Source organism: Arvicanthis niloticus, chromosome 13, assembly GCF_011762505.2.
Source record: "Arvicanthis niloticus isolate mArvNil1 chromosome 13, mArvNil1.pat.X, whole genome shotgun sequence".
NCBI lineage: Eukaryota > Metazoa > Chordata > Mammalia > Rodentia > Muridae > Arvicanthis > Arvicanthis niloticus.
In genome coordinates, this window is record NC_047670.1 from 74,682,808 (window position 1) to 74,789,259 (window position 106,452).

The window sequence follows — 106,452 nt, forward strand, 5'->3', positions numbered from 1 at the left end:
CCTTACAAATGTCTGAGAGCCAGGCAGTAGTGGCATATATCTTTAGTCACAGCACTTGGGAGGCAGAGGCAGGTGGATGGATCTCTGAGTTCAAGGCCAGCCTGGTCTACAGAGTGAGTTCCAGGTTAGCCAGGACAGAGAAACCCTGTCTTGAACAGACAAACAAACAAACAAGAATGTCTGAGAGATTAATAAAACACTTTCATTCACTGGACATGGTAATACGTGTCTTTAATCTCAGCACTTGGGAGGCAGAGGCAGGAGATTGTTTGTGAGTTGGACACCAGTCTGGTTTTACACAACAAGTAGTAAAGCCAGGACTATATAAGTTGGACTCTCTTTTAAAACACAAAAATAAGGGCTGGAGAGATGGCTCAGTGATCAAGAGAACGTCCTGCTCTTCCAAAATGGGGCGCTCCAATCCCAGCACATGTCAGGCAGTTCACAACTGCCTCTAACTCTCATTTCAGAGGTTCCAATGTCCCCTTTCAGCATCCGTCGTCATGCATATCACATTACACACGGCAAACATACATGCACACTATAAATATTTAAACAAACAACAACAAAATACTGAGATTTTACTCCATTGCCTTCAGAATCGCCTTGTGCCGTAGTTGGCTCAGTCAGTGAATTGCTTAAGGACCTACGTGTGGACCCTGAGCACCCACATACAAGTTGGGTCACATCTGTCCCCAGTGTCGGGGGAGCTGAGACAGGCAGCTCCCTAGAGCTAGCTAGCCTGCTAGCTTAGCTGAATCAGGGAACTCCAGGTTCATCGAGAGACCCTGTCTCAAAAGACAGAGTGGAGAAGCCAGGTGTGGTGGCTCGGCATACACCTTTAGTCCCAGCAGAAGCAGGTGGGTCTCTTTGAATCTGAGGCCGGCTGGTCTACAAATTAAGTTCCTAGACAGCAAGGACTACACAGAAAAACCCTGTCTCAAAAGCAAAATGAAACAAAACATAAAGTGGAGAGAAACTGAGGAAGAGACCCGACGTTGACCTCTGGCCCCCACAGGCACACAACACACATTTGGCCAGAAGACCAGCTTGCCTTGCACTAGCCTGTGAAACTCAATGAGCTCACAGCAAACTACAAGTTACTAACTCTGACAGGAAATGAGGTTCACTGTTCCCCCAGGTTCCATCCCCCCAGGATGAATCTCCAGTTTAAACTGGGCAGAGCTGCCAACTGAGGCCCCTTTCTCCTGGAAGTCCCCACCCCTGCCAGACAGCTGCTTAGCTTTCCTTCCTGTAAGCCACACTGTATTCTGTCAGTTCTCGGTGCCAGAGCTTGTCCGACACTGCCAGACTTCTCTACTGAGGCTCTGAGGTTTCTGAGGGAAATAGAAAGAGGGTATTTTCTATTTCCCTCAGAAATAGAACATGTACTATCCTAGGTTGTCCTCAAAGTTACAATGTAGCCAAGGACAACTTTGAATTTCCGATCCTCTGCCGTACAGTCTCCTCCTCCAGTGTTGGGGTTACAGGTGTGTACCAACACACCCAGTTTATAGGAGTGTAGGCTGAACCCAGGGCTTCCAACAATAGTCTAACACTACCAACTGAACTCCACTCCCAGCCCTGCAAAAGATATTTTTAGAGAACACAAACATCAACTGCCACACTCCCCTTTTATTTCAAGTTTGATCAGTAGATAAATATTTTATTAAAAAAAACTAATACACAAGCCAGGCAGTGGTGGTGCACGCCTTTAATTCCAGCACTTGGGAGGCAGAGGCATGTGGATTTCTGAGTTCGAGGCCAGCCTGGTCTACAGAGTGAGTTACAGGACAGCCAGGGCGACACAGAGAAACCCTGTCTTGAAAACAAAACAAAACAAAACAAAACAAAACCAATACACAAATTAATTAATACCTACCCAGTCAAATCCAAAAAAAAACAAAAAAAAACCCATAAAGTTATCACTAGTACTTCAGGTTATTTTAAAGCTAAAATTTCTGGCTATTCAGATGTCAGTTTAAGGAATTTAAATCACACTGTTTTGTTTACATTAATGACAGCAGGTCACCACATGCTGATTTTCTCTTCTGTGTGCAGAGCAGAGTAGGTCAGAGTTCACAGAGTGATGGGCACAAGGGTTGTGAGCCACAAGTTCTGTGTCATGAGCCAAGTGCAACAAGAAGCCTTCCCCCAAACGACAGTGCATCGCCTCTGTACCAGACACTGCTGGGCCACAGAGAGAGGAGAAACTCACTCCCACCATCCAATAATTACATCATTCAGGCAGCAGAACTAAGCAGAGAAGACACTATGAAGCCACAGGTACTGTACCAGACACAGCCCGGACCTGCAGTTACAAGGTTTGAGCCACCATGTGGATGCTGGGAACTGAATCCAGGTCCTCTATAAAGACAGACAGTGCTGTTAACTACTGACTCACCTCTCAGGTCCCAGGGATGCGTCCAAAGCAACAGGCATGAAGGAGGGGTACTTATCCAGGGCTGGGGGTGGGGGAGGGAGGCTTCCAGAAGGATGTGAGCCAAGGCTATCCAGGTGTTAACTCTGGGAGGGAGGGTCACAAAGCCAAAGACAGAGGCACAGGATGTGGCAGCAGGTCTCTGTGGCAGAGAAACAGTCAGGGTTGCAGGAGAAACATCACCAGGATGGGTGTTTAGAAAGACTGTGAGCTTCTTGCTTATGTATCTGTATGGGGCCTGAGGTTGGCAGGCAAATAGAAGGGAAGATGGAGATCACATGGGAGATCAATGGGGCCGGATCTCAACGTGGCTTCTCTCCAAGAGGATTACATAGTATATTGATTACTCGTGATAACGATGCTATACAGGCTTCATTTCTATCTATCATCTTGCATGATCTAATTATTCAGGGCCTTGAGAGACGGGTCAGTAGTTAAGAGCACTGTCTGCCTTTGCAGAAGACCTGGCTTCAGTTCCCAGCACCCATCTGGTGGTTCACAAACCCTGGAACTGCAGCTCCAGGGGCTCTGACGCCCTCTTCTGGCTTCCACAGGTACTGGGCATACACATGGTGCACAGACATGCAGACAAAACACCCAAATGCATAAAATAAAACAATTCACTTTAGATATTGCTGAGAGAATATCAGTAGCGTTTGCTGTTGACTTTACTGTTTTGGGGATTGAACCTAGGACTCAGATGCTCCCCAAGTGCTCTGAATTGCACAACCTCTCCCACTTTTAATTTCTTTATTTTATGACAGGATCTCATCAAGGGCAAGCTGTCCTGATTACTGTTAGCACCAATAGCCCAGCACATCAGTCACTTTTAAAAACGAGTAAATGTTTTGTTTGTTCTGATACAGGATCTCATTCAGCTCGTGCTAGCCTTGAATTCACTAAATAGCCAAGGATAGCCTTGAACTCCTGAGACCCTTGCTTCAGTTCTCCAAGTGCTGGGAGGATAAGTGTGGAACAGCTATTGTGTGTGTGTGTGAGTGTATGTGTGTGTGTGTGTGTGTGTGCACATGATGTAGGAGGGCATGAGTCACAGTGTGTGTGAGCATGTGTGTATGAGTGTATGTGTCTGTGAGTGTGTGTGTTAGCCTGTGAGTATATATGAGTGTGTGTTAGCCTGTGTGGTATGTGTGTGAGTGTGCATGTGTGTGTATGTGAGTGTCTGTGAGTGTGTATATGAGTATGTGTGTGTGATGTAGTAGAGCATGAGTCACAGTGTGTGTATGTGTATGTATGAGTGTGCATGAGTCTGTGTGTGAGCATATGTGAGCATGTGTGTGAGTATATAAGAGTGTATGTGAGCATGTGTGTGTATGTGTGTGTGAGCATGTATGTATATGTGTGTATATGAGTGTGTGTTAGGCTGTGAGTGTGTATAAGTGTGTGAGAGAGCGTGTGTGTCTGTGTGTGACATAGAAGGGCATGAGTCACAGCATTCGTGTGGCAGAGGACCTCTGTCTATACCCTCCATCTGAGCCTTTTTTGTTTCTTTTTGTTTTAGGGTCAAGGTCTGTCTATGTATCCCCTGGCTACCCTGGAACTCACTAGGTAGACCAGGCTGGCCTCAAACTCACAGAGACCCACCTGACTTAGCCTCCCAAGCATTGAGATGAAAGAAGCATATTCTATGAGTTTGAGCCTGGTCTATGTTGTGAGTTCCAGGACAGCCAGGGATATGTAGTTACACCCTACTTTTAAAAGTATGTTAAGCCAGGCAGTGGTGGTGCACGCCTTTAATCCCAGCACTTGGGAGGCAGAGGTAGGAGGATTTCTGAGTTCGAGGCCAGCCTGGTCTATAGAGTGAGTTCCAGGACAGCCAGGGTTACACAGAGAAACCCTGTCTTGAAAAAAAAAAAAATAAGTCTAAGCCTTTAATCCCTACAGTACAGGCAGAGACAGGTATATCTTTGTGAGTTTGAGGCCAGCCTGATCTACACAGAGAGTTCCAGGACAGCCAGGGTTATGCAGAGAGATCTTGGGTCAAGGAGAAGAAGGAGGAGGAGGCAGGAGGAGGAGGAGAGAAAAAAAGACAGCCTACACACAACACACATGCATCAACTCACACACCCCCCAAAGAAAGCCCAAGCAAAGCTTTGTGGGGATGGAAGGAGCTTGCCTTCTAAGCATAAGTATCAGGGTTTCGTCCCTAGACCCCACATTACGATGCGGGCACAATGGCACATACTTACAGTCCCAGTACCGGGAGGCAGAGAGGGGTCACTGGCCAGTCAGTCCAAGCTACTTTGTGAGCTCCAGAACTGTGAAAGGTCCCATCTCTGAAAACAAGGTACTTTTGTGTTACTGTGATAAAACATGTGACCAAGACAACTTAGAGAAAAGTTCCAGAGAGTTCCAGAGAGTTCGAGTCCATCACATGGGAAGGCATGGCAGTGAGCAGCAGGCTGGAGGTAGGGGCAGGGAGTGAGGTACTCACATTCCCAACTGCAATCCCAAAGACGGAGCAAATGTGAAAGAGACAAGGCTGTTCAGTTCCAAACCTGCTCCTCAGCAGAGCTGTGCCAACTGGGACCAGGTATTCAAACCACCACAGATGGCTTTTGAAGAGTGACACCAGGGGTGGTTCTCTGGCTTTCACACACATATGAACACACACATACATGCGTGCACATACGTGCATGCACACACACTAAACACATACAAAAATAAAATCTCAATAAAATAACGCTATGAATTTGCATAGGCTCGGTGGGTGTCCTCTCAACCTTAGTGCATGTGATGCAGGCATTCGATTGTACTTGTTTGTTCATTTTGGTTTTCTTGAGATAGGGTTTCACTGTGTATCTCTTGCTGTTCTCAAACTCTCTAGTAGACCAGGCTGGCCTCAAACTCGCAGGGATTTTAAACCTGTGGGTAGTGACCTCTTTGGGGGCCCAACAACCCTTTCACAGGGGTCGCCTAAGACCACGGGAAAACACAGATACTTACATTATGATTCATAATAGTAGCAAAATTTCTGTTATGAAGTAGCAACAAAAATAATTTTATGGTTGGGGCCACCACAGCGTGAGGAAGTGTATTAAAGGGTCACAGCTTTAGGGAGGTCGAGAACTAGGGGGTTTGCACAGACTCAGAAGATGCACTTGGTTTTTATTCTAACATGTAATGACTGTGTCTTTTCCCTATCGGCTAGGATAAGACATCACAGTCTTATTTATTAGTCTAGACTTAAAAGAACTGGTGCATAGGAACGGAAGGCGGGGAAGGGATTGCAGATCTAGGTCATCAAGTTCCCGGAATGCAGCAGGGTCTGTTGTGTAAACAAAGCTTTTACCAAGTAATAGGGATTAAAATATGTACACAAAAGTCTTATGAGGTAAGAAAGAAGGTTTGAGTTCTTTGCCCTAAACACAAGTTTTATAATATTTGATATAAAAGACCCATATTTAATATCTCTAACACTACCAACCATGCAAACTGCTGAACAGAAAATGAACAAAGGTTGTATTGCACTGCTGTTCCTGTAATAATGAGACCACGTCCCGACATCAGATGACAATTACAGTGATCCAATTAGTAATCTTTATACGTTTCTTACAGGTCAGATATAACAGTGCATGCCCTCAATCCCAGCACTTGGGAGGCAGAGGTAGCCAGATTTCTGAGTTCAAGACCAGCCAGGTCTATATAGAACACTCCAGAACAGCCAGGGCTATGTAGAGAGACCTTGTCTCAAAAAAGTGTATTACTTTGTCATAGAACATGGAGATGTAGTTTGCCCTGATGGTTCTCAGTCTCCCTTTTCTTTCTTTTGGAATGGTAATGAATATATTCTGTGTCACTGTATGTTGAAAGTATGTGATCTATGTTTTAAATTTGATTTTACAGGGGGCTACAGTTAAGAGTCTCAGGGGCCTTGGGTCTCAGAAGAGACTTTGGACTTTTAAGCAACCTTGAGACTGAAAAGCTATGGGAAGCTTTTGAAATTAGATTAAATGCATTTTGCATCATGAGATGGCTACAAGTCTGTGGTGGCTAGGGAGTGGACTGTGGTGGTCTGAATGAGAATGGCCCTCATAGGCATGCTTAGCCCCCAGTTGAACTCTTGGAAGGACTGGGGGTCTGGCCTTGTTGGAGTCAGTGGACCCTAGTTTCCCAGGTATCCTGTGATGGCTCTGCTGGGACTCCCCAAGATCTTCATTACCATTTCTTACCTTTTAAATGAACCCTTTCTGCACCCCAGCAGCAGCAGCAGCCTTTGCTTCAGAGGCCAGCATAAGAATTATGATGAGGAGAGCGAGTTCCAGGACAGCCAGGACTATACAGGAAACCCTGTCTCAAAAAAAAAAAAAAAAAGAGAATTATGATGATGAGAGCTAGGTATGTATTCTGAATACACTCCAGGATGGGGAACAACCTGTATGAGTGAGATGAGGCGGAGCTGAGTGTTTAGAAGCTGGCTCCCCATTTCTGCCTTCCTTATTGACTTCAACACGGTTAAGTAAGAAGAGGCCCCCGGTTCCCTATTGCTCAGTTTCCAGACTTGCTTCCAAAGACTTGGCGTTTGTATTTACATTTCTCAGGTAAATTGAGATTCATGTTCTTAATCTGTTCTTCAGACCAACAGACCACAAAGACCTGCAGAGAACCAGGTAGACTTGACTTGGAAAAAAACCCGAGGTTTTCTGAAACTGGCTGGCCACAGTGACTTTAAAAACTTGAAACAATGTGTTTATGCTAAAAGCTAGTCACAAAAAAAGCTGCTCTGTTAAGCTTTGTTTGGTCCAAAGGTCATGAGAGACCTGTATAAGAGTTTCCCTGCAGCAGCTGCGGTTGCTTTTTCACTCCCAGGGAGAGCAAGTGGCTGTCAATTAAAAAAAAATTCTTGCCTTTTGTAGATTGTGATGTCTGAGTGTCTGAATCACAGCTTCAACACGACAACATACAGAGAAACAGATCCTCTGCAAACATACTGCCTTGATGAATTCTTTTCAAAAAGATTTGCTTTCCTTTTTCTTTTTCCTCTCCCTGCCCCCCGCCCCCGCCCTCTAAAACAGGTTCAGCTGGGTGGCAGTGGTACACACCTTTAATCACAGCACTGAGGAAGCAGAGGCAGTTGGATCTCTTTGAGTTAGAGGCCAACCTGGTCTACAGAGTGATTTCCACACCAGCTGGGGCTATGCAGAGAGGCCCTGATTCAAAACAAATAGAAGATTTATGTTTGTGAGTATATCTATATAGACATAAATATAAATACATGTGTAAGTACATACATGTGTTATGCACATTTCTATACAATATGTACATGTGCAAAAGGATCTTCCCTTTAAGGGTGGAAGATCATCATATTCCTTGTTTACAAATGTTCTATGGCAGAAAATGCCTACTTACCACAAAGCTGGCTCCCGGTAACTTGGCCAAAGTATCTACCTGATTACAGTATCTCCAGATGATAACATTTTGCTACTGCATGCGGTGGCCTGACTGTAATCTCCTTATCACTGGGGGGGGGGGGGGGAAAGAAAGTCATTAAATGCTTTTAAGTCTAATCAGATCCATAACCCAATTGCAGCTAATCCAAAGGCAGTTTAGTTTCCCTGTCCTGTTCTGCTCCTCTGAAAGTCCTTCCAAACAGCAGCCCAGACCAGGGTGCTTGCCACAGATCTATAAACATGAAAGCTGATAAATGGCCCACATTTCGTGTGTGTGTGTGTGTGTGTGTGTGTGTGTGTGTGTGTGTGTGAGAGAGAGAGAGAGAGAGAGAGAGAGAGAGACAGAGAGAGAGAGAGAGAGACAGAGAGAGACAGAGAGAGACAGAGACAGAGACAGAGACTAAGGGAGAAAGGGAGGGAGGGGTTGTTTGTATGGCATATGTGTACACTGGCACAGAATGGAGGAGGACGTGGGTTTCCTGCTTTATAGCTCTCCTTACTTCCTTAAGAGAGCCCCTCCCTCACTGACCGGGGATTGGCAGCAAGCATGAGAGTCTCTCATCTGTAAAGCCCACAGCTCCGGCTCACAGGCATGCATAGCGATGCCCAACTTTTTACATGGGTGCTGCAGCCCTACTGGGTTTACTGCCCATATTCACAGCAAGCCTTAACCTATTTTGGTCAATCCTGGAGGAAACCTATTTGGTCAATCCTGGAGGAAACACCTCGACAGACACTGAGAAGTATAGTTGACTAACAACTCCGTGGAGCTCCTGGATCCTAGACTAACTACTGCAGACTCGCACTAGTCTACCGTTGCTCCTCTTATCTGAAGCCTCAGCTCCCCCTGCAGTGAACCCAGGGGATTTTTAAAAACTATTTATTTATTTATTTATTTATTTATTTATTTATTATATGTAAGTACACTGTCGCTGTCTTCACACACCCCATAAGAGGGCATCAGATCTCATTACAGATGGTTGTGAGCCACCATGTGGTTGCTGGCATTTGAATTCATGACCTCTGGAAGAGCAGTCAGTGCTCTTAACTGCTGAGCTATCTCACCAGGCCCCAACCCAGGGGATTTTAAAATGTCATTTTATAAAACTCCCAGCCACACCAGCATTTGTGAGCCAAGGCCACTGCCTCCCAGCCTGTCTGCCTCTGCAGTCTTTCCACTTCATTCTCTGCTTGTTCAAACGCAAACAAGCAAGTAAACTAATATGTAAACAGAGCAAGGAGTGTGCCTTCTTAAGAGGTATTAAGTTTACACATAAATCAGAGAAGCCAGGCATTTAACAGTAATGCTGGAAGGGAAAGTGGGATTCAAGGTTGCAAGAAGGTTCCGGAGTATTCAGAGTCCCGGGAGTTAGATGGAAATGAGGATTGGTGGTGTTAGGCCGGCCTAGAGTGTGTGGCACTGAAAACCCATCACTGAGATACGGTTCCAGGCCACTGCACTTGATGCTGGAATACAGGCTCCTGCTGCAAACTGGCTGGCTCTTACCTGGGCAAGTATGATCAAACCTTTAGATATGACTGACGATGCCTATGGGCTTTGCCTGGGTTTGCACAACCATCTGTAACTCTGGTTTCAGAGGATCGGATGCCTTCTTCTGACTTCCTTGGACAATGTGTGCACATGACATACAGACATACATCCAAGAAAACCCCTCATAAAAGAAATAAAAAGAAAAAATGTTTAATCCTGTTTTTATTTGCATGTTTATGGGATTGAGGCTGTCTGTTGAGGGGTTTTCTTTGCTCAAGCCTGGATTTGGAGCATGCTAGACAAGCACTCTACAGCTGAGCTATACCCCCACTCAAAAGATTATTAAAAAAAAAAAAAAAAACAATTGGTTACAATTTACTTTAAGGCCTGAAAACATTAGGTAATCAAAGTGAAACCAGCCAGGCACAGTGGCACACACCTGATGTCCTGGCATACCAGGATGGTAGCATCGTGAGTTCAAGACCACCCTGAGCTATAGCGCAGGACACTGTCAAAAAATATAATTCTTGTTATTGCTTTTGTGGTACTAGGGTCTAAATTTGGCAGCTTTTTCATCCTAGGCAAGCACTCTACCACCAAACTATACCCAAGCCCTTGTGATTTCTTAAAGTTGGTAAATGTGATATAAAACTTTTAAAAATATAGAGAGTCACCAAGTTGGCTCAGTGGTAAAGAGCACTTGTCACACAAGTATCGTGGCCTGAATCCCCAGCAGAACTCGGAGAACTGAGTTTCCCCAAAACTGTCTATTTATTTATTTTTCAAGAGGGCTTCTCTGTGTAGCCCTGGTTGTCCTGGAACTCACTCTGTAGACCAGGCTGGACTCGAACTCAGAGATTCGCCTGCTTCTGCCTCGGACTGCTGGGATCAAAGGTGTACACACACCCCAACCCAGCTAAACTGTCCTTTTTTAAAAAAAAGTTTAAGCCCAATGGTGGTGGCACATGCCTTTAATCTCAGCATTTGGGAAGCAAGTGAATCTCATAAGTTTGAGGCTACCCTGGTCTACAGAGCAAATTCCAAAATGTAAAAATTTACAATTAAAATATAGGTACAATTAACTTCTAAACAATATGATATATAATTTTTAAAAACAATTGTCTTAGTTAGGGTTTTATTGCTGTGGAGAAACACCATGACCAAGGCAACTCTTATAAAGGGCAACATTTAATTAGGGCTGGCTTACAGGTTCAGAGGTTCAGTCCATTATCATCATGGCGGGAAGAAGGGCAGTGTGCAGGCAGACATGGTGCTGGGGGGGCCAAGGCACCCAGGAGGAGAATGTCTTGCACGTTGGGCAGAGCCTGAGCATAGGAGACCTCAAAGCCCACTTACACAGTAACACACTTCCTCCGATAAGGCCACACCTCCTTCAATAAGGCCACACCTCCTTCAATAAGGCCACACCTCCTAATAGTGCCACTCCCTATATGACCAAGCATTCAAACACATGAATCTATGGGGGGCAAACCTATTCAAACCACCACACCAATGTTATTTAAAATGCAAGGTGATATTACAATATCCAGAAACTTGCACACAGTTAATGAGAACATGATTAGCAGCAAATCACTCAGAGGAAACAAAACTGCCAGGCCCAGTGGCGCTCAGCTGTGACGCTGGCATTCAGGAAGCTGAGGCAAAAGCATTGCTTCTAGGTCGCAGAAAGCCTGGAGTTTATACTGAAGTCCTGTTTAAAAAACTAGGTGATGGAGAGATGGTTCGGCAGTTAAGAGCACTTGCTGTTCTTGCAGAAGACAGTTCCTAGAACCCACATAATGATTCACAATCACCTGTAATTCCAGTTCCAGGTGATCCAGTGCTTTCTTCTGACTTCCTCAGGCACCAGGCACAATGGCAGGCAAAACTCTCTTACATATAAAAGTAAACACATCTTTTAACTTGGATGGTGGTGGTGCACAGTTTTAATTCCAGCACTCTGGTACTCGGGAGGCAGAGACAGGCAAACCTCAAAGGCCATCCTAGTCTACAGAGTGAGTTCCAGGACAGCCAGGACCCAGAGAAACTGTGTTTCAAAAACCCAAAATAGATAGATAGATAGATAGATAGATAGATAGATAATAGATAGATTAAAAACTAGATTAAAAATGGTTTTAAAAATATTTTCTGAGTTTTCCCATTCTTTTCTTTCTTGTCAGGGTTTCATGTAGCACAGGCTAGCCTTGAACTCTGTATCCTCCTGCTGCCACTTTGGAGGTCAGGGGTTACAGGTTTGCATCATTCCGTCAGGCTTGTGTTTAACTCTGGGTCAGAAAGCCACTGATAATTGAGGCTTCCTGGAATGTTGGGGTGCTACCAGACCTTTATGCTCCTAGTGAAAGGCAGAGGGGTATGGGAGGGGGCAGCAAATGTTGATGGTTTCTGGCAATTCTGAAAGCAGCAGGGGAAAAGAAGCTTAGTTACCTGAGTCTGAGTCCTTTTCCCTTTGATGCAGGGACCCCTCACTGGCCAGGCAAGAGGCTCAGAGTTTGTTAACTCTTTGTGGGTCAGAGGAAACGAAAACAAAAGGTGAGGAGAGGAAAGAAGAGACAAGAAGGAAAGAAATAAAGGAAGAAAGAAAGAAAGTCAGGCACACATAGATGCACACATCCTGCACACATAATTTATTGGTGTTCTTAGTTTTTATGACTTCTCCAGATAATTGATCACATGATTTCCTGAGCATTTTTACATTCCATAAGTTCACAGTAAGTTTAAGACAATAGTTCATGTCATAGGTCAATAAGGCTTAAAGAGTTACAGCAGAATTGTTTACATGACTCTCCATTAAGACTAGTACCTGACTAAACATATATCGTCTGTTTTCTAGCCTCCCATAAGTTCATTATAAGTTTAAAGCAATAATTTTTATGTCATAAGTTAGCATAGCTTGTCAAGAGACAAACCACCTGCCTTGTGCCTTAAACTATTTTGAAGTTTTGTATAGATAAACTTGTCCATCATTTATTTTCTGCCCTTGCACCTACAAATGAATTGCCCGTTCCCAATTTATGACCTTTAGTTACCAGACAGTGGCCTCCTCATTCCTATCCTATAAGGAATATTTTCCTTGATTCTAAATTTGTTCCAAGCCTGCTTTCATTTCCGAGTGCAATTAGCTCATGGCACATGAAGGTTTACAGAGCTCTATCTGCAGCTCTATCTACAGGGGGCTTGAAATTACTTGTGTCAATTTGGGAATTATGAAATCATCAATTCATCTACACAGCACTACTACATGAAAGTACATCTTCATACTGATTCTGCAGGAGATCACCCAATAGGGTGAGCTGATGTCCAGGAATCATTAGGCTGTGCAATAGTGGCAGGAAAGGCACATCAGCAGCGAGAAGCAATCCTGGGATGAAGTCTCTGAGGACCCATCTCAGAGCTCACCCATCTCAGCTGTGCAGAACAGTGAGCCACCTCCAGGAAACTCACTTGCTTGGCATAGCCTTTCCTAGATGGCTTCTGACACTGGAAGTGTGGCATTTCTAACATTAAAACCTATCTTCTCAGGATTGGGGGTGTGGCTCAGTGATAATCATGAAGCCCCGGGTTCCCTTGCTGTCAGCAGATTATAAATATAACAATGTTGTTATTTAAGGACAAGCTGTGTTGTTGTACACAAAAAGTAATCCATAATCCAGCTGAATGTATCTATCCCTCTTCTCCAATACGCTTTACATCCTTCTCTATACATTTTATAAATGTTAATGCTGTGCTGGTTTGAAAGAGGTGTCCTTATAAATCTGGTACATGATAGGAGGTGGGGGGACCCTCTAGAATGCGCCAGAGACCTGGGAGGAGTGAGACTGTAAGGACTCAAAGGGAGGGACTTTGGATGAAGTGCTCTACAGTGGGGAGAGGGAACTTGTAGAGCCCATCTCTAGTAGAAAGACAGGGCATCAGGTGGAGGGATGGGGTTGCCATCCCACAGTCAAAAGTTCTGACCCAGAACTGTTCCAGTCTGAAGGAACTGCAGGGACAAAATTGGAGAAAAGCCTGAGGGAAAGGAGGTCCAGTGACAGGCCCAAACTGGGATCCAGCTCAAGGGGAGGCCTTACAGATAAAAGAAGGAAATCTGAAAAATATGAACTGCCTGACTCACGCCTGTAACACCTGAGTGGCAGAGGGTCAAGGATCACTGCAAGTTCTGGGTCAGCCTGGGCTACACAGTAAACTTCAGGACAGCCTGGGCTACACAGGAAGCTTCAGGAAAGCTTGGGCTACACAGGAAGCTTCAGGACAGCCTGGGCTACACAGGAAGCTTCAGGATAGCCAGAGCTACCCAGTAAGCTTCAGGATAGCCTAGGCTATGCAGTAACTTCAGGACAGCCTGGGCTACCCTGGCTCCTGGCATCTCCTCCCTTTTTATTTAATTTGCGTGAGGCTGATGAGAAAGCGAACATCTGTGGTTCTCGTCTATGAATGAGTGGGCATTGACCAGAGGGGGAAAGCATTGACCTGATTCCTCTCCTGGGGAACAGAGGGTTGTTCTTCCCATATCTTGGGCAGCCCTTGGTGTCTTTTGGAGGGGAGGGACAGACCCTGACTTGGTGGGAGACCCCACAATGAGTGGTCCAAGGACCGACACCAGTCCCTATGCAAATCAGGTTTGCTTCACAGGGGACTCAGAAGCGGACAACTGTGTCTTCCCCCTGCAGTGCTTCCCCTTGCACCCCTCGTAGGTGCCCACACTGAGTCCGCACCGTGTCGAACCATCGTGCATAGATCTGAGTTTTTATGCATCCCTCTCAGGGGCGATGTCATCCCATGGTTCAGCCAGGCCTCTATCAGTCAAATCAAGTTGGTGGTAATGCACCTGTGTGGTTTTGAATGCCACGGAGTCAATCTGTTGTCTAAGAAATCCTATTAAGCAATTTAAAACAAAGGGTCCTAAAATGGCTATGAAAAGCAAACAAATCAAGGGGCCAAGAAGGGGCATCAGGAGGGAAAACATGGAGGATTCCCACCAATCATTGGCAGCTTGGGAAAATTTTTGTCTCTGTAGATCTTCACTTAGCTTATGGAGTTTATGCATTTGTAGTTCTACCAGGCCAGATTCGTTAACGTAATAGCAACATTCTTCATTAAGAAAAAGACAAGTAGCCGGGCAGTGGTGGCCCACGCCTTTAATCCCAGCACTTGGGAGGCAGAGGCAGGTGGATTTCTGAGTTCGAGGCCAGCCTGGTCTACAGAGTGAGTTCCAGGACAGCCAGGACTACACAGAGAAACCCTGTCTCAAAATAAATAAATAAATAAACAAATAAATAAATAAATAAATAAGACAAGTACCACCCTTCTCTGCTGTGAGAATGTCTAAGGAGGCACGGTGATTCTATAGGGTAATCTGGGCAAGCAAGGTTATTTGTCTTTGCAAAGATGCCAGCGATTCGGCAGAAGCTTCTATGGCTAATTGAAATTGTTCAGTTAACTTGTTGATGGCCAGGATGGAATGTCACAACGCTCCACCCACCAACCCAGCAGCCACCACTGCAGTAGTCAGGGAAAGACCGGCTACAAAGGGCAAAAACAATGCATGTTTTTCTCTTCCGGAATGTTCAGAAGACATCAAAAATTCTACAGAGGTACGAAAAGTAAGTTGGGGAATCAAGGCAACGGGGAGGTACAACCTGGAGGGAGGGATGTTTGCTTTTTGACAGATTTTTAGCGAGGGTGCCATTGCACCAAATAAAGTATCCTTCTGGGGCAAAAACTATCAGAAGATGGGGGCTGAGTAATGTTACATCTCCCTCCTTTAGAATCGAAAGAGCAAAAAGGAAATTTGGGAAGTGGCCAGTAGAGTTCAACCTCAGGAATAGGAGACGTCCTCATGGATCTCACTGTTGTAGAAATAAGTGCAAAGGAAAGGGGAACACGCACCGAGAGCAGGTGGCCCAGCTCGGCACAAAGAAAACATGAGGAGAGGTTGCCTAGTCTGGTAATGTTGGTCAGCAGTATAAACCCGCTGGCTAATAAGGTCTTCATTTCTCAAGGTAATGGCTGTACGTATGTGGCAGCTATTCCAGGACACCACACATTTTCGTCTAAAACACCGCATAAGTCTGTCCAACTAGTTGAATTATTTGCAAAATTACCTAGTGACGCTAGGGTAAATCTTTCATGCCTAAACCCATTCTGCTGGGATTTTCTACAACTTGAATGGGCTCAGTGATGCCCTGAGAAAATCTCCCCAGTCCTTGTCCTAATCGGAACCCCTGCCTCGTCATCTGTTGAGTCAACCCGTCGTGAGGGCTGTATCTCAGCACTCGCATTTGAGACATCTCAGCCCCAAAGGCTGACCGGGGAACCAAGCGCGTGTTTCGTGCCTATAGTCTCAGGACTTTCAAGTTGAAGGTAAGAGGACCAGAGTTCAAGGTCCTCCTTGGCTTCACAGCGTGTTCAAGGCTAGCCTCGGGGCTCATGAGATCCTGCCTCAAACGCACATACAATGTCCAAGAGAGAACTGGAACCGGTCCTGCGCCGGGATGCAGCCACACCCCAATGAGCACGCCAGATTCATGTGGTGCCCGGATGCAGCCATACCCGGCCGCACCTGATTCATGTGGTGCTGGAAGACGTAGCTCAGTCCCTAGAGCATTTGCCTATCAGGGACCAAACCCTGGCTTCAGCCCCAGCACCACAGAAAACGGGTGCTCATGTATACCTGCATCCCAGCGCTGGGGAGGTGGAGGCAGGAGGATCAGAAGCTCAAGGTTATCCTTGGATTCAAGGCAAATTTGAGGCCAGTCCTGCCCCCAAAGAAAAAAACTAACGACTTGATTTTTTTTTCCCTTTCTAGGGTGAGGAGCCAACTCTGGAAATGCTGAGATTTCCCATTTGCAATTTCTTTGAGGGAGGTGGAATGGCGGTTTCCATGGGCTTTCCTGTGGTCTCAGACCACAGGTTTGGTTCTATTTTAAGTTCAGTATCATCTTATGGATACCTCCTCATTCGACACTGGCCCAAACATAACAAATGCCAGGAATGGCTGGATGATGCCCACCACTAGTTCAGGAAAATTAGCTGCAGGGAAGCCAGGAAGTTCAGAGTTACCATCCAGGCCCTGAACCATCGGATTCTCACCAGGCTGTCAGATGGGGACCAAGGCTGTAGCCAGTAGCTAGCTCGAAGACATTGCTCACCCCTTTCTCCAACACCGGGGCCCACACGGAGAGGTTCTGCCTGCCAGGTGGGAACCTCACAGGCCAGGGTGCACTGTGGGCCCACCGCAGTGCTAACAAGCTGAAGGATGGTTAAGCAGCTGATCTCCCCAAATCTTTTAAGTCTTAAATATGAAAAGTTCAGGACTAAGGGTATGACTCAAATGGTAGAGTGCTTGCCCGCCAGGCATAAAGCCCCAGGTCAGATTTCCCTGCATAAACAGGATATGGTGCCATAAAGTATCAGAAATCCAGGGTCATTCTTCACCGCTTAGGGAATTGGAAGCTAGCCTGTGCTACAAGAGACCATGTCTTAGAAAGAGAGAAAGAAAGAAAGAAAGAAAGAAAGAAAGAAAGAAAGAGTAAAAAGAATGAAAAAATTCTAAGATTCTTTAGATTTTTCTTTGTTTTTAAAGAAAGATTCATTAAGAAAAGTGCAATTTTAAGATCTATTTTTATGTATGTGAATGCTTTGTCTGCATGTGTGTGTGCACGCCCTGTGTGTGCGGGAGCCCTCAGAGGTCAGAGAGGATACTGGATTCCCTGGAGCCGAGTGGCCGGTTGTGAGCTGCCATTCAGGTGCTGGGAACCTCTGCAGGAACAGCAAGTGTTCAGCCTCAGTTTACCTATCTTCACCAACAGAAAATGGAAATTAAAGCTGCTTTGAAAACCCATTTTATCCCAATCACAATAGCTATCATTAAGGAAAAAAATGTCAACAAACGCTAGAATTCTGTGGGGAAGAGGATCCGTCTGTGGGAGAAGTGGAAGCCGGTGCAGACTGCTGTGGGAGTCAATATGGAGATTTCTCAACAAAACCAAACGCAGGAGGAATGGCTCGGCAGATAAAAGTGCTTCCTGCAAAAGCCTGACAACCTGAAGTCACTCCCTGGGACGCTGGCCTCAGACTCTCTCTCTCTCTCTCTCTCTCTTACACACACACACACACACACACACACACACACACACACACACACACTGTGAATTTAATTTTAGAAAAATCTGTAAAAAGAACCTTAAAGTAAAACCTCCTATGATTTAGATGTTGCTTGTGACTCCAACCATGATCCTTGGGGGCGGAGGGGGGGCGGGGAGGGAAGATGCAAAGTCAACAATACAGAGTCTGGGAGACAGGCAAGTGGCACAAGGAACTGGGCAAACTTTTATACCCCCTCCCAGCCTCTCATTGACTCTCAAGTAGCCAGATGTGGCGCTGTCTCTTTCTCATTGGCTCGCTCCATCGCCTGATCCAGCATCAGTGGATCCAGCCATGCAGGCAGATTATAGGTTAGGTTGGGGAGGAAGTATCAGGTGAGCACAAACCCAAAGGAGCCCAACTCCTGCTACAGTGAGACTTGCACATCTGTGGCTATTACTGCATTAATTCATAAGAGCAATGAAATGGAACCAGCCTAGAAAAAGGGAAAGTCTACAGACTGGACAATGGAAATGTGGTGCATTGACACAGTGGAATTCTTTTCAGAAGCAAGAAGATAAAATGGTGACGTTTTCCAGAAAACAGGTAGACCTCAAGTTTTACTAAACGAAGTGACTTAGATTCAGAGGGGGAGTACCATATATTCTCTTGTCTGCAGATCCTATGTTTGAATTTTTATGTATATGTATACAGAACCATGAAAAGAAAAGAGAGGTTTTTAACAAAGGAAGTAGGAAGGAGACAGACAGTAACAAAATACATGTGACATGAGAGCGGAAAGGGGACACTTTGGAGGGGGTGAAGGGTCCAAGGAGGGTAGAGGAAGATGGAGGAAGGGGATGCCAGAGGAAGATCACCAGAAACAAAGTATGAAATACCACAATAAAGACCATCACTTTGTATACTAATTTAAAAACAAATAAGGGCCTGCAAGATGGCTCAGAAGGCAAAGGTGCTTGCAACCAATCCTGAGAATCTGGGTTCAAGTCCTGGAACTCCTATGGGGGAAAGGAAAGAATTGGTTCCCACAAGTTGGGACTTTTACATGTGTGCCATGGCACCCACGCCCTTCTTCTCTAAAGAACGAATAAATGTAAAGAATTAATTTAAAAAAAAGAGAGAGAAATGGGGGCTGGAGAGATGGCTCAGTGGTTAAGAGCACTGACTGCTCTTCCAGAGGTCCTGAGTTCAATTCCCAGCAACCACATGGTGGCTCACAACCATCTGTAATGGGATCTGACGCCCTCTTCTGGTGCGTCTGAAGAGAGCAATGATGTACTCATATAAATACAATAAATAAATCTTTTAAAAAATTGTAAAAAAAAAAAAAAGAAGAGCAATACCTCAGTATTATTACATGCCAAGGATGACAGCTATAAATGACAAATTATCACGTGAAGACAATTGATTTGACATGTTCATTGTGAGAAATCATCATTCCTTTCTTGTGTATATCCCAGACAAAACAAATACCTAATGTATAAACAATTTTTAAAAACATTTTGATTCCTCTGGGCAGTAGTGGCATAGGCCTTTAATCCCAGCACTCAGGAGACAGAGGCAGGTGGATTTCTGTGAGTTCGAGGCCAGCCTAGTCTACAGAGTGAGTTCCAGGACAGCCAGGGCTACACAGAGAAACTCTATCTTGAAGAAAAAAAAAAAAAAAACCTAAATAAATAAATAAATAAATAGAATTTTGAGTCAGGTTCTTTTTGAGATAAGACCCCTATATAACAAAGGCTAGCCTAGAACCTCCTATGCAGCCCAATACTGCCTTTGAACTAGAAATTCTCCTGCTTTGGCCTCACTGTGCTGGGATCACAGGAGTGCATTGAGACCGGTGAGGTGACTCTGGGTTAAGGGTGCTCGTCACACAAGCCTGGCAACCTGGGTTTGACCCCTGGAACCCATGCAAAGGTGGAAAAAGAGAACCAACCCCACAAACACACTGTGGCACAGCTAACTCCCACCCCACCCCCATCATACACGCAAATAATAAATAAGTTAAAAAGAGTTTTAAAAAGAAGTCTGTATTTCTTTTAAAAGAAACTAAAAAAGAGGCAAAACAGCTTGGCAGACGGCTGTAATCCAGTACCTGGGAGGCTGGGGCAGGAGCACCATGAGCTGTTAAAACAGCTTGGCGGACAGCTGTAATCCCAGTAACTGGGAGACTGGGGCAGGAGGACCATGAGCTGTTGCCAGCCGAGGCTACATATAAAAATAAATCATGTTCTGGGGCAGCTGGAGAGACGGCTTAGTGTCTAAGAGCACGGGCTTCTCGTGCAGAGGACCCGGGTTTGATTCCCAGTATCCACATAGTAGCTTACCATGGTCTGTAACTGCAATTCCAGAGGATCGGATGCCCTGTTCTGACCTCTGTGGGCACTAGGCACACATGTACACATATATATGTGTAGATACCCAGGAATAAGCTGGTAGAAAGATGATATGAAAGTGAGCACACATGTTATCACTTCTTAGCTGTTCTGAGGGAAAGAACATAGACGTCCTCATTCATTGTCTAATAAAACATCCAAACAGTGTGTGTGTGTGTGTGTGTGTGTGTGTGTGTCCGAGAGTGCTTGAGACAGGATCTTTCTATGTAACTTTTGGTGTCTTGGAACTTGCTATGTTGACTGTGTTGACAGAGCTCTGCCTCTGCCTCCTGAGTCCTGGGATTAAAGGCGTGTGCCACCTCGCCTGGCCTATACTCACCAATTTTGATTGGCAGCAAATATGGAACGTATAAAATCTTACTTGAATGAAGAGCCAAGACTACAGATAAGCAAACATTCTGCTTAGAAAAAAGCAAAAAGTCATTTTTCAAGCTGAAGTATGGTAATAATGTGACCTTACGAAACTAGTTTATACATTGTTAAATGTCCCAGCCTAAGCTGCTGCTCCGGTCCTCGGGTCAGAGTCTAGCAAGAGAGAGAGAGAGTGGGGATAAAGGGAAAGAGATGCAAAGAAGGGAGACAAGACAGAGGTTCTGATCAAGTATCATTTATCGAAGGGAAATCCGGGGTATTTATACGCTTTGCCATGTGCCTTGTAGGTGTGGGTACCATGTGAGCCTCACAGGTGTGGATATCATGTGCCTTGCAGGTGTGGATACCGTGTGTGCCTTACAGACTCGGATAGCACGTGCACCGTACACCTTGCAGGCGTGGATACCACATGCGCTGTGCAGCTGGGGGCACTAAACAGCAAAACAAGATATGTGGGAAAAACAAGATGTTTATCAGCGTGTGCTCAGCTGCTGTAGGCTGTTGAAAAACAAGTCTCTTGTCAGGGTATGTGGCTCGAGATGGCTGCGAAGATGACAACCGCTTTCTGCTAGGAGTCGGCTCCCAACAGTTAAATGGCCACCAGAATGTGTTAAAGGCCCCTTTGAACTCTTGACAGCCTTGTCGGGGGCTCAAATGAAGGGAGTCCTCATCTGCCTGCTGGTTTGCACTGGAGCAGGCCTCACATCACATTAATAACAAGGGCTAATCACGGATGTACAGGTGTGTGCATGCATGCATTGTGTACATGTGCATATAGACATATGTGTGCATGTGTGTGTCTGTATGTCTGTGCGTGTGTGTATGTGTTCGTGTGTGTATATATACATATGTCTATGCATGTATACATATGTGCATGTGTGTATGTACATGTGGGTCTGTTGCTTGTATATGTATATGTGCTTGCATGTGTGCACGTGTGTATACACGTGCACATGTTCATATACATGTGTCTGTGTGTGCTTGTACATATATGTGTGTGTGCTGGTGTGTGCATGTGTGTATGTATGTACATATTATGAATGTATATGTACGTATATATATATGCATGTCTGTGGTTGTGTATGTGTGTATGTATGTGTATATCTACATATGTGTGTATCTGTGTGTGCTTGTGTGTATCTGTATGTATGTTAATATGTGAGTATGTGCAGGTATATGTGTGTGTGCATGATATATGCATGATATATGTGTGTAGATATACATGAGACACAGTAGTGTCTCCCTGTGTAGCCCTGGGTGGGCTGAAACATGCTCTGTATGTAGATCAGGCTGGCTCACATTTACAGAGATCCTCCTGCCTCTGCCTCCAAGGGCCGGGGTTAAAGGTGTGCTCCAGCACAACTGGATCTTTTTACATTTACATTTTTCTATTATATTTTATTATTTTAGACTTTTTTCCATTTTTAAACATTTCACACGAGCACACCAGCAAACCTCAGCTTCTCCTGCTGCCACTGGAGGGTTTCCGGTCATGCACACTGTGTGGTGCTCAGCGTTCTCTCTTGGTGAACGCCAGGCAGCACATGGGGCTGTTTTTGACAAAATCGATGCTCTACTTGTAGAATAATGCAATGCCATTCAGCTGGAGGACGTGTTCACCATTACAAATGTCTGTTAAAGGAACACTAGTGCCTTGCACCTGGGCCCCTAGTGAGAGTCTGAGAGGCATGCTGGGCTAGCCTAGGGCAAAAGCCAGTGCTGCCCGCCTCAGCAGCTGTACAAAGAGTTTCCTTTTGCTCTGGTCTCTTTGCCTTCTCCAGCTACAGCCAGAAAAACCTCAAAATGTCAGTCTCCTGCATCAGTTCGGGGGGACAATGGTGGTAGAGGATGGCAGGTAGTAGAGGGATCCTGTAGGCAAACTGCCACCTGTTCTGTGCTGTGTTGGCTGAGGGGCTAAAGACAAAGTAGGTTAATGAAACACAGCATGTTTACTGTTTATGTCTTATAAAGAATTCATCCAGGGCGAGCATTTAAAGTTTTTATTTGGATTTGTAGTTTGTTTGTTTGTTTGTTTGTTTTCTTCTTCAAGACAGGGTTTCTCTGTGTACCCCTGGCTTTTCTGAAACTCACTTTGGTGACCAAGCTGGCCTCGAACTCAGAGATCTGCCTACCTCTGCCTCAGAGTGCCGGGATTAAAAGAGTGTGCCATCTCTGCCATGCCAGGCTGAGCTTTTGCAAGATGCCAGTTAAAATGTCTTTAGGTGCAGAGGAACAGAGGTCATTCCTCAGCCTGAAGGAGAGCTGGATGATTAGTACCCCTCGGCGCTGTCCCTTTTGCTGCCTGGTAACAGCAGCAGCTCTAGAAGACTCTGACTTGTCTCTACCAGACTGGTGCGGTTTGATAAGCGCCAGAACCTTAGCATCCCCATAAATGACTCTAAGAGCAGCCGCGGACTTTACCACAACAGCGACACCTACCGACCTGCTGGAGGGGCAGACGGAGGTCGGCTCCAGGAGAGGTAGCTTCTAGACTGCTTCCTGGTCCCTTCCGAGTGCCGGTCCCTCCCTCGGAGCCGCATGAGAACATGCTGTGTTTTGTCACTACCCTCTTAGAGGGGTCAAATGATGGCCTAGCACTTTGTGCTCAAAAGTAAGCGTTAGGAATGCGCTGTGCTGACAGATACTGAATCTGAAGCTGTTCTCTCACCTGCTAGTTTCTAGTACACTGTAGCAGTCCAGTAATGCCTAGTCTTTATTTTGACTTTATGGAGTCACCTTCTACTGGGTACAGCGGATTGAACCCGAGTCTTCATGGGAGGCGCATGCCTTTCCCACTGAAGCATCTCCCGGGTCCGGTGTCGAGTCTTTTAAACATTCCACATGCACATAACTCCCAAAGAGCACTCCACGTTGGTCTGGGAGGACCACACACTGTTTACCATATCTGGACAGTGCTTTTCAGTAGTGAGTACTCAGAGGAAGACGGTACAGTCTATATTCTGGAATTACAAAATGCCGTTTGGCAGGGAAGAAAGCATAGGATTCAAGGACCCCCCAAAAATACTATGAACCTTCCTCCTCTGAGGGAAGGCTTAGGTGACTAGTAAGCATAGCCACCTACAGGTGGCGCTGTCTGTCCATTTTCTCCCTTGTGGCGCTTCCTCGTCCCTTTTAAGAAATTCTAAGCCTGACAGAGATGGGTATCTCTTAATTTTATTTTATTATAAATGGAAAACCCCTGGAAAAATTAAACTTGTCAGGGCTGGAAAAATGGCTCGGTGTGAAAAGCACTTGCTGCTCTTGCAAAGTCCCTGAGTTTGGTTGCCAGCATTTATGTAACTCCAGCTCCAAGGGAATCCAACGCCCTCTTCTGGCTTCCCAGGGTACCCACACCCAGATGCACACACCTACACACTAACAAATAAGAGAAAATAAAATGAATCATTATTGAAATAGTGTACATAAAAGTATTGCTCAAACTTTTAAAATGTATTATCTTTTTTTAATAAAAAAAATTTTTTTGGAGGGCATGGTAGTACACACCTTAAATCCAGCATTTGGGAGGCAGGGAGAAACTGGTCTCTCTGAGTCTGAGGCCAGCCTGGGTGTTTTGTCTAGAAGTATGTAAGTTTATCATAATGTGTGTCTGGTGCCTGAGGAGACCTGAGGACAGAATCTAATCCCATAGACCTGGAGTTGCAAATTGTTGTGAGCTGCCACGTGGGTGCTGGAAATTGAGCCAGAATCCTCAGAAAGAGCAGCTAGTGCTATCAACCATGGAGCCATTTCTCCAGCCCCAGATTATTTTCTCCTCCTCCTCCTCTTCCTCCTCCTCTTCTTCTTCCCCTTCCCCTCCCTCCTCTGCTTCTTCTTAAGATAAGATCTCTTAAAGCTATATCTAGTCTTGAACTTGCTATTTAGCTGAGCATGGCCTTGAGTTCCCAAACCTCTTGCCTCTGCCTCGCTAGTGCTGGGTTTACAGACTTAGGCTCCATATCTTTTATGTATGTATCTTAGGTGAGGGAGTGTGCATACCTACAGGTGTGTGTATATGTGTATGCACAGATGTGTGTGCATGGACGTGTATATGTGTGTGAATGTGCGTGTGCACACATGTATGTATATATATATAGATTGTTTATGTGCACAGATGTATGTGCGTGTGTCTGTGAGTTTGTGTGTGTGAGTCTGGGAGTGGGAGTGTGCGTAGGCCAGAGGCTGATGTTCACTCTGTGTCTCATTTTATTTTATTTACTTATTTATTTTAAGACAGGGTCTCTCACTGAACATGAAGCTCACTGGTTAAGTGGCTGGCCTGTGAGACCAAAACCGCTGGTGTTACAGGTTCATGCCGCCAGCCTGGGATTCTTACTGAGTGCTGGAGATCTGAATTCAATTCTGCATATTTGCCCAAGAAACAATTAACCAACTAAATAAACTTGCTAGTCTTCCGTTATCTTTAAGTTTCTCAGTGTTTTAACTTATCATTTTGTGTGTATGGATGTCTGTGTGCCATGTGTGTGGGCATTGGGTTCCATGGAACTGGAGTTACAGCTGTGAGCTGCCATGTGGGTGCTGGGAACTGAACCTGGGTCCTCTGGAAGAGCAGCCAGTGTTCTTAACCTCTGAGCCATCTCTCTAAAATTATTTGTTATTGTTTGTGTGTTTTTGTGTGTGCATAAGTGCATGGACACTCAGAAGATTAAGGCAGGGAGATCATGAGTTCAAGGCTATTCCAGGTTATATTTCTAGTCCAGCCTGGGCTACTCAGTGAGAATTGTCAATGAAACAAAAGACAGGTCATGGTGGCTCACACCAGTATCTGGGGCCTGAGGTAATAGGACTGCCACTTGTTTGAAGCCAACCTGGACTTCACCTATATTCTAGGCTTATGCAGCTACAGAGTGAAACTTTGTCTAAAATCAAACAAAACACTACAAATTCTAACCAAAAATACCAAAATTCTAACAAAACAAACGAAAAAATGAACCAAAGGAGAAAGTGTAAAGGTTCAGTCCCAGCACGGAGTCCGCCTCGACACCGCTCAACCTTGGATGAGACACTCGAGTGAGACGCTTCTCACCCCCGCCTCCCACATCGCCCAGCAGCCTTGGCAATGGTTCTGGGACTGTCTCTGACATTGACCATGGTCCAAACAAATTACGTGGTGTCTGGAAGATACTGCTGAGCCTTGCAAAGAAAGCGGCTTTTACTGGCCACTGCAAACCCCTCACTAATGTAACCCTCTTGACTGCTAACGTAATTGCGGTTGGTCTTTTAAAATGCTGGCTGTACCCATGAGCTTGAGCACAAAGGGACTCTTCAGAGACACGAGCCTGCTCTTGGTCTGGGCATCAATTAAAAAGAGACTCAAAACTTATAATTGGCTTAATCACCATGGTTGGTCAATAACTGTCTCACGTGGATCATTTCATAAGCAATCCAGAAGAAACAGGTTTTGGCCAGCTTATTTTTTTTCTTTTTGACTCCTCCCAGTCTGCCTCTAGCTCAGATGTCACAACCAGCAGGTGAGCAGGAAGAGGCCTCCACAAGGAAACAGGAGGGTGACCAAGGCTCCAGTAGTTAGGAAGCTGCCAATAGGTCAAACCTGCCAAGGGCAAACCACCCGATACTGGGAGGTGGGCCCTGCTGCCTCTGCCCAGACTGACAGCCAACTGGGGTTGGATGGTGGGTGGGTGGGGGTGTGGTCAGGGGTGGGGTTGAGGCCACAGTTCTGTTTCCTCTGGGCTCTGAGGTGTCCCTGCTTTCTGCCCTGTTCTTCAGTTGGCCCTAACATTCATGATTACACGTCACCCCGGTTTATTCATCATTTGCTCCCTGGTTTTTCAAAAAGATGTTTGGGTGAAGATGGAGACAAGGAAGATGCGGGCGGTGACAGGGATAAACAGAGCAATCCACATCAGCGGAAAGTTCTCACTGGCTTCTCGAACCTGCTGCTTATTGACCTGTCTGGATGATAAAGCTAAGAGCTACTGTTTCCCACCAGTCCTAGCAAATCTCATAACAGCTCCGGACTCTGCAGACAGGTGACAGATCAAGTGGGCAAACGACTAAGACACCAAAGGAGCCAGCACCCACAACACCGCAGCTCTGTAAGCAGGAGCTCCCGGCCCTGACAGGACCAGCTAATGCCACTATGGGTTGCAGAACACGGCAAAGTCAAGCTGGAAGTGGGCTGCAGACTTCCCCTGTGCTGTTTTTAAAAACATAATTTAAAATGTTCGACTTTAGCAAACGAAGACTCGGGAGCTAGACCCTGTGGTGGAGACCTGCTAGTTCAGAGAGGCAGAGAGAGCACCCAGCTGTCCTTCCTACGCCACCATCATCCCAGAAGGAAAAGGCTCCTTCTCCTTCTCCATGCTGTTATAAATAATCTTCAACTTGGGCTGGAGAGATGGCTCAGAGGTTGAGAGCACTGACTGCTCTTCCAAAGGTCCTGAGTTCAATTCCCAGCAACCACATGGTGGCTCACAACCATCTGTAATGGGATCTGATGCCCTCTTCTGGTGTGCAGGCACACATGTGGGCAGAACACTGCATACATAATAAATACAACAATCCTTTCTGTTTTCTTATGCTTACTCTTTGTCAGCTGGTTGCCTGCTCCACCTACAGTTGACTTCATCTAGCTCCTGGATTAAAGGTGTGTGCTGGGGCTGAGCCACACAAGTGCTTGTTTACAGTAAACAGAAAGCTCTAGGATCAAAGGCTGAGCCATTAGAAACAGATTCTTGCAGTTCACAATCTGGGGGGTTCACAATGTGATTGAATACCCGGCAACCCCTGTGCCTGGGTAGCTCTCACAGCACTGGGCGGGGCTAAGGGCTGCTGGGGAAACTGTCACTAACAGTGACAGCTGTTGGCCCTGCATACAAACTACACGACTGACCTGCCAGGCAGGCGCAGTAACGACATGACTATTTCAGAGATAAGCAAGCAATCACTTTCTGATTGGACTTGAGGCTTGCTCCACAGAAGGGCATTAGCGTCCGGTACAGTAAAACATGGCCAGAATCCCAGAGGAGAAGCCAGCCACTGCGGCTGTTTCGCTAAGTGTAAGTGAAGTCCCCATCAAATTGCCTTCCAAAGATTCAGGTTTATGCCTGTAAGCTGGTAGCACTGTGGGCTTCTGCAGTGCACTGTGGTTACTGTGGAGACATAAATGAATGGTCTAGGTTCTGAGAATCAGTGCAGAGTCATGGTGAAACACAGACATTTGGTCTTTCCTGAAGTCTCAGTGATGCACTTCTCCAAAGCAACGTCGCCCATAACAGATGCCAGTCAACAAATGACAAGTTTTTTCCTCTCTGTAGAATGTACTAGGGCTGGATAGAGGGGGAAGGGAAGATTGCTGCTGCTGGGTACTTCAGTCCCGTGAAACATTCATCATCATATTAAGCTGACAGTTAAGATTTTTGACTTTTGGCTTTTGTGTTTGTGTTTGGTTGTTTTTTTGTTTGTTTGTTTGTTTGTTTTGGCTGTTGTTAATAGATACACAACACACAATCCCCAGCCTTGCCGATGCCTCTTGCTTTCTGGAAGCTGATTCTGTGAGTCACAAGCTCTGCTGAGTGAAGCAGCTTCTGCTTTCCTGAGAGTAGAGTCTCCGAGATGCACATCCAGCTTCCCTGTTCCTCACAAGTGCTGGCACCATGTCCAGGAATTCCCCTGCTGAGTCCCACAGTCCTTCCCGGAACAGGAGAGACCACGTGTGCTGCAGTCTCGGCCTTTTAGGTTGTGCCCAAAATAAAGTTTTAGCTCAAGCAAGACCGAGTGAAATAGCTAGTAAAAAAAACACCAGTGAAAGCTCATGTCACACTTACCAACAGAGCTGCCGCAGGAAACAGTCTAAAATGTTACTTAACAGCCTCATTTAATAAACACTCAGCAGAAGCCACGCTGGAGTGGTAAATGTCTGTGATCTCAGCAGAGGCAGAAGGATCGCTGTAAGCTAGAGGCCAACTTGGTCTACACTCCAAGTTCAAGGCCAGTTAAAGATATGCAGCCACATCTAGTCTCAAAAGGCAAAGAGTAAGAAGGAACTGTCAGCACCGGGCCTCTCCTCACCTGTAATTAGCTGCACTTGCAGACTAATAGTATGGCTCCAAACCCCTGGCCTGGGGGGGCCTTTGGCAACAGCCCGGGGGATTCAGGGCAAAGATTACCAAGAAGGTTAAAGTCTTTAAGGAAACAACAGGCACGAGCAAGCAGTAATAAAAAAAAAAAAAAAAAAAAAGCCGGGTGGCAGCGACTGCCCTAAGCACTTTCCCTGTATTAACTAACTTAACACCAACAGCCCTGTCAGACCCTGCAGCACCCTCACTTTAAGTGTGTGGAACGCAGGAAAGCTTAAGGAGCCCGAACAGAAAGTTAACACAGCCAAGAAGTGATGAGACTCGGTCAGGCTGGAGATGCCACGGTGGACAAGGTGGACAGCTTCCCGTGGTTACCCCGGGTCACGTGGAAGCTCCCAGATGCCCACCAGCCCTCGCCGGCTCTCCTTCCATATGTTTGCTTTTGCTGCCTTAAACCACACTGTTGAAAAACAAGAAATAACGGAGTGTCTCCAGTGTATACAGAGGAAACTCAACTTCTGTCCTGAGGACGCCCTTCCAAATATGATGTATCAAAGAAGTGGGCTGGAGAACCGAAATGGACAAAGAATCCAGAGGTGGAATATCAAACAAGTGAGTGTTGAATGAACTCTTTAATCCCAGCACGTGGGTTGCAGAGGCAGGCAGCTCGAGGTCTACATAGTGAGTCCCAGCACAGCCAAGACTACATAGAAAGACACATCCCGCCCCTACGACGCCCCTTTAGAAGAAAGGAAGGGACCCATAAGCTGCAGAGATGAGGCACATCCACGGTGTGCAAGATAGCCCTGTAGAAATGTCCCAAATGATGTGTAAAAGGCACAGAGACCATTAACCGTTCAGAGACCAGGAACCGAGACCTGCAGGCCTTCCCAGGAAGGGTTTGCTGCTGCCTGAGTCGCTACGGGTAGTCTCCTTATGCTTGTAGCCCACCACTTGAGGTGTCGGGAACAAAAGGGGAAATGGGCTACATAATAACCAAGCAAGCCTGGACTACAATAGTAAGACTCCATCTCAGATTCCCAGGGACCTTCTCTCCTGTCCCTAGTACAAGTAGTTTTCACTGCCAGTTTTCCCTACTAAAGTTCTGAGCTTTTTGAGAAAATGGCCAGCCTTGTATCTGCCTTTGTTTTCCTGAAACCTATCACAACGGGTACAGAGCAGGCCCTCACCTAGATAAAGGCCAAACAGCAAAAGCTCGTGGTGAACCAGGGATGAGTAAATAGGTCTAAGGTAGCTTGAGCTAGCCTCGACTCAAGCTACAGCCAAGGATGACCTTAAAGTCCTGAGTCTCTTCATGAAGCTATGGCATGTGCCACCACACCCAGTGTGTACAGTGTTGGGGATGGAACCCAGGACTTTCTATATTCTAGGCAAACACTGTGCTAACCTGCTACCTCTCAGCTGGTCCTCATTTACCACATCGTAAGTCTGGGACCATTTAAAGACACCATCGGGGCTGGAGAGATGGCTCAGTCATTAAGAGCACTTGATGCTCTTGTAAAGAAGCAGAGCTTAGTTCTTCACAGTGGATTACAACCTCCTCAAACTTCAGTTCCAGGGGATCCGGCGCCCTCTTCTGGCCTCCTCGGGTACAAAGATTCAGACTAGTGTGCATGAGTGAATCATGCCACAGTGCACCTATGGAGGGAGGTGACTTTTTCCTTCTACCATGTATATATCTGGGAGAGAGAACTCAAGAACTGATCCACCTTGTTGGCTTCTCTCTCTCTCTCTCTCTCTCTCTCTCTCTCTCTCTCTCTCTCTCTCTCTCTCTCTCTAATACCTTTGTGACAGGGTCTGTGTGGCACTGTCTGGCCAGGACCTTGCTTGGTGGATCAGGCTATCCTGGAACCCAGGTGCCTCTGCCTTCTGAATGCTGGGATTAAGGGCATGTGCCACCACATCTATCTCTCTTTCTTCTAAACATTTTTATTTGTTCATTAAATATTGACTTTTTTATTTCTTATTTTTTGAGACAGGATTTCTCTGTGTAACAGCCCTGGCTGTCCTGGAACTCTCTCTCTGTAGACCAGGCTGGTCTTGAACTCAGAGATCTGTCTGCCTCTGCCTCCCAAGAGCTGGGATTAAAGTCGTGTGCCACATGACCTGTCTTAATTTTTGACATGTCTATTGATTTATTTGTCCGAGTACATAATGTGTATGGTATTTACATGTGCGCTTTAGTGTTCACTGGGGGCAGAGGAGAATGGCCACGTCTGTCTTTATCAAGGACTACCGCCGGACTTCTTTGAGGTAGATCTCTTCCTGATCTTGATGATTATAGAGACACACACCCAACAAGCAGTGCACTTAAAAGCCTAAATAAAATATTTATTGAAACAGGGTTTCACTATATAGCCTGGGCTACCCTGGAATTCACTAGGTAGACCAGGCTGTCCTTGGAATGCTGAGATCCTCCTGCCTTTGCTTCCCTAGTGTGTTGGGATTAAAAGAACGCACCCACCATAATGGCACACACCTGTGGTTCCAGCTCTGGCGACATGGAAACGAAAGACTCAGCCTGAATATATAGGGAGTGGTGTTAGCCTCACATTCGTCTTCTGTGCCAGAGCTAGGATCGACACGGGGCCTCTAGGCACACCTGGGGTGGGGTGTGGGTTATCTTGATTAGGTTGATGTGGAAGACCAGGGTCAATTCCTGGGATGAGATTGGGGACTGTATACAAAGGAGAAAGTGACCTTGTGGTGGTGACACACACCTTTGATGCCAGCATTGGGATCTCTGAGTTCAAGGCCAGCCTGGTCTATAGGACTAGGGACCCTTAGAGAAACCCTGTCTGGGGAGTAGGGGTGGAGGCAGGTTGGTTAGCTGAAAACAAGCAGTCGTCACTGTCTCCTCTCCTACCTGCCCATACCTCAAGCTCCTGCCCAGGACTTCCTTTCCAGAACAAACTGTAACTGAGCCAAAATAAATGATTTTCCCTTATGTTGTCTAGAGGGCATGAATGTTCACAGATAAGCATTGGAGAGACCAGGAATGTCAATCACAGCAGGTTGTCTCCTCGACCAGTATGCCTGTTTTCCACTCAGAAGGCTTGGCTATCTGTAGGGCCAGACCTCACCCAAATCACCAGAATGTTTATCCAACTCTCTTTTTCCAGACCTTTATCTTTATCTTTCTCAGTCAATAGACCCCCATCTGTCTTACTTAGGGTTTCCATTACTGTAAAGAGACACCATGACCAAGGCAACTCTTATAAAGGACATTCCATAGGGGCTGGCTCACTGGTTCTGAGGTTCCATCCATTATCATCATGGCGGGAAGCATGGCAGCATCCAGGCGGACATGATGCTGGAGGGACTGAGAGTTCTACATGTTGATCCAAAGGCTGCCAGGAGGAGACTGGCTTCCAGAAGACAGCCAGCAGAGGACCCTCTCCTCTGCAGTGGGCGGAGCTTGAGCATTAGGACCGCAAAGCCCATCCACACGGTGACACAGTCCTTGTATACATATACCATATACCATATACCTTCTACTTTATTTGAGACAAGGTCTCTCACTATGCAGCCCTAGCTGGCCTTGATTTACTGTGCAGACCAAGCCAGTCTCAAACTGATAGAGACTCTCCTGCATTTGCCTCCCAGGTGCTGGGATGAAATTTCTATAAATTTCTATAATTTCTTAAGCATGCAGTTATATGAAAATAAATGCATCAATATGTCACAAGGCAGCATGGTTTTGTCAAGAGACCAGCCCTCTGCCTTATGTCTTATTAGCTGTGAAGTTTTGTATGGATGAGCCAGTTGATATTTTATTTTTTGTCCTTCCATCTACAATAAGTTGTCCGTTCACCATTTATGATCTTTAGTTACCAGACAGTGGTTTCACTATTCACCTAGAAGGAATGTTTTCTCTGACTGTAAATTTGTTCCAAGCCTGCTTTCTTTGCCTAGTGCAATTAGCTTGTGACACATGAAGGTTTTTTGTTTGTTTGTTTTTGGTTTTTTGAGACAGGGTTTCTCTGTGTAGCCCTGGCTGTCCTGGAACTCACTCTTTAGACCAGGCTGGCCTCAAACTCAGAAATCCGCCTGCCTCTTTTTTGTTGTTTTTTGTTTTTGTTTTTATGACACATGAAGGTTTACAGAGCTCTAATTACAACTTTTATTCTGTAGAGGACTTGAAATTACTTATATCAATTTAGGAATTCTATAAAATCATTGTCAGGGATTATGAAATCATCAGTTTGTCTACATCAGTACATTACTACATGAAAGCACATCTTCATGTTGATCTGCAAAAAATTCTGCCCAAATAGGGTGATGTCCAGGAATCATTAGGCTGTGTAAAAGTGGCAAGAAGGCACATCAGTAGTGAGAAGCAATCCTGGGATGAAGTCTCTGAGGACCCTACATCTCAGAGCTCATGAATTATAGGCCATGCAAAATGGGGGGATGGAGGGGCATCTCTAGGAAACTCACTTGCTTCTGACGTACAGACTCACACACTGATCAGATCCAGTTCCACATGGGGAAATGTGAGTTTTTCTTTTATAAACTCCCAGATGGCACCTGTCGCTTCATCTCCCTGCATCTTTACTACAGAACAACCACGGACATTCTCACTTTAAGAGTCTCGACTCAGTAAATAGATTTCCAGTGTCTACAAGGCCTCTCAATTGTCCTGACTCTGACAACTGAAGTTTCATTTTTCTCCAGCCCATACTCAGCCATGTGCTTACACATTGTTCCAACCTGACCCCAGCCAGCTCAGTGCTGGCCACCACCTCTGCAACTGTGCAGTTCCTGTTTGTTTAAAAAAAATTAATAATCTTTCTTTTTTAAATTATTTTTTATGTATACAGTATTCTGCCTGCATGTGTTCCTGAGGACCAGAAGAGGGCATCAGATCCCATTACAGATGGCTGTGAGTCACCATGTAGTTGCTGGGAATTGAACCCAGGACCTCTGGAAGAGCAGTCAGTGCTCTTAACCACTGAGCCATCTCTCCAGCTCTTGTTTTAAATTTTTTTCTTTGTACATATACGTGAGCATTCCTCTGTGTGTGTGTGTGTGTGTGTGTGTGTCCAACCAAATGTACTATGCCACACGTCTGTCAGAAGACAGCCTCAGATGTCTGTCTTGTCTGCCACTTTGAGAAAGGGTCTCGTCTCTCTCTTTTCCCTGCAGGGGGTTCCAGGTGAGCTGGCCTCTGAGATTCTGGAGATTTTCCTATTTATTTATTTATTTTACATTGTATTGTTCACTTTATTCATTTTTTTTTTTTTTTACAAAAGTTTATTACAATGTACAACAACAGGCTCCAGGGTAAAACTTCATTCTAGCTATTAGGTGGCAAAGGTGTTATGGCAGGGAATCCAGATGTTTGACAGGCTCCAGGGTAACATTTCATTGTAGCTGTAGTGGCAAAGATGTTATGGCAGGGAATCCAGATGTTTGACAGGCTCCAGGGTAACATTTCATTGTAGCTGTAGTGGCAAAGATGTTATGGCAGGGAATCCAGATGTTTGACAGGTTACAGGGTAACACTTCATTGTAGCTGTAGTGGCAAAGATGTTATTGCAGGGAATCCAGATGTTTACATAGGAATGGAAGGGGAGGGTCACCATCAACTCTGATGTGAGCAACAGCTTACTTTTTGCCAGATTTCTTAATTCCACCTGTGACCAGGGGGGCCTTCCCCACGGCCTTGGCTTTTAGCTCCTCGAGTTTCTTTTGTTCCTCCTTTGTTTCTGCTTGAAAGCTTTATCTTCCTCGTCCATCTCCTTGGCTTGCTTCTTGGGCTGTTTCAGGGGCTTCTTTTTGCCACCTTCCCAGCCCGACATGGCGTCTCCAGCCCCTTCACCAGCCCCTGACCGATTTTCTTATTTCTACCTCCCATCTCCCCCATTGGAATGCTGGGATTATAAATGTACACACTCTGGACTGGTGTGTGTGTGTGTGTGTGTGTGTGTGTGTGTGCGCGCGCGCGCGCGAATCAAGAGAAGGGGAATGAAGAAGAAACACTCAGTAGCTCTATGAGGAATGAATCTCTATCACTTTTTTCTTTTTGTAGTTCGTGCACATGCTAGCGCATGCGTGTGCTGGGTATGCGCATGTCTGGACTGCCTTTGTCAATCTTTTCCTTTTTTTTTTTTTTTTTTTGGACAGGGTCCCCTCTGACCCTGTAACTTGCTAGACTGGCTGGCTAACAAGTGCCAGGGCTCCTCCTGCCTGGTCCTCAGCTCTATAGACCCTCCCCTTTCCCCTGCACCGGGTGGTGGTGGTAGGGGTCACTGGCACACCACACCATGCCCAGCTTTTGACATGAGAGTCAGGCATCGAACTCAGGTCCTTATGCGTACACAGCACTTTACTCAGAACCCCACCTCACCCCTGACTACACAAAATGCCTTCCCTTTAGTTTGTTCTCCCAGGCAGTACCTTTTCATCTTACAAAACCGTCTGTGACTCTGTGCACTCGTATCTCCTGGGAGTTCTCCTTTTAGTGTGAGCCGAACATTCTTGGGAGACACCGTAGTTGAGGGACTTAGAAGCTACCTGAGAACCGAGAGAACCCATCTTCTGGTCACTTTCTATCCCTACCTCACCCACTCAGTACATGCAAAGCACAGCTTTGTAACTGTTAAAACCACCAGTCCTCCCGCCGTCATGACATTCCACAGACGTGGGAGCTTTTGCAAACATTTCATCCTTGGATCTTCACAGAATTCTACAACACAGGTATATCCCACAGGAAGTACACTGAACAGACAGGTCCAAGGTCTCACACACTAAACCTGACTTCAGACAAATGGTTTCAGCACGTTCCAAGTCGCTTAAAATGCCTATGGACACAAGAGGGCCATCAATTTTCGCGGATGGCTGGACGCCTAGAAACCCTTCTGAGTTTCAAGGAGTCATTTATCCAAAAATACCCACCGCGCACCTACTATGTGACAAGGGCACATGAGGACCAGAAAGCGGTCCTTCTTAGGTTCTACATCCTTCTTAGGTTCTACACTGGCCACCAGATAGACAGAGAGCGGAGGTCCGCCCCCGCCGCCACTAGAGGGCGCTGCGCCTCCCCGCGCCGCCGCCGCCACCGTCGGGGCCACCGCCCCGGGTGCCCGCAGAGGTCAAGGGCAGCGCCCGCGGCCCCGAGGCCCCAGGGACCCACGAGGGCACTGGGTCCCTCAAGGAGACGCCGTCCTCGGCTCACGATCGATACCTCAAGCTGGACCCGCGCTCCCTCGGGGCGGCCCGCTTCCGGTCCTGCGGGCGGAAGCGTCGCCGCGTCCAATCCGGGTCCCCGCCCGTGCTCGCACGGGGGGCGCCGGGCGGCTCGCAGCCGCCTGTCAGCGCGGAGGGGCGGCGCGTGCGTGCTGCGGGGCGCACTTTGACCCGGAGACGACCTCTCTCCCCGCTCCTTCCCCGGCTGTGAAGATGGCGCTGTCCAGGGTGTGCTGGGCTCGGGCTGCTCTGTGGGGTTCGGCCGTCGCCCCTGGACCCTTTGTCACCCGGAGGCTGCAGCTGGGCCGCTCTGGCCCTGCGTGGCTCGCCCCTCGGTGAGGGCCCTGGAGAGAGAAGAGCATTTTTGACGTAGAAGCCCTTCCAGCGGCTCCGCCTCTCGGGACCCCACGCCTTGGGCCCTGGGTTTTGCTTTTCCACGCAGGATCCCTACCGAACGCCGGTCCCTGACCCTCTCTGTGCTCCGTGTCCCCGCACATCCCGAGCTCATCTTTCAGCTTCCGCTTCCCATCTCTCCATGGCCTCAGCCTGCATTCTCCTGGCCCCGCAGGCTTTGTGCACACTCCACGCTCACAGCTTTCCATCACTTTCCTGCATGATCCGCCCGCTCTCAGACCAAAGGGCTTGGGTTTTCAGAAATGTCGTGTTCTGGCAATCGCTCTCAGAAAATTGTGTTTTACAGCAGGGGCCCTAGGTACGAAGTGGCTTCTACTAGTTCGCAGATAGTCTCTTTGGTCTTCCTTGTAGGTCTTCAAAGCTTCACGTTTCTCCGAAGGCAGATGTGAAGAACTTGATTTCTTACGTGGTGACCAAGACAAGAGCGATTAATGGAACGTACCATCGTTTCTTGGGGCGTCATTTCCCCCGCTTCTATGCCTTATACACAACCTTCATGAAAGGTAAACGCTAACATTGAAAACCCCGAATCCGCTCTTCGGCAGCGTTAGTCACAGTCAGTGCGATTGCAATGTACAGGGGTCCGCTGCAGCACTGTGAGTCGGGATGCCTTCTTTTCCATCAGTGTTTGAGTATTAATTCTTACAAAGTGTCACTGTCCCCTCTTAAATACCTAGAAGGATGTTGTGGTAGACAAATCCTGACATCACAGACTATAACTATATAATTATAATGTAATTTCTTTAGAAATTCCTTGTCCTGTGCAAGAAATTGTGCACAAGGGACTGTGGTAGTACAGACCAGACCCAGGGATTGTTGTCATAAGAAAACTTTATCTAAATGCTTGGTTTTCAACTCTAGGTCATTAACCCTATGTGCTCTCCAGCCAGAGATTAACTTGCTGGTGCGTGTTTATCACGTGGCCAGCTTAGATAACTTGTAGTGGAAATAGAACTGTATACACTTGGTCTCTGAAATGTTTCTATTCAAAGTGGAAGTCTGCTAGCTATGTTGAAATGATACGGAGAATGTCACATGACCACCCTGGAACCAAAATGCCGGATTCAAATCCCATTTGTGACTTAGACAGTGCACTTGCACAGTCTTGTTTGTCCCTTTGATTTCTCATCTATAAAGAAGTAATAGAACCTACCTGCTGATGACCTACTTATGACTATTATTTAGGTATCTAGTAAGAGTATAGCTCAGGCTGGCCTCAGACTTTCTTTGTAGTTGAGGATGACCTTGAATTTCTTGTCTCCTTGCCTCCACGTTCTGAGTGCTGGGATTAGAATGCTGAGCCCCCACCCCTAATGGTGAAGATTAAATCAACATATATAAAATACTTAGAACATGGCCTGATCTATTTTAGTATGACATCTCTATACTGAGTGTCCAGTATGTGTTAACTGTTACTATTATTGTATTCTATACTTCTATCTACTAATTAAAAAAAATAGAATGTTGCCAACTCTGAATATTACTATAATTATTAGCTTCATGGACTGACTTTGTCTAAAAAGTGGAGGTAAGAATGGCTACCTTGCCAGCCATGGTGGTTCTGTGTCTACAGTCCCACAACCCAGCATACCAAGGCAGGAGCATCAGGAGTTCTAGGTCAGCTTCAGCTACATAGCAAGATGCTGTAAAAACAAAAACAATAAACCCCTCAAAACAAAATACTTAATGACCACCAATCATTTATACACATACATGCTTTGAAGCCAATCTAGATAATATCTTGTTCATAAATCTGGAAGCATTAAGAGTGACTTTATTCATTTTATTTCTGTGGCTGTTTTGCCTGCATGCATACATGTGAACCATGTGCATGCCTAGTGCTCTCTGATGTCAGAAAGCATGAGATCCCCTGGATCATGACTTCTGCATGGCTGTGAAGCACCATGTGGGTGCTGGGAACTGAACCTAGGTCCGCCACAAGAGCAGTAAATGTTTTAAACCTCCAAGCCATCTCTCTAGCCCTGGAAGCATTTTAAAAAAAAAACTAGGTAAATATAAGCATTATTATAGAGTGAAGATTCAGAGTGTAATCATAGCAATATGTCAAATCGTGCAACTTAAGAACATGCCCCAGAGAGCAGCAGGTTAATATCCTGCTGGGGAGCACATAGGGTTAATTGACCATGATGCTCTGGAGTTAAGGAGCTAGAGTTCAAAACCAAGCCAGTCAGTCATTCAGGCTGGGTCATGTGCTGGGGGAGAGGATGGGGAGGTCTGTGAGGCGCAAGCTGGGGAGGGGCCGGTATGTGTGCATGTGAGTGACCACAGTAGGAGGTTCAAACCGGGATAACACCACGTTCTGTCCTCCACTTTAATGGGGCAGGAATACAGATGTTATGGGCTGATGCCAAAAAGGCTAGAAGAATAAAGGCAGACATGTGGAAACAAAATCTAAAGTTTCATCAACTCTCTTACCGGGAGATGGAGCATTTGAGACAGGTATGGGCCAGGGACAAACACCCAGAAGCTCTCGGTGAGGTACCTAACCTAGAGCTCAGCTCTGCTTCTTTCCTTTCCTGTTGATCACTGGTCACACATTTCTCCTTTGCCACGAGGGCATCCAGTTGTTCTTGTCAGAACTGGGCTCACTGAGAATGAAGTTCACAGCACAGCTAAACAGAATTCCCGGCGCACACTCTGATTAAATCTGTGAGTAATAAAACCCAGTTTGGTTTTTAACACGCAAAGATCTGCACCTAGCTGCAACCAGAAAGTGTTTGGCAGTGTCCTGACGTAAAAGCCCAGGAGACATTCTGTACATCCAAAAGAGTTCACTTAGAGAGCTGATAAAAGACCAGCCTGTACTCAGTATTTGGGAATAACAAAAAGTAACATCTGAGGTTCTACCCTCAAGGAACTTACCGTCAGAAGGCAGAAGTGAGCGTGGTCCTTTTTGTAGGCCACAATGCAAGCTCATTTAAGTGAGTGGGATGGAGGGATTGACCACGTTATCAAGATCTCACTCGGGTTAAAACTGGATCTGTTTGTTTCTGTTTAGTTCCGACGAGATATCACCAAGTGTCTCTTTGTTGGCCTCATCTCCATCCCGCCCTTTGCCAACTACCTGGTCTTCCTGCTAATGTGAGTATCTACCACCCGCAGCTTGAAACTATACATTCTACATTTTTATTTTATTATTATTTTATGTGTATGGATGTTTTGTCTACATATATGTCTGCACTACATGTGTATCTGGCGCCTTGAGCGAACAGAATATTCCTTAGAACTGAAGTTATAGATGTGGGTGCTGGGAATTGAACCCAGAACCTGTAGAAGAGCAGCCAGTACTCTTAATCTCTGAGCCATCTCTCCAGCCATGAAACTATAGATTTTTTGTAAAAATTAACAATCATTTTGTCTGGTATAGTGACATGTAATTCCAGTGCTTGGGAGTTGGAGGCAGAGGGTCAGAAGTTCAAGGCCAGCCTGGACTATAGAGTGAGTTATAGGCTAACCAGAGCTACATGAAACCTTTCTCAAGCAAACAAATAAAAACAACAACAAAAAAAGCCAAGAAAATTATTTCTTTTTAATTACTTTTTTATCTTTTATTTTTTATGTGTATGTGGTTGTGTGAGCATAATTAAATGCATACAGGATCCTGCAGAGCAGAAGAAGGCATCAGAGCTGGAGCTGGAGCTGGAGTTAGAGATAGTTGTGAGCCACCCTGTAGGTGCTGGGAGTTGAACCTGGGTCCTGCGGAAGAGCAAACAGTGTTCTTAATCCCAGCTCCCAAGAAAATCATTTAAAAATGTTTTCATTTCAGAAGTTCAGAGGGCGTCAAACTTCCTACTTCAATCTTTTCATTATCCCAAGTTTAAGAAAAATTTAAATTTATTTATTTTATTTTATGCCTATGAGTGTTTTGCCTGTATGAGTGTATATGCACCACGTAAGGGCCTACAAACTGTTGTATGCCATCATGTGGTGCTGAGAACTGAACCTGGGTCCCCTGTAAGGACATTATGTGCTGTTAACTGCTGAACTGCCCCTCCAGCCCTTGTCTCAAAGTTCTTAAGAACTTCTCAGTGACATAGCTCAGTGGGCCTGGGAGTCATGAAGTAACCTTAGTGTCTTCTCCACCCTACAGACAGCACCTCACTCTCCAAGACAAATGACACACTGGAAACTGTTTTTAGCAAAACAGTCATTCTCACATTCCGATATCATGGCTTCAGTATCTGATAGCCAGAGATGACACTTATAAGCCGGGACCCTTTGTGGTGTCTGAGGTGTTGGCTGCTGGGTAATCGCCGAGTAGATGAAAGCCACTCTTCTCATGATTTCAGGGCCTGAGGGCCCACGTCTGCTTCCCAGCTACTACCCTGGGCAGTTCACAGCGGCCTGGGGTTCCAGCTCTAGGGATCTGACACCCTCTTCTGGACTCTGAACAGCTGCACTCATGCACAACAATCAAAAAGAAAATAAATAAGACTTTAAAAGACAGTATTTGGGTAGGGCTCAGGACAGTGATTGATTTTTCTTATTTGGGTGATGTTATCAGGTTCACAGTGATGTTCAGCTGTTGAGTGAGCCAGTTGGAGGGCCCAAGGTCACTCTATGTCTGGTGCTTTGATTTGGATACTTGGGAGATGGACTTGCCTCCTCAGGATGGCAGTCTGGAGTGGTGGAGCTTCTTACGGTACCTGACCTTGTAAAACAAAACAAAACAAAACAAAACAAAACAAAAAAAAAAAAAACCCCAAGATCTCACCATGTAGTCCTGGCAGTCCTGGCTGTCTTGGAACCGAGAGAGATTGGCTTGCCTCTGGCTCCCAGTGGGACTGAAAAGGTGTGTGCCATCACACCTAGCCTGTACTTGTGATCTCTTTGTCTTAGACTCATCTCTGCTGTTGTGTGAGTTAATCACCCAGAGTGGAAAAAGAAGAGGCAAGTCGCGCCTGCCCATAGAAGTGGTACCAGAGAATTTATAGCCAGGCTAGCTGAATTAAAGAGCACATGATGGCCCTTTCAGGACTGTGTACGTGTGACTGTGTGCAGTAGGCAGTCTGCATCACACATAGCATCATTCAGAGCGTGTTCTATGTTTTAGTTCACAGTGAGGCATTTTACCTGACTGCTGCACACCAAGCTTCCTCTCCATCATGTCTCAGTGATACTGCTCGAAATTGTGTGAGACATGGGTGAGACTCACAGTAGAAAGACTGTTGAGTAGAGAAACGGGCCTCTGCCAGCTTCCTAGGATCCATGACTGCTGGATGACTGACTAGCCCACTCTGAAAGATGCTGCTGTCAGAAAGCGACTTTATACTTATTTTTCCTTTTAGGTACCTGTTTCCTAGGCAACTGCTTGTCAAGCATTTCTGGACCCCCAAACAACAAATTGATTTCCTGAACATTTATCATGGTATCCGGAGGCGGCCCCACTTGGAAATCATCACACATCTAAGGAGAGCCAGCACTTTTGTTTCTCATGAAAAGCTCCGGTGGCGTCTGACAGACCTGTGCACCAAGGTATCTCTCCACCCAGGGCTCCGGAGGTCCTGGGCTCCAAGGCCAGTTACGAGCAGCTAGTCTGGGTCTTTCTAAAATCTACTCATCTCTTGCAAGATGCAGAATGGCACCCACCCGACAGCACAGGACATCCTGGCTCTCAGAGACTGCTTCTCTACCTATCCCTTGGGCTTCAGCCAGCTCCAGGCTTCTCACATGGTGAGCACCTTGAGGCCTTTTGCTCCACAGGCTCACCATGTGTGAGGCTGTAAAGTGAAACTTTCCCCCTTCTCTCTGCCCTGCTGTGTCACAGAGAGCCTTGAGCCAGGCCATGCTCCTCGCGCCGTACCTGCCTTCACCCTTGCTGAGATGGCGTCTGAAGAGTCACACCACTGTGATTCACCAGCTGGACAGGGCTCTGGCAAAGCTAGGCATTGGCCAGCTGACTGCACAGGAAGTGAAATCGGTAAGAAGTTGACTGCTGTGTCGGCAGGGTCCAGGCTGGGCTCAAAGCTTACAGGACTCCTTATCTTGCTCAGATCACAATTCAAGCTCTGTGTCTGGGTTGCTTTAGCTGTTCTGATATAGGATCTCCCTATGCAGCCCTGGCTGGCCTCAAACTCTCTTTGTAGAGGAGGCTAGTCTCCAACTAAGTGCTAGAATGACAGGCTCATGGTGACATGCTGAGACCTCACCAGCATCTCATGTAGTATAGGCTGGCCTCAGACTTAAAGCAATCCTCCTGCCTCAATCTTCCACGTGTTGGGATTACAGGCAGAGCCACAACACCTGGCTCCAGGATCTTCTTTGATTTTAGTTCTGTGGACTTTTTCTTAGTGAACATAGATAGTGAGGATGAATTTAAGAAGCAGGGACCCCGGCAGGGTATGATGGCACATGCCTGTGACCCAGGACCTGTTTAAAAAAATATCAAGGACAATATATTTTAAGCCTGCTGTTTTAGACTATCTAGGTGTGTCAGTTACAGCCGGCTGTTTTAGACTATGAAGGAGTATCCTTAAAGAGTAAAGTGGGGTTTTGGTTTTTGTTTTGTTGTTTTGGTTTTTGCTTTGGCTCAGTCTTAGAGGTTTTGGTCCTGATCAGTTGGCCCTGCTGGTTTTGGTGCCATAATGCAGCAGTGCATCCTGGGAGTATGTGGTGAAGCCGGGCTGCTCATCTCCTGTCAGCTGGGCAGTAAGACAGGAAGAGGAGGGCTAGTATCAGCAGTGCCCTTCAAGGGCAGGGGCTCACTGACCAGACACCTCTTGTAGGCTTCATGCTTTAGCTCCTCCCCTGCCTCCCAGTAGCACAGAGCAGAGGGCTGAGCCTCCCGACTTACACACCAAGCTGAGGCTGTTGGTAACCTGGACGAGGCCCAGACTGGAATGTGCGGGTAGGCCTCATGCATGCTGCACAAGCACTCTACCTGGGACTAAGCAGAGTGTGTGGGTCTTGGCAGGACGTGAAGCAGTGGGCAAACTGATTTACCATCTGCAGTGTACTCGGCTGTGGGGATGAGGTGGTGGCTTATTTAGGGGATCCCATCAGTTGTGGACTTCTACTTCTGCGGCAAGCATACTGTGATTGTTAAGGATGTCTCTCTTCTGAGTGCCACAGGCTTGCTATCTTCGTGGCTTGAACTCCACCCATGTCGCTGATGACAGGTGTCGGACCTGGCTGGGGGAATGGCTGCACATCTCCTGCAGCCTAAAAGGTAAGGCAGCCTCTGCAGCCATGCTGCTGAGATCTGAGCTTTAAAACAAAACAAAACCCACAATAAGAACCAACCAAACAAACAGGGGCTGACTGTGCAGCTCTGGCTGGTTTGGAACTCACTATGTCTGAGGTTGGCTTTGAACTTGGCAGCTATCCTTCTGCCTCTACTTCCTGGTTGCTGGAATTATAGGCAGTGCACCACCATACCTAGCTCATTTTGCACTTTGTTCCAGGATTCCTTACGTATTACAAAGTTTTTATCTAACTAACTAACTATATACACACACACACCCCTATATATGAACTATATAATACAAAGGATTCCTTAGGTATTATGAAGGGGTTTTTTGTTGTTGTTTTTTGTTTGTTTGTTTGTTTGTTTTTCGAGACAGGGTTTCTCTGTGTAGCCCTGGCTGTCCTGGAGCTCACTCTGTAGACCAGGCTGGCCTCGAACTCAGAAATCCACCTGTCTCTGCCTCCCGAGTGCTGGGATTAAAGGCGTGTGCCACCACTGGCCGGCATGAAGTTTTTATCTAATGAACTGTATATATATGTACACACCCACCCCTATATATGAACTATATAATACAAAGGGAACTCAGGAGCCTACTGAGCAGGCACAGTGTAGGCTGTAAGACAGAGGACCTGCTTCCTGCCTTGAGGCAGTGCTTCACAGCCTGGGTGCTGTTGGCATTTGTCTGGGGCGTGCCTTGTGCACAGCAGGGTATTCTACACGCACAGTTGCCTATACCCATTCCATGCCAGCCACAGCCCTAATATCTCCAGACACTGCCAGGTGTTCCTGAGTTCGGGTGGTCAGGAGAGGGGGACAGAACTGTCTCTGGTGAGTAGTCTTGAAGCCGAGAGCAATGTCCTTACAGCACCAACTTCTACCATGAGGTAGGCGGCTGCTGTCATGTGAGAACCAAGGTATCCTAGATAAATAGCAGAAGTGGAGAAAAGCATGCTTTTGGGGGCTGGGGTGAAGCAGGGACTGTAGAGGATAGCCTTGTGCTGCCGTCCTCCCCGTCCCTGGCTCTGTCCCCTAGCAACCACTAACTCTGATGGTGCTTTCAGAACCGGAGCTGTCCCTCTTGCTGCACAACGTGGTCTTGCTCTCCACCAACTACCTGGAGCCACGGCGCTGAGGGAGCACGGCGGCAAGGATGACACTGTCCTGCAGTTGCGTAGTAGTGGTGGGACCAGGGGCACTTGCCAGCCATCTGTGCGCACTGGTGTGGGAGGCCAAGGAGCAGGCTACCCATCTGGGAGCTCTAGACATTCCCTCACAGCTTGAATCTAACCTTACACTAACCTGGAACAGGCAAGCACCTCTGGTACTAGACTTTTATTGTGATGTAATGCTTAGGTCCTATAAAGTCAGCGTTTGCCCAGGTGGGAATCATGTGGCCTAAAATTCACGACTGCCATGGTTTTGTTTTTATTTATTTTTATTTTTTTGAGATGTGTCTATGTTGCCGGGGCTGGCCTCAAATTCTTGTGCTCAAGGGATCCTCCTACTCCAGGCTTCAGGGTGCTGGGGCTACAGGTCCATACTGCACTGGCCTCACTGCCGTGTTCTCTACAGCCTAGCGTTGTTTTCCCGAGACGTTATGTCTCATGTAGCTGCCGGTGACCTTGAAGTCTGATCTTCCCACTTCTGCCTCCCAGGTGCTGGGATACAGGCGTGCAGCTCTACGAAGCTCTGGGGTGTCGTCTTGGGAAACTAGGCGAGTGCTCCTCAGAGTCTTTTGCAGTAGAGATCTCTGGTGCCAAGAACAGTGCAGCTTACCCTGGAGTGAGGGCACCTGTGCCTGGCCCTGTGCCAACCCTGGCAGTGATTTTTCTTACACCCCTCCCTTTTCCTTTTTGGCCTTTTTGAGAATCTTACTATATAGCCCATGCTGGCTTTTGATTCCTGGCAATCCTGACAGACAATTCTGCCACAGCCTCCTGGGGACTGAGAATATAAGCATGAGCCACACCCACCCTTTCTGGTGAGACCAAAAGTAGGGATGTTTTTCCTTGTCACTAGCATGGACTAACTTCCACCCCTCCTTTCAGTATTCTCTGGACACTTTTTTTTTCTTTGTGGGAACATTCTAAAGGAGGTGGTGGGAAAGAACGGCTGCTTGGCCTTCCCTGCGTTTGTCCCCAGCGTCTTACTTTCCAGGCTGTCACACAGCCCTAAGGACCTTATGTTTACTACCTCCACTGTGTTGCACTAAGCCATCTGTAACCAGCAGTGGCTGCCTTCTTAGGCTGTGGGTCAAAACGCACAAGGCACTAATTACTGCCCAGCCCTGGGAGACCAGGGATTTGCGTGGAGATAGTGAGCTGGGCTTAACTGTTGTGTACATCTATGCCCTGTGGTTCTGTAATGACTTACTGTATGTAAATGCATGAAGCACTGTTTTAAACCCAAGTAAAGACTGCCTGAAACCAGTTTTGGGGAATTACTTATACACACTCTACTCACTTTCCTAAGGCTTCTTTTGTAAGAGTAACCTCACTAACGGGTATTTAACTGACTGGAACAGAACTCTCTGATGGAAGGAAGGAAGGCTGGAATGGAGCATGTAAGGATCAGATGTGCTGGAATGGTAACCAGGGCTAGAGAAAAGTGTGACGCAGACAGCAGGGGTCTGACAGGCCAAGTCTGTCTAGAAGTGGAACAGAAGGAAATCTCACAGGACAGGCTTTTGGTGCCTCACCAAAGGCTACGATTGCATCTCTATCACAAAATATTCCTGTCACTGACATTAGTTCCTAATGACCTGGTTAGCTCTATAGACACAGCAGGAGAAGCACCCTCTCTCTTACCTGCAGTAAGATAATGAACCCCACATCATTCTTTTCAATATTTCTTTAATATTACATTTAAATATTCTCTTTAAATACAGCATCATTACAATGTAAAGAACCTACAGAGCGAGAGTTGTTTTCAGAGAGCCAGACAAGCTTTGGGTTCACACCAAGAGTCCGACCTGTGTGCAGAATCCGAGGGGACGGCGTCCAAGAGCTGCAGCAGTGCACCACAGTTCTGGGCCTAGGCTGAGGGACTGGCTCTGCCTCTGTGACACAGGCCCAGCCTTCCCGGCAACCAGGAACCATAAATTCAGTCCAACTCAGGTAGCACCAGAACTGAGATGGACTAAGTTGGAGACGAGGTCCTTTGCTTGACATTAGTCAAGGCTGGATTTAGCACTCAGAAGTTGGGGTCAGTTTGAATCAACATGGAATTAATGAAACACATTTGGAAAAAGAAATTAGTTATATAGAAATATCAAATATCTTGGGGTTGCCTAGTCTTTATGTTTCTTAATGAAAATCCAAATCTAAGGGCTGAGAAAGTTGGAGTCTTAAGGAGGGGAGGGGCTGAGTCCTCTCCTGCCCAACAAACTTTCAAAAAGATTCTTCTTTCCATTAACAGTCCCAGCTAAGCTTGAGCCTTTGAGTCAGAGTTCTAGCCAGAGGTGAGAACACCTTGACCTTTTCAGATAACTCTAGTGAGACTGGAGAGACAACCCGTGCACTCACTTAACCACCACCGCCCGCCCCCTCCCCAACCAAGCAAACTCAAGAAGGGACAGTGGCAGAATGGGCTAAATACCAGCATCCATGTTAAATATAAGGTCCTCCAGGCTTAGGATTTAGGGATTTTTCAGATGTTTCTGCTGCTACATACATTGAAGTTTGTTTATGACACCAGAGTTTTATTATCTCACCAAAAAATAAATAAATAGATAAAACCAAGTGGAGAGATGCACACCTGCAGCCCCAGTACTCAGGATGCATGATCAGGAGGCCACCACAGATTGGAGGCCAGCCTGATCTACATAGCAAGTCCCAGGCCAGCTAGGCTATTTAGCAATACACTGCCTCAAAAAAACAAAAACCAACAAAAAAAAAAAAAAAAAAAAAAATCAAAACAAGTTTGTTTTTTCCTTCCTGGTTAGTAAAGGATGATAAGGGAAAAGCGTTTTGTTCCTACTGCCTCTGTTTACCCAGGAGGCAGAGGTGACGCTGCCAATAAAAAAGTCAGTACTGAACGGGACCTCGGGACATCCCGAGCTCAGGAGAGGAGCTCTTCTGCTGAGGTAAGTGTTGAGTCGAGTCCCAGGCATCCACTTCATTATTATAATGAGATCTGAATCATCCAGAATGTGGGGCTCCTACGTCATAACTAAGAAGCAGTCTGACTTCCAGTTTTCATGAATTTCCAAGATGGAAAGTTCCAATAAATACCTGCCCGTCTTGGGACTGAACTGTAAACTCCAGAGAGCTCTCTAACCCCACACAGCCAGCAAGGGCCGTGGGGCGGGTAGAGAGGGAGGGTCCTAAGTCGCGATGACCTGTACGGCAGTTTACATTCTATTCAGAGCCAAAACCTCCCGGGGGAGGGGGGGAACAGAGAGAGAGAGAGAGAGAGAGAGAGAGAGAGAGAGAGAGAGAGAGAATATGTGTGTGTTGCACTAGGTGAGAGTGCATGGTGGACAGAGCCATCATCTTCCATTCTACCGACGAAGCACATAGGAAAAAAAAAATTCAGGTACAGACCAGGGATCCCCAGTTTGCACATCAGGTCAGGGAACACCAAACACGTTGGAAATTAACTTATTACCAGTTAAGGGGGTGGGGTGGGAGGCAGAATAAGCATTTAGAGCTCCTGGGAGTTTTGTACAGAAGCAGAGACTCTTCTGGGGCCTCCCCTCCGTTCTAGACTCAGCAGAGTGGCCTCTCCACTAGTGAGGCTGCTACAGGAAGACAGGATGTCTGAGGAGCCAGCGTGCAGTGCAGGGAGCTGCTCACATCCTTGGTTCTGGCACCAGGCATGAAAAGCTGCTTGCTCGAGCTGCCTAGCTCACTCTGGGATTGACATCTTTGTTCTGGTGGCCCAGAGCACATGGCAATGGAACTGCAGCTGGGGCTGGTCTCCTGGGAACACGCTCAGAAAACACATGTACTAACAATCCTAAGACTTCCAACAAAATAACCTGGGAGCAGCAGTCTTGCTGAAATAGCGTTAGGTAATAAATAGAGAATGGACAGTGTATCTGAGGTCACACTGCCACAGGGAGTTCTAGGGCTGAGTCTTCAGGGGTCCGGTCCTCACTCTGCTGGCAGTTCTGCACTCCACAGCCATCTTCATTGTCCGTTTGGAAGGGTAGGCTTGAGGGAGGCCAAGAGGGGCAGAAGTCTTCACTCTCGGGCTCCTTACGGTTACAGTCATCAGGCAAGAGTTTGTTGAGACTGGGTGTTTTCCCCACCTCTGGTTTACAGAGAGCAGCTGAGTCTGAAGGGCTGCAAGCCACCAGTGAAGTAACAGGGAGGGAGAAAACACTCAGATCTTTCTCCTTGGGGAAGGAGGCTGTGCCTTCTTCTGAACCAGACTCTGCTTTCACTCCCACAACAGGCCTCTGCTCTACTTGGTAGTACACCAGAGGTCCACTGTTCAAGTAAGATGGGCTATTCATGGGGGAGGCAGCTGGGTGTTCTGAGTTCTCAGTAAAACACAGGACGGAGGAACCTGGGGGCAGCTGAGCCTGAATGAGAATGGGGGCTGCGAGGCCTGGACACAGCTCTTGGGGAACAGCCAGGGGTTCCTCCAGGATGCACACGCCCAGGCTCTCCATGCTGGAGTCCAGGCTAGCACTAGAGCCGCTCGAGTCCTCCTCGGCCTTGAGCCGCTCCAGCTCCTCTGCACTCTGCAGATGCATCACTGCAGTCTCGTTCTCAGCGATGAACTCCTGGAAGTCCTGCGTCTCCGAGCTCTGTGCTCCCGGCAGGGGCTCATCCTCAGTGGCTGCTGGGCGACTCACCTGCCGTTTGCTCTCCAGCTCCAGCTTCATGATGGTGTGGAGGTAGTGAGTCCGCACTCTGATCGGATTAAACTCAATTCGCCCAGCCATGTTTCCACAGCCGTCCCTGGAGCAGCCACAAGGAAAGGACATCCGATCCACCTGAGGGGAGCACAGGAGGTTGTGGCAAGATAAGACCAATCAGTCGCTCTAACAGTAGAGACAGGTGACATTGACTGGCACACACAGGCAGTTGGGATTTGAGAAGCAACAATTCAACACATAGCATGCAGCTCAAGCTAACAGCACTAGGCTTAGTTATCAGACCACTTGCATTTCAGCTTCAGCTCAGCCATTAATTAGTGGTGGCATCTCAGGAGAGTCATTTATTTTCTCCCCTGGGCTTTGTTTCCTTTTCTAAATAAAAAGACAAGAATCGCATCGAAGGCTCCTTTCAGTTAGCAAGTCTAGTGCTCCCTGTGAATGCTGACATCTCAGGGTAGAAGAGGTTTGTGCCTCAGGAACTTTCAGAACTTACCTGGCTCACTGAGACAAAAGGCTGGGCCAAGCCTTCTGCATGACAGGTGTGGAAGTGAGTGGAGATCTTGCTACTTCAATGCAATACACTCTGGGAAACTAAACAAAGGTGCCTTAGTGCTTGGGCGCTAGCATGAAGGTCCACACTGTGGCCAACACCTCACCACCTGCTTCTCCCTGAAGGTCAACCGGCATAGTTTTGAAGCAGTGGCCAAGATAATTACTTACAGCCAGGGAATCTCTAGAAAGGAGATGTGCTGGCATGGTGGTTCGTGCCTTTAATCCCAGCACAGGGCGGGAGAAGGCTGAGGCAGGTGAATATGAGTTTTGAGGCCAACCTGGACTACAAGGTGAGTTTCAGGCCAGTCTGGGCCACACAGTTTTAAAGAAGGAAGGAAGGAAGGAAGGGAAGGAGGGAAGGAAGGAGGGAGGGAGGGAGGGAGGAAGGGAGGAAGGGAGGAAGGGAGGAAGGAAGGAAGGAAGGGAGGGAGGGAGGGAGGGAGGGAGGGAGGGAGGAAGGGAGGACGGGAGGAAGGGAGGGAGGGAGGGAGGGAGGGAGGAAGGAAGGAGATGCTTTCTGCTTCTTTCTCTCTCCTTAATACCATAAACAAAACTTAGAAAAACTACACAGCAAACAGTGAGAACACATCTTCTGTGATATCACCTTACAAGGCTCTTCCCCTAGACCCAAGGCATGGTGATACAACCAGGAATTCCAGAATTTGAAGGTGGAAGCAGGACTGAGAGTTCAAGGTCATCCTTGGTCATAAAGCAAATTCAGTTCCTGACCAGTCTGGAATGAGACTGGTTCCCCTGCCCCAAAAGAGAGCTTTTTCCAGTCCCACCAATTCCTAAGACTCTTCTCGGGTTTGTGAATAACTGGCTGAACATGAGACTTTGGGAAAGAAATGTTGGCCAGATCTACTACAGCTCTTTGTTACCTAAATAAAGCCAAGGAGAGGAGTTAAGGGCTCAACCACAGGACTCCTCAGCATGAAGGTCCACGTAGTTCACTGTCTGGGCACTGAAGGTTTCCAGGGAAATGGGAATTTCAGTCTCTTAGAATGCCAACAGGAAGATGCTTTGAGGAAACTAAGGATTTAAGTGTGCCAGCTCAGGTCTGGTCCTGAATTAGAGACTCTCAAAGCTACTGTGATTTTTACAAAATCAGGAAAAGATGCTGCATGTGCAAACAGTTCACAGTTACCTCATTCTGTGTCCTTTTACCTCACGGAATCCCTACTAACCGGACACTTAGACAATGTGAGCACGGTGGCCATGCTCTTTCCTTTGCTGCTGCTGCTTGTCTCCTTTGAGGCAGACAACAGAAAAGACAACAGTCACCTCCACAGCTGCCTGCTTGTTTTCTCTGGGAGGGCTGTGGAAACAGCATATTCTCAGCCATGGGTCCCTCACCCCTGATGGGAAGTTTTTCATCTTCCCTGGCTCCCAACCACACCCCGATCTTGGTGTATGACTGACCTGGCATTTAATCCCAGCCTGGCTACAGGCACATGCCTCTGGGTCACAGTATAGCCGACAGTCACAACCACACTCTTCCCGAGATAGGCGGATGGCTCTAAGTTCTTGCTTCTCTTCAGCGTCAATCCGGTGGACCCCGGAAGCCCTCAGCAGGGCCCTCCGCCGCTTGGTGGGCAGCGGCTGAAGGAAGAAGTAGTCATCCACCTCCACATTCTCCACATCAATGTCTTCGTCGGAAACATCATCGAGTGTCAAGCCGTCGGCCTCCACTGACTCCACGGTCCCGTTCTTTGTCAGCTGCCAGGAAACAGGCCAGGCCAGCTTTAGAGCATGAGCGACAGTGACTAGAGTCACCTGGGTTCTTCAGCAACAGGAACAGAAATGTGGAGACTGAAGAACTAGGCTTTATTTAATTTTATATTTGAATAACCAAAATAATTAATGGTTGCCATACTGGACTGTATAGGACATGATTAAAAAACCAGAGCCTTCACCTTTCTGAGTTCTAGGTCCTCAAACACCAGTATGTCAGGTGTGGCAGCACAGAGCTGTCACCCCAGCTGTTTGGGAAGGAGAGGCTAGGGGCCTGAGCAGCACAGCAAGATCCTGTCTAAAGGGATATTTTAAACACGACACATCTTCCCTCCCAGAAGATATCATTTCCACAACGTTCCCTCCATTACAAACTGTCACCTGCACTGAAGCTAATGGTGCACCAGTGGCTGGGTGTTGCTCAGCGATACTGGCAACCTTGCAAAACGCCTTCAACTTGAACCCTGGAGAACCCAAAACTACCTTCAGAGAAAAAGGGTACCCTGGGATACAGCCCCAGCTTCCCTGGTGCTTGTCAATGGAATCCCCATACTGCAAATAATCACTAGTGTTCAGGAGAACTGCATCTCACTGTTAAGGGAGGCAGCGATCATTAACAATTATGAACACCACTTCCAACACAGTGTCGACAAGAAGCATGTGCTCTCCTCCTCCTAATCCAGTTTATTTGACTTCAAGGAAAGCAGGTGTGAGGCAGGGCAGTGTGAGTAGCACTGTGTGTGCTATGAACAGAAGCACATGGCATATGGCAAGCATATGGGGTTTCTGCATGAAGGTGGACAGAAAGCCAGGTAGGACTTGTAGAAGGACAGGCTGGAGACAATCTCTGGCTGAAAGAGTCCTTCAAACTCACTAGAGGATCTAAGGAAAGAAAAATGAGGCCCAGCCCCTGGGGCTCTGGAAGCTGCTAGCAGGCTGAAAGCCCAATGGCTGGAGTCTGCACCTTATTTCATCAGACACCCACAGTGCTGGGACGGGAACAGCTCCTGAGAGAGAGGTGACGCAACAGGCCTGAGCCGCCATGAGCGGTGCACCTCACCGCTGTGGGGAGCTGGCTGAGTGGGGCTTACAGGCTTCCAAGTCTATTACCTATATACCAGGCAAGCAACTGCCATACTACCTGTACAGCAGGCAAGCACCTGCCATATTACCTTCACACCAGGCAAGCAACTGCCAGGCTCCTTTGTGTAGACCTTAGGATTGTTCCCGTTTGTGTCACAAAACTGGCTCGTCCCCAGCACTCCTGCTGTTCCCAAAGGAAAGCCATCAGAAGTAGGAGACTTCAGGTCTCCACAGAGGGGCATTTCAGAGCAATGCATTCAGTCATCAAACAGTGCTGGGACAGCTAGGTATTTTGGGGTAGGAAAAGCTAAGGCCAGGTATAGTGGGTGACTCATGCTTAATAACCCCGGCACTTAGGAAGTGGCAGAGGCACGAGGGACAAAGCTCAAAGCCATCCCCTGCTCCACAGCAAGTTCAAGGTCAGCTTGAACTCCATGAGATCCAGCACAAAACAAAACCAGACAAAGCCAACCACCACCCAATCCAAACTACTTATAATAAATCCCAAATGGATAAAGCAAAAGTAAAACATGAGAAAATGATATGCAGTGAAGGCTGTGATGCTCTAACCATTGGCTGGAAGGGCCCCAGAGAGAAAGAACTATGGAATGGCACCCAAGAAATGCAGTATATATGTAAGTCCAGACTGTGCCTGTATAGGTGCTGAGGAGGAGGGCAGGTTCCTACCATCCTCTGCCAGAACCGCATGCTCAGTGTGTCCTGCTTGGAACACATCCCAACGCTGCCTCTCACATCACTCCTCCACCTCCCGCGGGGGAGCCATCTTCTAGGAAAGGGACAGAGAATCTTCACTGTAACTAAGAAGAATGTTTGTCTAGCTGTTGCTATAGCAACAGAAAGATGACAGGGTCAGGGACAGAATTCCTCAGAAGAAAGGGGAGGCCAAATGTCACTGCTGTTGGAGTGACAGGTGTAAGGCCTTAGGAGCAGGCTGAGAGCTCCTCCGGAGTGAAACTGGCAAGGCCTGGTCAGTCTACACCCTCCTGTCACCGTTGTCCAACTTGGCCAGGCCTCAGTTTGTCTACACACTAGAAATAATGTAGCTACCTCAGGGCTGGGTCCAGATCATTCTCATTCATATTCTCTCTCTTTTTTTTTTGGGGGGGGGGGGCGGGGGGGTTTCGAGACAGGGTTTCTCTGTGTAGCCCTGGTGCTGGGATTACAGGCGTGCGACACGACTGCCCAGCCTTATTCATATTCTCTAACCTGAGGCTTCAAGCACACTAGGTGAGTGCTCTAACCACAGGGCTGTACCCTCATTGCTGGGAAATTTGAAGACTCATAGAAAACCTGATAATGTCAACAGTGCTAAGGCAGGACATGGGTGTCTGGGATGAGTCTTCTGAGGCTATCAGTGTCGTGTATATAGTAGGTGGGGTATTTTTTTTTTTAAAGACTGATTTATTTGACCAGGTCAGTAGTGTATGCCTTTAATACCAGCACCTGGGAGACAGGCAGGCAGATATCTATCAGTGACCTGAAGCTACCTGGTCTACATAGCAAGTCTGGTCCAGCCATGTGAACCAGCATGTGAGCACTGTGGATCAAACCCAGCTGCTCCCTCCATAAGAGCCACAAATGCTCTTCAGTGCTGAGCCATCTGTCCAGCACCTACTGGTGCCCATGTCTGGACTCTACCATAAAACAATGCTACTCTCTGCACCAAGGGGACTGTGTCAGCCCACCGGGGCGATGATGTCAGATCACAGAGGGCTGTGAAAGATTCGTGAAAGACCCGAAACCTGCTCTACTCAGAACAACCACTGAGATTGTGTTTTCTGGGTGACAGACCTGAGAGGTTTTGAGTATTCACGTCATGCTTAAAAAAGCGTTCTTGTGACAAGAAGGGGACTATGCAGAGAAAGCAGTTTTTATCTCTGGTTGACACTGCCACCAGAGAGGACAGGAGGAGACCATATTTGAAAATCTGAGACTTCATTGGAAACAGAGCTCACGCTCTCTGCTTGGCAAGATCAACAGTGCAGTGGACCAGCCTCACTGGACACTCAGGAAGCACCAGACCCCACATCCCACAGGCACCTTCATTTTCTTGGCATGAAGCTTCTCCTCCTTCAGGTGCTCACGAAGAATCTCTCTATGGTTCACCTCTTGCTCTTGTGCAAACTCACAAAGGGTGTAGCTGCGTACAGAGTTGTGGCGTTGGGCCATTCCCAAAGAGCTTCCACCCTGGCTGGGCACACTGGTGAAGCCCTGTCGCCGGGCAAAATAGTATACAGTCACCTGGTCAAAGCGGACATTCTTCCTCCGTAGCTGCTTCTGCCGCTTCAGGATGGATGTCGCTGTGAACGGAGCACATGGGTGTTAATCCAGAGACAGCGAGCGAGCTCAGGACCCCCACCTGCCCCGAGTCACGGAGGCTCTTAATGCTCACTCTCCCACTCGCTCCCCAAGCATGTGGTGATTTTCAAGTCTTAAGTCATACGCAAAACTGGAAGGAGCTTTGAACCTCAGCTGGTTATTCCACTGCCTCCAGACTGACTTCATCTCAATAGCTGGCCACAGGTCTATTTTTAGACAGTAACTGAGGAATGCTAGGTGTTTATTTGAAGAGAGAAAAAAAATTGGCATGTGATAATTTAAACTAATTAAAACTAAATTTTAAAAATTCAACTCCTCAGTTTGTATTTCAATAACCACATGTGACTAATAACTACCAGTGGACTATGCCGACAGAAACATTTCTACAGCAGAGAAAATTCAACGGGACAGTCAGTATTCTTCTACAGTGGGGATTTTCTCTAATCGGCCTGATGATAAATATTTTAGGCTTTTTAGGCCATGAGGTCTCTGTTGCAACCACTCAAGCATACCGGTAGCTAGTGCATGGAGACATCAGGCCACAGTGATGGCCTGATGGTTGCAACGAAACAAACAGGCCCGACCCTTGCTCTCAGAGGTTCCTTATAGGAACAGCCTGAGAGCTGTGAGATGCCACTGTGCCCAGGACAGGTGCCCAGGACAGGTGCCACTGGAAAAGCTGCCAGGTGTGCTCTGTTGGACCAGTGGTACCACTCAGGGCTTTCAGTTCAGGCTTCAAACCCTAGGAGATCTATGGGATTGAGACAAAAGGTCTCAAGACATCTAAGAGGTGCCCAGTGTCCAACCAAACATTCACTCCTGCTCCAGCTACAGGTTTGTGAACCCCTGGGCAAGTCCCCTGAGGTAAAAGTAGAGCTCTGAGCTCCTCTTCCTCCACGAAATCCCAATCACCAGGGCACCAAACTACAACACAAGTAGAATAAATCACACTTTAGCCTCTGCTATCGGAGCAGTGACGTTTTCCAAAAACAAGGGCATGTTGTGGAAGGGGTGAAGTCCCCAGGCTGGCTTCACAGCTCTCTGAGGAGTGTGGGAGCAGGAACGGGGAGCAGCTCACTCACGTGTGAAGCCGGCAGTCGTGGGCGGGTTGAGGCTGTCGCAGCTGTCTGCACTGTCACTGCTGGACATCTCATCGTCCGAGTTGGAGACGGACGAGCCCACGTCCACATCATCAAATTTCCTCTTGAGGCCTGAGCCCGAAAACGCATCCATTGGCTTCCAAAGGTTTCCTCGGGAAGCCAACCACGATGGCCCCAAGCTGCTCACCGCCAGCTAGCCAGGAGCATGAGGCCTCTGCCTGCCCAGGGGAGAACAAGAGTCATCAGTGTGGCCCGAGACAGAGCTGGCAAGTCTGTCAGCACAGCACACTCGCTGCAGTCAAGCTGAGCAACTGAGGCAGGCTTCCCCGACCACATCTTTCTTTGTTGGTGCTGCCCAGTGCTTGCTTTCTTGCTTGCTTTCAGCCCCTGAGACCACAATTACTCTGAGAACAACCAGTCTGCAGCAGCACCTTCCCAGTGGAGGGATGGCCTTAGTTTGAATCCTCCTGGCCACAGGAGTCACTGGCCCAGGCTACCACTCACTGCCCTTCTGATCACACAGGAGAGCACTCCAAGGTATCACTGGGTGACTAGATCAGAAACAGCATAGCCTTTGCCTAAACCAAAGCCAGATCCACATGTTAATCCCAGAGATAATATAGTCTGGCATGTCCCCAAGAGTTTATCTTAAATACACTAGTTCCTTGGATATTAATAGCCTTTTGAATGAAAATAGGACTGCTGAGTTAAAATAGTTTAGACAGCTACTTAAACAGCACCCTACTAGGGGTTCTTAATACACTTACGATCATGGTAAAGGCTGAAAGAATACACCCAGTGTTTCACAACCTGATTATGGAACCCACGGTTTCCAAAGTATGTTAGGGGGCAGATAATCTCTGGAACACACTTTGGGAAATTCTGCTCCAGGCTCTCAATTTTGAAGGGCATTGACAGTCAGGAAAACCCTTGACCCAGATCTCTGCAAGTGTGAAGTGTCTCATCAGCCTCCGAGAAAGGGCAGATTTAGTACTAAAGAAAGGAGCCAAGATCAGCATCTGTACTGGCTTCAAAACCCAGAGAGCGGGGCTGTGGTGCAGCTCAGCGGTAGACCGCCTGCCTGGTGTACACAGGGCCCTGGGTTTGATCCCAGCACCACACTCGAAACGAGACAGATTCTCCTCAGTCTTTCATGGGCTCTCATCATTTTCTGTGCACAGAGGAAAATAGAGCTTTACACTCTCTGGCCTCTGAAAAGAAACCATCAGAGGAGAGCAGGAAGAGAATTACCCTGGCTACACAGACACAGCAGGCACAGCCTTTCTCCACCTTTGGACGGAAGCTCCTGAAGGACACGAATCTGGCCAGGAGAAAGGCTGAGAGACAGCCCATATATGATGACCCCACCACCATTTCACCAGCTGCTAACTATGCAGCAGGGTTAAAAGCACTGCCCAGAACATGCAGACATGGCTGCATTCCTGCAGAGCTGCTACCCAGAATGCACTGTGGTGACAGGAGGCATTGCTACATCTGGATTTTCTGGTCTCCATCTTTTAGTAGCAATTCAGATCAGCTCTACAAAGTTAAACCAAACCTGGTGGGCGCTTTGGGGGATTTCCTAAAATATCTACTCAGATCACATAAAAAATCCTACATTTATATCACAAAATGAGCCCAAGTGCTTTAACTTTCAAATAAGTACATCCTCCATGTAAGTTTGGCTAAGAAGAAAAATTAAAGTCAAGAGCTTGTTAAGAATTATAATCAAGGCTGGGCATGGTGGCATAAGCATTTAATCCCAGCACTTGGGAGACAGAGGCAGGTAGATCTCTGTGAGTCTGAGGCTAGCCTAGGCACATAGTGAGTTCTAGGACAGCCAGGGATACATAGGACCTGACTAACAATATTTATATATAAGATAATTAAGGGCTGGCAGTCAGCAGTTGAGAGTGCTAACTGTTTTTCCAAAGGACCGGGGTTCAGTTCCAGCATCCAACCCCCTAAGTCCAGTTCCAGGGAATCTGAAACCCTCTTCTGGGCTCTGCAGGCACCATGGTACACAGGCACACATGCAGATAAAAATGCCACTACACATAAAATCTAGGTTTTAAAAGAATCAAATGAGTCCAAATTATGAGCTGAGTTCCCAGGGTCTGCCCACAGGTCACGTTAGGAAAAGACAAGATGTTAAGAGAGTGAAGGTTTAAGATCTTAGCTGGGCTTAAAGATGATATTCTTCCAGCTAACAAATGTCTCATTCCATTCTATTTTGGGTGAAGGAGCACTTGGGGGGGGGGGGAACCTTTGTCATTAAATATTCATGTGGATACTATAGCGGAAAGGAGAATGCTGTCTGCTGAGTTCCCCTCCCCCATGCCTTCTCAACTACATGAGAAATCAACACCGAGCAAAAACCCGTTTTCTTGGAAAAAGCTTAAGTGTCCTTTTGTCCCTTCAAATTTAACTGAACTCTAGTTCATAGGTCTAGAAAAACGTCGGCTCCTCATTCTAGAAGCACTCAGGGACTTACGATTGGAAGCAAATGTATGCTTTGCCCCTTTCCTCGGGGTCCTCTGCTTCCGGTCGTGAGGATTTCCTTTAACTATTCTTCTTTAAGTCTCACGTGGACTTGGATCTATGCCAAACCCATCCTCATTACTAAAACTCTCCCTTATCTTAAACCAGCTGCCCCGAGAGCACCCTGTCATCCAGGTTACTCTGTGCCCTTGCGTGTGGCGATGCGTTGATGCCGCTGCTCGCTCCAGAGTCCTTTCCTCCATGACGTCCACCCCTGGGGTTGTGGGTTGGGCAATGACAGAGGTAGGGCAGGAAAGAAAGGGGAGGAAAACTGAGATGTAAGGAGACGTAATTTTCTTAAGCTGCGAGGATACTCAGGTCTACGTATGTAAACCGTGTGTATACTGACCTATATGACCTCTTCCATTAAAGGACTGGGCTGTAGCTCCGTAGCACAGTGGCTGCCCGTCATGCCTTTGAGGCTCTCTCTGGCTTCAATTCCCAGCACCGCAGAACAATGACAACAGGCCATCTCATGGATAGCACTCAGGAAAACCCAAGACTCCGCTGTTCTCCTTCACCCACTCAGGATGTTAGCAAGACTTCCTGTAAAATCTCCTGTTTTAATTGTTCAAGACTGTCCCACCTAATTCCATACCGCCTAGAAGAATTCTAATTCATTACTACAGTAACCATGGGAACAAGTTCCATATTACATTAACATCCTCTTAAACCCAAAGTGCAACCAGTCATTCCCACTGGCTCAATATCCCCTTAACCATTGGTAAAAAGATCAATGCCTGAGTTCAAAAGATACTCTAACCCTCACATGATGGTATATACATGTAATCCCAGCCCCCCCCCCCTTTTTTTTTCTGGTTTTTTTTTTTTTTTTTTTTTTTTTTTTTTTTTTTTTTTTGGTTTTTCGAGACAGGGTTTCTCTGTGTAGCCCTGGCTGTCCTGGAACTCACTCTGTAGACCAGGCTGGCCTCGAACTCAGAAATCCGCCTGTCTCTGCCTCCCAAGTGCTGGGATTAAAAGCGTGTGCCACCACCGCCCGGCTTTATTAAGTTTTATATCCAAGCATTTGAAACCTACACAGAAATAACCAAGGTAAGACTAGAAATGCAAGTCAGAATATCTAACTACCTAAATAAACATCTCAAACAACAAATAATGTATCTCTCTATAAAAGCTTCCACATGCTAGTAAAGTGAGGAGTCAGAGACATTCTGACTACATGCCTTATGGTGTTTTCTGTTTTTAGCTGACCATTTCCCAAAGGTTCATATATAGCTCACAGCTACAGGACATAGGTGACATTAGGCTATCGTCAAATAAAACCAGCATGTATATTTCAGTACTAGCTTTTTCAGGCTGATAAGGACTCAAACCTCAAATCCCAATTTATATAAGAATAGCAAAAATCGGGTGTGGCAAAGCATGACTAGTTCCAGCACTCAGGAGACAGAGTCAGGTGAATCTCTGTGAGTTCCAGGCCAGCCAGCGCTACAGAGTGAAATCCAAGACAGCCAGGGCTATGCAGAAGAGCACTGTCTCAAAAATCATCAACAACAAATACAGTTCAGGGAAAACTGTGGACACAGAGTGTATTTGTAAAGTCTGGGTAATAGGAACCTTTTTCTTAAATGATTCCAAAATCCTAACACAGGGTACACCTCACAGGGGAGAACCTTTCCACTGAACTAGAACCCAATATTCTGCTAAAGGTCAAGGAACCTCTTACAGGATTGTTAAGACTAGCAGCCACAACTTGGGTAGAGGCAGGGGTAGGGAGGCTCCTGTCATAGGCAACACGGTAAAATTGAGTAAGATGCCTTATCCTGGTCCCCGTTTCTAAGATACTGTAGGTGATTCGCAAATACTATCTTATGGCTCTATGCGTCCTTTCGATCACCAAAATCATGGAAGTGGAAAGGAGGCACGCAGCATACACCTCCTCCTACCTAAGCTAGGCATTTAAAGAAGGCCCCTTCCCACCCCCCACTCTCCAGGTTTTACCCGTTTACAAACACTAGGTTAGAATTCGGCTTCCCACATGTAAGCCCCATCCTAGAGAAGACACAAGAGCTTTGTGAGAGACCTGGAACATGATGCTGCATTAACCCTCCTCTGAAGGATATCGCCATTTATAACTCTCCCACATACCAACACCCTGGTTTTAAAGATTTGTAAAATTTAAAGCCACCAAAGAAAAGGAGAATGTGAATCGGCTGGGTGTTTTTTAACCATGAAAACTGGAGGACAAGAGGTACAGTGTCATCTCTTGGGGATAACTTCTAACCTTTCATACTGAAGAATGGTTTCTGTGTCACTCTGTCACTCTCAACCCTTCTAAAAGGGTGAATCAAGACCATAACACTCACAGGGATGGATGGCAGGCAGCTGCGTGTTTAGGCCTGTGAAAAGGATCAAGCTAGCAACTGGGACAAGGGGTGCTCTCATTTTTACACACAACGCCAGAAAAAATGGGAGACATCGGGCATCAGAGCAGAAGGGACATGCCAAGTCACCAGTTACCCTCAGCACCGCTGAGGAACCCTTCAGCCCTCAACCCATTGATCTCCTTACCCTTCCCGCTCATTCCGATCTTCTGCAGTCCCCACAGCTTTCCACATCCTCCGGCCGGCTACTCGCAAATTCCCAACCACTCCTCCCACATTTTCCTCCAGTCCCCCTCCCCTTCCTTCACTTCCCTCCATCCTACATCACTGCCCACTCCATTCCGAACTCGGCCGTCAGCCGCAATCCACCCGGCTTCCAAGCCGCCCATCCGTCCCTCGAGCTAGCCTGCAGACCGGCCCGCGTCCCCGGCGCCCCTAGCTCCCACGCCTCTTCCCAGAGGCGCCCCGGCTCCCCGCCCCCCGCCTCCTCGGTCCGCACAGCTCGGCGCCGGAGCGCTGCTCCACGGCCGCCCGAGAGCGGCTGCCAGGCAAGGACGAGGCGGACCCCTCCGCCCCGCACCCCAGGCCCATTACCGGCCCCGCCGCAGCCGCTTCTCCCGTCACGGTCTCTGCCGCCCCCGCTACCTACTCAGCCCGTGTGCAAGGAGGGGAGACCGAGGCGTGCCGGCTCCCAGGCCCGTCGCGTGGCTCCCGGGGCTGCAGGGCGTGTGGGCCGGCCGGCAGGCGGCGGGGGGCGGGCGGCTCTGCACTCCGGCTCCCCGAGCAGCAAAGCCCAGAACCGTCCCGGCTCCGGCTAACAATAGGCTCCGGCTGCAGCGCTCTGCCTCTTATAGGCGCCGGCGCGTAGTGGCTGAGGCCCGGGGCAGTCTGGGAAATGGAGTCTACCCCCGGCCCACACCCAAGGCATGCCGGGAGTCGGAGGCGGCCAGTGCAGCAAAGCCGTCGCCCACCCAGGCTCGTCCTCGGCGGACACCGGAGAGTGCTTGTAGGGCAGCTGCCTGCCTTGAAGCGAGAGGCTGCGGACCCTTGGCTACACTTCGGCACTAGCCACACGGGTTCTCCGATAAAGCCCTGCTTTCCTTCGCACCAAGACCTCACCCCCTGCCTGGGGAACGTGATTCCCATGGGGTTGTCCCATATGACTTGCTACAGCTGGCCTAATTTATAAAAGAAATTTCGAGCAATGACCTATTTATTTATATCATGGATCGATTTCAACTTTTTTTTTTTTTTTCCACTCCAAACGGGGTCTCTCTACATGGCTCTGGCTGCCTTGGAACTCACTCTAGTCCAGGCTGGCCTCGCATAAAGGTGTGGGCCACCATTCACGTTCTTAAATTTTTCTCTCTTTCTTTTCCTTATTATCATCTCTGATAATCACAGTTTTGCAGTTCATTTTTAAAATGGGCAAGATGCGGACCAAAAAGTTATTTGGGAATTTGTCTAAAACCTATAGCTTTCCTTTCTTATCCTGTCTCTCCGATGACCTACAAGGTCTGTCCTGTAGTTCCCTCTACCGTAATCTGTCATCCTGCTTTCTTCCATTCATCTCATTCCCATGTTTTGCTTGGAGAAACTGGCTTTTCCTGTAGTTCCGTCATTATTCATCCTCCTACCTCGAGCTTTTTGCCTTTATAATGGTATGCCAACCAGCCATATGTTGGTTCATTTAGCAACTATTCACACGTCTTTTTAATAGAGAGGTTACACATTACACACACACACCCCCGTTTGGTTTTGAACAGGGTCTTTGTAGCTCAAGATGGTTTTGAATTTGTTTGTTTATTTGAGACAGGGTTTCTCTGTGTAGCCCTGGCTGTCCTGGAACTCACTCTGTAGACCAGGCTGGCCTCGAACTCGAAGATCCGCCTGCCTCCCATTTTAAAGGTCTGTTTCAGCTTCTTGAGTGCTGGAATAAAAGCCATAATTGAAATAATTGCTTCTGCTGGTGTCTTTCTCTTATTTCTTTGGCATCATTACCAGTTGTATTTGTTGGTTTTTAGTCTTCTGTCTTGACTGGATTCCATGGAACTTGAAGAGATGTTTTGTTTGTTTTATTCTCAATACCAAGTTTAAAAAATCTGGCTATTTGACATTTGGGAGCACAGTATTTATTGGCTAGATGGATGCACGGCAGGATTAAACTATATGTAGTGTGTGTGTGTGTGTGTGTGCCTCTGTGTGTGTCTGTGTGTTTGTGTGTGTGTGCACACACATGAGCACGTGCACGCACTATTCAAATCTTCATGAAAAGTACTGGTTCTTAATCCTAGTACATTTTTCATGTAACCAAGAAACTATGCAGCTAGCACAACTGGCTACAAAGCCCTCTCACCTTTAGAACTAAGACACTGAGTGGCTTTGAAAAAGTGCTATGAATTCCAGTTGTCTTCATTATGTGACATCAGAGACAACACTACAAAGGGAGAAACAGCAGTCCATGAAAAACCATCTTTAGGGTTTTGTGCACTGATCATCTATCTGCTGAAATTCAGAGGAGAAATCCAGGGATCCTTGGGCTGCACTGCCTGAAGATAAACCTGCTTCCCACCCATGTATGCTTGACTCTGAAGGAGCTTGTCTTCCTGAACACCCACATGGTGGCTTACAATCATCTGTAACTCCAGTTCCAGGGGATCCCTGCTTCTGGCCTGTATAGGCACCTGCACTCATATGCACATACCCACACACACATGCATACACACACCTACACATAATTAAAAATAAGGAAAAATAAATCTTAAGATGAACAACCCAGCCCGATGTGGTGTCACGTGCCTTTAATCCCAGCACTTGGGAGGCAGAGGCAGTGGCTCTTAGTGAGTTAGAGGCCAGCCTGGTTTACAGAGTGAGCTCTAGGACACCCAGGGCTACACAGAAAAAATCCAGTCTCAATAAAACAGAAACAAGTCAATAACCCAAAACCTCTGAGCTGGGAGTGGTGCCATATACCTTTAATCCCCCCCAAAGGCAGATCTCTGTAAATTGGAACCCAATCTGGTCTACATAGTGAGTTCCAAGTCAGCCACAGCTACACAGTGAGACCCTAAATAAACAAACAAACAATGGTCATGTCCTTGAAGGAAAGGCTGGGTAACACCTAGCAGTGACATGCTTGCATTGTAAGGGGAGAGTTGTGTGCCACCATGTCCAGCTAAATGGTTTCTTAATCATTGGTGTGGGCAAGCATGTACTTAAAAAAAAATTTTTTTTAAAGCTGTTTTAAGGAATTTTATGTTTATGGTTTGCTGGGATGTTGCATATTGGGATGACTTTACTCCACATACCAAATGGCTTGTAGGTGTATCCCAGGTACTTTTAATTGTCAATTGCTGTGCAGGCAGAGAGCTAAGTGCTGGCAGGAAAGTGGTATCCTCCTTTCAACAGCCCATTACCAACTTTCTATATGTAAATGCTTGTCCTTTCTCACCTTCCCAAAGGATGATTCTCTGAGATTTATCATGTTAAAAAGCAAGTTGCATCCTAGCACTTGGGAGGCAGAGGCAGGCGGATTTCTGAGTTCGAGGCCAGCCTGATCTATAGAGTGAGTTCCAGGACAGCCAGGGCTATACAAAGAAACCCTGTCTTGAAAAACAAAAACAAAAAAAAGCAAGTTGCCATGAAGGAGATCATATAGCCCTCACCACGGCCAAAGGGCAACCCAAAGAGATAGACTGAGTGTTGTCCTGCTGCTGACTGGTTCAGACTAAAATGTAGCTTTTTGAAGAATTAAAAGAGTTAGCAGCTGAGCTGGGGTAGAAGGAACAGCAGAAAGGAGAGGCAGGGAGGCAGGGGTAGAGCTACCGGACAAGAGGAGACAGAAGCAGGGAGGTGAAGAGAACATGGTGGCAGGAAGTTGGGTTAAATTAGCTTGAAGCTGGGGGTCAGCTCCAGCAAAAGGCCAACAGCCATATACTATGCAAATGTTCCATGTCTTTATAGTTAGACCTCAAGTGGGATCCTAAAAAGCCCCTGCAATATATGCATACAGAGGTCAGAAGAGGGCATCAGATTCATTCCCTAGAACTCCAGTTATAGATGGTTATGGTCTGGTGTGTGTGTGTGTGTGTGTGTGTGTGTGTGTGTGTGTTGGAACCAAACCCCAGTTCTGGGTGAACATAGCAAGTGTGTTCTCTCTTAACCACCAAGTCCCTTTTCCAGCTAGACAAGGGGGTCAGATCCCCCAGAACTGGAGAGATAGCTGACAGCCAACCTGGGAGTGACGGAGGAGGGCATATGCTTTCAAACACTGAGCCAACCCTCCGCGCAGTGCTCAGTGAAACATTCTTACCAGGTCATAAAATTGGACAATCTTATTATTGACAATCAATGCACTTAGTGACTGTACTGGATAGTTTTATGTCAATTTGACACAGGCTAAATCATCTGAGAACGTCAACTGAGAAAATGGCTCCATGAGATCAGGCTCTACACGAGCCTGTAGAGCATTTTCTTAATTAGTGGTCAATGGGTCCCGCCCACTGTGGGCGGTGCCATCCCTGGCTGGTGGTCCTTCATGCTCTAAGAGATCAGGTTAAGCAAGGCAAGAGGAACAAGCTGATAAGCAGTGCTGCTCTGTGGCCTCTGCATCAGGTCCTGACTTCCTTCAGTGATGAACAGTACTGTGGAAGTATAAACCAAATACACCCTTCCCTACAAAGTTGCTCTAGGCCATGGTGTTCATCAAAGCAACAGACCTAAGACAGTGACGAATAATTTCTAAGAGTCCTGTAGTGACCCTTCTCCCTTTTATTTCTCAATAATCGCATTTAATTATTATGTTTATATACATATTGTGGTGGTTGGAATATTCTTGGCCCAGGGAGCAGCTCTATTAGGAAGTGTGGTCTTGTTGGAGTAGGTGTGGCCTTGTTGGAGGAAGTGCGTCACTGTGGGCATGGGCTTTAAGACCCCCATCCTAGCTGCTGGGAGCCAGTCTCTTCCTAAGGCCTTCAAGTAAGAGGTAGAACTCTCAGCTCCTCCTACACCATGCCTGACTGGATGCTGCCATGCTCCTGCCTTGATGATAATGGACTGAACTCTAAACCTGTAAGCCAGCCCCAATGTTGTCCTTATAAGAGTTGCCTTGGTCATGGTGCCTGTTCACAGCAGTAAAACCGGAACTAAGATAGAAGTTGGTACCAGGAATCTCATTCTATTTCAAGAGAAAAAATATAGACACCAAGTCAAATAGGATAGAACATCATTTTTCTGAGAGATCTAAAATTCTACCTATTCTGCTTGTCATATACCCTCTTTCAAATAGGAACGTTAAACTATTTAATACAAATATCAATCATCGGCCACATAAGCATAAAATGCCATCGGTTTTTGTTGTCTGTCGTTTGAAGCAGGGTCTCACTGGAGCAAAGGATGACCTCAAACACTGGCCGTATCTGAACTTCTCACCTTCTACCTCCAAGTGCTAGGACTACAGGTAAGCCTGCCTGATTTTATGTGGTGCCTGGTATTGAACCCAGAGGTCCCTGGATTTCTCATTTTATGTCCAGCCACCATCAAATCTTGCTTCTAGACTATATCTGAGTTATGTGCAAAAGCATAGAAAGGAAATCTTTCCAAATGAGTTTAACTTAAACAGCATTCTGAGGGGGAAAAAGGGCTATGAGTGCAAACACACGACACACACATACCACATCCACACCACAAGCAGAAATAAAGGCAGTTCATTTAGAAGGAAAAGGGCACTTTCAAGAGTGGGAGGTGAACTAGGAAGACAGGTGCTTGGGAGCACAGAATATACTTTACAAACAGTAACGTAGAACTAGTATAGAAAGATACTCAAAATATGTTAAATACTACAACAAAACCATGTATTATATGAGTTTCTGAAATTTACGTATGTGCATAAATGTGTCGAGGAAATTTTTCTTGTGATACTTTTATTTTTTTGAGACAGGGTCTCTGTGGCAGTTTGAATGAGAATGGTCTTCATGGGCTTGTATGTTTAGTCCTCAGTTGGTGGAAGTTTGGGAAAGATTAGGAGGTGTGGCCTTGTTACAGGACCTGTTGTCACTAGGGAAGGGCTGAGGTTTTTAAAACCCATGGTATTTCCAGTTAGTGTGCTTGCATAGGTTTGCTGCCCCCCCATCCCCCACGCTTCCTGCTCTCAACTATGGCTCCAACCCCACGTCTTCCTGTCTCCTGCTATGCTTTAGGACATGATAACCATGGACGGTAGCCTTTTGGAATCATGAGCCCTTAAAACTCTCTTTTACAAATTGTCTTGCTCATGGTGTTTTCTCATGGCAATTAAAAAAAAAAAAAAAAAGCAAGATTAAGACAGTCTCCAAGCAACTTCCCGTACCTCAGTTTCCTGAGTGTTGAGAATGTGGGAGTAAGCCCCCCAATCAATGACCACCTCTTTAGAATAAGACTAAAGAGAAAAGTTATATCCTTTATTACTTACAGAATTTTAAATGTTATCTTCACAATATCAATTTAATTTTTTCATTTAACTGAAAAGGTCAATAATGAAATGTTTTGTAAATAATCACAATGTCGTGTCACTAAGCTAACAGTCACAGCAAACACTTTAAGGGGGGGCGGGGGGGGGGGGGACTCAAATAAGGCCTAAGGGAAGTTTCTGGTGACTTTAAAGACCTGAGCCCAGGTGTAATCAACCCTTAGGATTTGGGCAGAAGAGACAAAAAGATCAATGCAAGTTAACTGAGCCTGGCCTACAAATCACATTCCAGTATAGCCAGGAAACCCTATCTTAAAAACCAAACAACAACAAAAAACCAAAACAAACCAAATCTAAACTACAATGGTATATAAATTCACTTCTGTAATTTTGAAGACTACAACAAAAAGGAATTTCAAGTAAAAATTAGGACATGTAATTTTTTGTTAACTTTTAAAATTATTCTTTTATGTGTATGGGTGTATATACCACATGTATGGCTGGAGCCCTTGGAGACCAGAAGATAGTATCAGATTCCCTAGAACTGGAGTTACAGATGATTGTGAGCCATCATGTGGGTGCTGGGAGTTGAACCCAGGTCCTCTGGAAAAGCAGCCAATGGTCTTATCCGCTGAGCCATCTGTCTAGCCCCTTAAAGTATGTAATTTATAGCCAATATATTAATAGAATAATATGCATCATTTGTGCCTCACGAGAACCAGAGATTCGTGTATTTGGAAGGAAGTCTGAGTCCACACATGGTGTCAAATATCTTTAATCTCAGCATGTGAGAGGCTAAGGCACTGGTTCAGAACCAGCCTGAGCTGTGTATCAAGTGCTAAGGCAGCCAGAGCAGCAGCAGATCTTGTCTCACAACACAGGCTGACTTCCTAGTTTACCTCTCCCATTTGCCACCCGGACAGGGGACGGCAGCCAACAGTGACTTGCCGAGGACAGCCAGCAACTGCACTGACTGGGAATGTCCTAAAGTGATGCAACTAGAAGTGTTACCTCAAAATGGGATGTTGGGCGAGCACCCACTAGGGAAGCGTTGGCCTAATACGTCAAGGGGCTTGCATCACTGGGGAATTTTCAGGTTTCAAGGATTTAAACTTGTTTCAGACCAAAAGAAATTAGAAACCACATTACAGGTTGATTTTAATGGACAACAGCAACAACTAAAAACTCTCTACAAAATCTAAGCTTTATTAAATACTTCAAAAACACACATAAATTCAAATTTAATACAGAATCTTTAAACATTATCTTTGTTCATCTCAACAAAATTTAAGGAAATTTCTGGTAAAACTTTACATGTGGCCTGACGCTGGTGGCACACACCTATATTCCCAGCACTTGGAAGGCCAGTCTCTGAATTTAAGGCCAGCCTGATCTACAAAATGAGTTCCAGGATAGCCAGGGCTACACAGAGAAACATTTTCTTGGAAAACCAAGCCAAAACAAACTATACAGGAGAAAAAGAGGACCTAAGTGATTTAAAATCCGCACATGCACACACGGTCATTTGAAAGTAAACACAGTATTGAGTTTGAAGGGAAAAGAATGTACTTCTTATAAAGCTTACATTAAAAAATAAAACCACGATGCCAAAACAGGACAGGAGGGAGCGCAGGGCGGAGGTGCTCATCCACTTAGACAACTTGAGAATATCATTCAGAAACAACAAGACCTGGGGTCAGACACTCCTGCTCTCACCTCCAGCTCTGTGCTGAGGTCTGCTCTGGGGCCTCATTATCCCTATATTCAGGTATGTCTGCCCTCCTTCGGTGGCTAGTCCAGCAGTTTCCAGCATAGCCCCAGAAAGAAACAATAGTGAGCACAGGCAGCAAAAGGTGGCAGGCATCTGGTGGTATCAGGCCCCCTGACACCCCCATCTGCATTTCCTCACCCTCTAGTCACTGCTTCCCCAGTTGTTTGGGACTTATTAAGGGGATAAAACAAGGTAACTCGTCCACCATGAGCTTCATCATTTGGTCCACCCCAATGCATATAGCCACTAGCAGTTGTGGTATTGCAGGTGAACCAAACCAGAAATCTGGAGACTGTCTTAACACAAAGGGAAGGGCCTGCTGGAACTCAGGTGGACAAAGTACTCGCCCAGCATGTGAGGCTCTGGGTTTAAGCCCAGCACTGCAGAAACAGGCCAGGTGACAAAAGCTTCTAATCCCAGCTCTTGGGAGGCAGAGGTTTCATCTCAAAAACCAAAAAAAAAAAAAAAAAAAAAGGTAATGAGAGATTCTGTTTCTCTCCATAGTTATGAACAGAACAGAGCTGACAATAGGCTTGATACAAAAAAGATAGCTTGGTTTTATGAAGACAGATGTTCACTTTTATATTGGGAAAATGTCAGAGCTCTATATCACAAAATGAAACATCTTCCTAGAAAACATCACATGACTCTCATTACCACTGGGGCTGCTTCCTGGTTATCAACAGGGGTCAGAAACGAAGAAAACTGCTGAACTCCATGTCTGGCCATCTGAGGACATCATACAGTAGGGGCCAATACAGGGGCCTGGGATTCCACTTTAGGGCCTGCTTGCCTTGCACTGGACACCCTCCCGGCCCCTGCCAAACATTCAGATGTGCCAGGTTCCTGAAGACCTTTAATCTCCAGTCATGTCCCCTTCAAAAGGTGAAGAGGTGAAGGCAGTCATCAAGAGGTAAAGGCAGCAGCAGCCGTTGAATGGGCAGCTTCTCCTACTTGAGAATGACGTGATAGCTATCACTGGTCTCTGCTGTAAAGATGGAAGAGAGAAGGTGAGCTTTAGCCTCCTGTAAATCGCCAAGGGCAAAACTGTCTTGTGAGAGAGAATAAAAGTCAAAATGAGCCAGGTAAGTGTCAAACACTTTTAACCCCAGCACTCAGGAGGCAGAGGCAGGGGGATCTCTGAGTTAGAGGCCAGCCTGGTCTACAGAGTGAGTTCCAGGACAGCCAGGACTAGAGAGAAACTCTATCTTGAAAAGCCAAAAGTCAAACTAAATAGCCAGGTGTGGTGGCACACACCAGCACTCGGGAAGGAAGCAGAGCAGGTAGAATAAAAGCGTAATTGCAGAGAAACACAGAATGATGTGCACTCTTACAGTGGCACACAGTGACAACAGCTTACATCAGGCACAAGCTCACCAGACAGTATTCTACAATGCATTATACTGTAAGGCAATAATGTCAGAAAGAGCAGGTATATTAAATGCTTTACAAAGATTTATCATTATACTTATTTTGGGGGTGGGAGTGCCATGGCATGTACTCAGAACTCAGAGGAGACTGTGGGAGATAATTTTTGCTTCTACTATGAATGCAGGCCACCCAGCTGGGTGCCAGACATCTTCACCCACTGATCTACCCCAGGGCCCTTAAGTATTTTTTATTTTTTTTAAAGAGTCACTATATTTTTAGTGAGTGTGTGTGTTGCTTGCATGTTTCTATGTATATCACATGTGCACCAGCTGTGCCCTCTAAGGTCAGAGTGTTGGGTCCCCTGGAACTGTAGTCATAGGCAACTATTATCCACCTAATACAGGTGCTGTGAATTAAACCTGGAACCTCTGCACGAGCTCTTGACCTCTGAGCCCCTCTTTGTTTTTGAGACAGGATCATATGTAGTCCAGGCTTGCTTCAAACTCACTATGTAGAGGATGACCCTGACTCATGGTTCTCTTGTCTCCATTCCCTAAGTGCTGCGATGACAGCCCCATGCCACTGTATCTGGCTTTTAAATACTTTTTTTTCTAACAGGGTCTTGGCTGTCCAGGAACCGCCTGTGTAGATGAGGCTACTTCCTTCCATGCCTCTTCTTCCTGTGTGCTGTAATTAAGCAGACTGGCTTTCAATATTGTCCCTCTATACTGGGGCTCACTAGGATGGGCCTCACCATAAATTAAACAGGTACAAAAACAAACCTGATTTCACACTTGCTCAGGGGAAGTGTATGAAATGGCAGAGCTGTCAGAAGTATTTTTCCGATGGGACTAAGAAGACACTTTACAAAGAACAGTGTCTAACACAGTCTCACACCAAAACCCAAAGGAAAAATTCCCTATAGGGCCGGAAAGATGACTCAGTGGTTAAGAACTCCTGCTGATCTTCTGAGAGGACCTAGGTTCAGTTCCCAGCACCCATACGGGGTTCACAGCAGTTTTTATCTCCACTTATGACTACCTCAGTCTCCTCCTTGAATATGGTACACATTATATATACACTTAGGCATATGCACACACAAGTACAAACACACACACACGCACACACACACTCTCCTAAGAGAGCTAAGAGAGAGACATTCATTTGGGGCTGGCCACACAGTTCAGTGGTGTAAGGTACTTGCTGCCCAAACCTAATGATCTGAGCTTGGTTCCCAGAACCCACATAGTGGAAGAACAAAACCAGTTCTGCAGGTCCTTTTATGATCTGTGTGTGCCCTGGCATGTGATAACCCACCTCACACACACAAACAATACATGTTAAAGTATGTTTTACTGTTGTATTACCTTCCATTGTGTCCAGAATAAAGCAGGCTTCTTCCTGGAAATTCTGTACCATCTGAAAAGATCAACAAGATTTGCTGATGAATAACCCGGGTTTGCCAAGTTTATTTTGAATATGACACTTTCATGACACTGTACTGAAGTAGGTGTAAGAATTTTGTGCTTATAGCTGAGATTGTGAACGTGGGAAGAGTAACACTGCACCTTAGCTTAGTTCAGAGACCCATTAGTCAGCAAGCTTCAAATCAATGAGCCCATAAAGGTCTGAAAGCCAGAAGAGCAACTAACTCTGAATGTTACCTTAATATCTCTTACTTTGGAAGAGGTACTAGTGTGGTAACATCTAAAATAAATTCAAGAATTTTTCAAAAATAAATTGTAATTTTATAAAACTAGCCTATATGTAAACTAAAATAACCTACAAGGTCATTTCTTCCAAAACAACATGAAAAGAAACTGTATTTTGGAGAATGATGAACAAATCATGTTAAAAAATAAATGTATTTAACTTCTGCCTCAAATCAGGCCACTTTCTGTTCCACAGCCTTGAAGACAAAGAACATCCCATAAGTAACACAGGGCAGGGGCTGCCACACCAAGCTCTGTCAGCAGGCACCTGGGAGGAGTTTGGAGAAGATAAACAAAGGAGCTTCTGGGGTTTGTTTTTGTTTTTGTTTTTAAAGATTTACTTTCCATGTTTACTTGTTCTGCCTGCATGCTTGTCTGTGAACCAAATGCATGCTTGGTGCCTGCGGAAATCAGAAAAGGAGTTGCAGTAGGTTGTGAGCAAAGTGAACTTAGGTTCGCTCAAAAAGAAGCACATGCTCTAAACCACTGAGCCATCTCTCTAGCCTCTATCCAGGTTCTATCTCTAAAACTGACACAGAAGGAAAGTGGCCCCTCAAGAAGCTGCTCCCCCACTGTGCAGCCCAGGCTTCCTGCTTCCAGCACCTTTTCTCTAGAAGTAAGTTGAGTGTCTGAGCTCTGGCAGTGTAAGGAGGCAGCAGACAGCGCCATGAAAACAAGCCTCTCTAGAGGATCTCAAGTCCAGGGCTGTCCCAAAGAGTAAAGGGCAAAGGGACTAAGGCCTCCGTCAACTACTCCTCAGCAGATGGAGTCCAGGGCTAGGGTGAGGCTCAGCAGGTCCATGGTGCATGTAGCCTTTGTCTGCCCCCAGCACTGCACAAACAGAGCGATGCTAGTGTGTGTGCTGGAAGACAGCACAGGAGACAGGAGGTCAGGATCATCCAACAACACTCTGAGTTCGAGGCCAGCCTGCTACATGAGACCTCAGTCCGAGACAAACAAATAAACCCAAACCAACTGTCCCCTACCCCCCACAAGATGCACATTACTTTTTCTCTTCTTTTAAGGATTAAATCCAGTACCTTGCTATGCTAAGCATGTTTTACCTCTGAGCTACACCTAAACCTTTTAACTTAGTGCTTCATAAATATCAACTTGTTATTATTTGATCATTTCTGTAAGTGTGATGATAATTCTATTCAGAAATGCTTTAGACTTTTATTGAAGTAAGTTATTTGGCTAAAACAAATTTTTGCTTCAAGGAAGTACAATAGGACAATGAGATTTTCAAGCATAAAAACATTACGTAAAATTAAAAACTATGCTGGGCAGTGGTGGCGCATGCCTTTAATCCCAGCACTTGGGAGGCAGAGGCAGGCGGATTTCTGAGTTTCTGAGTTCGAGGCCAGCCTGGTCTACAGAGTGAGTTCCAGGCCAGCCAGGACTACACAGAGAAACCCTGTCTCGAAAAACCAAAAAAAAAAAAAACCCAAACAAACAAAAAACAAACAAATAAACAAACAAAAAAAACCCAAAACACTATGGGAGGGGCTAGACAGTGGTTAAGGGTGCTTGCTGTTCTTCCAAAGGACCCAAGTTTAGTTCCTGCCACTATCAGGGACTCAAATCTACCTGTAAAATACAGAGAGAACACACACATATACACATACACACACACACACACACACACACACACACGTCATTGGTCATCCTCATTATACAGGGGGTTTGGCTCTAGACACCCTGTCTCAAAAATGTATAGCCCATAAAGACAGCCAAGGGGCAAGAGAGATAGCCAAGTCGGGGTAAAATGCTGGTTGTGCTTGAGTAAGAGCCAGAGTTTAGACTCCTAGCACCCACATAAAAACCCGAGCACAGTAGAACATGCCAGTGACCCCCTGGTCTCCACATGCACATGCATGGAAGGGGACAGGCCTGTATGCACATATGCATACATGAAGCACACTTGAATTTTAAAAGTGAGTAATTGTAGTAACTCAGTAAGCCATTTTTTTAGATTTATTTTCTGTGTATGAATGCTTTGCCGCCATGTACTTCTATGTCATGTGCTGCCAGTGCCATGAAGGTTAGAAGAAGAAATCATGGGTGTCTGTGAGCCACCACGTAGTTGCTGGGACCAAACTTAGGTCCTCTGGAAAGGCAGCCAGTGGTCTTACCCACTGAACCAGCTCTCTAGCTCCTAACTCACTCTTGTAACTTGATTTCAGTTCCAGGACTGGGAAAAAACAAGAAAACAAATGTTTGGGTCACACCCAGGGATGCCACTCCTGCCTTCCTCCACATGCTGGGATTGTAAGAAGCATCATCTCTCCCAGCTTATCTAGTTCGTGTGTGTGTGTGTGTGTGTGTGTGCGTGTGCGTGTGCGTGTGCGTGCGCATGTGTATAGAAATTAGAGTTTTTATATTTTTCAAGTGCAAAAATTTTTACAATTGTTCAAATTTAAAACTAAAAACATGCAAAAGATACATATAGTTTTGTGTGTGTGTGCCCGTGTGCCCTAGGTATGAGGCGTACATATGTGCACATACACATGTATGAGTATATAATCATACAGAGAGAGGCCATGTGAAACTTATTATCAGGTTTGCTCCATGGCTTCCCACCTTGTCTTTAAAGCAGGTGTCTCATTTCCTGATCCAGCCCCACCAGCCAGGCTGGAAGAGTTCAGGCTCCAGTGACCTCCTGTGCTGGGGCCACAGGCATGTGGGGACCACATCCTTTTTAAATTGAAAATCATGGGGTCTAGGATCTGAATGCTGGTCCTCATCTTGTGCAGCAAGCACTCATAATTGTGAGCCACCTCTCCCTCTCCCATTTTTGGCTTTGTTTTTTTTTTTTTTTTGGACACCATCTCACATAGGCTATGTGGACCTTGAACTTACAACATACCCAGAGATGAACCTGAATTCATGATCTTGCCTAAACTCTGTGCTAGAAATACAGGGGTGCATTACCACTCCAACTTTATATTAAATTTTAAAAACTATTAAGTCAGTAAGCAAGCAACAAAATCTAAGCCAGACATAGTGGTTCATGTCAACAGTCCCGGCTGCCCTACCCAGGCAGGGTGCTGAGGCAGGACGATCATGTGAACCCAAAAGTTCAGGGTCAGTCAGGTCAAAACAGCAAGAGCACTGACCCAGCTGTTAAAGGATGTTTACAACAGGCAAACCTCTGTGCAGACACAGAGCCCAGCCTGGCAGTGCCGCTCACTCTGCCACAGGTGCTAACCAGCCATGGGGCTCACGCAATGGACGGAGGACCAACCTCGTCGCTGATGAGCACATGGATCCCGGTCGGCCCCTGCTTGTAAAGCTGGCTGATCTGCTGAGGAGAAATACTGAAAAGCTGAGCGATTTTCTCTGTTAACTCAACAGCTGTCAGCTCTTCTAGATAGATAGCGTGGTACACTGCAAAAGAAAGCACAGCAGTCAGTGCGAAGGTGTCCGCAGTGCAGGCTCAGCTCATCTCTAGAGACTCCGATCACAGCACCTGGCTGCAGGCTCTGCTTCAGCCTTTCTCCCTATGAACTCCACAGGCTTGGTCACTCCCCCTTCTAAACGCTGGAGAGGACATGAAAATCTACAGCACTGTGGACATTACTGGTTTTAGTAAGTTGAGCATAGAGAAAGCACTGTGAATAACATGTGCGGATCAGAGCTCAACTGACACCAGCAGAACTCCAGCTAACGCCGCTGTGCTGCCTGCACTCTCACACCTGCTAACACCGCTGTGCTGCCTGCACTCTCACACCTGCTAACACCGCTGTGCTGCCTGCACTCTCACACCTGCTAACACCGCTGTGCTGCCTGCACTCTCACACCTGCTAACGCCGCTGTGCTGCCTGCACTCTCACACCTGCTAACACCGCTGTGCTGCCTGCACTCTCACACCTGCCAAGAGTCACCTCTTCTCCTTCCTTCCTGCTTTGCCCAGGACAACCTACCGAAGAAAGTACCATTTGAATCTCCATCCTCCTGCTTCTGTTGTGGCTGCGGCTGTGGCTGCTGCTGCTGCTGCTGCTCCCTCAACTGCAGCGACTCCTGACAGACATAAATGGTTAGCCTTGGACGCACCATCCTATGTGGAGAAGAGAAGGACCATCAGCTTTACACAAGTGAAATCTATTAATGCTTGGGCCAAAAGCAATTTACGTGTTTCCTTATCTCTCAGCGGTGGCTTTACTGTTTAAGATGATTCAATACAACAGGAGGTGCCATTAAGCTTCTAACTCAGGCTTTTCACAAAGTCATATGTGGGGCTGGGGCGGAGCCGGGGCGGGGCCGAGTAGCAGACTGTTGGCCTGGCAAACTCAAGGCCCTGGGTTCCATTCTAAGCACTTAAAGAGGAAGGGGAGAGGGTATGAGAACACTGCTGCTCGCTTAGACCTGTAATTCAGGGTCCTCGTTTTCCCAAGACTTCACTGAACTCTAGACTTCGTTGATCCTTTACATGGCCATGTAGCTCCTACAGTCATCTGAGGTTGTGGGCTTTGAAGTAACAGAAATATCCAAGATGCAAGAGTAACTTTTATATGAGGGTCAGGTTCTAGATATGCTGTTTATTTACAAATATTACTACATAGTAGGCAAGATAGCTCAGCTGGTAAAGGCTCTCGCCACTTGAATTCCATCTCTGATATGCATGCGCTATGTGCATGTCTGTGTGTGTCTGTGCGTCTGTATCTGTGTGCGTGTCTGTGTGTGTCTGTGTATGTAGGAGGGGCACATATCAGTGTACATGTAGAGGTCAAAGAACAACTTCTGAGAGTTAGTACTTTTCGTCACCATTATGTCTTTACCCAGTGGTTAAAATTTCTCTTTTAATGTCTTGACAAGACACACTTATTTGTGCAGAGTACTGTGACAAACTCCCAAATGTAAACTCATTTAAAATCCGTTCTCATTGGCATCTGACAGTAAGCACACACCGGCCTTTCAGTGCATTGAAGAGTCTGATTCCGTCTGCAGGGCCACAGATCTGGATCACGTCATCTCTAGTTAGTTTTAGCAAATCTGCCCCTGGGATAGACAGAGAGACACAGGTTAGTGATATGGCAAAAACACCCCAAGTCACCTCAGGATGTTACAGTCATCACCTCATGAGCTGCAGGTCACTCACGTCACAGTCTACAGTCTGTTATGTCAACAGCAGGTAATGCCTTTGTGGCCTGGCCTCTGCCTCACCTCTGTCTGATTCTCATCAGTTACCTATATGTCCACCTAGCCATAGGCTTTCAGCCTGACTGTACTAAGCAGGCCAGTTCCAGCCCTGTCTGAAATACATTTCCACAATCCGACAGGCTCACAACAGCCCGCTCTAGTCTTACCATACACACTTCTGTGTGTGCTCATCTAGTGTGTCTCCTTCTGACTGGACTTTTCTGTTACACAGATGATGAAAGAGTCAACTCAGAACATCTTATCAACTATGTGTTCCCACACAGATGTTCACAGAAGGCTGCACAAAAGCAGATTGTGCAAACAATATGTACAGTGGTATTGGGGGGGGGGTGTCAGTCTATTTGTTTCTTGATAAAGTACCAGATGAAAGATGTCTGTCTGTTTCCAGGGTTAGGCCATCCTGGAACTCACTACAGACCAGGTTGGACCTGAACTCATAGAGATCTGACTGCCTCTGCCTCCTGAGTGCTGGGATTTTGGGTGTGAGACACCACATTTTAAGAGTGCTATACAGAATAAACACTTTCAAGTTTAACTGAGTTCCAACTAAAAGCTGCTTTGTTTTAAGGACTCACAGTACCATTACAGCTGGCTAAAAAGTCTCAAGTGTTTTATGAAATTCCTTTTATCAGAAAAAACTGAGAACTCCTGGATATATCCCATATGGGACACCAAGAGGACCTGAGATGACATGAACACCCCATGCTGGAGAAGGCCGAAGGAAAAGGTAATCTAACCTGAGAAGTTGGTGAAAAGCCTCGTGAATGTGGAAAACCGGTTTCGGTGCAGCCACTGTTGGGCTTCCTGGGGCGTGGTTGTTGGCAAGAGGTTCTGAAAGAAGAATGCACTCTTTGGTATCTGAATAGTCTCATCTGCTACCTCATTAGAAAACACACAACCAAACACTTCCTTCCACACCCTACAGTCACACTGGCTAGTGACTTCGAACTGTTTCTATCACACAGGGTCTTCTCCAACCACAAGAGATACTTCACTATCTGACTGAACGTTATTTCTATTCGGGGGAAAAGAAATAGGATCGGGTAGTGGCAGGTATGTGAGAAACCACACTACATAAGCTGGGACAACAAGATGAGAGCCTCAGAAAGACAGAGGAGAAGCAGCCAGCTGAAGCTGCCTATGCCTGGAACCCAGTACTGGCAAGGTGGGGGTGGGTAACTCCTCAGTTCATCCTAAGCCAGCCGAAGCTGCATAGTGAAGCCAATAAACAAGAAACCAAACACCTCACGGTCCTGCTGTTTCTAGTCCCTAGTCCATCTCAGGTCAGAGGTGAAAGTCAGGAAGCATTTGTGAAGTGAGTAGACAGCATGTGACAGACTCAGTCACCACAACAGTCTACACACTACAAATAACCGACATTGGCTTTAGACTTACGTCCGTGACTGGAGGAGGTGGCTCTGGCTGGTGGTTGGGCGAGCCGTTTCTAAGGAGAGACAGTGAAGATGAAAGGTGAGTCCATGGCACTCTGTGTACATCACTTCATGATTCACTGTCACAACAACTCTCAAGTAGGAGAGCTCAGAGAATCTCTACTTGTGTCTGAGAACACTCTTCTTTGACCCAATACTTAAGCTGTGTGCTAATTAACTTAGAAACTTCAGGGAAGGAAAGAAACTATATCATTTGAAACATTTTTTATGACTGGGGAAACTAGGAAAAAATATCAAAATTTCAGTAAATAGAAACCAATAGAATAAATTATGGCATAATAAATACCTGCAGGGGATAGAAATATAGTTTAGCATAAAGCATTTGCCTAGGATGCATAAGGCTCTAAGTTCAAAAAGAAAAAAAGTACTGGAATATAAAAAGTCCTAGTATATATCACTCTTATATTAAACATCAGTAGTTATGCATATAGACTATGATCATATATCGGGCCGAGCACAGTGGCCCACACCTTTCTTATCAGCACTTTGGGAGGCAGAGGCAGGTGGGTCTCTTGAGTTCGAAGCCCGCCTGGTCTATACAGTCAGTTCCAGGACAGTCATGGCTACATAACAGGATCTTGTCTCAAAAAACCAAAGACAAACAAACAACAAAAAGCTCCTATTTTGCTGTCCCGGGAACTGAACCCAGTTCTTTTCTAGCATGTGCTAGCAACTGCAATACCCCTGCGCCACACAGTTCTGAAAAACTACTATTTTGTGAGCTGCCATCTGGTGCTGAGAACTGAACTGGGTCATTCAGAAGAGCAGCCACTGCTCTGAGCTGCTGAGCCATCTCTCCAGCCCATGTGTATGTTTTAAAATTGATTTATTATTGTTGTACGTAAATTCACAGGTGTGTGCAGGTGTGGACAAGTCTCCTTCCACCCTTACATGGGCTCTGGGGAACCAAACTTAAGAGACCAGCACTTTACCCTCTGGCTATCCTGCCAGCCCAATTTATTTCAGATTTACTTACTTAGCTTGTCTGTCTGTCTGTCTGTCTGTCTGTCTGAGAGAGAGAGTATTCAATGATATGTGTCAGCATATATATACCTAAATGTGGAGGCCAGAAGAGAGCATTGGATGCCTTGGAGCCCGAGTTACAGTAGCTTGTGAGATGTTCGCTGTATTTTATGGCTACTGGCATGCAAACACTGGTTATCATGATCTTACCCAAGGAACCATAGTTCTAGCTCTCTAACCATTACTCTCAAAGTCGATTGAAAACTAGTGCTAATATGCGATTCAACATTTATCTCCACATTTTCCATTTTTCTTAAAACTTCTTTTATTTTGTTTTTTTTGTTTGTTTTTGTTTTTTTGTTTGTTTTTGGTTGGATTCTAAAGCTAGGGTTTCCCCGAATAACAGAGCCCTGGATGGCCTCAAACTCAGAGATCCTCCTGCCTCTGCATCCCAAGTTCTGGGATTAAAGGCTTGCACCACCACACCCAGCTAGTTTTCTGCCTTCCCACCCCCCTCTGTTCAGTTTCCCGGCGACACCATTCTCGTGTAGCCTTAGTTGTCTTGGAATTCCATCTGTAGACAAGGCTGGCCTTGAACTCGAGTTCAGCCCGCCTTTGCTTCCTTCTCGAGTTCTGGGATTAAAAGCCTGCACTACTAACCAGTTATGTTTATTTTCTTTGAGAGAAAAAGTTGAGAAAAAAAAAAAAAAAAAAAGAAAAGAAAAACACAAGCCTTAACTGCAGACATTTAAAATCAATTCCATCACCGTAGGAATAAGAAATCCTCTTCTTTGGGCAGATACAGTGCAGTAGTCAGCTGATACAGTGCAGTAGTCAGCTGATACAGTGCAGTAGTCAGCTGATACAGTGCAGTAGTCAGCTGAGAGCCTGAGGCAGGAAGACTATCTGGCTCCAGGAGTTCAAGGCCATTTAGAAACACAACTAAAACCCCTTATCCAAACATACAAACTCCCAGCTCTAGGGAGCCTGCAGGACTGCTGGGAACTCAGAGCTGCCCTGCTATACAGTAACTCAATGCTAGACAGCAACACACAGCAAGACCCTGTCTTGAACACACCTCAGAGCTCTACAGTGTTGTTATTTAATCCTACCCATCTCACTTTACATCCTGCTCATGCCCCCGCAGCCTTTCCCCCCTTCTTCTCTGAGAGAGTGGAGGTCCCCCTGAATATCCCCCACCTTGGTACATCAAGTCTCTGTGGGGCTAGGTGCTTCCTCTCTCACTGAGGCCAGACAAGACAGCCCTGCTAGAACATATCTCACAGACAGGCAGCAGCTGTAGGGATAGCCCCGCTCCAGTTGTTTGGGACCCACTTGAAGATCAAGCTGCACATTTGCTACATATTCTACAAGTATTCCTACCAAGAAAAACAACAAACCCTGACTGCTTGTGCAGCCTGCTTCCAGTTCCCAGTCTCCATTCTCTGGGTAAGCATGAAACATGAAAAACCACACGGCATACAAAATACGGTGGATCAGGACCCCAGACTACCACTCTCATCACTAAAGATCTCCCACAGGAGCTGGGACCTGACACCGGTGGATGCTACCTGATACTGTCTGAAGGGGAAAGTTTTTATATAAAAACTCCATTTTTTTCAGCAGAGTCCAAACCTCAGTCAGCACAAACATTGGTCAAAGACTGACCAATTGGAAGCATTACTTTGGAAAGACCTTGCTGATGAAAATGTAATAAAAGTACCTATATTTAGTACAAATATAACCCACCTGCTTTCCCCGACTTACCCTTCCCCGAGAGAGAAACTGCTATGGGAGCTGTTGAACCCGGGGGACGGGGAGTTGTTGACATAGGTGATCTCAGGCCATGGAGAACACTGAAAAGAAAGGAAGACTCAGACAACAAGAAAGCACTGCTTCTGTCAAGTGCTCCGCTCTCACGCCACTCAAGCTTACTGTCTGCAGTCAGGAAAACATGCTCAGAACCAAGCTCAGACCAAGCTGGAATGGCCAGCGATAGCAGGCTCGTCTAACACGCACAAGGCCCTAAGTCTGCCCTTGAGCACCACAGAATGAATGTATGAATAAATGACTGAGAATACAAATATGAACTGAAAAATCCTTTTACCTCTGTGAGTATGGTTGTCTCATAAGAAGGTTGATATTTCTCTTTTTCATGAGGCGTCCGTTTCTCCATTTTCTCTCTATCTATTTTTTGTTTTCTGTCTGCACCTTTAGGCTGAAATGAAAAATACATTGCTTTAAATTCAACCTTTGATTCCAGTGTTCCAGAACCAGAAGCAGGCAGATCGCTCTGGATCTCAAAACAACCTGTAGAGTATACACCCACTTATGTTTCAAAGAAAGGAGAATATATGTATGCCTATAGATGCATGTTCAAAGAACCAAAGGGAACTAGGGCACATGCAGCAAACTGTGACAACGCTGACCTCTGGAAGGAGGTTAGGGACTCGGTAAGAGCAATAAGGGAGATACGGTGTAGTGTCCCGAGCCCCGCCTTCCCTTCCTCCTTCCCAGCTTCCTTTTCCATTTGAAACAAAGCTGTGTGCCCCAGTTCATCTCACTTGAGGTGTGCTCACACTGGTATGGGCCTTGCAGCGATCTTGCTTCGGTGTCTCCAGTGCTAAGATTACAGACCCGAGCCACAGACATGAGCCATGACACTCAGGTGTGGTGACTCGTGCCGACAATCCCAGGACTTAGACGCCTTAAGCAGAAGTATCAGGAGCGCAAGGCCATTCTTGGCTGCTCAGTAAGTCTGAGGCAGCTCTGGGCTACTTTTAAGCCACGGCCTCACAACTGCCCCCAAACAACAAAAACAATAAATAAACAGAAACACAAACTATTAATGTACCTAATCAGACAATTTTGCATGATTTCTGCAATATATATCAAGAATCCAGTTTAGCCTGGTATTCACTTTACAAGTTCTTGTTACCCCACACACCAAACTCCAGGTAAACTACATTTGTAAGAAGGAACCAAACTGAAGCCATTTTGAATAAAATTTCCATTCTAAATAGGGGTCAAATAAAGTTTTAAGCTCCCAAGACCTCTCCGTACATGGTAACTGACAGACATCCTGGTTGTCAAGTTGAGACATGAATGCTAGGCAAGTCACCAGATGCTTGTGGATTTCAGGCATTCTGATTTGGGGTCACAGTTCAGCTCGAGTCTCTTCTGCAGCCCTGACTGATCAGTAGTGGTCTGAGCAGAATTAGTTTTTTGTCATCTGCTTAAATACTAAAATGGACGTTCAAAAATGCAGTTTTTTGAATGAGTCTGTGCTGTTGGCCCTGACTAGTCAGTGTTTGCTGCCTAATTCTTGTGACTGCTTGGGTTGTTTTGAATTTTCAGACCCTACAACATGAAGTTGTACTTCAGAGGTTGTCTTACTGACTCTGACTCAAGCAGTTTGTAGTTTTAATTAAAACAGACAAGTTGATTCACTACCATGTCACCTCATGTTAAAAACAGGATGACTGAGAAAGAGCTTGTAGATGGCGGTGGTGGCTCATGCCTTTAAATCCCAGCAGAGGCAGGTACATCTCCGAGTTCAAGGCTAGCCTGTTCTACACAGTGAGTTCCAGGGCTACACAGAGATGCAAACAAACACACAGAAATGGTTTAAGGCCAGCACACAGCCCAGGACACCTTGAAGACTTTGATCTGGCAGCTGGCTGAGTGCAAGTGCTCCGTGTACTCTCCGTTCTCATTCTCCTTGAAGGTATCGATCTGCACTCGGAATGGCACCCCCTTCTCCCCGCCATGCTTCCTCATAGTGAACTCAGTGCTGATGCAGTGCACCTGGAAGGAAGTGACAGCAAGCGTCAGTGCCACTAACCAGACCAGAGGCAAAACCTTTTCTAGGCATTTATAACATCTTTCAAATTCTTTCCATCTCTTACACTCTAATGGAGGAAATTGGAGACCTAATAGCAATTCACAAATGTAAGCAACTAGTAACTATCAAAGACCCTGTCTCACGGAAAAGGTTGCTATGAAGAATCTAAGGCATTAACTCCTCTGAGAAAACTCCTCTAGTTTTGAAAAGGAGGCACAGTAAGGCTTAGAACACAGCAAATACGAAAGTTGAGGTGTAACAGGAGATTTGCTGGGTCACTGCCAAAGTCTAAGGCCAGAGGGTCAGTCAACTCCGTCTAGCTGACCACCTCCACTAGCTTGGACTCACTCTAAGCCCCAAACACCATTCCTGCGGTCTGGAGAGACCGCTCAGCAGTTAAGAGCACTGACTGTTCTTTCAGAGGATTCAAGTTCAGTTCCCAGGACCCACAGCAGATGGCTCACAACCACTGGGATTAGATGCCTCTGGCCTCCGTGGACACCTGCACTCATGTGTACAAGCCTATACTCTAACACACATACACATCATCTAAAAATAAATATTTCAAAGACTGTTCCTATTCCAAGGGAACATTATTCAAAGTCTTAAAATCATGTATACAAAGTATTAACATAGTGGCAACTTCAAAGGTAACATCTAATGAAATATTGGTTGAAATGATTGCAAATAAACAGGGCAGTGGTAGCCTATGCCTTCAATCCCAGCATTCAGGAGGCAGAGGTAGGCTGGTCTGAGTTCCGGGAAACTGGGCTACTCAGAGAAACCCTGTCTCAAGAAACAACAACAACAAAAAGGAGGAATAAAGAATTCTGAGGAGTTAGTTTGTCTAAAGGACATAATCACATATACAAATCAAACTTTAAGTCTATGCATGTTCAAAATAACTTTGTGGCTAACAATGGAAAAAATAGAACAATTTACATGTTAAAATTGTTAGGCAAATTATCTAGGATCAAAGACTGGTATATGCAGTCAACAGTAAACATTTTAGAGATTTAAGTAAATAAACTGTGGAAAATTAGAAGAACAATTCAAAACTCCTCATATTGAGAAGCCTGAACTTGAGAGGCTAGAATCCTGAAAAATAAGAGGCACAGCTCAGTACAGAAAGTGTGTTTAGTGTGTAGACTTGTGCAGGAGGACTCTGAAACAAACACACACACACACACACACACACACACACACACACACACACACACACTTTGCTTTTTGTTTTGAGATGTAGGTCTCTCTATGTAGCCCTGGCTATCCTGGAGCTCTATAGGTAGACCAGGCTGGTCCTGAATTCATAGATATCTCTTAGTGCTGGAATTAAAGGCATGCACTACCATGTCCTCCTGCACAAAAACAATTTTAAGTTTAATCTACCTTATTCCTTTTTACTGATACTTATTCCTTGTTTTAGGAACCAGCTCACATAACTCAGACTGCCTTGAATGCACCATGTAACTCTGATCTCTCTGCCCCTACTCCCCAAGTGCTGAGATTTGTGGTATGTACCACCACACCAGGTTTATGGGGTACAAAGGCTCAGATCCAGGCCTGCATGCTAAGGAAGCACTCTACAGCTTTCTGACTGCTGTGATAACTGCAGGGCCTTACCTGAATAAACACAGATGTCCTCTTTGCAGGGTCCCACAGGAACTCCACTGTGTTTAGCTGGGTAGGATTGGCCCTGGGATCAATTACACCCACAGACATTGGGATATCTGAGAAATACAATGGGAAGCACTCAACAATCCTCAGGGATCCTTGTTTGTTTTTAAGATGGGGGTCTCAAAGCAATGTCTGGGCTCAAGTAATTCTCCTAATGCCTTAGCTTCTTGAGTAGCTGGGACTACAGACATGTGCCACCATGATCATGGCTACCATGGTTTTAAGTAAGAAAGCAACTGATTGTGATGGGTTAAGTCTATATACTAGCTATAATACCAAAATTATAAATTTTTTGAGACAAGGTCTAACTATATTGCCTAAACTATCCTCAAACTCACAATCCTTCTATTTCTATACCAGTTCTGCTCAGCATTACTACCAGAAAGCCCATCACAAGGACTGTGTCTGTGTAAAGGAAATATGACATCATGGTCAGAGGAGGAATTGAATCAGAGAAAACATGTGTGTGGCACAATAAAAAAATATACTGAAAAGGAACACACAAACTAGTTTTATACTGCACATGACATAACTCAAATACCACTTTCTGTTTTCAATTATTAACATTAAAACTGGGGATACAGGGAGGGTGAAATTGACACACACCTTTAATTCCAGCGCTCAGGAGGCAGAAGCAGTGTATCTCTCTAAGTTTTAGGCCAACCTGGTCTATAGAGCCAGTTCCAGGACAGCCAAGGCTATACAGAGAAAACCAAAACCAAACAATAATAACAAAAACTAGGAATATAAGCCTGGGCAGTGTTATGGATGTACCTGTGACATAAGTACACTACTGTCTGGCATCAGTAATTCAAGCAAGAACACACTAAGGAGGCCCTGGCTGCCTGTGGGTTGTATTGGAGTTATCCTAAGGTCAATATCATAAAGACCTTAGATTTCTGTGTGATAACCAGTGTTTTCTCAGGCAAAATTAGTGTCAACAGAAAACAGTAACCACCTGTAGAACATGTCACATGCTGTATTTGCCAAGATCCTATCACTTAGGGAAAACAATATTTAGTAAAGCAAAAAGGAGATAAATACCTCAACTGCAGACCGCGAGCAGCAGAAAACCTCACCCTGGGAATGTAGGCACATGCGTGCAGTCCCAGCACTTGCAAGGCAGAAACCTAAGGACTGGATTCAACACCAGTCAGGCTGCTATCGTGGGTCCTATGTGGCCACAGGGCATAACCAGGAAAGGAAGGGACTCACTACCAAGCCTGACTATTGAGTTCAATCCCTAAACCCAGAGTGGAAGGAGAAAGGCCCCCTACTTCAATTCCCAACACCTACACGGCAGCTTACAACAGTCTGCAATTCTAAATCCAAGGGACCCAAAAACCTCTTCTGGCCCTCCAGGGCACCAGATATATTTTGCATAGACATATATGCAGACAAAAGACCTATATGCATAAAATAAAATAAAACAAAACAAAACCCAGTTAAGTTGGGTCTGGTGGTGTACGCTTTTAATGTCAGCACCCAGGAGGCAGAGGAAGACAGATCTCTGTGAATTGAGGCCAGCCTGCTCCACGAAGTGATTCTAGGACAGCCAGAGCTGCATAGTAAGACTGTGTCTTAGAAAAATAAAATAAACAAATACATAAAACAATAATAAAAATTTAAATTAAAATAATAAATCAGCTAGGCATGGTTGAACACACTTTTAATCCCAGCACTTGTCAGACAGATTATTCTAAACTCAAGGCTAGCCTGGTCTACTTGGCAAGTTCTAGGCCAGTTAGGGCTACAGAGTAAGACTGTTTGAAAAATAATAGTAGTAATAATAAAATAAACCCTTAAAAAAGTAGAAGCCATTGTAAGTCAGCTGTAGAGCCTGACTAATATGCAAGACCCTGGGTTCTACACCCAGCACCACAGCAAAGAAAGGAACAAACACTGTCAAATAAGGAGAGAACGTGAAGGCTGCTGTGAAAAGGACTACAGGTGTTTCTCTCTTGAAAATTAACAGTGGAACTGCACAAGGCCCAGCACTTGCATCATGTGTGATGGTTCATGTCAACAGGCTGCACTCAAGAGATCACCATGAGTTCAGCCAGCCTGGGCCACAGAATGAGATCTTGCTTTGGACAAGTAAGAAACCAAAGCAGAGACTCAAACAAATACTATCACATCCACATTCACAGGAACATTGCTCCGAAGAGCCTAATGGTCAAAGCTAGCCCATCCCCCAACAGGCAGAATGTGGTGTGCACCAAATACTGTTCTGCCTTAGAAGGAAAGAAATTTTGACATATGCTACAACATGAACGAATCTCAGAAGACATTATGCTAACTCACAGATGCCAGTCACGGGACAAACACTGAATGAAGTCCCTCAAGCAGACAGTGACAAGAGCAGGAGAGTGGTTAATGGAGGCTGGGAAGTGGAATGAAGCCACTACTTAGAGTAGACAAAGTAAATGACTTAATATTATTCAACTGTCATTTAAGATGGAAAAAAAATGGGTTTTATACTATATACACAAACACATATTTTATATTATCACAGTTCAAACAAAATCTTTTTGTGAACTGCTTTGGAGCTTACTGTTCATATCCTACTTCAATCTTAGCATTGTTACAGGTGGTTTTCTTACACCTCAGGACAACCACTTCAATGTCTCTGCTAACTCAGCCTCTGAAGCTCACGAATCAAATGGGACACCAATTAGGGAACCAGCTGTGGACTCACAGGCAAGGTGCTTTCTGGGTGCCGGCTTCTCTTGACTCACCTATGTCAAGAATCCTGTCTCCAGGCCGGTTCCACCTCCAGCCCTCCAGCTGCTGGTGTTCAGTGTACTGCAGCCTCCTGTCGTGGAACACGACACGGAATATACTCTAAAGAAAGGACAGTGTCAGGCCGCGCATGGCTAGACAACCATTCCAGACAACTAAAACTAGCAGAGTCAATGATAGTTGCTTTCTAGACACAATCTACTATTTTCTGTGCCTTTTTTTCCTTTAATTTTTTTGAGACAAGGTTTCTCTGTGTAGTCCTGGCTGTCCTCGAATTCACAGATCTGCCTGCCTCTGCTTCCCCAGTACTAGGATTAAAGGCGTGAACCACCACCACCTGGCATTTGTCTGGTTACTTTTTGTTTTTGTAAGCCTTATTGCATGTCCTTCTTTATTGGAAGGAATGCACGCACACCACAGAGATTTTCTCTTTACACCATGTGGGTCGCAAGGTGCTCTTGGAGACAGCACTTCCCTGTTGAGCCGTCCTGCCAGCCTTGAGAGGCACTCTATGCACACCGTGTAATCCAGTGTAACCCTTCATGTTCACACGTGCCAATTCTATGCACAACCTATAAACACCGGGGTCACAGGCTACTTCCAGCCACTGTCCTTACGCTCCTCTCACTTTGTGAGGTAGCTGCCCATCTCCCCACCACCTTTACAGCTGCTGTTAAAACCCCTGTACCCAGTGTTCTTTGAGTTCTCCAAATCCTTACTGTCAACAAAGAACAGAAACAAAATCCTCTCTATCCATCAGCAGTAGCTGCTGAGGTTTTTGGTTTTGTTCTAGTTATTTTTCATTTCATAGACAAAGAGTGTGAGGTCTCTTTCACTGGATAGGTAGACCTGGATGGTACATGCAATTTAGCAAAGTCAATATTCTTTTTGTCCTGCTAGAAACACTACCTAAATCTTCAGACCAGACCACACAGGTCTGAGCAGACACGTGTCCCCAGGAGACCCCAGAAAAGCTGCTGCTGACTCTTCTACACTCAGGATGTAATAAAACAGAAGGACAGATATCAACAATAGTTTCTGGCTTTGGTTACAAGAGCAGGTATCCAAAGAACCAGAAACTTAACAGCTAGGGTTACATGTAACCCTAGTGGTAAAGCACCTGCCCAACATGTACCAGGCTATGGCTTTGATCCCCAGCAACACGCGCGCGCGTGCACACACGACCCACTTGGTAGGAAAAGTGACTCCCTCAAGATGTCCTCTGACTGCCACACTCAGGCCTTGGCATGTGCACACAAGCACAGCCACGTCATTAATTTACATCCAGGAGGACAGCGAGGTTTCCACTGAACCCAAAGATCATTAGTTTGTCTCTTTGCCAGGCAATGGTGGCAGAAAAATATATCATTAATCTCTGCCTCTAAGGATCCAAAAAAAACATAAAACAGAAAAAAAGAAATCACAGCCATGCATGATGGTGCATTTCTGAAATCCCAGCATTACACTCTACTAAACTGAGGCAGGATACAGAGTTCAAGGCCAGCTTAATAAGACTTTGTCAAGAAAAAAACAAAAATAAAAAAAATAAAACAAAAAACAAAACAAACAAACAAACAAAAAAGCCGGGGCAGTGGTCCCAGTACTTGGGAGGCAGAGGCAGGAGGATTTCTGAGTTCGAGGCCAGCCTGGTCTACAGAGTGAGTTCCAGGACAGCCAGGGCTACACAGAGAAACCCTGTCTCGAAAAACAAAAAACAAACAAAAAAATAATAATAATAAAATAAAATAAAAAATAAATAAAAATAAAACCAAACCAAACCAAACCAAAACCAAAACCACTCCCCTCCTAAAGTCTACAAAACACTATGCCTGCTTTACCTTCACCAGCTTGCCATTGATTTCTGGAAGCTCTCCCAGTTTTCTGTTGTCTAGCATTCGGATTTCATAAGACTGTCCTAGAAGAGAAATAATTACAAGTTATACCTATCCCAACTCACTTATCTAGACTCAGGAAGAAAGAATACAGTACAAAATGTATAAGGTGACAATACTATCACCAGCCAGAGCTGGGCACTGTGCTGAGCACTTTCATATCCTATCACATGTAATAGACACAACTTTCTAAGTTATTGTCAATTCACTTTACAGATAAGGAAAGTGACCCAGAAGTCGAGCAGCTTGTCCAGGCCCCTGTGACTGGTGAGCTGCAGACAGGAGACACCAACCAGGAGAACCAAGGAACATAGGCTAGAAATGGGTGGCAGACCAAGGAGTCGGGAACACAGATGGAACGTCTCCTGAGGGTCTAGCTGATGGGTCACACTGCTTATCTACCTCTGACATACAGGCATGCACGTCACACAGATCAGCAGCCTGTAATGGCACTAGCAAGTGAGAGCGTGTCTGACCTTGATTGAGGTACGTCAGGGTCTCATCGTGGAGCTTCACGGCTGGAGAGGTAGCAGCACAGAGCACGTACTGAAAAGGCAGGATCTCATTTTCACTATCAGGAGGCAAACTTGACTCTTCTTGCTTAAAAATGGGCAATGCAAGGACATCACTAAAATAAAACAAATGACTTCTATTAATGTCTGATAATGGTGCAAAAGCAGATTCACTAATGAAAAATTAACTATAAAAGTCTTTGAAAAGCCGTAAGAACTATTCACCTAGTAAAGCTTCATCTAAGTCATCAGTGCAGATTATCTGGGACATCCCTCCTCACAAAGAAAGTAATTAATGACAAATAGTCTCTGTTAAAACCACTTATGTGTCAAAGACTGTTTGTTACAGGACTCACAGAGAGAGAATGAAAATAATACACAGAACCCCAAAATGTTGATCTAGGAAACAGGGCAGTGGATCAGCAATGGGGCATCTACCCAAAAGCTGTGTTTGGTCCTTACTGGAAACTCAGACAGGAGAATTTTTGAAAAGTGAGTCAGATACAAGATGAAGGGGGCTCCACACTCAGAAAGGAACAGTGGCCGGGCAGTGGTGGCGCACGCCTTTAATCCAAGCACTTGGGAGGCAGAGGCAGGTGGATTTCTGAGTTCGAGTCCAGCCTGGTCTACAGAGTGAGTTCCAGGACAGCCAGGGCTACACAGAGAAACCCTGTTTCAAAAAAAAAAAAAAAAAAGAACAGTGGAGAACAGTTCCTGATGGCCTGGTTGTTACAAGGGACAGTTCTAACTTTACACTTTGAGTGCATTTTTCTCACTAGACATAGTCGTATGAAGCCCCTAACCTGTCTGAAGGAGGCAGAGGCAAGAAGACTGCTTGAGCCCGTAAGTTCAGGGCCAGTGTAGGAAAACATATCAAGATTCCCATTTGTAAAAAATACAAGAACAAAAATGTACTTTTTCATCAAGCTCATACATGTTTTTGCCATGTGACACTACCCAGCAAATAGTCCTAACCAAAGTCGAGCAGATGTCAATCCCAGAACAACGTACTGGTTTCTTTATGCTGAAGTCTGCTCCTCAGGAGGGGACGCACACCTATACGGTCAATCTGGTGGGCAGAAGCCTGAGTGAGGAGACCACATGTCCTTGCAGAACCTTCTACTGCTGTTCTGCTAAGCGGCCGTGCAGTCAGACTACTTGCTAAACACTATAGTTATATTCACAGATTTGGGGTGCTGTCAACCTTCATCAGAAAAGCTTTGTACAACACGCAACAGTCAATAAAGAAACTCAGAACTGGTCCAAGTGCTGAGAGTAAGTGACTGTACTTACTAAATGGGGAAAGTATACGAATCCCCTTCTGCTACAGAAAGCATGTAGGAGATGCGAAGAAGTGCTCTGAAATGCTGTCTTCTGGACATGACATGGCTGCTGCACGCAGGAACTCAGCAGCTGTGGTTAGTGTAAGAACAACGTGCGATCAAGCCAGTCAATGCTCCGGCATGGTGCAGGAGCAGTTCACAAGGTCCATGGCTAACTGAGGTGAGAACAGTAGTGACAGCTCTCAAAGAGGGCAGGACCTTTTATTTGGGGGCGTGGCCACAGATAAGTTGCCCATGCTTCAGTGCATGATCCCACACCCATGTGCATATGCAGGGACAGAGAACTAACTAAACATTGGGGTTGGGGAGGGATGAGATACCAAAGGGAACTATGTTAGGGGAAGATGTAGAGGGGGAAATGGAGATGACTGTGACCAAACTATATTGTATACATGTATAAAATAGACAAAGGGGGGAAGGAAGGAAAAAGAAGCAATGAAAAAGGCTGGAGATGATCTAGCAGTTAAGAGCACCTGTTGCTCTTAAAGAGGATCAGGGTTTGATTGACAGCACCTACTTGGTGATTTACAACTCTCTGTAACCCCAGTTCCAGGAAACCTAATGCCCTCTATTGACCTCTACAGGTACAAGGCACAACTCGTGATACACATACATGCATGCAGGCAAACATCCATACACATAAAATGTTTATCTTTCTTTAAAAAATGAGAGTACAAAGGGAAATTAGTAGAGGTATAAATGATGAGCTTGATGTTAAGGACCCTTAAGACAAGGTGCTGAACACATGGAGCTCAATACCTTACATGTTTACTTTGTTATGCATCTGAAGCTTTCTGTGAGAAAAAATCATAGCCAGGTGTGGTGGCGCACACAAGCTGAATGCCAGCACAGAGAGGCAGAGCTCTGCAGAGGCAGGCGGCGGATCTCTGTGAGCTCTAAGCCAGCCAGGGCTATGCAGTGAGACCCTGAACCCAAAAACAAAACAAAAACAAACTCCACCCCAAAGCAACAAAACAAAAGAACCTTTGGATAAAGGGAACAGTACTGAGGAATTTTTGTTCACTTGCATTTAAAGAGATACTTATTTATCCCGTAAGTGTGTGCAACAGGTGTGTGCCTGAGGCTCTCAGACACCAGAAAGTCAGAAGCCCAGTGTGAGAGATAAGAACCTAACCTGGGTCCTCTGGAGGAGTAGCAGGTGCTCTGAACCCACGCCACTCCCCTTTGCGTTAGTTTTTAAGCCTGTTTATTAGGAACCAGTGCTGGCCTTCACCTAGAGCTCTTCCAGTCTGCATCTCCTACCTTCAATCCAGACAGCTGGGACGGCCAATGTGCGCCACTATGCCCAGCTCAAAATGCACGCACCTTTTCTCTGTGGAGTTTTTCCCTTCATACTGTGTGTGTACGCGCGCGCACACACACACACACACACTGAGAGGAGAGTACTTCCCCTGCAAAAAAAGCCCAAGAAGAAGGTCAGAGATCCAGCTTTATCACTCTCGACCATATTCCCTTGAGATAGGACTTCACATTGTACCAGAGCTAGGCTGGTGGCTAGCAGGCCCCAGCAATCCTGTCTCCAACCCTCACACAGAGCTGGAGTCGGGGGGGACATAGCCATGCCTGGCTTAGGTGGAAAAGAAACAGTCGGAGAGATTAGCTTCCCAGAGCATAGCACCAGTGAGGGTCTGACTTGATATACAGAACCATGGGGAAAAAAACAACAGATTTACATATGTGGGCTTTGATGGTACACGACACGTGCCACTCTCAGGACACTAAGTCTGCTATGTGTGTAAAGACAGGATCTCTTTCACAGCTGAAGTTGGCCCTAAACTAGAGATCCTGTTGTCCCCATCTCCAAGTGCTGGGACCAGAGCCCTCTGTCACTACACCGGGAGACATGGAAGGTGCTCTCCTTGTCCTCAGGCCCATAATTGTGTGTATTCTGTCCAAATGGGTACAGTTAAGAGTAGAAAGTGAGGTTGGAGAGAAAACTCAGAAGTTAAAAGTATTCACTGCCAGGCAGTGGTGGTGCATGCCTTTAATCCCAGCACTTGGGAGGCAGAGGCAAGCCAGCCTGGTCTACAGAGTGAGTTCCAGGACAGCCAGGGCTACACAGAGAAACCCTGTCTCAGGAAAAAAAAAAAGTGCTCACTGCTTAGTACCTCACAGTGTGGCTGACAACCATCTGTAACTCCAGTTCAGGGGATCTAACACCCTCTTCTGGCCTCCACAGGTACCACGCACACACATGGTACATGCATGCTTGCAGACACACACTCATACAGAGTGGAAAAGGCCCAGTGTGATGGCACACACCTGTCATTCCAGCACCAAGGAGGCTGAAGGATCTTGAGTTCAAAGCCACTTTGGGCTATCTGAGAAACAAGACAATCTACCCTTCCTATGGCGTGCCAGTCAGGGATAAATACTCTTGTTCCTGGAGACAATTTCAAACCAGACACTATTTCTATAAAAGAAAGTTAAGACCAGCTTCAACAAACGCTGTAGAAAACAAGACAAATTCAGAAACAGTGTTGGGTGTTGGGAGACTTCACTGTGACATCATCCTCAAACATCATCTCTGCTGGCTTCTTTGAAAGATTAGTGACGATTACCAGGAATCAAGGTAAACTGGATTTTGACATAGCAACAGTTCAACTCTCCTAATGTAGGCTAGTACTCTCCTCCTCAAATCTCAGTGTCTAGGGAGGCTAAGATCCAGATCTCAGGCTCAACATGTGAGCGGCATTCCACTTAGCCCTCCATGACTAAGCACAGATCTGTCATTTAAGGTAGAGATTCTAAAATGATTCTAAGCAGTATATACACCAGATATGTCTACATTCATAGGAGGTTTCTTTCCTTAAGTTACATTTACACACACTGAACATATAAGGGTTGGAGGACAGCTTTCTGGATTCTGGTCTCTCCATACATCAGGAGGTTTCCAGGAATGGAACTTGGGTCATCAGATTTAACAGCAAGTGCCTTTACCTACTGGGCCATCCTACCAGTCCCTCAGATATTTCACAATTTAGTATAATAATAATAATAATAATAATAATAATAATAATAACAACAATAATAGTAGTAGTAATTATTATTATTATCACTATCATTTGCTATTCTGCATTTCTTTACTGTTGGAGCAAAAAACCATTCAGTTCCACAATCCCAGAGCTGGAGACTTAAAGACCCTCAGTAAATATATGCTAGGGCCCTGTTTATTCTTAACGAAAATACATTCAAAAAGAACCAATTTAAAAGTATAAAGCCAGTCAATTTGACACAAGCTAGAGTCATACATTTTCTTAATTAGTGGGGGAGGGTCTGGCCCATTGTCGTTGGTGCCATCCCTGGGCTGGTGGTCCTGAATTCTATAAAAAAGAACACTCAACAAGCCATGAGGAGCAAGCCAGTAAGCAGCACCCCTCCATGGCCTCTGCATTAGCTCCTGCCCCCAGGTTCCTGCCCTGATTAGTGTAGGCTAAATAAACCCTTTCTTCCTCAAGTTGCTTTGGTCATGGTGTTCCATCACCCTAACAGCAACAGTAACCCTAATGAGGACACCCAGTCCTTGTCACACACTCACAGACATGACAGAAAAGTAGAAGGATGAGTTGGAAAGAGAAAGGATCAGTGGGAGCAGAGTGTCGCAGGATAAAAGTTATCAGGAGGAGCACGTCATTGGAAACCTATTGTTATGTATAATTAATGTGAGCTGATGCACAGAGAAAGCCTACTCTTTCTCAAGGGGAAGCTGACTACAAGTTAGGAAACCCATTCTGAAGACTCAGTGGTTTCTCCAATGTGTCAGGAAGCATTCCATTGTATCAAATTGCTTCATTCATTGAGGGATCTGAGGATTCTTTAGGAGGAATTGTTTTTTTGGGGGGGGTGTTAGGATTTCTTTGGTTTGTTTTTAAGACAGAGTCTCTCTACACAGCCCCAGATGTCCTAAACTCACTTTGTAGACCAGGCTGACTTTGAACCACCTGCCTATGCTGGGATTAAAGGTGTTCATTCACCACCATGCCCGGCCAATTTGGCATGTCTCTGACCAAATATAAAGGACAAACAGTGCTGGAGACGTAGATTAGTTGGTACAGTGCTTGCCTAGCAGGCACAAGATCCAGCTCATGATCTGTATCCCAGCATAAACCAGGCATGGCAGATGGGCCCTTTAATCCTACACTTGGGAGGTAAAGGCAGGAGGATCAGACCTAGCGATATATATGGATAAAAGCACTTGCCACCAAACACAGACACTCCACACAAATGGACAAACAGATGAGCCTCACCTACACAGTAAGCTCATGGCCATGCTGGGATACAAGAAACTCTGTCATAAAAAACAGGGCTGTGAAGTCCAGGGTATGAGAGAAACACAGGGGTGACGGTATATACACCAGCACACCAAGGAGGGTGCTGCACACTCTGTGGACACACATGTGGAAGCACAGGGGTGACAGTATATATACCACCATACACACACACACACACATATGTGTGTGTGTGTGTATGTGTATGTATATGTATATATGTATATACATATATATACAGTATACATATATATATACATATATACATATATATATACACACCATATATATGTATATATACCACAATATGAAAGCTTCTGCACGCTCTGCAGATGAGCACATTCCCCTCTTGATCTAAGGCAATGGTTGGTCTCTATTCTTTTTTTTTTTTTTTTTTTTCTTCTTGTGTTTTCTTTTCTTGTATATTATATATATAAATATATATATACACACACACATACATACATATATATGTATGTATATATTTTTTATTGGATATTTTCTTTACATTTCAATTGTTTTCCCCTTTCCAGGTCTCCCCTTCAGAAACCCCCCTATCCTATCCCCTTTCCCCCTGGTCTCTAATTCTTTTTTTTTTTTTTTTTTTTTTTTTTTTGGTTTTTCAAGACAGGGTTTCTCTGTGTAGCCCTAGCTGTCCTGGAACTCACTCTGTAGACCAGGCTGGCCTTGAACTCAGAAATCCTCCTGCCTCTGCCTCCCAAGTGCTGGGATTAAAGGCGTGCGCCACCGCACAGCTCTAATTCTTAACTATGCTTTAACCTTTTCCCTCAGGCCTACCAGCTGTTAAGATGTTCTCTTCTAGAAAGAGCCTAGGTTTGAGAACCAGATGTGAAGACATCTGGAACAAGGCTTACAACAGGCAGCCCTCAAGGAAGTCAGAACACAGGACAGTAAGTTGCCATGCATGAACGTCAACCCGATTCACTTAGCTGCCCATTTCTCAGAAAGAAATCCCGCAGGTCCACATTATCTGAGACAGAGAAATCAGAGGCGCTTAAAACCAGACAGAGCCTTTTTTATACTACAAGTATAAAAAAGGAAACTTTTCTTAAAGTAACAGTACTGAAAAAGAATACAAAATATATATTTACATACATACACACTACATACATACCCACTGTATTACTCAGGGTTCTCTAGAGTCACAGAACTTATGGGTAGTCTCTATATAAAGGAATTTGTTGATGACTTACAGTCTGTAGTTACTCCTCATAAGACAAGCAGGCAGAGAGAATCTTCCTTCTTCCAGTATCCTTATGTAGGTCTCCAGCAGAAGGTGTGGCCCAGATTAAAAGTGTGTACCACATCTGGATCTGGGACTTGCTTTGTCCCAGATGACCTTGAACTCAGAGATCTCCTTGCCTTGATCTGGGATTCCTAGCCACTATGCCTCAAGATCTCCAGGCCAAGATCCAGGTCAGAAACTTGTATCTCCCAGCCTCAAGATCTGGATCACAAGTGAGCCTTCCAATTCTGGATTGTAGTTCATTCCAGATATAGTCAAGTTGACAACCAGGAATAGCCACTACACTCACACATGCATGCACATACACACACACCACACTCACACATGAATGCACATACACACCAGATACCACACATACCACATACAGAAACCACATTTACACATGCATACACATATACACCAGATACCACATATACTAACAAGCATGCACATACACACCCAATACCGCACATACCATACACATATCATATATGCATGCACGTACACACCACACATACTATCACATGCATGCACACACACATCTCAGAATGAGCTGAAGCTGAACCCCACAATGTTCTGAGACCTATGGCACAGACTCACCTTTGATATAATTACTAATTAATATGAAGCAGATAGGACCTCTCCATTCCTATTTTTCTTCTACATTTTCTGTCAAGATCGTTTTTATAGAAGAAAAACTATTAATAGGCAAAACAAATGAGTAAGAGAGAAAGATACCTGCCATAATGTTCAAACTCTTTAAAACTGTTTAGAGAGGGAAAATATATTTTATTGGCAATATGGTTATAGCATTAACTTGTTTTTTTAAAAGATAAACTGGGCGTTACTTACACTACAGTCCCACTCTCTGTAGACACAGAAGGACCAGCTCAAAGCCAGCCTTTGGAAGCTAGCTTAGGCTACCTAAGACCTTGTCTCAAAAAAACTTAACACCAAAATGAAACAAAAGATAATATAGGCCAGACATTGAGGCTTGTGCATTAACCTGAGTATTCAGGAGAGACTTAGGGTATGTCACAGATTGAGGGTGGCCTGAATTACATAGGGAAACCTTGTCTTATAAAAGCAAACACATCAATATTTAGTAAGTAACATAAACTGAATTGTTATTCTATATTATGAGATGGTTATGTGTTTTAATTCCTTAAATAAGACTTGTTAAAATATACTGTGTTCTCTCTCTCTCTCTCTCTCTCTCTCTCTCTCTCTCTCTCTGTGTGTGTGTGTGTGTGTGTCTGTGTGTGTGTGTGCACGTGCGCACATGCTCATATACCTTAGTATCTTCCACTGTGTATTCATTCATCACCACTATTACGTTTTGTGGGAATAAAGAACTCTGTAGAGGCTTACCTGCTATCTTAATAAAGAACAAAATATTCCTAAAACATAGTGGTTTAAGAAATAATTTACAGCTAGGTGGCGATAGTGCATGTCTTTAATCCTAGCACCAGGTGGATCTCTTGAGTTCGAGACAGCAGCGTGGTATACAAAGGGAGTTCCAGACCAGCCAGGGCTACAACAGAGAAACCATCTCAATTCCCACTCCACACCCATAAGAAAAAAAATTAGAAAGAGAACAAATAAATGGCTTAATAATGCAATTCAAAAAGCTAGAAAAACAAGAACAAATACAAACCCAGTTGATGGCAAGAAATAATCAAGCAGAAATAAAAAAACAAAACCAGAAACAAAGAAAACAGTCCAAAGAATCAACCTGCACAAGTCAATGGCTTTTCTATACACCAACAGTTTAAGTATACAGAGGAGGAGATCATGGACACATTCCTACTCACAACAGATTCAAAGAAAATGAAGTATCTAGAAATAAACCTAACCAAGAGATGCAGGATCTCGACAGCGAAAACTTTAAATCTCTGGAGGGATAAAGACACTAGAAAATGGAGGGACATTCCATGCTTATGGACTGGGAATCAACATTGTAAAAATGACAGTGTACACATTCAATGCAATCCCAATCAAAATCCCTGCTTCATTCTTTACACAAATGGCAAAAGACCTAAAATCCTAAAATTCATATGCGACCTCAGAAGATCTCAGACAGCCAAAACAATCCTGAACAAACAGAACAGTGCTGGGAGGATAACCGTTCCAGATCTTAAGATTCACTTCAGGGACACAGGAATAAAACCAATATGGCACTGACACAAAGCAGACACGTGTGCCACAGAACAGAACTGAAGATCCAAACATAAGCAGACATAACATCAGCTACTTAATGTTGCCAATAAGGCCAAAGACATATGTGGAGAAAAGAAAGCATCGTCATGGAGGTGGGAGAACACGTTGTTCACAGGCAGAGTGAAGTTAGACAGGTATCCATCACACTGCACAAAAACTAACTCCAACTGGACCGAACCCTAACCCTGAAACTGCCAGAATAAAACCGCGTCCTACATTATGAAGGTGTAGACAAGGACTACATCTAAGAAGTAAGAACAACTGACAAGTGGGACTTCACCAACCTAAGAAGCTCATGCACAGTGAGAGACAATCACCTGGGTGGAGAGAAGGTTCCACGCATAAGAGCACTAGTTGTCCTAAGTTTAATTCCCTGTTCCCACATGGTGGCTCCCAATCATCTGGAACTCCAGTCCTAGGGCATCTGACACCTTCTAATTTCCGTGATGAAACCATCTGACATCAACCTCTGGCCTCCACATACATGTGCATGAGCACCCCTCCTACACCTCACATGAATACACATGAGCACACACAAACACAAGCACACAAACACAGACAGACAAAACACAAGCACACACACATACACACACTGACCGGGAACTTAGGATACAGGTGGTAGAATGCTTGCCTAACATTCACAAAGCACTGGGCTTGGTCCCTAGTACCACATAGCCTGGGTGTGGTGACACAGGCCTATAGTCCCAACACTCTGTCTGCAGAGGCAAGTGGAGTTCTAAGCTTGAGGCCATCCTGGTCTACAGAACAACCAGGGCTACACAAAGAAACTCTGTCTTGAAAAACACCACCACCAACAACAAAAACCAAAAACCAAAATGAGAAATTTGAGGTCATCCTGAGCTACCCAAGTTGGAAGCTAACTTGGGATACCTGAGATACCCAGATAACAACAAAAAACCTGACCAATGTTGGGAGCTGACTTTTAGCAGAAAGCGGCTAGATCATCTTTGCAGCCATCTGGAACCATATACCCTGATAAGAGATTTGGTTTTCAATAGCCTACAACAGCTGAAGCACACTCTGATATCCCACATATTTTGTGTTGCTGTTTACTGAACCCAGCTGCAAGGCGCACCTGGCATCCAAGCCTGCAAGGCATGCGGTTCACGTGCTGTCCACGTGATATCCACGCCATACGTGCCTGTAAGGCGCACGTGGCATCCAAGCCTGCAAGGCATGTAGTTCACGTGCTGTCCACGTGCTATCCATGCCATACATGCCTGTAAGGCGCACGTGGTATCGCAAGGTGCATGTGCTATCCACGATATAGAGGCCTGTAAGGCTTATGTCATATCCACACCTGTAAGGCACATGATATCCACGCGCCTACAAGGCACGTGGCAAAAGCGTATAAATACCCCAGATTTCCCTTCAATAAAAGGGACTTGATCAGAACCTGTCTTGTCTCCATTCTCCATTCTTCGCATCTCTTCCCCTTTATCCTCCTCTTTCTCCCTCTCTCTCCCTCTCCCCCTCCCTCCCCCTCTCCCCCCCCCCCCCAGACCCTGACCCGCAGACCGGAGTGGCAGCTTGGGTGGGACACAGTGGCTGCCAAGCGTGGAGCGAAGCAGGCCGCAACATTTTTGGCGCCCAACAGACCAAGTCAGATATGAATTTACTTCCAGACAACTTATATAGTATTAAAAGTTTAATGGAAGACATATGAATCAGCCAAGGCTTACCTTGAAACATGCCTAGCATAAGCTCATTTTCTCAGTTAACGGGCATATCTTACAGGATCGGCTCTTAACAGACTACTGATGCCATTCAAACACTGCTAACTGATGACATCACCAGTGGCATCACCATTAGGCGCCTCAGTAGGGGGAGGAATAACATAACTATATTCATAGGGTTTGAAAGTTAAATATTCCAGGGAATGACAGTTTTGATAGCCAACAGGACTTTGCATTTGTTTTCTAGTAACTAAGAGACCCCAAATTTAGTTTGTTATAGTGTTTGTAGAGTGAAAAATTATAAAGGCCATTTTATGAAATATGTGTAGATTTTTCGCCTTACAGAACTCGGAACTGAAAATAAGATTTCAGGCCTTCACATTCCAGGTGAAGGACACTTGCTGGATTACATTCCCCAAGCCTCGCCCAAGGCAGGAAGGCATTCCTGACTACAGATAAAGATGCTGCCACCTAGGTAGGGCTATAGCTGGAAGATAGTTCATCTGAAATAGTTGGTAAATGGCAGGATAGGACACAATAGCATGGTAAAAACCACATTTTTAAGAATGAGTGTGCAGAGTGATCTCACGTGACTCTAGATCATTTGGGCTAGATTCTCTGAAATGTTCCACTGTTCTTGGTTACCCCTCCCTTGGTCTTCCCAGTGCTATGTTCAAAATTTGTAAAACAACCAATCATGTGTAAGCGTGCGAAAATGCAACCATTCATGTGTAAGCGCACAAAAATGCCTTCCTCCCCCAACCCCATGCTATAAAAGACCCTTTAACCCACCACACGGGGCCAAAACCCTGCTCTTGGAGCTAAAGAGCTTGTCATTTTGACCGCCGGCTCCTCCCCTAATAAACCTCTGCTGATTGCATCCAGGTATGGTTTCTTGTCATTTTTGGGTGGCCGCAATGTCCTAAGACTTGAGGAAGGGTCTCCAGAGTTTGGAGCTCTTCATGTTGTGCCTTAAAACTTCTTTCTAAGCCAGGTGGTGGTGGCGCACGCCTTTAATCCCAGCACTTCCTGAGTTCGAGGCCAGCCTGGTCTATACAGAGAAACCCTGTCTCAAAAAACCGAAAGAAAAAAAAGATATATAATTATAAAACCTCTTTCTAGATCAAAAGAGCCCACAAGTTTGTGATTGTTTGGTCTTCTTTATCCTGCATTTAAGTTTTCTTCTTTGCCCATGCACATAAATAATTTTTTAAAAGAGATATAGGAAGTTACAGATGGTGTACCTTTGGTAAAGAAGATTAAAGAGAAAATGTGTTTAGATGAGAAAGCCCATCTCACCATCTCATATATGCATGTGTGCATGAAGACAGAGATGGGGATATCCTGCTCTATCACTGTCTTACCCTTGAGACAGGGTCTTCTCACTGAATGATTTCTCCAGATAGGCATGCTAGGCCGTGAGCCACAGGGATCCTGAGGTAAAGAGTACATGGGGCAGCTACTGTAGAGTAGAGTGCACGGAGCAGCTACTGTGCAGTAAGGAGTGCACAGGCAGCTATTCCTGGCTTTTCCATGGTATTGCTGGGGATTCAAACTCAGATGCCTTTGTACAGTACATGCTTGTACGGCAGGATCCACTGGGAATCTCCCCAGACCTAAAAAGGGGTTTTTCTTTAGTTAGGTTTTTTTTTTTTTTTTTGAGACAGGGTCTTGTGTGTAGCCCTGGCTGTCCTCAAACTCACAGAGACACACCTGCCTTTGCCCTCCTGAGTGCTAGGATTAAAGACATGTGCCACCATCACTGGCAAAAAGATTTTAGTTGTAATTTGGTCCTAAGGATTTTTCAAACTAGAAATAGAAAAGTCAGGACAAAATCAAGCTTAAGCACATCACAAAATATCTGACTAACTTATTAAAAAAAAAAAAGACTGTATAAAAGATAAACCTGAAAGATTTTGTGTGTGCACAGGCATGTATGCTATATTGCTATGTGGTCTGATGTCCCAAAGAATGATACCCTCTATTCCAGATTTCCAAAACTGTCTCAACTTAGGTTGGACAGGTTGAGTTTTGGTTCCTGCACAGGTAGGGTCTGCACTCTCCAACACCAAAGCAGTTCTAGAAAACAGAGTCTTAGCCTTACAAGTCTCCAACGGGGAAATAGGAAGGAAAAAGGAGTGTGGCTAAAGAATCAACTAGTTGATGATTCAAGGCTCTGGCCACCAAGTCTGAAAGTTGTCACTACACACACACACACACACACACACACACACACAAATGGGAAGGGCAAAATTCCAACACAAGTAACTATATTTTGTGTGAAGACTATTAACATGGAAAGTCTAGCAACAAAGAAATATGATTCTTCTACATAGAGAAGAATGTTAAAACAGTAATGATCCATGTTTAAAACCCAAGCCTACTTTACCTTCAAATATAGCCTTCCTACTTTCTCTGGTATTTTCTGCAAATCCCCCAAAACAAGGCTAAATTTTTGTTTACAGTTAAAAAAAAAATCTTAATCTCTGAAACCTTTGGGACCTCAGAGTAATCCCATGCATGATCCACATCCTGTTGAAAGGTTTCTTAAAAATTCTGTTAAGTACAACTTCAGGCACCACCAAAACACTAAATATAGTTACTGTAAAGAAGATAGTTATGATCCCTTTGAGAAGCCTGAAGCCCACTCTCAGGTGTGTCTTCTTTCCTGAGCACATCTCATTTTGCCTTAGTCCCTGTGGATGTTGAAGACCTTTTAATAAACTTCAACTCTGTTTCATAGTAACTTATCCTCAATTCTTTTTCTGTGGCACAGTCAAAAATCCAGCTTTAGGATGGGCTGTGGTGGTGCACACCTTGAATCTCAGTGCTTAAGAGGCAGAGGCAGGCCGATCTCTGAGTTCGAGGTCAACCTGGTCTACAGAGTTCTAGAACAACCAGGACTACATAGTGAAACCCTGTCTCTAAAAAGATAAAATAAAAAAAATTCCAGCTTTACCTAAGCTACGATTCCTGAGGGGAAGAAAACTCCTCCAGCTGCCCCAGAAGTGTGGGGCAGTGTTCTCCACCCATCTTCCCTAACAAAATGATATTTTTGCCTGATGCATAGGTGTCTAGGAATATCGAAAAGTCACCGTCGCCTATTTTTTAAAAGGCGGAATCTCATGTAGCCCATGCTGGCCTTACTATGAAGCCAAGCATGGCCTTGAACTCCTGATTCCCAACTTGCTGAGTACTAGGGTGCTGGTATTTCAGTTCTGCACTAGTATACGTGTCTTTGTCACTTTTTAGACATTCTCAGCTTAAGTTTCCAAAGACAGAAACCCCGGAAGAGAACCTTAAAACAAGTGTGTTGTAAGAGACAGCTGTTTGTGGACTTCTTGCCCACGATCTCCCATCTCTTCCCAACAAGCAAGTAGTCAACCTTGAGTCTCAGTTCCCAACTGCTCGACTTCCTTAGATATCCCTCACCTGCCCTTTCTTCACGTGAATCCAGACATATCCACGCATACATATACAGTCAGTGCCCAAGTCTCCCACACCACCCGGATGCAAGGGCCCTACAGAGTTGACTCTTCCTAGAGTCTTTTTTTGCAGTTCTCCCATACCACTCGCTACTCCAAAGCAAAGGGGAAAAAGTCTGTCCACCACGCGGCGGGTGATTTTCTAAACTGTACAGCCGCCCTCCCACCTTTCAAGATCCGGCCTTTGTTATTGAAAAAGTAAGTTCGGGGGTGTGGGGGGGTGCGTATCTCACTCACCTCATACTATAAGCACCAGCACCCAGTTCCTGGCCAATGCCCGACAGGCTAGCATCAAAGTCTTGCACCAGCCCCGACTCGATCACTTCGTCAGCTAGCGGCAGCTTCAGAGCCCAGGCCATCCCGGCTCCTTCTTCGCCCCAGCAGGCGCCGGCTCCTGTACAGAGGCGCAGAGAGTAACTCTACCCGGCAGAGCCAGCACGGTAGTAGTCAGCCTCAAACCCAGCTCCTCGCGCAGCACACCACGCCCGACCTACGGGCTGCAACCTGGCTACTCCTCAGGTGCCCCGGTGACAGCAATCCCTCCCGTTCGGCTCTCGGAGGCGTGAGGCACCGGGTCCCGCCAGAACTCAGCCGGACTCGGGCTCTCCGAAGCCCACCGGTCGCTCAGCGACCTCCACTCAGCCTCACAGCGGAGACGCGCGGCACGCCAGGGGCTCCGAGCGTCCCCTCCGCCCCCTTCCGTGGAAAGCTCCTCCCTCCGGGCATCCGCACTTTCCCTCAAGCCTCGCTTCCGGTCAGTCAGATAACTTCCGGTCACCGATCCTTTCCCCCCCGCCCTCAGAACAAACCCAGGGTTCTGCGAAGTTGTCCCCACGTCCCCCTTAGCCCCACACGACCGCCTGGAAACCTGGACTGCGAAAGTTCGGCGCAGCCGCCAAGCGCCAACCCGCCCCGGCGCCAATCAGAACGCCCTCTGTAGCCCTGGCATGACGTCACCGTACCACCTACCAATAAAGAGGAGACTGGCTCTGCCTCCGCAGCGGTAATAGGCTATCGACGCGAAGGCTCCCGCCCCAGAGTGGTGGGCGGGCTCAGTGCCTAGGTGTAAACCGGTGTCGCAGGCTCCCGGTCCTGTCAGGCGGAGCAGCGGTTCTATCTTTCCGTAGTCCGCTTCCATACCCGGAGGAACTTTCGTTCCCGGGTGTTCCGTCCTAAAGTGTCATATTTGCCTTCCCTTATCTTCACCCCTCTCCCTAATGCATTCGCGCAGGAGACAGGGAAAACTGTTGGGGTTTTTGTTGATGTTTGCTGAGGCAGGTCTCTAGGTAGCTTTAGCTCACCCAGAACTGAGAGATCCACACCCCCAGCCTGAGTGCTAGGATTAAAAACAGGCACACCACACCTTTGTTGTTTTGTTCTTGTTTGGTTGTTTCTGTTTGTTTTAGGCAATGGTGAGTGAGTGTTGGGGAAAGATCTGCAGAGCAAAGTCAGGGCTGGCATCTTTATTTATAGTTTAATAACTTAAGAGTAATCGCCAAGAGATTGAACTTACTAAATTGTAAGTAAAAAAAACAACCATAGCCAGACATGGTGGCTCATACCTTTTATCCCACCATTCCACAGAGAAAGAGGTAGGCAGATCTGATTTCCAGGTGAGCCAGGGCTAGATAATGGAGACCCTGGAGCAGGAGGTGAAATTGTACCTGCTCACCTTGCTCTTGAGGATTAACTAATTATGGCCATTTTTAAAATTAAGCACTGGCTAAACACCTGTGTGTTATGAACATTATTACAGAAGTTCTCAAGACAGGGTTGTAATTAGAACCCTAAAAGGCCATCGTGGTGTGCTCCTAAAAAACTAGCACTTAGTAGGCTGAGGCAGGAGGATCTCCACAAGTTCAAGGCCAGTCTAGACTACATAGCAATTTCCAAAGCAGCCAGGTATACCTAGCATCTCTAGCCATTGTTTGCTTGTTTGTTGAGACAGGGTTCTTTATGTAGCCTTGCCTGTCTTAGAACTC

At 45.9% G+C, this 106,452-nt stretch overlaps 3 protein-coding genes and 1 pseudogene across 16 annotated transcripts; 1 reads left to right on the plus strand and 3 right to left on the minus strand.

Moving 5' to 3' along the window:
• Nucleotides 1–33,756: 33,756 nt before the first annotated feature.
• LOC117719051 (translation machinery-associated protein 7 pseudogene) lies at nucleotides 33,757–34,718 on the minus strand (annotated as a pseudogene).
• Nucleotides 34,719–35,568: 850 nt separating this feature from the next.
• Nucleotides 35,569–45,551, plus strand: Letmd1 (LETM1 domain containing 1). 6 transcript variants are annotated; one of them, XM_034516306.2, is made up of 9 exons: nucleotides 35,569–35,836; nucleotides 36,267–36,418; nucleotides 38,260–38,375; nucleotides 38,935–39,017; nucleotides 41,225–41,411; nucleotides 41,508–41,609; nucleotides 41,704–41,856; nucleotides 43,008–43,104; nucleotides 44,184–45,551. In XM_034516306.2, exons 1-9 carry the CDS (start codon nucleotides 35,715–35,717, stop codon nucleotides 44,252–44,254), a joined length of 1,083 nt encoding a protein of 360 aa, XP_034372197.1. In that variant the 5' UTR covers nucleotides 35,569–35,714; the 3' UTR covers nucleotides 44,255–45,551. The 6 variants fall into 6 exon arrangements, with proteins under 6 accessions (XP_034372197.1, XP_034372199.1, XP_076768207.1 ...); XM_076912092.1 differs by having other exon boundaries at nucleotides 35,592–35,729; XM_076912093.1 differs by lacking the exon at nucleotides 38,260–38,375 and having other exon boundaries at nucleotides 35,658–35,729.
• Nucleotides 45,552–45,957: 406 nt separating this feature from the next.
• Csrnp2 (cysteine and serine rich nuclear protein 2) lies at nucleotides 45,958–61,474 on the minus strand. Of its 5 annotated transcripts, none has more exons than XM_034516302.2 (5): nucleotides 61,297–61,474; nucleotides 55,744–55,979; nucleotides 54,383–54,642; nucleotides 50,927–51,223; nucleotides 45,958–49,069 (listed from the first exon to the last, which is right to left on the minus strand). In XM_034516302.2, exons 2-5 carry the CDS (start codon nucleotides 55,892–55,894, stop codon nucleotides 48,170–48,172), a joined length of 1,608 nt encoding a protein of 535 aa, XP_034372193.1. In that variant the 5' UTR covers nucleotides 55,895–55,979; nucleotides 61,297–61,474; the 3' UTR covers nucleotides 45,958–48,169. The 5 variants fall into 5 exon arrangements, with proteins under 5 accessions (XP_034372193.1, XP_034372194.1, XP_076768206.1 ...); XM_034516303.2 differs by having other exon boundaries at nucleotides 61,242–61,474; XM_076912091.1 differs by lacking the exon at nucleotides 61,297–61,474 and adding an exon at nucleotides 58,652–59,081.
• Nucleotides 61,475–68,278: 6,804 nt separating this feature from the next.
• Nucleotides 68,279–105,379, minus strand: Tfcp2 (transcription factor CP2). Of its 5 annotated transcripts, none has more exons than XM_034517334.2 (16): nucleotides 105,280–105,379; nucleotides 104,708–104,864; nucleotides 90,155–90,306; nucleotides 89,625–89,701; nucleotides 87,783–87,888; nucleotides 84,991–85,097; nucleotides 83,178–83,330; nucleotides 81,631–81,741; nucleotides 81,291–81,379; nucleotides 78,505–78,553; nucleotides 77,847–77,940; nucleotides 76,857–76,947; nucleotides 75,873–76,006; nucleotides 75,194–75,336; nucleotides 71,602–71,653; nucleotides 68,279–69,851 (listed from the first exon to the last, which is right to left on the minus strand). In XM_034517334.2, exons 2-16 carry the CDS (start codon nucleotides 104,827–104,829, stop codon nucleotides 69,814–69,816), a joined length of 1,518 nt encoding a protein of 505 aa, XP_034373225.1. In that variant the 5' UTR covers nucleotides 104,830–104,864; nucleotides 105,280–105,379; the 3' UTR covers nucleotides 68,279–69,813. The 5 variants fall into 5 exon arrangements, with proteins under 5 accessions (XP_034373225.1, XP_076768211.1, XP_076768210.1 ...); XM_076912096.1 differs by having other exon boundaries at nucleotides 105,339–105,356; XM_076912095.1 differs by lacking the exon at nucleotides 105,280–105,379 and adding an exon at nucleotides 104,965–105,214.
• Between the last annotated feature and the right edge of the window lie 1,073 nt (nucleotides 105,380–106,452).

Coding starts and splice junctions, on each gene's coding strand:
- Letmd1 (XM_034516306.2), top strand. CDS start 35,715: ATGGCGCTGTCCAGGGTGTGCTGGGCTCGGGCTGCTCTGTGGGGTTCG. Junction 36,419..38,259: donor ATACACAACCTTCATGAAAG/GTAAACGCTAAC, acceptor TTAATGGGGCAG/GAATACAGATGTTATGGGCT. Junction 41,412..41,507: donor TGACAGACCTGTGCACCAAG/GTATCTCTCCAC, acceptor ATCTCTTGCAAG/ATGCAGAATGGCACCCACCC.
- Csrnp2 (XM_034516302.2), bottom strand. CDS start 55,894: ATGGATGCGTTTTCGGGCTCAGGCCTCAAGAGGAAATTTGATGATGTG. Junction 54,643..55,743: donor CACGACTGCCGGCTTCACAC/GTGAGTGAGCTG, acceptor CTCCGTTCACAG/CGACATCCATCCTGAAGCGG. Junction 51,224..54,382: donor TTCATGCCAAGAAAATGAAG/GTGCCTGTGGGA, acceptor GTTTCCTGGCAG/CTGACAAAGAACGGGACCGT.
- Tfcp2 (XM_034517334.2), bottom strand. CDS start 104,829: ATGGCCTGGGCTCTGAAGCTGCCGCTAGCTGACGAAGTGATCGAGTCG. Junction 81,742..83,177: donor GCCAGATCAAAGTCTTCAAG/GTGTCCTGGGCT, acceptor TTTTCATTTCAG/CCTAAAGGTGCAGACAGAAA. Junction 76,948..77,846: donor GCTTTTCACCAACTTCTCAG/GTTAGATTACCT, acceptor TGTCTATCCCAG/GGGCAGATTTGCTAAAACTA.